The sequence below is a fragment of the Primulina tabacum genome, chromosome 6 (assembly GCF_025594145.1).
Source record: "Primulina tabacum isolate GXHZ01 chromosome 6, ASM2559414v2, whole genome shotgun sequence".
In the NCBI taxonomy this organism is placed as follows: Eukaryota; Viridiplantae; Streptophyta; class Magnoliopsida; order Lamiales; family Gesneriaceae; genus Primulina; species Primulina tabacum.
The window spans coordinates 8420067-8558603 of NC_134555.1; the positions used below are offsets into that span (position 1 = coordinate 8420067).

At 33.7% G+C, this 138537-nt stretch overlaps 6 protein-coding genes and 1 long non-coding RNA gene across 10 annotated transcripts; 4 read left to right on the top strand and 3 right to left on the bottom strand.

The window, feature by feature from the left end:
* Nucleotides 1-31658: 31658 nt before the first annotated feature.
* LOC142549097 (uncharacterized) lies at nt 31659-35825 on the bottom strand. Of its 2 annotated transcripts, none has more exons than XM_075657860.1 (5): nt 35593-35825; nt 34205-34647; nt 32872-34108; nt 32613-32759; nt 31659-32485 (listed from the first exon to the last, which is right to left on the bottom strand). In XM_075657860.1, the coding sequence occupies exons 2-5, from the start codon at nt 34253-34255 to the stop codon at nt 31863-31865; spliced, it is 2058 nt and encodes a 685-aa protein (XP_075513975.1). In that variant the 5' UTR covers nt 34256-34647; nt 35593-35825; the 3' UTR covers nt 31659-31862. The 2 variants fall into 2 exon arrangements, with proteins under 2 accessions (XP_075513975.1, XP_075513976.1); XM_075657861.1 differs by having other exon boundaries at nt 32872-34111.
* Nucleotides 35826-37465: 1640 nt separating this feature from the next.
* LOC142550001 (uncharacterized) lies at nt 37466-37945 on the top strand. Its single transcript, XM_075659244.1, has one exon. It carries the CDS (start codon nt 37466-37468, stop codon nt 37943-37945), a length of 480 nt encoding a protein of 159 aa, XP_075515359.1.
* Nucleotides 37946-41280: 3335 nt separating this feature from the next.
* On the top strand, nt 41281-42090 carry LOC142550002 (secreted RxLR effector protein 161-like). Its single transcript, XM_075659245.1, has 2 exons — nt 41281-41769; nt 41878-42090. Exons 1-2 carry the CDS (start codon nt 41281-41283, stop codon nt 42088-42090), a joined length of 702 nt encoding a protein of 233 aa, XP_075515360.1.
* Nucleotides 42091-43231: 1141 nt separating this feature from the next.
* On the top strand, nt 43232-47306 carry LOC142549098 (frataxin, mitochondrial-like). Of its 3 annotated transcripts, XR_012821060.1 has the most exons (7): nt 43232-43554; nt 43888-43960; nt 45253-45300; nt 45388-45482; nt 46125-46605; nt 46699-46853; nt 46984-47306. XR_012821060.1 is itself a non-coding variant. In XM_075657862.1 (5 exons), exons 1-5 carry the CDS (start codon nt 43301-43303, stop codon nt 47111-47113), a joined length of 600 nt encoding a protein of 199 aa, XP_075513977.1. In that variant the 5' UTR covers nt 43232-43300; the 3' UTR covers nt 47114-47306. The 3 variants fall into 3 exon arrangements, 1 of the variants encoding a protein (XP_075513977.1); XR_012821059.1 differs by lacking the exon at nt 46125-46605; XM_075657862.1 differs by lacking the exons at nt 46125-46605; nt 46699-46853.
* Nucleotides 47307-64737: 17431 nt separating this feature from the next.
* On the bottom strand, nt 64738-65892 carry LOC142549099 (uncharacterized). The gene is made up of 2 exons (XM_075657863.1): nt 65316-65892; nt 64738-65225 (listed from the first exon to the last, which is right to left on the bottom strand). Exons 1-2 carry the CDS (start codon nt 65703-65705, stop codon nt 64944-64946), a joined length of 672 nt encoding a protein of 223 aa, XP_075513978.1. The 5' UTR covers nt 65706-65892; the 3' UTR covers nt 64738-64943.
* Nucleotides 65893-88012: 22120 nt separating this feature from the next.
* LOC142548059 (putative F-box/FBD/LRR-repeat protein At4g03220) lies at nt 88013-89893 on the top strand. The gene is made up of 3 exons (XM_075656420.1): nt 88013-89092; nt 89179-89367; nt 89451-89893. Exons 1-3 carry the CDS (start codon nt 88013-88015, stop codon nt 89757-89759), a joined length of 1578 nt encoding a protein of 525 aa, XP_075512535.1. The 3' UTR covers nt 89760-89893.
* Nucleotides 89894-97533: 7640 nt separating this feature from the next.
* LOC142549100 (uncharacterized) lies at nt 97534-100146 on the bottom strand. Its single transcript, XR_012821061.1, has 6 exons — nt 100008-100146; nt 99749-99924; nt 99230-99497; nt 98920-99117; nt 98599-98757; nt 97534-97753 (listed from the first exon to the last, which is right to left on the bottom strand). It is a non-coding gene; the product is annotated as an uncharacterized LOC142549100 (long non-coding RNA).
* Nucleotides 100147-138537: the final 38391 nt, after the last annotated feature.

The window sequence follows — 138537 nt, forward strand, 5'->3', positions numbered from 1 at the left end:
CTCTCCTCCTTGCTGCTAATTCACGATTTTTCTCAGATGTTTCCTACTGATTTTTTGAGCATATGAGTGTAGGACATGTAGGTAAGGAAGAGGAATGTTAATAATGGTGTTAAAGGGTCCATAATATACATTAAAATGAGAGTTACAAGTGAAGGAGGTGAAGGGTTTTGAATTGTTTCTTAATCCCCTTATTGTCGTTGGTTTGTTCCTTATTTCCTACTGCATTTACACGGTTTTGTTGTCTAATAGGTTGAGTAGAAATGAGGTATGTTATTGCATTTAAATTTACTACCCATTAGATAATTAAAATGAGAAATGAATACCCCATGAATTGTAATTAGAAATTGTTGGAATGGAGAGTTATCCACCTTTGAATATTTTAAATGTTGGACCCAAAATTATTACTTATTTGCATGGTGTTTTATTGTTTACATCTTGTATGTTAATTGCTTAAGGTTTTAAATACTCATTCTATATTTTAATAAATTTACACCTTAATTTATAATGACCTCTTGCATGGCATTGCATGGATTTAACTTTAAGCATTTAAATACTATGTTTAATTTCTTGAATACTTCATACTTATATTAATTCATTCTCTCTTGTTTACATATTTTAATTTAAGCTTTAATTAAATATTGAACCTAAAAGAATTTATTTACCAACTTAGCTCTAATTAATTAAATAAATTCTAAAACATTCTATTTCTTTAAATTAAATTATTCCTTGACTTAAATTAAATTTAGAAATGTCTTTCTTATTATTAATCTTATCTTTAATCTTCAAACTCCGGTCCGTCCTCGCGTATTTAACTGAAAAGATAAAACTAAACTTTTGCATTTAAAATAAATAGTTATGACTTGTCAAATATCAAAATGAATTAGACCCTTCATATATATATATATAGGGTTTAGGGTTTAGGGTTTAGGGTTTAGGGTTATATATATATATAAATCATTTTTAAATTTAAATAGTAATAATTATGCATGGCTTATACGTAGTCTGATTTTCGGGTCGTTACAAATCATCTACATCATCCTCTATCGTTTTTCCTGTCAGATCTACAAATCGTTGTCCTAGTTCTTATATTAAACATTCGATATGTACAACAACTAGTTAAATATCCAAGAACAAATATGAATCACTCTTAAAATCAAACTTGGCTAGGTGATCTTGTTATACATAACATACACAACCAAAAACATGAAAGTATTTTAGGTTTGGCCTATATCCCATAATGATCTCATGGGATGTCACGATTTGAAATATGACATTTTGTGTTTAAGGCGTCAATCCAAAAATGTTTTGAGATATTTTTGGAACTTAACATGACCCAAACCATCTCTTGCAAAGTTAAGTTCTTTTGTGTGGCTATGCCATTCTATTGAGGGTCTTTGGTGCAGAGAACTCATATATGATACATTTTTTGTCAAACAAATATGTAAAATGATATTTTTTTTACTTCCCAACTTTTGTATTTCCATTAGACCCATAAGATTCATATGTAACAATTCAAGACAGCATGTTGTGTCAAAGTGTTGCAACACTTGTTGTGGCACACGAGTTTTCTTACCTTTCTGGCATACTCCACACACATATGATACTCCAGAGGTTATATTAGGCATACATTGCGCAATATCTAATTTTCCTAAATTCTTAAATGTCTTGAAGTTTTCATGACCCTTTTTGATGCCGCAGATCTTGTTCACTTGCTTTCATGTGTTTGCAAGCATGTTTCTCTCTCAGTTGATAGCAGTTATCAGTAGATCTTGTAACTGTCACAACACAAGCATTAGATTTATCAAAGACTTCACAAATATTTTTTTCAAACTTAACATGCAACTCATCATAACATAATAGACTAATGCTTATTAATTTTGAGTTAAGTCCCTCAACATGAAGCACATTCTGAATTTTAGGCAGTCCATCAACGTACAATATTCCTTTTCCAACAATCATTCCTTCTGCACCAACTCCATAAGTCACTCGGCCACTGTTTAATTCAACATAATTAGTGAGTTTGTAATTTGAACCTATTTTTGAACCTGTCATGTGAAGTGAACACCCACTATTGAAATACCAGATGTCTGCAATGTTAGTTTTTAATGAGGTATAAACAACATACAATGAATTTTAGCCTTAGGTACCCAAATCTTCTTCTCTGAAGTTTTCTTGGCAACAGTGTTACAGTTGGTGTTGGGCGACACCTTGTGCAACATCTAGTTAGTCTCCCAGTTCAGGTAGTCATCCATCAGCTTGAAAAAATAAGGTTTTATATGACCATATTGAAAATAATAGTGACAGACAAAATAATGTCTCCTTTGATCAGGCTTTTATGTAGAACTTTGTCTCATTGTTAGAAGATTCTTGGCCTTAGGATTGATTTTTGGTGAGTTTGAAGTATCTTTACTCTCTTTCACAAATGCATTCGGACGTGGTATTGAGTTAGAGAATTCTCCAAATTCAAGCATACTACTGTTAAACCCCATATAGGCATTCCTGACTTTTTCCATAATCAATATTAAATCAAATTTGATTGAGCTCGAGTTGAACTTAGAAAATATCTTTGTAGCCTTTACAAGTTCAGCCTTGGTCTTTGCACAAGTCCATGTCCTTCGCATCACTTCAATTCTTGACACACAACTTTTCAACTATATATTCTTTTTCGACAAATTATAGTTCAGTTTGTTCTTTTTTATCCAATCAACATATAATTCCTCATAGAGTTTTTGTATGCTTTCCAAAGTGACTTCTTCTTCATCTACATCCTGAGTTTCCTGACCACTTGAATCGGTAAAGGTTTTCACATTGAGACAGATATAAATTGATGAATCTGGAGAGATGTTCCTACCTGGTGTTGCAACTCTAGAGGCAACACCAAGTGGATTAACTTGCATTGAGAATTTTTCTGTAATATTGCTAACAGAGAAGTGTGATTTTTTCCTTTCACTGGATCTTTGTTCTTCGTCATAATCTTCATCACTTAGGGAGACATTTAATCATTTGTCTTTACGAAGTCTGTTGTCACATTCTTTATTTTAATGTCTGAACCATGAACACTCTCTGCATTGAACCCAGTCTAGTATTTTGACTTCATATTGAATATTTGAAATTGTCCTTGAGTAGGAAGTTTAAGATGTTGGCTATCCTCATCAGATTAAATTTTGATATCAGATTGAATCTCTCGGGAGCAATAATGCTAGGAAGTTTAAGATGTTGGCTCAATTTCTTCTTGTCTATAATCTTCTTTAGATAGTTTCCAAATTTATTTGTGATCATTGACATGAATTCTTCACATATATCAGACTCGTTGAATTCTTGAGAGAGTTGAAATATATCATTGTAAGAATCATTTGAGACTTGAAATGCAGTGGTGTTTCCATTGCCTTTCTTCTATAAATCCATATTCATCTTAAAAGTTTTCTAAGAGATCTTATCAGATAATCCAAACAATCTTGCTGGTGTATTTGGCTTCATCGGTTGCACATATCTTGATATCGTTTTGGAAGTGATCTTAACACCATACTAACTTGTCTTTCATTAGAAATCGGATAATCATGACTGAAGTCTTCATTTGCAATATCACGCAGTAGGCGATCGTAAGCAATAATAGACTCTGTTTCTTCCATTCTCAAAATTTCAAACTTGATGGTTAGCATTCTTGGTTTGGTTCTTCACACACTTTCACATCCTTCGCACTATTTCGGACGGATTTCTCATGCATCCTTCAGAGAAACACAATTAGTGATTAGACTGAACATATTTATCTCAACTAACATGAAGATGACATAAGGCTCTTTGCGCTTTAATTTAATATTTTTGTCAATGCTTCTGAGGATCAAACTGATGACTAAAAATCTATCTCTTTTGGAAGGCAACCCAAATGTTTTTTTGTTTTATTCATTTTATTTTAATTGTGTTTATTTTAAATTTTTTTTTTTTGGGATTAAATATAATTTTGGCATGCTCTATGTAGAAGATAATTTCGATCAGGACGTGGGAACCTTGAAAGAAAACATATAATGAAGTTGAAACAAGGCCCACGCAGCAACCAGCGACCACCAACGCAATCAAAAGCACAACGCACCAGTGCAGATCACAATCCTGCAATGATATTGTCTACGTTCAACCGTCCATCACCCTCACATCGTACCACCACCATTGCAACAGTAGATGACATCTTTACTACGATGCTCAACATTTTCAGGGGAGTTATCTAATTTCCTTGCGCTTTTACTGTTTTAGTTGAACATTTGCTTTTTAGAGTCATTGAGTACAATGTCAGATATATGTATGTGAGGGGATATATAGCTTGAATTTTAGTCTTCAATTTTTTTTGTGGTGTTCTAGTTCATCTAATGTTTATTTGTTACCTCTCTTTTGAATCCTGAATGTTTCTGCAGCGAGTCTACAAAAACAAAATTGATTTTTCCTTTGCGTGTCAACTGATTTTGCATTCTTATTACTGTATTTATGGGTAATTGTTCTTGATGGTGGGTTGAAACGACAAGTGTATGCGGTCTCGAACATATACCATTTTTCTTCGGTGAGCTTTGAGCCTATGAGCAATCATTATATCATGCTCTGTTATCTTTGATTGTATGTTGGTCATGCATTGTTGATTTTTCTAAACTTGTATTGTTATACATGTCTTTGTTAACACTTTGTGGTTGATTATGTTCATAAACAAATTTAAACGTCATTAGATTCAAATCGTTTTCTTTCGCAGCATCAGTGACACTCTTTTGAGCCCACTCTGATTCATTTACTACTAGTGAGACAAGTTCGAGCCTGAGACTTTTCCTTGGAAAATAGCTACATTACAAACCATGATAAATCCCTTTTGTTAGTTATTTTTTTTCGAATCTTGAATTGGAGAATCATATAAACTTTTCTCATTTAGCATAGCTTGGAGCCAAGAAAGTGCAAATTTTGAGATTGAGTAATTCAAACTTGAAGTCATTGTCTCAAAAACATCTTATGGAAAAAAATAAAAAATGGTAAAAAAAAACGGTTCTATTGTATTCTTTGATGTTATAATGAAATTGAAGAAGTTGTTTTACTTAGATGCAATTGTCTTTGTGAAAATTGTGTATGTTTTCTTCAGTTCTATAAACCCGTTGTTACTGATTTTATAACTGACCTCTAGCCACTCTATAACCCCTATAAAACCCTTTTGATTTTGCATTTTAATTCATTCATTTGGGGGAAGGATGTGATATATTTTCAAGCTTATGCTAAAAAAAATTCAATGTTTTGACATGGGAGTCTCTTTGATACACATCCTAAATACTTATGAGTGAAATGAGTAAATTTTGTGAGGATTGTTTGGACCACATGCATTTTAATTTATATAAATTATGATGGAAGCAATTGTTCATGATGTTGGTAAGTTAGATGCTCAACAATTAAATTGTTTTGGTGCATGAAAAATTTTATGGACAAGTAAATGAAGCAAAAGGAGGATAAAGAGTTGAGATAATTAATTGAATTCTTTTATACTTGAGGATAAACATGATTTAGGTGGGAGATTTTGATAGACTCGTATTAGTTTGTATTTTTGTTATCATATTTCTCATTGTTTTAAATTCAGACATGCTTAATATATATGATTTTGTGTTATTTTGTTGTAAGAGGAAATTTTATGGTCTTGGAGCGAAGTTGAGCTAAAAATGTGATTTTTATCATATTTGAAGTTGTCAAGATAAAGTTGAGAAACACAGACAAAAACAGAAGAAGTCCTGAAACAAGCCATGGTCACGCCTTGTGACTGTTCTTCTACTATATATGAAACTAAAGCCGGCAGAATTTCAAGGAGTTAATCTCGAAGTTTGTGAAGATTATGCCAAATTTTATAGTCCTAATTATGGTGTTGGGCTTAAAAATAATTCTTGGAGAGAGACGTTTGTTTTTGGTGTTGGAATTTATTAGTTTCAGAATTTGACAAACTGATCAGTAGTCGATCAAAAAACTTGAACTGAACCGACAACTGAACTGGTAAAGCGTAATTGAATTGAAGAAGAGTTATCAGGTTAACGGAACAAGTAAGAACTGAAGTAAACGGACTATAGTTCTCAAAGAAACCTATAAATTTTCATTTTGAAGATTGACAAACTGATCAATAACAGATCTAAAGAGCATAACTGAAAGTCTTATTCAGGAAACTGGTACAACGTAACTGAGAATTGAACTGAAATATTCAAAATGAAATGACATCACCAGGTGAACTGATCAATCAACTAGATTGATTCCTTATCAGTTAATCACGTCATCACTTGCATTTTGAATCTTAGCAGACAAATTGACAGTCAATATAAAAGCAGAACAAATAAAGGATTACATTCTGAAATACCATACCTCTGTCATAACTGAATATTAATCATTTAATGCATTCAATGTGACCGTTGGAAACGAAAACTATATATAACTGAAGAGTTCAGTTGTGAAGAAGGTAAACCATCCACAAACAACTACATCTAGAAAAATCAGTCAATTGCATTTCACTTTCGAGTGTATACAGTTTACAAATCGCAAAATTTAGATCTTACTTTATTTATTCATAGCATTTAGGCTACTCAATAGAGCTATTTAGTTATCAACTGATAAGTAAAAAGAAAAGTTAAGTGTTTTAGTTTTACATTGTTTAAGCCCGATTAAAGAAGGTTATTACAATTCTTTGTAATCGATCAAAGTATTTTAGTGAACTCTTTGAGATAGAAAGGATAACATATGAGCAGTTGAAATCTCTGAACATCTATAAAACTCTCTGTTTTATCATTTTATTCATTCAACTATCACTATATCACAGCCACAATATTAAATCTATCTATCAGTTTGTTTTCGTACTACTTTTATTAGTTAATTGATCGATATAGACATACATGATTTCAAGATTAGTTCATCAAAGAATTGGTTCATATTTGAAAAAGATCTCAAAAGCCTAAGTGTTTATTTAACATCCCTTCTAAACACTTTGTCAATTTAAACCAATCCTAACAATTGGGAGAATTAGATACTAAATAGAGTTTTGTTCCATAAAAACTATATATTCTTTTTTTGATATCTTTTTTTCATCGGGTTTTCATTAGTTGATGGGCTTTTTCCTTGGACCCATTCAACAATCTACACGTGAAGAAGCAAAAAGGAGGCACACAATTGACAAGAGAATTCCTCCATCTACACATGAAACAAAATAGAAGACAAGGAATTACTCATATTTTCTCTACAATTCTAAGCCGAGTTTTATTCTTGATTTAATGGATATTTCTACTATTTCAATTTTATTATTGTTAGGCTTTTTATGCTTTAATTTAATATTCTTGTTTTGTTCAAGTATTTGTTGATTAATGATTTATTTTTATGAAATATGTATGTTGATTAATCTGAAAATTTAATTCGTTCTATAATTTTCTACTGTTATCCATGAATTCAGTGATCTGTAATTGTCGCAATTGATTGGTACATGAGTAGCGATAGATTTCATAGCATATTTAATATAAATAAATCAATGAAACTGGATCTATCAATTGCAATTATCTTGGTTGTTAGATTTTAATATTAACTGTTTTCACGAAACGAAAATGCTATCTTTAATTAATATGGAACGCTATCGTGCCTGGTTGATTATCAATAAGTTTTGACTTGATTCTGGGTTTGGTCAATTAAATTAAGAAAACATAAGGATTTTACGGCTGTTCTTATAATTATAATGTTAATTGATTGTAACTGCATTAATAAATAATATGTTAGATGATAAACAGTGATACAATTGAATAATTGAAACACCTTAAATCAGAACTCGATAAGATTGAATTTTCTCATTCGTTAATCATTCATCACTGTTATTTAATTCTCATTTAGATTTATTATTTTTTATTGCTTTCTAATTTTAGTTTTAATATTTTATTTTGTTCTTATCAAACAAATATCCTTTTTAGTTGTCTTTCCTCGAAAGAAATAAATCTCTCATTCTCTGTGGATTTGACCATACTCATCATTATACTAATTTGACTTAGAGGGTAGGATTTTAATTTTGGTGGCTCAACGACCACACATCACATCATTATCACCAATATCCAATATGCTATGTAAATTTAGTAAATTATAAGAAATGACATATATATAAATCTAATAATAAAATGTTCATACTCTTCGCCCTTTTGCTGTGAAAATTGTCAATTAAATCATCGTAATCAAACTTAGATACAATATTTTTTCGATAGACAATATGATCAAACCATTTAATCTATCATTTGACATATTTCATCGGAGATAGTTCTTTATCAAATTCAAACTCGTGAAACTTTTCAGCGGAAGCTACCGTAACCGGTATGATTAATAATATTCTATAAGCTATCCAAGTATTATGAAACCCATTACGCAAATTTTGACATACTTCAAGACTTCAAATGGTTTGATAATCCAATCCGGTAATGCTTTTCTGGGTAACTGTAATTCAGAAAAGAGCTCAAATGCATTAATATCATAATTCATCGTCATGTTTCAAAAAATCTTCAAGTGCAACACATTAATTGTTCAAAATTTCATTATCTACGTGTTTTAACTTGCTCAAGTTAATCAAAAACCCAAAAGTATATTCATATTTTTGAAACTGCTTAAATCTTATCTTGAATGAAGAAAGAACATTATCAACTATCTCCAAAAAAATAATTTTTTTTAAAATAATATTCAGCTCCTTGTATTTGGTTTCATCTAGAGCATTTTCATCAAAAAAAAATTTTATGAATAAAATTAGTTTCACGAAATATGGGTTTAACCTCCATTTCTAAAACAATCTTTTCAACCGGTATTTCTGTATTCTTCCAAAAAGATAATCAAACATTTTAAGAGACTAGTACCGTCATCAATAACCATATTTTTTATTTTGAGAATCTTTCTGACTTTATTTACTTTTACTTCAAACCCTTTTATCATTCTCACATGAAATTTAAAGCTTCGAAGTTCATAATTTGCTAAAGATCCAATATCATTCACTGTTATTTGCATCACCACTATCTTCTACTAGATGCAATATTGCATTTCTTACTATAGGAGCTTGAAATCTTACAGCTTTTACGCTATCAAGATGGATTCCTAGCGTGTATCCAACCATGATTTTAATGTAAATATTTTTCTATTGCGACCTTTTACAAAAGATTTAAGGACCTCCCGCTATTGTTTTTAACCGGATAATAATTTATGACTTCTTTGTACCAAAAAAATGATTTAGCTTGGATACAACTCATGGTCATATCACAAAAGGCAAGGTTAAGAGAATGACAACCAAGTTGTGGTATTCCTAAAATATATATAAGCTCATTGAAAAGTGCATCTCCATACATTTGAACAACTTTCAAAAATTGAATAAAGAGCTTCCCAACTGTTGTGGGAGTCTTGAAAACATCAACACATCTCAATAAAATACATGTTTGTTCTTCATGACTAATGTCGGGAGTAAAATCAAGAATTAAAGAGAAATATGTTGCCCCATTTATGATTTCAAGAATCTTATTCTTAATCTCTCCTGCCCACAAAAGTATTAATTCTTCGGATGTGCCGAAGGTGCTCTTTCGTGATCGAATCAAAGTCTCTTACAATTCTTTCCTGAACATCTCTCCAAAATCTCTTTTCTTTCTCGATGAATTTTTTTATTAGAATAATCGATTGTTACTTTTCTCCAACCTTGTTTCACCTCCATTATCCATGCATGCAGATCGTTAAGCTATTAATATGATCAGTACTTCTTTCATGCTCGCTAAGTCTCGCGTGAATATTTTTCTCATCACCCAGCTTGAATTGATTATTTTCTTCAATTTCAGTCCCTTTAAAATTAATATTTACTTGAATCTCATCATTCAAACTTTATTCTCAGTCAAAATTTGATTTGAAAATATATTCTCAAGATTCAAATTTTGATTATTGACACTCTCAGTAAAGATTGGATCAATACCCACTACAACATCATTCGAATCCGAATCTATATATCTATATCTATATACATATAAAAGCAGAGTTTTTACCAAAAATAGTAATTTTCCGCCAAAATGTCATTTCTAAAAAAAGAAATATATATCATGAATATTGAAAAATGTGTACTGCAATAAATGATAATTTCAATTATTGATTGTATTAATTATATCAATTCATTTAATTCAAATTTGAATTTAATTTATTTTTATATTAATTCAAATATAATTTATGTATTATATGTTTTTTATTTTTTTATTTAAATTGAAACTAATCTCTATTGAAAATATAAACTACATTAAAAATTTTGCATTGATTATATCAATCAATTTAATTTGTGATATGATTTTGTGTTATTATGATGTATTTAATTTTTATTACAAACTGTATAAATAAATTTTAAATACAAATGATAGCAATGTTCAATATCACTTATATATATATATATATATATATATATATATATATGTATATATATATATGTAGAGTTTTTGCAAAAATTATAATTTTCAATCAAAATGTCATTTCTAAAAAAAGAAAGATATATCATGAATATTGACATATATGTACTGCAATAAATGATCACTTCAATTATTGCTTGCATTGATTATATCAATTCATTTAATTCAAATTTAAATTTATTATAAACTATATTAAAATTTTTGTATTGATTATATCAATCAATTTAATTAAAAATTATATAAATAAATTTAAAATACAAAGGATTGCAATATTCAGTATCACTCATGAGGTAAATCATTCAAAAATATATTTTGCTATTTTAAGTAATTTTCTGCCTAAATTACTTACTAAAAAAATACAATATTTTATTAGTTTAAAAAAATATCTCTCATTGATTTTATTGAATTTGATTTAAAAATATTTTTTATCAAATGTTAAAAAATAATAATATATAGCTTCTCAAAAATTAAAAAGTTAAATTTGTATTAAGGTTGGTGGTCGACATCAATACACTGAACATGATAAGCATCATGTCATTGCCTTAGGCTAACACAAGCTAAAATTTTGATATGTGATAGTGCTTATTAGCCAAAAAAATTAATCGAACAGGCGTTGTATTTAAGAAAGTTTTTAAAATTAGCGAAAAAATAGTTTTTACAATTATATTACTTTTTCAATTCAAATGTCTATTCATTTTTCAGTAATTTTTAATAATATCATTCAGTGCATCGCACGGGTTAAATACTAGTATATATAAAAGCAGAGTTTTTGCCAAAAATAGTAAGTTCCCGCCAAAATGACAATTCTAAAAAAATAAAGATATAAATATAATGAATCTCGAAATAGGTGTACTGCAATAAATGATAACTTCAATTATTGTTTGCATTGACTAAATCAATTCTTTAATTAATTAAAATTTGAATTTTATTATTTGTATATCAATTTAAATGTAATTTATAAATTATATGTTTTTTTCTTTATTTAAATATATAATATATATATATATATATATATAAGCAGAGTTTTTGCCAAAAATAGTAATTTTCCGCCAAAATGTCATTTCTAGAAAAAGAAAAATTTATTATGAAAATTGATATATGTGTACTGCAATAAATGATCACTTCAATTATTGTTTGCATTGATTATATCAATTCATTTAATTCAATTTTGAATTTAGTTAATTTTTATATTAATTCAAATGTAATTTATGTATTATATGTTTTTTTTTTGTTTTTTTACTCAAATTAAAACTAAACTCTATTGAAAACATAGATTATATTAAAAAATTTTGCATTGATTATATCAATCAGTTTAATTAAAAACTGTATAAATAAATTTAAAATACAAATGATTGCAATGTTCAGTATCACTCATTAGGTAAATCATTCAAAAATAAATTTTTCTATTTTAAGTAATTTCTTCTCAAATTACTTACTAAAAAAGAAATAAAATATTTAATTAGTTTATTTAATTTTTCTAAAAATAAAATTGATTGAGTGTTAAAAGTTATCACTACAACAAGGTTTTTCAATGAACAATAATTTATCATTTAATAATCATAAATGTTTTTATCTCAAATACATATTATTTCGAAATTACCTTAGTTTGAAAGAATTAATGCGTTGTAATTTTCTTCCAAAACCATATGTATATTGTATATCTTGAATTGTCTTCTTAAAATTCGAATAAGAGAGCACAAAAATATTAAAACGATAGATTCAAAAGAGTTTCAAATGGACATTAAATTACTCTCAATAAACATGTATATTACCCTCAATAATCAGAAATTTTTTACACTCAATGCATGCAATTCGAGATTTTCATAATTTGAAAGAGTTAATGTATTATATAATTCTGTCAAAAGTATCAAATATATAATTATAATCCCTTGGGATGTATTATTTGAATTTAAAATTATAAATAATGCAATATTACATATTATATTAGAAACCAATTTTATTCTATTTATCTTACTAAATTTATATACTTCAAATTTTAATTTTGAAATGACTCATCTTTTCAGCACCATATATGAGTTGAATTATTTCAAGATGTAATGTTCGTTTAAATTTAGATTTGTTCGTTGTTATGAACTACCTACATATGAAAACAACGAGAACAACAAGACACTTTGAAATCTGTCTTTCATAACCGAGAAGTAAAAAATATTATTCATTTATTTGTACAAAATTTTAATTATTACGTATTACTAATGTGATAATTTTCTTCTATAAAACAAAGTTCACGGATACATGATAGTATGAAATTTTCTGTAATGGAAATGATTAAACCAATTCTAAAGAAAGTAAGCATATTATTAGAAGACATCTTATAAAATTTATTGACATTATTTTGGAATACACATAATAAATGTTAATTAAATTTTTTTTCTGATTTATACATAATTTACTTATGATCACATGTTTCATTTTCCTTTTGGAATAATAGGCTGTTGTGTATATTATGAAGAGATTTTGTAAATAAAATCACAACCCATTTGGATAAAGATATTGAAAAAACAATTATTGTTATTATTTAAATGTGTCAAACACATGTCATGTCACAAAATTCTTTGCGAATGTGGATTTAGACGAAATTACTGAATTTTTAAAAAAACATTTCTCATTAATTTTATTGAATGTGATTTAAAAATATTTTTTTATCACATGTTAAAAAATAATAATATATAGCTTCTCGAAAATTAAAGAATTAAATATGTATTAAGGTTGGTGGTCGACATCAATACACTAAACACAATAAGCATCATGTTATTGCCTTAGACTAACACAATCTAAAATTTTGAGATATGATAGTGATTATTAGCCAAAAAAATTAATCGACATGCGTAGTATTTAATAAAGTTTTTTAAAATTACCGAAAAATAGTTTTTATTTTTATTTTTTATAATTATATTATTTTTTCAATTTAAATATTTATTCATTTTCACTAATTTTTAATAATATTATTCCGTGCATCGCACACGTGAAATACTAATTTGTAATAGTAATCAAATATTTAACTACGGAAACAATAGGTTTTATGTACCTTTCCATGGACTCATGAATGAGGGATTTTGTAAGAATCTCTTTTCTTTAGTTTCTTTCTTTTTCCTCTTTTAACTTCTAGATTCAAAATTTTTTCCCCCTCATAATTCACAATGCAAAATAAAACAAAACAAATATAAAATATAATTTAAATACTAATATATTGATTGTTGATATGAATTTGGATTTAAACACAATAAAAAGTGTATTTTAGACATAAAACAATTGTATTGAAATAGAACAAAAAACCTAAAACTAAAACTAAAAAAGAAATCAATGAACTCTGGGCTTGTCAAATTGGTTCAGGCCCGTCAGGTCGGCCCGTCCCGCCATAAAAATTGAGCGGGTTGGGTTGATAAAATAGCAGCCCGTTTGGAGGCGGGCCAAACGGGTTGAGCCCGTTTGGATTGTGGGCCAAACGGGTTGAGCCCGTTTGGGTTGCGGGCTGGCCCGCCAAATTAGGGTCGAATTTTATATTTTTAAGTTTTATATAAAAATTTATATTTCTTCCTTATTTTTTCTCATGTGCCTAACTTCAATCAATCTGCTAAAATTTCTATGCTTCTGTTTTTTTTTTTTTTTGAAGATGTTATACTCTCCAGTCTCCTCTCTTTTTTTAATGTTTAACTCGAATTATTCCAGAATTATCGAAATAATATAGTAAATAAAGTAATTATGTGTATTGTTGAACACATAATATTTTCTGAAATTTACAACCGTCTGTTTTCTCGACTTTGTGTTATCTTCCAATGTTTCTCACTTTTTAAGAAAATGTGGATGGTAAGAGCTAGGTGCCTTGTGCGGACAAACCCTTAAGATCGTTAATTTTTGTTTTCTTGTGATGACAAACCCTTAAGGAACTGGAGAAAGTGTATACTAAAAAATATTTGGAATTCACATTTAAAGGTTTCATTGTATTTACGGTTGGTGATATTACATGAGTTAATTTTTAGTACATGTGTACGATGAAATCTTGTATGAATTAGAATAAGCATTTTATTTTTTTATGGATTATGTTGATTGTTGTATGATTTCAATGTCTTATTTCAATATTTTTAAGTTTTTTATGAAATTATTTGACTGAAATATATTTTTCTTCTATGTTTATTTTAATATTGTTTAATATATTTTTTTTAAAAATAATAAGCGGGTTGGCCCGCCTAACCCGCGGCCCAAGTTGGGTTGGGCTGGGTTGGCCATTTAGAGGCCCGCAAAAATGGCGGGCTGGCCCGCCCCGCCCCGCCTAGTGACGGGTTGGGGCAGGTGGCGGGCTGGCCCGCCCCGTCAGCCCGTTTTGACATGTATAATGAACTCCTTAGACCTAGGGGTGAGAAATCTATTGAATTCGGTTCAATAATATATTTCAATTTTTTTTATTATTTTTCTTCATAATAGACAATCGATAATAATTCTATTGTTTCGAAATACTTCAAGAAATACAAAATTTGAAGATTTTTGCAAGAAAGAACAAAACTCATCATCAAGCAATAATTACAAACCCGAATTGAAATTGTATTAATTGAACGTCCATTAATCATTACAGCTTAAGATTTTCCAAATCTTTAAAGTATTATTTTTCAATTTTTTTCCAGCCAATTGGGGTGTTATTTAAACTCTTAATTTTGTTAATAAATTGTAAAAAAAAAATTATCACAAAATGATTCCAAATTCCTCAAATATTTATTTCTTACTACAAATATTTATTTCTCACTCAATTTAGAGGAGTCAATTTTGGTGGTTTAGGTCGGTTGAGGAATATTATAAACCACCAAAAACCCTTCTTCTTTAATATTGTAGAAAAACATGTTTAATTCATCAGATAAGAGTAAGAAAGTGTAAAACAAAATATAAAAATACTTTCGAAAAATAAGCATTTAGTTATATTGAGGGGATGGAATTTAGCTACGTTTTTTTAGAATTATAGATAATTTTGTATCAATATTACGTCATGTTTTATACTTAATTAATGTCAGTCGGCACACTACATTACTGTTAACATCTAGAAGACGAAATCATGTGATGAATTTGTATATTAATTGAGAAATTTACAATTTTGATCCAATTTTTTTTAAATATTTCGATATTAATTCAGTATCTTTAAATATTTAGTAATTTTCTCCATGGGACTGTTAATATGACATTGCACACGTCATCATGATGTTAACAACAACACATCACCTCTACATTAAAGTCATGCCGAAAGAAAGATTAAAATTACAAGTAAGTAAAAATAAAAATAATTAATGTGAAGTAAGATTGAATTTTGACAACATAGATAATCAAAATTGTAAACAAGTATTTTATACGATATCACAATTACAATTTTCCTTTGGAAATATACGTTGCACGTTGAAAATTGTAAACAGGTATCAAAATTAATTCAAGATTTTGACAGTGATGGCTGCGGTCGTTGGGATGTTCAGATATTGAATCGATCCAAACGCGAAAGCTTAACAGACAAAGGCGCACTTTCTATAACTATAAACGTAAGTTGACTCAAAGGAAGACTTTTAAACATTTGACTGCAACTGGTCATTTAGTTTAATCTGAACACTTGAATTCGTCATAATTCATGGGAAACTAATATCCAAGAGGGTCACGTAGAAATTGTATTTTTCTTTTTATAATGTTGTGCATATTAAATCATAGAGTTTTGTTTTTCTATACTATTGAGATATTTAACAACCTCTAGATATGATATATTTATTTAAAAGAGTTAATTTTCTAATGAAACTCGTGTTTATATATCATAAAATTTTATTCAAAGAATAAAATTTTGGGCAAATGAAGCTTATAGATAATCAAAGATAGATGTTGAGATGAATTGATGAAGCATATGTTAAAATGTATCTTACTCGTTTTTCTTTAAAATATACTGAAAATTTAAATTTTTTAAAAAAAAAACCTTCCATGCTCGGCCGAACACACACATATATATAAATATATAATTTTGCACCATTTAACATAAACTCACCATCTATTTTACTCAAAATCCAAAAATGCGGTAAAACTCATAAAAACGTAAACCACCAAACCTAAAACTAGCATTTTTCAAAAGTAATCTCGAACGTCATAAATCTTCTCAAAAATCACGCATAAGCATGAAAATCATCAAAATATTTAAAGTATAGTAAAATCATAGTGCTCTAGCAAGGTCCTTGGGTTAGGCATTATCGGTTCAACCATCAAGTCCTCATATATCAACAGAAACATCATCACATGCATCATTCATACCTAGTGAGTTTATTGACTCAACAAGGCTTAACCATAGTAACGAGTAACATGTATACATCCACATGCAACAATGAAAAATATTTTTAATAAAATAGCTTTAACATGAATGTGCATAAATTTAAACATTTTATTTCATCGTATATTTTTCATCTTCATCATATACATATACATTTCCTTTAGGTGAAATCCGTTCATTAATTGTAACCATCCTTTCATCATTCCGTTGATTGATCAATCTTAGCTGTAACCATGGTACCAGACGACGATGCAATATTAACTATTTTTCCGTTATGTGCATTGGCCTATAGTCGGCGGGGATACGAGCAATCACTTTTCTGTTACTGGGCCTTGGCCTATGGAAATTCGATGTTAGGTTCCCACGGGGCTTTGTCCCGTAAACGGGTTCCATTGGGGCTTTTTCCCTCACGAATCCCTATTTCCTTACCGTCACAATCAAATCACTTCCTTCAAAACATTTTCATTATTTCCATCACTTTATAAAAAAAACCATGCACAAATATCATTTTATTTTAAACCAAGCATGCAACACGTCTTTTAGCATTTAACAATTTTCATCATAAAATTCCTTAACCTTTTAAAATGAACATCTTAACATTCATTACAGCATTCAGGACATTTCCAAGACTCCTAACATTTTTCAGGTATAAAATGACTGTTTTGCCCCTGAAACCCTAGTTTTCCATTTTACCCCTGGACCTTTAAACTTCGACCCGAGTCCATCCAAACTTACCATATAACACCTTAAAACACACCTAAAAACATTTCTTGGACATAAACTTAATCCCCTTAACTAAATTCGTAATTCGTTTTAAAACTTGAACCGAAATTCCAGTTTTAACCCAAATCAACTCGAATCTTAACCAAATTTTACCAAACTTTCATCATACGAACCCTTTTCCAACCAAATCAAGCCATTTAGAACCCTCAGAAACACCTAAGAACCTTCTGAAATTTAATGCCCTTTTTCCATCAAAACCCTAGCCCCTAGCCGTTAGCCAAAGAGACTAGACCCTAACCAGCCATCCTAGGATCCTAACCAAACCCTTAACACGCTACAGGACCAGACCTAGCGATCCATGCACGAGGACATGTTTGGTTCCTTCTAAAACCCGTGCGGCACGGCTAGGAGGTGCCCTAGCCGTGCGCCTGCCCTTCGAAGCCTCTCCAGCCATGCGTGGACCACCATGGCTCAATGCCCTAGTCCTTTTGAGCCCTAAAATCGTGCAGCCCTTAACCCTCCCTTTGCAGCCTTTTACAGCCCCAATATGACCCCTTAACATCCCATAAATCTAGCCCATATCATCCCTAACCTGGCAGCCCCTTGTGCATCGTCCATACAATGAGTTTCATGTCAAAAGAATGCAAGTTTTCCATGTTTATGACATAAAAACGAAAATACAAGAAATAACATCATATTTTTCATGCAAATGTATATTCACACATAATATGATATGAACGATGATAAAGGAAAGAATAAGACGTGCATTTGCATGTTTCACGCACGAATATTCAAGCCTTGACGCGAGGTAACGTTGCCGGAGAGACGGGGAAGCCTTGCTGCATTTTTCCTTCAAAATCTCACGTGAAAGTGGCCTTGGACGTGTGTGTATGTTTGGTGTACGGCTGCTAGGAGAGAAAACCTAGGTTTCTTTGTAGGTGGACGTGAGTTTTGGGTAGAAAATAGGGCTTGGAAATCAAGTTTTTAATATAAATATTATGGTAGAAAATTAGGCCTAATAACCTTAGTATAATAGGCCCATTAGGCCCATTATAACGTAGAAAAAATTATCTCGTTTAGGAAAATTTTCAAAAATATTAACTGAGCCTGCAAAAAGTCCTTATTTTGGTCAAAAAATCTATTATCGTTTAAAATACGAATCAGTATATATAAACATCTCAAAAGACACCATTTTCTAAAATTACATATTAAATATACCATTTATTAAATAAATATAAATAATTATTTAATAAAATATTTTTCCTTTACAGTGCCCATTCTTCATTCCTCGGTCGCGTCTCGAATAACCCTTGAAAATACTGTTATATGCATTCTTATAGAAAACCCTACTTTTAACATGTAAACATGCCTACTACATTTTAAATAATGCAAATAAAATAATTTAGTTAGACATTTTCCATTTTTCCTAGATTTGCATGCAGTTGGATTACATTATCTCATTTCGGACATTACAATACTCCCTTCTTTAAATGAAATTTCGTCCTCGAAATTAATACTTACCAAATAACTCGAGTAGCGGCTCCTCATGTCAGTTTCGGTCTCTTAAGTAGCCTCCTCCTCCGAATGATTTAGCCACTTGACTTTAAGCATTTGAATAACCTTATTACGGAGCCTTCTCTCTTGCCTATCCAATATTTATGTAGGCCTCTCCTCGTAGGACATATTTGCTATCAACTGCAAAGATTCATAACTCAGTACATGTGAAGGATTAGACATGTATTTTCGCAGCATCGAGATATGAAACACATTCTGGACTCCAGCTAGCATCGGTGGCAACGCCACACTATAAACTAATGTTTCAATCTTCTCTAACACCTCAAACGGTCCTATGAACCTTGGGCTGAGTTTACCATTCTAGCCAAATCTCATAACACCCTTCATAGGTTTTACTTTCAAAAACACGTGGTCACCTACTGCAAACTCTAGCTCCCTTCGTCGCTTATCAGTGTAGCTTTTCTGGCGGCTTTGAGCAATTTTCATCCTATCTCGGATTTTGAATACTAGCTCTGCTTTCTCTTTTTTTATCATGTTCGGTCCGAATTATCCTCTTTCACCAACCTCATCCCAATGTATCGGTGATCTACATTTCCTCCTATAAAGTTCCTCGTAAGGAGCCATACCTATGGACGACTAATAACCGTTGTTATAAGTGAACTCTACTAGAGATAACTTCGGTTCCCAACTTCCTTGGAAATCTATCACACAAGCTCGGAATAAATTCTCCAGAATCTGAATCACCCTTTCGGATTGACCATCGGTCTGAGAATGAAACGTTGTACTCAACAACAACTTTGTTCCCATAGCTGAATTCAGATTCTTCCAGAAGGATGAGTGAATCTCGGATCTCTGTCCGAGACAATAGACACTGGAATTCCTTGCAATCGGACTATCTCTCGGATGTACAGCTCTGCATACTGAGTCATGGTGAATGTCGTCTTAACAGGTAGAAAGTGCGCTGACTTTGTAAGACGATCAACTATCACTCAAATGACATTGAATCCCCTGATAGTCCTTGGCAATCCCACTACAAAATCTATCATGATATTTTCCCATTTCCACTCGGGAATAGGAAGTGGCTTAAGCTTCTCGGATGGCCTCTGATGCTCTACCTTAACTTGCTTGCACGTCAAACATTCGGACAAAATGCAAAATGTGTCGTTTCATGCTCGACCACCAATATAATGACTGCAAATCTTTATATATCTTCATACTTCTAGGATGAATGGAGTACAGAGTATTATGGGCCTCATTCATAACAACATTTCTTAGTGAATCACCAACCCAAAGTTGATCTCGATATCGAACTATGCCATCATCCTTGGAATACAGCTTTCGGCCTTTAGATTCAACTCTCGGTCTCCATTTCTGTAACTGCTCATTAGTAGACTGGCCTTCACATATTATATCCCTCGGAGTTGACTGAAATGTTATAAAAGAAAGATTAGGAGCATCGCTCCTAGCATACACTCCAATCTCGAATCGCTGAATCTCTTCCTGTAATGGTCCCTGAACTGTCAACTGAGCAATAACTGTAGTCTTTCTACTCAAAGCGTCTGCGACTACGTTAGCCTTTCTCAGACGGTAGCTAATATCGTATTCGTAATCCTTCACAAACTCTAGCCATCTCCGCTGCCTCATATTCAACTCCTTCTGGGTAAAGAAGTACTTCAAGCTTTTATGATCAGTGAAAATCTTGCAATTATCCCCATATAAGTAAGGTCTCCAGACCTTCAGAGCAAATACTACTGCTGCAAGCTCAAGATCATGAGTCGGTTAATTCTTCTCATGAACCTTTAACTATCTAGACGCATAATCTATCACTCGATCATTCTGTATCAGGACTGCGCCTAAAACAAGCTTTGAAGCGTCTGTATATAGAACATACTCTCCTTGTCCTGATGGCATCGATAGAGCTGGCGCTGAAGTCAAAGCTTGCTTCAACTTCTCGAAACTCTCCCGGAAGACTGACCTCCAAATAAACTTCGCATTTTTCTTCATCAAGGCGGTCAAGGGTAATGCAATAGAAGAGAAACCCTGAATGAACTTCTGATATTAGCCAGCTAGACCCAAGAAACTACGGATCTCGATTACACTCTTAGGTACTGGCCATTCTCAAACTGCCTCGACCTTGCTGGGATCGACCTCAACTCCATTTCTATAAATAATGTGGCCTAAGAACGCTACTCGCTCAAGCCAAAACTCGCACTTGCTGAACTTAGCGAATGGCTTTCTATCTTGCAATATTTTTAGGGCCGTTCTCAAGTGCTGACTGTGCTCTTCTTTGCTCCTCGAGTAAATCAGAATATCATCTATAAAGACTATGATAAACTAATCTAGATACGACTGAAATACGCTATTCATGAGATCCATGAAGATCACTAGAGTATTGGTCAACCCGAATGGCATCACCATTAACTCATAGTGCCCATATCGAGTCCTGAAAGCCGTCTTATGAACATCTGACTCCTTCACCTTCAGCTGATGGTATCTCGAACAAAGATCTATCTTCGAGAAAATTGAAGCTCCCTGCAACTGATCAAACAAATCTTGTATTCTAGGCAAGGTATACTTATTCTTGATGGTCACTTTGTTCAGCTCTCTATAGTCAATACAGAGTCGCATACTACCATCTTTTTTCTTCACAAATAATACTGATGTGCCTCCATGGAGAACAACTCGGGCAAATAAAACCCTTTTCCAGAAATTCTTGAATTTGATCCTTCAGCTCTTTCATCTCGGCTGGCGCTAGACGATAGGGTGTCATAAAATTTTCATTGCACACGGCATCAACTTAATATAAAATTGCATATCTCGGTCTGGTGGAATGCCAAAAACATCCTCAGGAAAGACACTAGGAAAGTCTCTGACAACCTCAATATCCTCTAGCTTCTGACTGTTCGGAACAGGTAATGAAATAACACTCGCTAGAAAAACTTGACAACCTCGTCTCATAAGTTTCCCCGCACAGATGCAGGAGATAATGTACAGTATTTGCTTCGTCCTTGTCCACCTCTAAGAATATCAAAGAGACAAGCAGGTTATGACACGAAATTTGTCCCATCCAAGAAATTTAAAGGGTCTTCCTCCTCCGCAAACCTATTAGACCACGATTTCTCTTCTTGAGATGACTCGAATGATGAGGATTTTGAGTTGGTCGCAACACCAAAACCTGTTGTTGTAGCGAAGAACATTTTCTACTGTTATTGTTCAATCACCTTCTGAAGAATAACCAAAGGATGTTCTAGGACCTAGTGATTATGTCGATACTACTTAAGATGGACAATCTTTGGCTGTGTTTATTGCTCGCTTAAAAGAAGAAAAAGCTACAAAAAAAAACATATCTAATGATGAAGAGCCCGAGGAAAAGATGCTAAAACAATTTGATGAAAACGCCCTGACTCTTCTGACAGTTCGTCTTTTGAATCTGATTTTGAGTATGAGGAACATACTCATGATGACGAGTCAGAAGATAGCGATGGTGAAGAAATTAAATCTATTGATGATGTTGTTGATGCTACTGTCAATGTTGAGGCTGATGTGGTCAACACCGAAGATGACATTGACTCTATGGACTATGATGTGAGCCTGTCCTTTTCCACAAAGTTCTACTCTGAAGCTGCTTTAGCTTTGTGGCCACTGTACATAAATAGGGAATTTATTGAAGAAAAAAATATTGATGTGGAGGCCTATGGAAAGCAGAATCTGACTATTTTCTTCAATGATCGAGGAATGTTTGCTACTGTGAGCACTGTGACTCCCTATGCCAGAAGAATAGTTCTGGAATTTTATTGCAATCTACTATCCAGTGTTGGAAATGAAATTTTAGTGAAGCTTTTCAGGGTGTTTGTCCGTGATAGGATTTTCAATTTTAATTATGTAGTGATAAATGCCTTCTATAGCACCCCTACTAGAGATGAAGAAGAGGAAGTTATACATGATTTCAATGTCATTTTTAATGTTCTCACTAACAGACTAATCAAGGTGTTTCCCGATCATCCCAAAAGGATGTATGCTACAAATTTAACTTCATTCAATTATGTTTTGCACAAGACCACAATTAGAAACTAGACTTCCTCCACCAACACTATAGTAGTTACTAAATCACATGACATTTTTCTCTACATGGTTGATATTCAATACAGTTCTGCAGTTTGCAGATAGAGGATTCAAATCCACCTAGCTATATTTTCCCTCATTGATCTATAGGATTTTGGATTCTTATGTAAGAGAGTCCAATGAAGATTGTTCTTTTAGTGTGAGAGCTACCTCTTGTGAATCAAAAACAGAAATCATAACAGAAGAAAATAAAAAAATAAAAATAAAAAAAGATACCTAGAGAAGTCCAATGAAGACTGTTCTTCTAGTGTGGAAGCTACAACTTATAGATAAAAATAAAGTGTGAATCAACTATGTGTGTGCAGAAAAATCAAATTTGTTTTTGAAATTGTATGTGTTGTTGGGAGATGTTACCAAAACCGCATATAAACTCCCCACAATTTGATAATGTGTCAGACATTTCTTTAATATGTCATATTTTAGTCATAATTATGACATGCATGTTAATAGTTATGTGATTTTATACTAGTCAGTGAGTTATCATTTTTGAATTTGAGACATTTGAGTTAAACAATAATCTTCCAGATTTTTAATATTTTTTATTTTCGGTGAATTAGTGGATTGAGTCGATAAGGAGTTAAATCTAGATAGTTTTTTTTGAAACATACTCGCACCCGTTCAACTTTTGTTTCCATTGGGTGAAATAGTAAAACTTTATTGATGATGAACAAGTTTTTTGGCAGGAAAATTGTTACCATTGGAAGCCATATCATTTAAATGATTGACATAACTGCACAATTTTATTATTGTTAATTAACTTGTTTCTCTATTCAAACTATATTTGTCCTCGTTGATCTTGTTCTCTATGCGAATTCTTGTTGTGTTTATCCCTATTTTCATCTGTAATCTTTGGTTTTATCTCACAGATGGCTGGAACGGGATGCAATCCTCAAGATATTCGAAGCAAAATGGCGGCAACCACAAGTCATTGTCATTTTCTCAATTAGTATTGGGAGTACCACATTTAATTTTGGCAAGTTGGTGTTTAAAATCATTTTGTAGTTTGCAGATGGTGGATTAAAATCAACGAAATTGTCTTTCCCCTCTTTTATCTATTGGATTCAAGAATCACAGGGCTTTGTCCATGACATGGGTGAAGAACTTTTGGATGTCAGTGAATTTGTAAAGAATGAACGGGCATACTTCAAGGGGAATAGAAAAGTTGTTCTGCCTTGGTTTGAGCCTAGTGTTCCCCCGGTGATTGGCCTCTTATTCTGGTACGAAACCCTCTGAGTATGTCATGCTATCTACCTCTCTTCTCCAAGCCAATATCGATTTTGGACTTCAACAAATTCAGAATTCCAAAGAGCTTATTGCGCATATGAGGCTCAAGTGGTGGACTATCGATTGCTTCTTGATGTGGCTATAAATTCTGGATAAAAGGAGGGAGATGATGTTGAAGTTTTTGCAAAAATGTCTGAGTTTGTTGGTTCTAGCGGGAGATACTTGTTGGAACATTTCATGTTCGTAATCTTGCTTAATTTTGATGTTAACAAAATTTGTTATTTTGTTACTAATGAACTTACCTAAGTGTGCAGTTAGTTGAACGTAACTGAAGCTATCGAAGAATGTAAAATGAAAGTACCAACTGATTAATCGAACTGAACCAGTTCAACTGATGAATCGTAAACCATTTCAGCTGATAGGTGGTTCAGCAGAAGACTTTCAGAAGTCTGGCCAGCTGATGAAGAGTTCAACTGATAAAGAGCCCAGCTGACCAGTTCAACTGAAAGAGTGAAATCAGTTCAACTGACGAGTCAACTGATTTCACCAGCCCAACTGAAGATCAGTTCAGAAAATCGGTCAAAACAAATCAGTTGCAGAACACGACAATCTTATTCAAAGAAATCCAGCTGTGCACAAAGATACAGAAGCAATTGTCTAGTCAAAGGACAATAATAGGTGTTGCATCAATGTTTAAAGCCAAAATGTTCCAAAATGGCTGTCGGAAAGTACAGACATATTTCGATGAACATATTAAAAATGCAACATATACAATAATTGAGTTTCAATGTACAATCAACCTTCGTGCCTATAAACAGAATATGAAGATCAGTGAAGAAAACAACAATCAACAGAACAACAAGAGTGTGTGAAGAAGAAGGGCACGCAAAAAGCCTTATCAGCTTACTAGAAGTAATCAGCCTAGTTGTGAGGGAACACTTCAACGTGTTATATCAGCTTAGTATAGAAGCCCTTTTCCCTCAGTGTGTGAGAACACATTCGTGTTGTATTCATTTTTCTGTTTTCATACACACACACACACAATATCACTCACAAATACAGATAATTGAGCTTATTGTTTAGCTGAGTGAGTCTTGCACAAAGACGTTAAATTTGTGTATGTAGTCTTCAACAAATAGACGTTAAACAAGTGTTGGTTGGAAGATGCTCCCTTCAGTCTAGGCTAAGAGTTCAGTTAGGCAGTAGGGTAAGTCCAAAGCTGAGTGGATTTGTACAAGGCGTTGTATAAATCAAAGTCTTCTAGTGGATCCTACCCGAGGTGGTAGAAGGGGTGACGTAGGAGCAGTTGAAGTGTCTGATCATCCATAAACATATCGCGTGTATTTAACTGCTTAACTTTTGTTTTAAACTGATTTGATCAGTTCAGCTGATATCAGTTCAGTTCTCACCATAACTGAACTGATACAATCTCGAACCGATTCCCCTTATTTCAGTTAACCAGTTTACACAAGCTAAAAGCTTTTAAAATGTATCAGCTTTCTTAACGAAGGATTACTTCGAATATTTTCTGCTTAGTTTTAAACCAAACTCGATTTAATTCATCAGTATTTATATTCTTAGAACATGAGCTATTGCAGCTCTTTGAGAATATTATGTTTGAAGCACCTCAAAGGTGTCCCGAACCAATCCTTCAATACTGATGAGCTAACTGATGGAGATTCTCCTTAGTTTTCTTGGTTTATTTAGTTTGTTTTTATTATCTTTTTGATTCTCTCTAGTTAATTCACCTTTGTTGTTAATATACATGTCAAAACGGGCTGACGGGGCGGGCCTCTAAATGGCCAACCCAGCCCAACCCATCTTGGGCCGTGGGTTAGGCGGGCCAACCCGCTTATTATTTTTAAAAAAAAATACAAAACAATATTAAAATAAACATAAAAGAAAAATATATTTCAGTCAAATAGTTTCATAAAAAACTTAAAAACATTGAAATAAGACATTGAAAGCATACAACAATCAACATAATCCATAAAAAAATAAAATACTTATTCTAATTCACACAAGATTTCATCGTACACGTGTACTAAAAAATAACTCATGTAATATCATCAACCGTAAATACAATGAAACCTTTAAATGTGAATTTCAAATCTTTTTTAGTATACACTTTCTCCAATTTCTTAAGGGTTTGTCATCACAAGAAAACAAAAATTAACGATCTTAAGTGGGGATGTAAATGAACCAAACAGTTTGCGAGCTATTCGAAGCTTGGTTCGATATAAAGCTCGTTTGAGTTCGTTTGTTAATCATATCAAGCCAAGCTCAAGCTCGATTTTGAGCTCGAAAAATTAATCAAACCAAGCTCAAGCCTAAAGATATTCGGCTCGTGAGCTCGCAAGCATGTTTGATAATAGGCTCGCGAGCTCGAGCTCGAGCTCGGCTCGTTTAGGTGGCTCGTAAGCTTGAGTTTGACTCATTTGTTGAGTTGACAAATAAAAATATTAGTCCTAATATCAATGGAAAGAATTGAACACAAGACAAATAAAAATATTAGTACTAATGTTATTATGAACTTTGCAGGATACTTGACTAGTTGTTATTGAAGATGATTTTGTAATTCCTAATTTTAATGGATTCTTGGACGTCCTCCCTACTTTCTCACCAGACTTAGTTGAAGTATTAAAGGGTTGAAATTATTTCATTTTTATTTATATGGTGATATCAGTGTATGATGAATATTCTAGATGTATTATTTTGGAATGTTCAATATATATTGGTTTATGTTTTTTAGCTCTTATTTGTGTCGTTTTGGTTATTTATGAATGAATTTACATTTTTATGTCTGATTTAAAATTAGTTATAGATATATTTAATTTTTAACAAGCTCGAATCAAACTCAAACTCAAGTTCAATGTTATGCTTTACGAACTCGAAAACGAGCCGAGCTCAAGCCAGGCTTGTTAAACATGCTAAACGAGCTATTAATGAATCAAGCTCGAGCCTGGATTGATTAACATGCTAAACGAGATTTTAACGAGCCGAGCTCGAGCTTTTCTCGAGCTTGGTAATTTCAAGACAAACCAAGCTCGAGCCTGATAATAAAAGCTCGAATCGAGCTCGAGCTCGAGCCTGAGCCTAACAATTTTAAACAAACCAAGCTCAAGCCTGATACTGTTTGGTTTGATTTGGTTTAGATCGTTTACATCCCTAATCTTAAGGGTTTGTCCGCACAAGGCAGCTAGCTCTTACCATCCACATTTTCTTAAAAAGTGAGAAACATTGGAAGATAACAGAAAGTCGAGAAAACAGACGGTTGTAAATTTCAGAAAATATTATGTGTTCAACAATACACATAATTACGTTATTTACTATATTATTTCGATAGTTCTGGATTAATTCGAGTTAAACATTAAAAAAAAGGAGGAGACTGGAGAGTATAACATCTTCAAAAAAAATAAAAGCATAGAGATTTTACCAGATTGATTGAAGTTAGGCACATGAGAAAAAATAAGGAAGAAATAGAAATTTTTATATAAAACTTAAAAATATAAAATTCAACCCTAATTTGGCGGGCCAGCCCGCAACCCAAACGGGCTCAACCCGTTTAGCCCGCCTCGAAACGGGCTGCTATTTTATCAACCCAACCCGCTCAATTTTTATGACGGGGCGGGCCGGCCCGACGGGCCTGACCCAATTTGACAAGCCTAGTTGTTAGTGTGTTGCTAGATATCATTTAATGAATTGATCAATGTTCTCTACAAAAATGCTTGAGTCTCTTGGTTCTAACCATGGTCAAGCAGGAGATACTAATGAGCTAATTGGTGGAGATGCTCCTAGTTTGTTGGATATGTTGCTTAGTTTGTTTTTATTATATCTGGTTAATTTGCATCTGCTTTTATTGTGTTGCTAAATATCATTTAACGAATTGCTCAGTGTTTTGGTTTCCCGTGTTGCAACACCTCTAACAATATTGCTCTAGCAACATCTAATTTAACTTGGTTGAATTCACGGAGATTCAATTCTCCAATTAAGGGGGATTTTCGTGCTAACTCAGGGTCATTTTGTTGATTAAAATTTTTGTGTGTTTCGTCCAAAAAGGCAAAAAATGGATATTCTATGGAATATAATTTATTCCTTAATTATATTATTTTTTTTTATAATACTGTGCATATTAAATTATAGAGTTTTGTCTTTCTAGACTATAGAGATATTTGATAAACTTTAGATATGATAGATTTATTTAAAAGATTTTATTTTCTAATAAAACTTTTGTTTCTATATCTTGTAGAATTTTATTCAAGAAATAAACTCTATGGCAAATGAAGCTTATAAATAACCAAATATAGATGTTGAGATGGATTGATGAAGCATAGATTTTAAGACGCTGTTGGAGATCAAGCACGTACATCGGTAATTTAATAAAAAGTGTAGAGTCAAGGTGTATTGAAGTGTTTTCGTTGAGAGTTGAAGACAATCGTGCACAACACATAATCATTGTATTGATTACAGTGATGTTTATCAAAGGGAGTTTGGCTTCACAAACATTGCATTCGTAGTTTTTATTATTTGGTTTGATAAGTGTTTTAGATACATTTTACTTCCTCACGTTTGTTAAAGAGTTAGTTTTTTTTTTATTCACTATTATTTAATTAATGTATGCACCAAACATTGTCTTATTCTTATTACAATGTCAAATTTACTAATATTAGTATTATTTGGCACGCATCCCATACTAAAAAATTTTGTGTTTGATAATTTTGTGTGTAAATATATATATATATATATATATATATATATATATATATATATATATTACTTTATTATGATAAGATATTTATAGATTAGTGATTTGATAAGGTTTTATTGAGATATTTTGAACTTTTAAATAAATTAAAGATAAGTTGAGAAAAAAATCATAACAAGATGTACAAATATTATTAATAAACAACACAAGCAAAGTTAGCTACCAAATATTATGAATAGTCAAACTGTAAAGATTCTTTGATATCACATCGATATACTAAAGTTGGTTAATATGAGGTACTCAAGTTTAATAATACAACTAATTAATGTTATGTGCGATGAGATCTGTGTCATATTAATTATTTTTTAAATAATTTTTGTACAAAAAAATATATGTTATTTTATTATGATATGATACTTGTAGATTAGTAACTAGATAAAATTTACCGAGATGATTTGAACTTTTATGTAAATCAGATATAAGCTAGAGAAAAAATCGAAAAGTTATAGAAGATGTACAAAAATTATTAATAAACTCACACCGTCAAAGTTAGCTAACAAACTTAATGAAATGTATATCTGTAAAGAAATTTTGGTGTTATATTTACATAACAAATTTTGATAAAATATGAGATGCTTAAGTTTAATAATATCGTATAGATATCAATAATATGTTTTAAATTTATTCGATTTCATCCTTATTTATCGCAAAAGGGAACATAGTGCTAATGCACTTAAAGCACGGCCCGAAGATTTCATTAACCACAAGTGTTTTTTGAAATTTTCTAGCAAATAGATTGGCTTTTTTTAATAATATAAAAAATTATAAAAATATTGCAATCTGAGAAAATTTGTAATCCGGCAACATCCGGCAACGGGATTAGGCAGAATTCGCAGCAGATTGTATCGAATTAGTATTATTTTAACTTTTTTCCTATTTGAAATGTTTTCAGAAAAAAAATATGTGACATACTGTCAAGAATTCTGACTTCTGAAAATCCACGACAGTCTGCCACGGATTCAGCAATCGGATTCATCTTTCGACATCCGTGGCTGTCAATTATATTCACGGGTATGCACACCAAGCATGAAGGAACTTAAATAAAAAAAATATTTTGAATGAACTTAAAAATAATTTCTCAAGTTCTTTTTTTTCCTCTGTGCTTGCACATTTATATGCATTGCATTCCTTCCATATTTATACAAAAAAAATGTGAGATCCTTTTTTAAGGACCACAAGTGTTATTTTATTTTTACAATGATACTTTTAGTAATTTCAACAAGAATAATAAAATATATATAGAATCTATATATTTACGTTCATTTCTATTTATAGTATTTTAAAATCTATATATTACGTCCATATAATATATAATGAAAAATAGTATAAATATTAAATAGAAAAAATAAAATGGAATGTGGATTACAAATTTTTAAATACAAATAACAATTCTCTTGAATTAATAGTAACTTAAATAATAATAGTAATAACAGTACTAAATAATATATTTATTAAAAGAATTCAAACAAAATTATTTAGTTCATATGTATTTTAAGTAAATTAGAAAATAAAACCTGTTACTGATTTACATACGTTTTCATTTTAAAAATAATTATTACTAGGGGTGTGTAATCGGTTATAACCGAACTGACAGAATTGAAATTTTCAACAAAAAAAAATCAAATTTTTTTGACTAGCCAAACTGACCAATTTTAGCCATTAAATTCGATTACACACCCATACTAAGATTTATTTTAAAATCAAAACGTATGTAAATCAATAATAGTTTTTTTTTTAATTAGTTAAGATACATATGAACCAAATAAACAGGATTTTTTTTATAAAAAAAATTGTCTTTCCTCGTCTAATTTTATTAAATTCCAACACTCGGTAAAGTAAAATAAACAAATAAGTTGTGGAATAACTATAATGATTTAGGACTTGCAATAATAATATTTGACTTTTGTATAAAGTTCAATACAAAAAAAATCAAAATTGTAAAAAGCTCATACCCAATAATAATTTTATATATAATATTAGTTTAACTAATTTACTGTTGGTCACACGTGCGGAATTTGAGATAATAAAATCCGAAAATAAAGAACAAACTGAACACCGAGATTTACTTGGAAAACCCCTAAAAATTATTAGGGTAAAAACCACGGGCAAGATGAAAAGAATTCCACTATAATATTTTGTGGTGTACAACTCACTCACTGTGTTTCCAAAGAGAACACACACTCTCTTAATACAGGAAAACAAACATCTCACAAATATTATAGAACTAAGCACTCAAATGCTTATAAGATGAGAGAAAACTCGAAGAAGGGATAATTTCAAAATGAAAGGAGGAGCTCTATTTATAGAGCTTCCTGTCAGTGTGAAAACGCGTATAAAACGCGTTCCGTCTGAACGCATCCTACCGCGCCTCGTTGATTACTGAAAACATAGATTTGGACTTAAATCATTTGATACATAAAATTATTTTTTTGTGAGAATTCTCTCTACCAAAAAGGGAGAGATCGAAAACTTTTCGTAAGAATTTCAAAATTCTTGAATTGTAATCAGTTTTTTCGATATACTTCTTGATCCGGCGGAGTCAAGTCCAATCAGTAGATCGAATACTGAATACTGGAAACTTCCGGCAGAAAGAACTGTTCCAAACTTTTATTGAAGCCAAAACTTTTAGTACAGAAATATATAAAGGGTAACAGGAAATCCAGTCATTCTTCACACTCCATGACACTATTTCATGACACTAACGAAATATATGAAGGGTACGAGAATCTCAACAGATCTGCGCATATCAACATGCATTATAAAATAAATATATATCAAATTTGAAATTTGATCAGGGAGCACCCAAATTTCCCTCGCTCTGGCTTCTGCGAACGAGTAAATCATTCTTGAAGCCCGAATGTTTGCTGTTATGTTCAGTAAATTGAGGCCCTTGAGTTGCCCTGATTCCAGTTGGAGGCAGACGCCCGTGCCTAGTCCTTGATGGTTTTGCCGATGATACTACTTGATTTTTCCGACCATGAATTGCTGAGGATGGTGCCTTCAGAGAAACAATGCCATGAGTTCCTTTCCTTACCATCTTTGCCTCCGCTCTAACCCCACGATCTATCTGATGACCCGCTATTCCCAGACGAGCTGATCGATCAGCCTTAATGTCCTTCATTGATACAGTTCTGATTGATTGCCTGTCATAGTAAGTAAGGTTGGGAAGAAGACTCTGCACATATTTCTTCAATTGTTCGTCACCTACATTCTTCTGAGCAGGGTTTCCTTCCAAGCTGAGAGCTTGCAAACAGATGTGATTAGCAGCTAGTTGTCCGAGACACTTGGTTGTAGAAATTTTGTTAAAACGCAAATCGAGGACGTTCAATTTTAGGAGACGATGGAGACCTTCGACCTCACTGATCTTGTTACCGGCCAAGTATAATTCCTTCATAGAGGAACATGACGCCAAGCCTGCCAAAGACGTCATAAAAAGTGTATTAGGGGGCAAGCTGGAGACACAACTCAACGTTAACATGAATCCAACATTTGAGCCCATCATACAAATAGATTCAAACTTTAACATGATAAGAGGTCTTACCATGTCCAATTCTTAATAATCTATTATAGCTCAGGTCAAGGACACGAAGTCTGGTAAGGTCCCGCAATCCTTCAATAGCGGAGATACTGTTTTTTGAGAGATTCAAAAACTGGAGTCCTCGAGGAAGAGCACCAGAAGCTATCCTTACTGAGAATCACAAGAGGTAGATATTAAATGTCACTATAAATGAAACAATGAAAATGCACGCGAGGCAGCTTATGCAAGTGCCAGAGGAATATAAGATGCTAGAGAAACAGACCTATGGAATTCCCAGATAAATCGAGTGTTTTGAGACTGATAAAAGGAATTAGAAATGGGATCACAACCAAACCAAGGTTAGTCAGCTTGGCTGCTGCAGCTGAGGCATTCAGAGAAGAAATGTATCTCTTTGCAACTTCATTTCCAAGGTTCACCTTGACTTCCAACTTCGCAGCGTTCACTAAAGCATCACTTTTCGGTAATTCATGGTCGCTAATTAAAGAAAATCCGTTAGTTTCTTCTCTCAGTGGGCTACAGTGCTGAAGGTCATTAACCCATTCTTCAATTCGTTTCAACCATAAATCCTCGCTTGGTACTTCATCCCAGATGCGAAGAGAACTTTCCTTTTTTCTACTTTTCTCCATGTATGCCCCTTTAGACACAGGTATAATCCAGTCTTTTGCTGAACCAACATGGTTATAATCCGCACATGTGTCCTCGTCAGCAGGATTTTCACCATCTTCCTTGTCATTGTCAAAGATAGAATAATCCAGTTGTTGATTTTGTACTTGTTTTTCAGCATCGTACACCAAAATGTTGTTCATTCCAGAGCCTAAAGCATTCAGGTCCTCAGCAGATCTAGAAAAAGGCAACAAGGATGTGGATCCCTTAGTAGGGGAAACCATACTAGGCAAAGAACGAGGCTTTACAATAGCACGTGGAGTACGAGGCATATGGTCACCAGTGTCACCAACGGATAAATGTAAATTATCTTTATCAGCACCTTCCCTCTCCGATTGTAGTGAATCTTCAATTGATAATATGGATCCTTTTTTGGTGAAGTCGGAGTTCGTTACAGAATCAGAAGCCAAAGGTTCTTGACCATGTCTGCTGTGCACATGATCATTAATGCCATACGAAACAACTATCCTACCACTATCAGCAGATCCATTATAAGAAAACCTCTGCTCCATCTCACCTTCTGAAACATCACCACCTAAGTTCCACTCTTTCAAGTTCAATCCACATCCCAAAGACTGGCTCTTTCTTATTTGTGCATTTTTGTAAGCCTCGATATCATGTTCAGTACTATATCTGCTCTCCATTTCTTCTGATCTGCAATCACGATCGGTTAGAGAAGAAAAGTTTGCATGATTGGCTCCATTGCGGAGTGCTTCATCCCCATCCTTTAAAAATGGCTTGCTTTCTGCAGGACAATACAAATTCTTCTGAACCCAATTTTGAGAAGTATCTTCCAGTCTCTTCTCCATTGCCTCGGCAGGGCGCTGAGTTATTTTCTACTAACAATAAACAGAGTTATCAGCAGGCACAGAATGAGGAAATGAAAATAACGAAGTATGAGATAACACTAAATAAAGAGATCACCCACCAACCTTTTGTTTGGGAGAATGGACGCGAGATTGAAAGCACGAAAATCTAACCATAGTTCTAAAATTGGTTAACTGTTCACATCAGTCCTTTAACTGTGACAGTATTCTGAAGGCTATTGGCAATCAAATACACCTATTTTCTTACGATATGCAAAACGGCTAATAAAATGAAGTTGCATGCCGCCGCCGCCACACTTTGTTGAGACTCAACCGAGGCAGGCATTAGCCGTAGTCAAGTGATAAACCTTCTGAAACACGGCACAATCTCCAAATATGCGATGATCTAGATCTCCTCAAAGCACATAATAATATCACCCCGTCGTTATTGCCCCGCACCTTCTCAAAGGTGCGAGAAACCGTTGATGATGTTGTAGCTGCCAGACTGAAAGAAATTTTTAAGCAACTCTGAGAGCCCAAAAACGACTTCGCATGTAAGAGACAAGAGCCTGGAAAAGGAAAAAAAACAAAAATAAAGAATATCAGGAATGACATGCTCAGCAGCTAATACAAATGAAGTTATCTACGACATGAGGTTAATATGCAAGAAAGGAAGTTCACCTTTCAGTATGCGCAGAAGTCCATTCAATAATTCAATTATTTCGTTAGAGATTCGATTGTCTCAAGGTTATTCATCTAAAAATCTCTCACTCTCAATACACATAACAAACCTCATCAAGCAAAATATCCAAAGATTTCAAAAGATCACTTTCCGTGTTCATTAGAAACACCAAAACTTGTGAAAAACATTATTTTGTTATATTCATGCAACATAAGAAAAAGAACCTGAAGCAGTAAATTATGGGTTTACACAATTTTCATAGTTTCTGAATAGTATATAACTCAAGTTCAAAAAAATCTGTATAGAACTGATTTCTGCTCTAGAATTTTAGATAGTCTTGTCTTCCCATATCTTTTATTGGAAAAAATTAAATTTGAAAAGAATCAAACTCATATGAGAAAGCAATCGGGAATCGAAAGATTTAAAATAAGGCCACAATCAACATACCTATATCATGTTGACACGTATAGAAAAAAAAACTGAGAATTATAACAGAAACATCCAGAAAGCCAAAAAACCAGTCACAGGTCATCTACATCTGCGTACGAACCCCGATTAGCTCTTTCATAAATAACCGTTCATAATCCATTGACAAAAAATTAGAAACATTCACCAACTTACAAACAATAATGATCAAATAATACCAAAACTTAATGACAAGTACATAAACGTGCATATATACATACCATATACAATTCGTTCTCTCTGTAATTCGAATGGCAAAAAATCATAATATATCAAAATAAAATATAAAACTAATTTAAAATACGAAATCTCAACTCACGCTACCCTGATTCCATGAAGAACAATACATATAAAAAAGGAATCTTACCTCTTAATTGCCAGATTGCCGGGAGAGGAGATCTAAGCTTCTGATGAAGAAAAATAACCAAAACTCCTGATAACAATGGATTTCCGGGATGAAAATTTGTTAGGGTGGGCGGCGATTTATAGTGAAGATTAGGTGGGATTAGCGAAATCTTGCGAGATCCAGAAAATCGGAGAAATTTATACGTGAGGGGGTGAAAAGATAATGATTGAATTTATTCTGGACGAAAGGACGAGGAATCAAGTATAAATTGGAATTAGTCTTACATATAAAATTAAGGTTTAAAAATTAAATTTATTTTCCATATCGATATCTACATACTGTTCTTTACTTGCAATTAAATTACATTTTTTTTTTAAAAAAGTGAAGTTTTAAGATATATTTATTTTATTTTTATATCACAAGAATTTTTTTAACAAATATCTAACATCATTGAGAATTAATTCCTCGTAAAAGCTACTTTTAATAATTTTAAAATAACAATAAAAGAGAAAATAAAAAAGTATATCTCTTTTAGGTCGAAATTTACCATGAAATCGCTATATTAAATTTGTAATCATTATAGAAAAGATATTATAGATGATTATTGATATTATTAACTAGTCAAATTCTGTAACTCTACTCTATAAATAGAGATCTCAAATGATGAATAAAGTACTCGAAATCATTATCTCTTCTCTATATTTTCTACTATTCAAAACACGTTATCAGCACGAGTGCTCTTCAAGGTAAAATTTATAAATAATTTATTCTTATTTTTGTATGAATGCTCTTGAAGAAGCACAATATTTAAATTTAATATTGATGCTCCCGAAGTAGCACAAATTATAGATTTATATTGATGCTCCTGAAGAAACACAATTTTTAATTTTATGTTGATGCTCCTGAAGTAGCACAACACGACTTCATGTTGAAAATATTGATATATCTATGAATAAAATATAGATGAATAAGATTTATCAATATTCTCGAAAAATCTTGATCTAAAAGTCATAAAGATCTATCAATATCTATGAATAATATTGATATAAAATATAAAGTTATCATATTCCTGAATAATTTAGATAAATATAATATGTTTCGACAATATTCTTGAAGAATATTGATTATAAGTTTATCGTTGTTTTGATTCAATTTTTTTATCATATCTTGGATTGCTTGTTTGAGATTTATATTATTTGAATTTTGATGATTTAACTAGTCGCTAAAATATTCTGTGAATACAAGTATTTAATAGTTTTATGATAATTTTTGAGTCAATCACAACACTATAATTGATATTAATTGGACAAAAAAAATTATTTTTTTTCTTCACAACCGCAGCAGCAATGTGAGAAATTTTAGGTGTGGGAATATTTTTTTTTTAAGACATAAATTTTGTTATAATTTAATTTGTATTTCTTTACGTCCAAAGTGTTGGTTTTTTTTTTTCAAGAAATATATGGCTTGTTTACGAAGTTGGGCAGAATTCTGTGATATTTGTTTTACGTATTTAGAATAATTGTGCATAAAAGAGTTTTATTTTTCCTTTAGTTTATAATGCTACAATTTGTAATTAGTGCATTTTGAATTAGATACATAAATTATTAATTGAGCACATCTCAATGTACACCAAATCTAATAGACTAAATGATATCATGTTCATTTATATATATTTTTATGCACAAATGAAGACTAGATAATGGTTAGATAAAATAACTCATTATTTATATGCATCCATGTTAGTTTAACAAATAGAATAACAAAATTTCAAAATTGCATAGTAAAAGTGGTAACATGTGAATAATTTGTTATAATATTTATTTTCAATAATAGTAATGCAATTTTACTCTATTTATGTCATAATTCTAATTATATAATTTTTTTTTAAGTTGCAATGGCGGACATCACCAAACTTGAATTTGAAGCACTTGACTTGACTGGAAAAAATTATTTATCATGGATTTTGGATGCTGAAGTCCACATCTCTATGAATTTAGGAGATACGATAAAAGAAGAAAATGAAATGTCCCAGCAGGACCGTGCAAAGGCACTTATTTTTCTTCGTCATCACCTCAATGATGGGTTGAAAGTCGAATATCTCACTGTGAAAGAGCCTCGAGAGCTTTGGAAAAATCTAAAAGAAAGATTTGACCATCAACAAACTGTAGTTCTCCCAAGAGCCCGATTTGAATGGATGCACCTACAGTTACAAGATTTTAAGTTCGTAAGTGACTATAACTCTGCATTATTCAAGACTAGTTCCATACTAATACTTTGTGGAGAGAGAGTCACTAATCAAGACATGTTAGAAAAAACATTCTCCACTTTTCATGCATCAAACGTGCTCCTGCAGCAGCAATATCGTGAACGTTGATTTCAAAGATACTCTGAACTCATCTCATGTTTACTAGTTGCTAAACAAAACAATGAGCTGCTCATAAAAAATCACCAAATGCGCCCAACTGGATCTACACCATTTCCTGAAGCAAATGAAACTACATTTCCTGAAGAATATGAAATTGCATTTCCCGAAGCGAATGCTAATTCCACTCAAAATCATAACAAGCCACCAGAAGTGGAATTCAATTAATAAAGAAGTAAATGAGAAAAGTTACAAAGTATATGAAGAAAAATGTTATAGATGTTGAATGGAAGGGCATTGGTCTCGTACCTGTCGTACGGCAAAACATCTTGTGGATCTATACCAAAAATCAATCAAGAAAAATGGTAAAATGGAGATAAATTTTGTGGACAATGATGATCCAATTGATATAACTCATTTGGACGTCTCTGATTTCTTTTCTAATCCAGATGGAAATATAGATAATTTGATTGGTGGTGGTGTGTTAGAAAATAATAAGTAATTACTTTCACTGGTCTTGTTCCTACTTTGAATTTCTATTCTTTATTAGGTTATCGTGGTCTCGTTTTTATTTGATGTTCAGTTCATGTTTAGGATTTATCATGAAGGTTTATTTTGTTATTCGATAAATGTTTTCATTATTCAATAAAATATTTCCTTTGAAAGTCTCATACATTATTTATCATATTTAGCTTATTGAATTATATTTTTATTTTAGATTAACGATGAAATGTCAGGATGAATACTTAGTGGATAGTGGTACAACACAAACCATTCTTCAAAATAAAAGGTCTTTTTTGGGGTTAACATTAGCAGGAAATAATGTTACAACAATATCGGGTGCATCAAAAATTATTGAAGGTTATGGAAAGGTAAAAATCGTTTTACCAAATAATACAAGCCTATATATTGAAAATGCCCTATATGCGAGCAAATCCAGTAGAAATTTGCTTACCTTTAAAGATATCCGCTGAAATGGATACTATATTGAAACATTAAATGAAAATAATTTCGAATACCTTTGTATAACATCTATTATATCTGTCCAGAAGCAGATAAAAGAAAAATTATGTGCACTCCCTTCTGGAATGTATTTTACAACAATAAAAACAGTCGAAGCAAACATTGTCACAAGCCAGAAGTTTGTTAACCAACAGAGCTTCAAATCATGGTATGATCGACTTGGTCACCCTGGGGCAACAATGATGCGCAAAATAATAATTAACTCACATGGACACCCTCTAAAGAACCAGAAGATTCTTTTACACAATGATTATCCATGTGTAGCTTGTTCACAAGGCAAACTAATTATAAGACATTCCCCTACAAATATTGATGTTGAAATCCCAATCTTCTTGGAGAGAATTCATGGGGATATTTGTGGGCCTATACACCCACCATGTGGACCATTTCGATACTTCATAGTATTGATTGATTCGTCTACTAGATTGTCACATGTTAGTTTGCTTTTAACTCGAAATATAGCTTTTGCTATATTACTTGCGCAAATTATTAAATTACGAGCTCAATTCTCAGATCACTCAATCAAGACCATTCGTCTTGATAATGCTGCTGAATTTAAATCGCAGACATTTAATGGCTATTGTATGTCAATAGGTATTTCAGTTGAGCATTCGGTTGCCCATGTTCATACACAAAATGGCTTACCGGAGTCATTTATTAAGCGTTTGCAATTAATTGTTAGACCATTACAGATGAGAACCAAACTTCCATCATCGGTCTGGGGTCATGCCATATTACATGATGCATCATTGATTCGTATAAAGCCAACTAATTATCATCAATACTCACCCTTACAACTTGCTTGTGATCGAGAGCCTGATGTTTCTCACCTTCGAGTATTTGGTTGTGCAGTACAAGTCCCTCTCCCACCTACACAACGAACCAAAATGGGCCCACAATGTAGACTTGGGATTTATGTGGGATATGATTCACCATCTGTTATTAGATATTTGGAACCTTTAAGAGGAGACTTGTTTACTGCGAGAATCTTCGATGAATTGGTATTTCCAAATCTAGGGGAAATAAAGTTGTGTCCCGAAGAACAACAAAATATTTGTTAGAATGAGAAAACACTATCTGATTATGATCCTCGAAATAATCAATGTGAGCAAGAAGTTGAAAGAATTAATTCACTTGCAAAGAATTGCAAATCAATTGCCCGATGCTTTTGTCAATACAAACAATGTGACAAAGTCACGTATACATGCAGAGAATATCCCTGTAAAAATTGATGTCCCCGTAGGACCAGCTATTATTCAACCTGCAAATGAATCTAAAATACGCCAAAAGCATGGTCGACCAATTGGTTCCAAGGATACTGTACCTCGAAAAAGAAAGGTGCAAGAGAAAGAAAATTCAAAACCTCCCGAAGAAGAAATCTTGGATGATATAGTAAGAGAAATCAATGAGATTTCAATAAATTATATATCATCTCGAAAATTGTGGAACAAAATAACACAATTGTTGACAATGTCTTTGCCCTAAATGTCGCCCTTGACATCATACATAATGAAGACCCAGAACCACAATCCGTTAAGGATTGTCAACAAAGAGATGATTGGCCAAAGTGGAAAAAGGCCATACAAACTGAATTAGACTCACTAGAAAATCATAAAGTGTTTGGACCTGTAGTACGAACACCTGAAAATGTAATCCCAGTAGGATACAAATGGGTTTTTGTACGAAAGAGGAATGAAAATGGTGAAATTGTAAGATACAATGCCCACCTCGTAGCCCAAGGTTTCTCGCAGAGACCTGGAATTGACTATGAGGAAACATATTCACATGTGATGGATGCCACTACTTTTCGATTCCTAATCAGTTTAGCAGTATCAGAAACTCTTGATATGCGACTTATTGATGTGGTAACCGCTTATCTTTATGGTTCACTTGATAGTGATATATATATGAAAGTGCCTGAAGGATTCAAACTATCCAAAAAAAATGGTGAAGCGCCCAAGGCTATGTTATCAATAAAACTGCATAAATCCTTATATGGATTAAAGCAATCTGGTCGCATGTGGTACAATCGTCTTAGTGAATATTTGTTAAAAGAAGGATACACAAATAATCCTATTTGTCCATGCGCTTTTATAAAAAGAACAGACGAGGGTTTTGCAATTGTGGCAGAATATGTTGATGATCTAAATTTTATTGGCACTCCAGAAGAGCTTACTAGAACTGCCAATTATTTGAAAAAAGAGTTTGAGATGAAAGATTTAGGAAATACAAAATTTTGCCTCAGATTGTAAATTGAACATTTGCAAGAGGAAATATTTGTTCATCAATCATCATGTACAGAAAAAATATTAAAGCGCTTTTACATGGACAAGGCACACCCATTAGCATCATCAATGTTTGTTCGATCACTTGATGGTAACAAAGATCCTTTTCGACCACCTGAAAATGGAGAAAAAATCGTTGGTCCAGAAGTGCCATATCTAAGTGTCATTGGTGCACTGTCATATCTCGCAAATTGTAATCTCCCAGATATATCATTTTCTGTTAATCTTTTAGCGAGATATAACTCATGTCGAACCCGAAGACATTGGAATGGTGTAAAACACATATTTCGTTACTTTCGGGGTACAACTGATATGAGATTATTTTATTCGACAAAATCAAAGTCTTCTTTAGTTGGATATGCAGATGCAAGATATCTTTCTGATCCACATAAAGCTAAATCCCTGACAGGTTATGTGTTTACACGAGGAGACGCTGCTATATCATGGAAGTCGGTGAAGCAATCCTTAACAGTGACGTCTTCAAATCACTCTGAGATCATTGCAATGCATGAAACAAGTCGAGAGTGTGTGTGGTTGAGATCTATGACACAAAATATTCATGAATGACGTGAGTTCCCAACAGCCAAAGATAGCCCAATAGTAATATTCGAATATAATGCTGCTTGCATTGCGCAGTTAAAAGGAGGATACGTCAAAGGTGATAGAACAAAGAATATTTCACCAAAGTTTTTCTATACACATGAGCTTCAAGAAAATGGTGATATTGACGTCCATCAAATTCGCTCAAGCGACAATGTAGCTGACTTATTTACAAAGGCATTGTCAACTTCAACATTCAAGAAATTGGTGCACAAGATAGGGATGCATCAGTTGAAGGATCTCAGATGATTGAGATCAGGGGGATTATCTATTATTGTACTTTTTTCCCTTCATTCAGATTTTTTCATTGGGTTTTACTGACAAGATTTTAACGAGGCAGCATTTGAACTCCCACATATCTTAGAAGTAATTTGTTGAGTCGATAATCATCTAAGGGGGAGTATTATAGAAAAGATATTGTAGATGATTATTGATATTATTAACTATTCAAATTCTGTAAATCTACTCTATAAATAGAGATCTCAAATAATAAATAAAGTACTCGAAATTCACAACAGTAATCCAATTATATGTATTGCACACATTTTCAATATATTTTTTATATTCTTATGTTATGTTATGTTTTATATATTTATTTTTTGAAAATAATTATACCTGAGTACTTTGGAAAATAAAATTTATTATTTAAAAATGGACTTCTATTTCTTTAAAGTTTTGGAGATTTTTCCACAAAACCTTGATAAATATTGAAAATGTATATTTCATCTTCGAAAATTAAATAGATGTCTCAATCTTAATTTTTTTTATAAAATTGCGCACTTTACCTTTGTTAACATAACTTTTTGAACAAGCGATTTTGTTGCGGCTAACAAACCAAATTTTTAACCATATTACGTCAAACACACAAAAATGACTTTTTATTAATCTATAATATCGTGTAAGAATCCATGCTCTCTTAGGAGAAATTTCAACTTTTCACATGATTTTTTTGATATAATATTATTCAAAAATTAGTTTTTTTAATACATCTATACTATATCTATACTAACTATACTATATTATTAAATATGAGCACATGATAATAACTACCTAGAGAGGATACCAATATTTTTTCTAATTTTACCCTTATATGATACTAATATTACACTTTTTTTTTTGTTTTTTTTTTAAATTTCAACACATACTTTTTATTTTTATTTTTTTTAATTTCAGCAATTCAAATATCAATTTAGGCCTTTCATAATTTGTTAAATTTCACTTTAGTCCATCGATAATGATAAAAAAGATTATATACACACGAGAGCAAAGTAACTAATGTGTTTGAAAAACCACGTTAACAAAGTAAACCGCTCAGTTTTTTTTTTCTAAAATATGGGTGAAAAGGCACTATCGATATTTCAGATGTGTTTTTGTGAAAAAACTCTATTTATAAAGTGGCTTTGTGAAATCAGTTTTTGGAGAATCTCGGAATCGAGAAGCTACCTGTTGCTAACTTGCTATGGCTACCCGCTCAACTTGGAAGCTGATTCCCTTGAGAAGAACATTGTCACGAGCTCTGAAACCTTTATCAGCACCGTCTCCATGCTCAATCTCAACCCAAGATTCGTTGATTTCTTCTCAACAACATGCAATGGGTTCTCTTCTCGAATCCCCTTCTCCATCGTTCTCAAAATTCTCATACAGTTGCATCGGTTGTCGTCATTACTCTTCTGGGATCGAGGATTCTTTAGGCCCCGCTGCAGTTGATTACCTGTGAGCCATCTCTTTTTGAACTCTTTAATTCGGGAATTGATGTAAGAGTGGGGAGTGGAAGATGGGTATAAGGTAGTATATCTGTTTGGAATTGTTGAAAATTTAATGTTTAATTGATTTAACTCTATCCCATTTGATTTGGTCTTCTTCCAAATGAATAATCTTTATTATTATTATTATTATTATTATTATTATTATTATTATTATATTTATGTATATAATTTTTTGCTGGTGGCGGTGCTGTGATTTGTCTGTATATTGTTTAATGACTTGTGAGTGTGAGATTTCTGGAAAATCTGTGAATTGATTTGGCTACTGATAATATATGTACAGTTCTGTAATGCAGGAAGATGAATACCACGAGTTGGCTAATTCAACCATCCATGACCTTCTTGAAAAGCTCGAGGTAGTGATTATAATTTTATCTTGTACGCACAACTACTTGATGCTATTCCCAATTGGATCAGCATATGAACTAGTAGCTCTTTATTGATGTTTGAAGTTAAAATATTTAGAAAGGTTCTCAACTTCTCATGCCATGTGTTAAAACCAAAGAGGGGGTGAAATGACTTCGCAAAAACTTGAGAGTGTATCCTGGGAAGAATTGAGGTCAGACAAATAAATAGATAACAAGTAATAACTAAAAAGGAATATAAATGAAATAGATAAAGAACAAGAGATTTGTCATAAGGTTTGATGATAAAACATTTATATCTTAATTCACCGAGGAGGAATTTGCTATAATTTATCGGTCTTGAGGACTCCAATCTAGCATCACATGCTAATTGTGTCTTCTTAGCCTTGAGGGTTTCATGTACAGCTACATGTATCAGAACCAGCTTTATATGTCAGTGGTTTATGCTAATTTCCACCTTGCGTTGGTATTGAAAGACCTTATAACACTAATTGAAAGAACTCAAAAGATGGATTTCCTAGTGTGTATAAATTCTAGATCTAATCTATTTTTTATCTACAAGAATGCATTAAACGTATAAGTCTTCACACTCTCAGAAACTGAATAAAATACGAGCTTTGGAAGTTCTCAGCCCCCGAAAATGCAGCGTAATTCAAACTGATCATTTTGTCATTTTTCGTTCATAACAGCTTGGGACTTCTATGGAACTTAAGGTTTCTAACAGCTATAATTTTAAATTTTGAACTAACATCCAGAACACAAACTTGGACGTTCAAGACATCTGAGTGTTAATCTCTTGGCAGTAAAAACTCCTTCAAATGTCTGAGTTGTAACCTGTCCATTGGTCTCAAAGTCCAGATTGACACTCATCCATAAATTGAATTTCCTGTACGCGGAGGAATCATGTTGTCCATTGTGCTTGGTTTCTCAGACAATCCGCATGTAGCGCTCGGCAACGCCCAGGACTTGAACTTTTCTGTTCTCAGGGACATATCGATCTCACAACAGGGGCTCGTCCGTGTGTCCAGCAGCTTGCGCATAAAATTTTTTGTTTTTGGACTTTTTGTTAGAGCCTTGGTTGCTTGATTTGCGTTCTGCACACTTGGTAGAAACATTAGTATATTTTTGTTATTATCAAATCAAAAAATAAATTAATTCAATATAAATATACAAATTAAATTAATCTCCACTTTAATTTAAGTTGTAGATTTGTACGTGTTCATGTCACTGCAAGATGAAATTGACTGGGTATGCTTTTGTTTGTATTAATCATCTCGATATAGGAGTATGGCGACTATGTAGAAATCAATGGCTACGACGTTGACTATGGGGTGAGATAGATTATCTTTAATTGTTTAGTTATCAACATGTTTTATATGTATGTCTAATTTTGAGAGAACTTGAAATTCATTTTGTAGAATGAGGTGTTAACCTTGAAGCTTGGGAGTTTGGGGACTTATATCATAAACAAGCAAACCCCAAACAGACAGATTTGGATGTCATCTCCAGTGAGGTATGTATTCCTCAAATTTCAATATTTGTTTGATCACTTAAAGCTGTAGGCTTCTTGGTCTGTCGGTTTTCGGTTTTAGTTCTGTTTTTGCTGGTTTATGCTATTATAAACCAACAAAAACATGGATAGGCGCATAAACCAGCAAAAACATGGATAGGCTAGGCGTACGTGATATGAATCGTCTTACACATGAAAAACAAACACGAACTCTAGATGGAATCGCGCCATCAATTCAATAACAAAGATGAGCCTTGTAGAAATTTCTCAATCTTCGAATCAAATAATTTTGTGATGTTTACCCCTAAACTAGATTGTTTAGTAATAAATAACATGAGTAACGATCGATCTCGAGAGATCATTCAAACAACACGTCTTTGACAATTCGCGTGAAGAAACAATTGACAAATGTCACAAAGTATTAAACTTTGATAAATCTGATTTAAGAAACACACAAGGTGTAGCAAAGCCAAAGTTTTTTTTGAAGAGATAAAATCTCCAAAATATATTCAATAATATCATTAAAGTTATGTTCTATGTCTAATAATACAAGTTTATATGTAAAAAAAAGTAAACTAAACAAAGCAAATTTCGTAAACCCTAGTTTATGCATTGTTTCTGCGTCGCGACGCGCCTAGGCGCTAGGTGTCCGGCGTAGAGGTGCCATTGATGCTGTCTTGGGCTTCTTGTCCGCACTTCAGATGCTGAGGCACCGCTGGCTAGGCCTTGGGGCTTATTCATGCACTCAATTATGGCGCCTAGGCGTCGGTTCCGCTGTCATTTTGCACTTGGATTATGTTGCTCAAAACAATTACATGAAATGCTTACTTGGACTCCTTTAATCGTTTGAATATGCTTGATACCTCATTTTCAATCACCATCAAGCTTGTACACTCAAGACAACAAAGCTTCTTGAAATGTCTTCTGAAAGTTAGCGCATGATACCCGATCAAGTTCACATCATAACAACTCTTACCACCAAAAAAGGCAAGTGGAAGATAAGGATGTTGTATAAACAAAAGGAATATGTTCTTCCTTACGAGTAGGAATCAAAATTAACCAAGCTTCTTGAGATGCAGCTCGATAAAACCTGTATTTTTAACTCGTGACAAAACTATGCTTGAAGGTAATAACACCATGTTGACTCTTGGCGGAGTATATCTATTATGTTTCTTGATACCATATTGTTTATGATTACAAGGAAGATTTCTTTCAGCAGGATGCAGGTTTTGAAATTGCTAATATGGTTGTGAAGTATAGCTGCATGAATTGTTTAGCTGAAAAAAAGGCCGAATCTGCTCTCTGCTTTGAACCAGAGTAGCACGGTTGAGTCATGCCTAGCCATTAATGGGACAATTTAGAAACTAGAATGATGTATGTTGATAACCAAGTAAAATCACATATTATTGATGTAGCTGGCAGGACCAATCCCTTTAATTTATTTAAACTGTTTTGAAATGCGCATCAAGGGGTTTCGTGTTTAATATTTGGTTCTTCATTGCAGTGGCCCATCTAGATTCGACTGGGATCAACATTCTCGAGCATGGATTTATAGGCGAACTAGACAAGACTTAATCAAAGTGTTGGAAACAGAGTTGCTACAGCTATGCGGAGAACCAATTCGTATGTCTTAAGCTTCTTGAACCTTATTTTCTTTACTGGAGTCGTCTCTGCTACAAAAGTGTCAGCTGAAGTACTAGTGAAGTCCCCATGTCCATTTCTCTTTTTTCTTTCAGTTGCTACTTTCAAATCATTGGAAGTTATGTCTTGTAGTTTGTCAATATATGATCATGCGAGCCTTTTCGAATATTTATTCACTGGTGTAGGTAGCACGGGCATGCGGGGGAATTCTCAGTACAGATCTTGCATCATGAATGGTTATAATAAAAATAAGAAGATTATGTTTAAGATTTGGAAAACAAATCGAATCAAGCCGAATATGACAAAAATTTAAGGTTCGATTTAGTTCTATTCGAATTCGAGATTGATTCAAAGTTCGAAAATTTTTAAAAAATTGTTCTGATTAAAGTTTGAGCTCAGCTCGAAAGCTTCGAAAGTATTTGTGAAATATTCGAACTATTGCTCAGAAATAAGTAATCGAAACGTTCACAATTTATTTATTTAATTTATAATTGTATAATAATAATAATAAATTATTAAAGTTATTGAAGTATCGAACAAAATAATTTGAGCTCGAATTCGATAAGTTTGAATACGAATCAATTTTTTTTTTTTCAGTTGAGAAGTTCGCGAACTGATTTGATTCGTTTACACTCCTATTTTGAACATGTTTCGTCTTATTCAACAAGGAGATGAGATGAAGTTTCGAAAATGGAGCGACGCAAAGAGTTTAAAGACATTCAATTCTCAATGAGTGGCGTATACATCACCTAAACCATAGTCATTGTAATATTTCAACCATATAATTCGTAGAGATACAAAAACATTAGCTTAGTTTTCTAGGTATATTAATATATTGTGTGTACATAACAAATTACTAGTGTTTGATACTTACGCATTGCATGTGGAAAAAATTAACGATAAATCCGATGCGAAATGATTGAGTCGGATTTTTTTTATTTTGGTTGAGAAATAGAAAGAAATGTGCTAATTTTATTTGGATGGGAAAATGAATAAGAAGGTAACTTTGGATGGATGAATTTCAAATGTATTTTAGTGATGTCGTGGATATATTATGAGCATCACTAGGACCTAGGCCAAGTTTTGGAATGAACTCGTGAACATAATGTATGAGGAAGTGGAGGACGGATGATCTGTAGGTCGAAATAAAGGGTTGGACTCGAACATATGGTGACTGGGTTCCAAGAGTTGATGTTATAGTAGGCGAAAATTTGTTTCCCAGCAAGGATTAAGAAAGCAACTAATAAAAACGATATCCGAGGAAGAGTGGGTTGAACAACCTATATGAGGAAATTGATAAATGAGTTCGGACAGTTGATTACTAAACTATAATAATCTCGAAATTGATGTTACGACAGCAAAGATTCTGAACTTAGGTTCCGAGCTCAGAGAAGTAGTGAGCTCGGGTGCAAGCAGAAGAAAGTAGTGGTCGGGAAGACACTAGATTGAGACTAAGAGGGCGGGAACTAGGCCCAAATAGGCGATTTTGTCTTGAGGATATATGATTTATCTGAATAATAGTGAAAAGATTGGACGGCTTTATAGGGGTCAACATATTCGCAATCATGAGTATGTCAGCAGGCACACAGATGAAACTGATCTTAAATTCTAGTGATGGGACTAATACCCTAGGCCATAGTGCAGAATATAACATTTAATGTGGTATTTAATGGAGCATTTAATACATGCATGGTTCGATGTCTAGTCATAGCCAACTTCTAAGTTATCCGACCGAGGTTATCATTATTTTCTGCCTATAAATACCCATGTTATTGTATTATTTTCATTCATTCAATATATATCACATTTTGTGTTTACTTTCATATTGAGAGTTTTCTTTTCGTAAGACTCGAATGCCGAAGTGTTCATTTCAGAAAACTATTATGACGTACCATTCACGGGTTTGTTGTTTGAGTGTGTAAGGAGATGAAGCCAAGACCCAGATTAAGGAGCTCGACCCTTGAGCTCCATTGTAGACAGAATCTCTTGAAACTCGGGAACCTCATCCCGTACATCATTCGCGAATAACTACCAGCTTGGGAAATCAGCACCAGATCTATGCATTTTTCCCGAGCATCATCATATTCAAATATATTTTTGTTATTTTAGAGAAGCAAGACTATGAACTTCGAATTCACTCGTTGCATGTTTATATAGTGTTTCATGTTAATTATAATAGATTTTAAATTCATCCAATAATTGTGTCATTTTTTAAATTCATTCTATTTTATTGACTAATGCGTAAATAAGTCAAGTATGAATTTAAGATCTGATCTACTATTTTATTATTAACAATATATAATTGAAATCCATGAATTTCAGATTCATATTCTAAAATCACTCTTAGGAGATTTAACTTTTAAGTTGGTTCTCCCTATCCCCTTTAGGGTTCACCGCTCATTCAGATCTTCCTGAATTGGATGGTGTGATCATCCGCTAGTATCAAACGCTATGGATCGACGTGGCCAAATTGGTGAAAAGGCTGAAGATTTCTAACTCCCATGTTTAAGGTGAAACTCTAACCCTAGATGTTGCAGATTTAAAAGTTGGAGAAAAACGTTTAGAAAATTGTTTGGTAGCCAAAATCTTGTCATCAAAGTTGGTTAATGGGGAGGCTATCAAGCAACAGATGCCAAGGATACTCCAGACCATCAAGCATGTTGAGATCAGGTCCTTGTGTGATAACATATTCATATTTGATTTTACTTTGACATCTGATCATCGAAGAGCGCTCTATGGTGGACCACAGAATTTTTTATTTGATCTGATCATATTTTTAGGAGCCTCATGGATTTCAGCACCCTCGTGACATGAACTTCGATAAAATCTCAATTTGGGCATAGTTATATAATCTGCCATTGATCTTTTTGCACCAAAATTTACTCCAGAAAGTGGATAATCTCATAGGGAAGGTGGAAGAGATTGATACTAATGAACATGGAATTGCTATGGAGCGCTTTGCGCGTATTCGGGTGTGTATTGATGTAATCAAACCGCTGAAGAAATTGATTTCTGTATCAGTCTGTGAGGCCGGGGACAATGTCATAGTAGTATTGACGTATGAACGACTCTCGAATTTCTGTTACAACTGCGGATGTTTCAGGAATTCGTTATGAGATTGTGCCACAAAACTTGCAAGTGTGGGAAAGCTAGCGTATGGTGGATGGCTCAGAGCGCCATCTCAAAAGGGAGGGGCTAAGGCACAAAGATTATCCTCGGGCAAACCCACAGCCAGGGAGATGAGACACTGAGTAAAAGATCGATGGACCAAATTGAAAATAGTGGGAGTAACTCTGCTTCGGCAGCCGAAAAACCTTCCCCGAGAATGAACACACTACAAGGCCGCGAGGAGCTGCAAAGTTTTGAAGGGATCCAAACTTCAGTGATTAGTCCTGATACTTCTCGTGCTAATAATGTAAAACCTAATATCTCTTTGGTCATTATGCCGATAGTGGAAAAAATGGATCAAATTTTGTTAGAGTCGATTGATAAGGTGGCAATGGTAGAACAACGTGTAACCTGTGAGATGGATAGCTTAATCACTCCTGAACCGACATCCTTACCTCTAGATAGTCATAAGAAGGAGTGGAAACGACGAGCTCGTGATAAGGGAACCCATCTTTAAAATCAGGAAAGTGTCGAAATTGGGAAAGGTGAGGAGAAAGTGGGTGTGAGAATCAGCCCTTTAAATAAGCGTACTTTTGAGTAGTCCTCTACCCGCAATGACATAATCAAAACAACGGTGGTCGCTAAGCAACCTCGCCGATCTCAATGAGTTGCATTACTTGGAATGCTCGGGGGCTTGGGAACCAATAAGCATCCCGTGAACTAAAGCGACTTGTCGCTGAAAAGAGCATGTCCCTCTTTTTTCTTTGTCAAACCCTCTTTTTTCTTTGTGAAACGAAAATGAGGGACTTCAAGTGTAGTTGGTAGAAGGAAGTTTTGGGTTTTTCTGGATTGTTTGTGGTTACCTGTGAGGGAAGAATTGGTGGTTTGATGATTATGTAGAAGGCACGGCTTCGTGTAACTATTCATTCTTTTTCTTTTAGGCATATTGATAGTACAATTTTAGTGGGGAAAAGAAATGGTGTTTCACTGGATTCTATAGGAATCCGAGCTGTGCAATAGGTATCTCTCCTGGACTCTCTTTCGTCGCTTAAGTTGTTTGCAAGAGTTCCGAGAAGTGATGTGGGTTGTGGAGGGTGACTTTAATGAGATCTGCTTTGATAGGGAAAAGCTATGAGGTAACCCTCGGCCGCTTTCTCAAACTAGAGCGTTTCGAGAAGCTCTTGATGTATGGTCGCTACAAGATCTTCATGGATACAGTGAGTTCTTTACATGGATTAATCAGCATTCTTAAAATAATCTTATCTTCGAGAGACTATACCGGTATGTGTCTACTTTTGAATGGAGAATGTTATATGTGACTTTACGAGTGTAGTCACTAGATTTCTATCAATCGGATCACAGACCCATCATCATTGAGCTTGGTGAACCACAACAATTTCCCGTACGGGCTGGTACCATATTTCGATTTGAGCAACATTGGGCAACTTAAGCAAATTTCGCTGATGTGGTGCATAGGGGTTGGAATAAAAATAATCGGGCAACTTCATTACCAAATTGTCTCAAGGGCTGCGATGAAAATTTGAAGGCATGGGCCGGAACTCGTTTGGTAAAATCTCTCGGAAACTCTTGAATAAGCACAAACAATTGTCTCATATGAGAACTCACGGCCAGTGGCATAAATCAATAAGTCGAATTGTAACGTCCCGAAAATTTGAAGATCCACGTGAACCACGTGCATGCAAATTATCAAACTTCTTATGTGTTTTAAGTAATTTATTTTAAATGCATGGTTTTAACATGAATATGTGGTTTTAATTCATGGTTTATTAAAGTTTCATACATTAGGGTTTTGAGTTGCATTTCGCGCTTGAACGAAGAACAGAGATCGGGGATAACTAAGGAAAAATATTTTTATTCAATAATTATTTTTATTTATTTAATATATGGTGTATTTAAGTATGATTTTTGAAAATGGGCCTTGGTTAGGTATTTTTACTCGTCGGGTTATATATTTTTATCGGTATACAAATTTTAACGATTCCGAAGACTTTTTGAGGGCTCGAGCAATATTTTCAAAAACGTACCTAAACGAAATATTTTTTGGGAGTGTCATTGGGCTTGATGAGTTTGTTTTAATGCTCAATGGGTTCAAAACCCTTTTATTCCATTTAAACTTTTAATTAGGGCCCATTAGTAACTTAATTACCACCTAAACTAAACCCTAAACCTACTTAACACCATGTGGCCGTCCACCTCATTCTTAAGCAGCCTCATTCACGTGAAAACATCAGCCTACTCTCACTTTTGTAGCAGCAAACCATCGACCTCCATTAATCTTCAAGAAAGCTTCACCCATTCTTCTCCGTTTCACGTACCACGCGCTTATCTTCAAGCTTTTGATCATATAAATGCTAAATCACACCGTTTATCTTCTTTTACTCATCATTCATGTTGTATTTATGTTGTTATGTGTGCCATGTATGAAGGTTTTATAGATGTTGCATGTCAAAACATTTTTGCATTTGGTTGTTCAAGATTACACATGTTTTTGTTCGTATTCACGCTTTTCTTGAACTATTGTGTAAAGGGGCTGCTACTCTACGTTTTTTAGGGACCAACATGTCGAGCTCTATGATGGATAAGCTTGTGAGGACTTCAGTTCAGGTATAAGGGAGAGAAGCCGATCGTTTGGGCACTAGGAAACACATGGCGGTTAGATCGGGTAATGGAAATGGTGCAGCCGAATATGGCTCGTTCTAGAGGCTGGTTTGGAACGTGAATGGCCCAGGACAAGGCCTCTGAGTGATCCATAGTCGGCTGATAGCGTGACAACGCATGGAGCGAAGCTAGGGTGCGAACTAGGGTAAGTTTGGGGGCTAGATCGGTTGGTTCTTGGTGAAACGAAGGACGTGCATGCATGGGGCTGTGAGCTTGGATTGGTCGGTATAGGAGGGTCCTAAGTTGGGATAGGAAGGGCTGGTTCGAGGCTGGCCCAAGCTGGTTAGGTGTAGGGCCGATGGTTTGGTCCATAGTTGCGATTAGGGTTACGGCTAGTAGGTGCAGAAAAATTTCAGCAACCTTTGGGGCGTGTTTCGTGGGTCATAAATGGGCTGGAACGAGTGGTTTAGAGGCTAGTTGTGTAGGTTTGAGTCATGGTTCGAGTTGGGAAAAATTTGATTAGGTTTCGAGTTGATTCGGATTAAAACCAGGACCCCGGTCCAAGTTTTAAAATGAATCGTGTAATTTGTGAAACGAGCTCGATTTTACATCTAATAAATGTTTATAAATATTTTTTGGGGTGTTTTAAGGAGTTTGATAAGCTTCGGGTCGAAATTTTGAGGTCCAGGGGTAAAATGATCATTTAGGATTTTCAGGGGCAAAATGGTTATTTTGCACCTGGGTCGAGTTTTTAGTCCTGAAAGTGCCCTAAACATGATTTTACATGTTTTTAAACGTTTATATTATCATGAACATGATTTTTACATAATTATGAAAAATATGTTTCATGCATGATTTTAAAGAAAATTTACGTATAGGCATAATTTTTATAAGTAATGAATATGATGACATGTTTTGAAGGATGAGAGTTGGTTGTGACTAATACGATGACAACTTAATACGATGATATGTAAGGTCAAAGCTCAGTGGATGGGTAATACTATCGCTGATATCCCCGCCGCCGGTTACCGCGGTTATACGTAGATGGATCCATCGTCTAATACGATGATACGAAAGTCAAAGCTGATGAACGGAATTCAAATTAAGAAAACGAGCATGTATATGTTGATATGATGTTATATGTTATGAAAATGATTATACTTTGACTGGTTATGATTATGCATACGACTTTTTTTTTAAGATCATGAATAGTATTTTTATTACGGTACTTTTCATTGTTGCATGTTATAAAAAATATATATATATATTTGTTATAACGTTACAGGTGTGTTGTGTCTTTAGACTCGCTAGGTGTGAATGATGCAGGTGATCATTTTGATCAGGAGGCTGGAGGTAGACATGTCAAAACGTGCTGACGGGGCGGGCCAGCCCGCCACCCGCCGCAACCCGCCATTAGGCGGGGCGGGCCGGGCCTCTAAATGGCCAACCCAGCCCAACCCACCTTGGGCCCCGGGTTAGGCGGGCCGACCCGCTTATTTTTTTAAGAAAAAAATGCTAAACATCATCACAGTAAAATGATATTAATATTAAACAATATCACAGTAAAATGATATTATAAATTAATATTAATTTTTCCCTGTCGGGTTGTTTGAGTTTTTTTTCAGGTCTGTGTATTAAATTTATTTACAGATAATATTATAACATGATATTAATATAAAATTCTGTTATTTTAGTTGATGATGCTAATATATTATTTTTTTAGTTTAAAAAAAACGTGTAATATGATGGATATAAGTTTTGATTCAGGTATGATTCCTTACATTAGCAAGTGGCTGTTGGTCAATTTCTTTTGTTAAAGTTCTGTATATTTTATAAGTTTAGTATTAATACAATTAACTAAAGGCAATTAGGAACATGAAGAGGACATCAAAGGAATGGAGAATCTCATTTTTTACTAAATATAAAATTCTATCCTAATTTGGCCCGCCCCGTTTAGGCTCGTCCCGTCTTGGCCCACAACCCAAACGGGCTCAGCTCGTTTGGCCCGGCTCCAAACGGGCTGCTATTTTATCAACCCAACCCACTCAATTTTTATAGCGAGGCGGGCCGACCCAACGGGCCTGACCCAATTTGACAAGTCTAGCTGGAGGTGCCGAGGACTAAGTAGGCAGAGTTGGATGTGCGCACGAGAACCCGAGGACCGTATCTTTCCGCACATCATGTTTATGGGATATTAGTGGACATGAACATTTTACTCATTCATTTTATTACGTCATTGGTCATTTTATTATGTTGATGGTTGTGAAGATTTTTACGTGTTTTTTATTGCATTATTTTAAACGTAAGTTTAGGTTTGACGATTTATCTATTATTTAAATTTTTGTATTTTTCCTGTTAGTTGAGTATTGTTATTTTAATAATGTATACTTCCAGCAGTATTGCATACATGCGTTTAAATTTAATTTTCAGGTATCAGCTTTAAAAAAAATTAAGCAGTATTTTAAGTATATTTTAAGTAGAAGTCGTCTCACGAATAGAGGTTCTTGAACGTGAAGTTGAGGAATTGTCAACTAAGGATGAACTGTACTAGAAACAATGTAGCAGGGTTAACTGGATTACGCAGTGGATAGGAATTCTAAATATTTCCATGCTTGTGCGATGGCTAGAAGAACCAGAAACCATATCAAAGGGCTAGTCTCAGCCAATGGGGATTGGTATACAAAAACAAGTGGCATGGTTGAGATTGTTGAGCATTACTTCACAAATCTGTTTAGATCAAATACTCCTACAGAGGATGAAAAGAATAGGATCCTAAATTATGTACCTGAAACAATTGATGAGCAAGTAAACTCAGTTATTTGTGCCTCATTCTCGGCTATTGAAGTGCGGAAGGTCGTGTTTGACATGCACCCAGATAAAGCTCCAGTGCTTTCTGCAGTTTTCTTCTTTCAAAAATTTTGGAATGTGATTGGGAAGGAATTATCAGAGGATATATTAAAAATACTAAATGATGGGTGGCTATTGATGACTGGAATGCAACAATAATTACATTGGTGCCGGAAATTCAGACTCCTATGACTTTGAAGGATTTTCAACCTATCATCATTTGCAATGGCTGCTATAAAATATTCACTCGGAGTTTGACAGATAGGTTGAGACCTATCCTAAAAAAGACAGTGAACGAGTTTCAAAGTGCCTTCATCACAGGTTTACTGATTTATGATAATATTATTATGCGTTTCGAATCTTTACATTGGATTAGAAACAGAAAGCAAGGCCAGAAAGGATATGGTACATTAAAACTTGTTATAAGCAAAGCCTACGATAAAGTGGAGTGAGTTTCCTTGAAGGCATGATAATAAGACTGGTCTTTTCACCAATCTGGATGGAAAAGATTATGAGGTGTGTGCGTACTGTCAGATACTATTCCTCTTTAAATGGTGATATCGTTGGAAATGTCATTCCAAGCAGAGGCTTAAAACAGGGAGATCCTCTTTCTCCTTACTTATTTGTATTATGTTCACATTGATTATCTTTTGTTCTTCTTTCTCTTGAAGAGTGATGTTTATCAACTAGAGTTCGTATTGCATCATCATATCTTGTTATTACTCAGCCCTTCTTTGCATATGATAGCCTACTTTTGTTCAGAGCGACAATGGCAGACTATGAGGCTATCAGAAAGTGTCTTGTATCTTATGAGAGGGCCTCCGAGCAGCTTATTAACTTCGAGATTTTTTCACTGTCTTTCAGCTTGAACACAGATGTACAATTAGCAGAGAACATTAAATCACGGTTGGCCATTTCTATGGTGCAAGGTCATGAGATTTATCTAGGCTTTCCGGTGTTTTCCACTCGAAGGAAGAAGATGCAGTTTAGATATTTGGTGGAACGGGTCGTGCAGAGAATACAAGGATGGGGCAACAAAAACTTTTCAATATGTGAAAAAGAGACTTTGAAAAAATCGGTGTTGCAATCAATCCCTACTTATGCTATATCTTGCTTCTGTATTCTAAAATCGATCTATGAGAAGATAGAGCGTGGATGCTCAAAATTCTGGTGGGGTGTTGATTCAAGAAAAAAAGGTTGCATTGGAAACCTTGGAAATCTCTATGTCAGCCAAAATGCATGGGTGGTCTGGGTTTCCACCACTTGGAAACTTTCAACAAGGCGCTGTTGGCAAAGCAGGTATGTTGTATCATAGTGGATCTGGGCTCTTTGGTAGCTCTAGTTCTCAAAGCACATTACTTTTGGCACCAAGATATCATGGAGGCTGGTCTGGGTAATAATCCTTCTTACCTTTAGCGGTCCCTATTGTGGAGCAGACCCTTACTGGAAATTGGGCTTTGTTGGCATGTGGGAGATGGAGCAAAGATTGCCATGAAGGGGGGACATATGGATACCGAGCTCTAGGGGATGCGTCTTTTCATCAGGGACTCGTGACAACTATACGACGATTAAGGACCTTATTGAAAATGGGCGATGGAAGAAATCATTGGTACGTCAGCATTTCTCACGTCACCTGGTTGAAGAGATCCTAGACATGCCTATCTGCTAGACACACCATGAGGACTAATGATTATGGATATTTGATCCGAAAGGATAATACACAGTTTGAGATGGGTACAAAGTAGCTACGGGTATTTATGACTCACCATTATCTAGTTCAGCTCTCATTTGAAGAGTTGGTGGCAATACTTTTGAGCTCTTTCAATCCCTCCAAAAGTCCGAATATTTTATTGGAAAGTAGTGCATGATATAATACCTATATAACAAAATTTATTGACTCATCATATCTCAGTATCTGGTGCATGCTCGTTGTGTCAGTCAGTGAGTAATTCGACTAGCCACACATTATTTGTGTACCCCACGATTAAAACATGCTGGAAAGGAACTTGCTTCTGGCCGTTGTTGAAACAGGTTAGGCGATTGGATATGTATGATATTTTTCTGTGGATGAATGAGAAGCTTATTCAAACAGAATTTGATATGTTTGCGATGAGAACTTGGGCAACCTGGTATGAACGATTTTGCCTGTTCCATAAGAAAAAAGAACGATATGGAGGAATTAATTTTGATTGGAGTAAAATTCTATTGTATGACTTCCAACATGCTTGACTAACTCTATCTTCTGCCAAGGAAACAAACTAGCGTACTTCACCTGGGGTACGGATTGCTCCGCCAGAAGACAAACTCAAATTGGATGTTGATGCCACTTATAACGAGGACTCCAATAGCTACAAAATTGGAAGAGTGGTCAGAAGCCATGAGGGACAACCAGTTTTAGCATTTGGGAAGACTATTGCTAAACCCCAATCTATTACATGTGCTCCACTTCTTGCTATTGAAAGTTTATCAAATGAGAAACTTACTAATTCATCAAGTTGCATCAGATTTTCTAATAGCAGTGCAAGCAGCCACAAGGCCAGAAGAGAATCTCAGTTACGTAGGATCCATAGCTACATATATCATGCTTATCCTAGATTCTCAAAGTAACATTATCCTTGGTCATGTTCGACAATCTGCAAATGTAGTTGCACATCCGATTGCTGCTTTTACTATTTCATCTTCATCTCATTTTGTGTGGGAAACTGAGGATTTACGTTATGTTTGATTTACCTTGTAACAAAAGACATATTAGCTTCTCAATAAATTACAAGATTTGATGGTAAAAAAATAGTGTATATTTTTTTTAAAATGTATTTTTTTGTTGTAAAATTCAAAATCGATCATGTGAACATGATTAACTTAGGTCAGGCTTTATTTATTTATTTTTTATTTTTTTTAGCAATAGACCGTGGTTGATTGGAGAGATGTGATTGTGAAATGATAATTACAATACGATAATTAAAGTGGCGTAATGTAAGTTAACGTAGTAATAAATTGCTACTACTTGATGAAATTAGAAAAGAGATTATGGCGGGATTTAAACTTGAATTTCAACATATTGAATTACATTTTCTTGAAATATGGAAATAATGTGGTTATTGCGGTTTCATTAATAGTGATTCCGTTTGGTAAAAAACTTAATACATTAATTTCTCATTGACAAAAACTTGTGTCAGACGGTCTCGCATGTCATATTTTGTGAGATGGATCTCTTATATAGGTCATCTATGAAAAATATTATTTTTTATGCTAAGAGTATTATTTTTTATTTTAAATATCGATAGAGTTGACATGTCTCACAGATAAAGAGTCGTGAAACCGTCTAATAAGAGACCTACTCATTTCTCATCGTGTCATGTTTGATTTGGAAATATATTCATCGGAAATATTTATAAGGTTAAAAACTAATTGAATAAAATTAAATATTATTCGGTCAACTTCTTAAATTTTTGTTTTAAATTTTAACCCCACCTATTAAAAAGGGCGTAACAAATTTTAGGGTTCAAGGCTCCCGCCCACTCTACTTTTCAGGCCAGTCGATGGGTTAAATGTGGCAATTGAAAGCATCACCACTTCTATTTTAACAGCACATTATGTTATATTTTGATAAAACACGATATATTTTTTGAGAGGCACGAATCTATATTTATTATATGAATTGACTCCGATCCATATTAACAATGAAAAATAATATTTTTAACAAAAAAAAAGTAGTTATGAACAATAATTGTAGAAAGGAGATACAGAAGATGTTATGAAAATATACCAATATTATATAATATAAAAATAAAACAGAATTATCTCGACCTCTTGTTTCAAGTGACATAATCATGGTCCAAACCCTTTAGACAACAAAATCTCTTATTGCCGATTGTAATAAATAAATAAAATTGTATTTTCTATTTCGAAATTTGAAATAATATTACTTTTATATGGATAAATATAGACCAATTACCATTACTCGCATGCAAAAACTTGTGTGAGACGATCACATATCATATTTTGTGAGACATGTCTCTTATTTGAGTCATCTGTAAAAAAAATATTACTTTTTATACTAAGAGTATTAATTTTTATTGTGAATATCGGTAGGGTTGACCCGTCTCAGAGATAAAGATTCGTGAGACCGTCTCACAATAGACCTAGTCTTCCTCGCAATAGCATAAAAATATATTGGGGTTTGTTGGGAATATTTATATATTTATACCACATACAAAATCTACCACAAGACCATACCCACTTTTTTGTCCCCTTTTCTTTAGGGTAGATCAAATTCTTCTCACACACTCCATTTCAAGATTCTTGATCAATATTTTTTAAAAAACAAAAAACAAAAAACAAAAAATATATAAACATTTATCCTATCAGTATTTATAACTAAATAAAAAGCCAAAAAATCCCATCAAATGTTTTATTATAGTAATGATGATAATAATATGGCAGTGTCTTGATTATTCTCATTGCGAAGCACCTTTTTTTAGTGATTAGTTGTTTCGATTTAGTCGTTAATGATATTCTTAGAATATTATATATTATAATTAGGAGACATAGAAAAAGTCAAGATTTTTAATAAAAGTGTGATAATTAGATGTGTTTGCCAGCCATGTGGTAAGAATTAAAACTATAAAAAAAATAGGTTTCTTAAAAGATGGTCTCACGGATATATATTCGTGAGACGAGTCAACACTGCTTATATTTACAATAAAAATAACAATTTTGAAATAAAAAGTAATAATTTTTCATTTTTGAACCAAATAAAATATTTGTCTAACAAAATTGACCTTAAGACCGTCTCACGAAGCTTTCGTGAAAACGATAATAATTAATACGCAACCAATCTTTAATGGTTTTAGCTATGAGTGTGGGTACAAACAATAAACTCTTGAGATATTTATTTATATACGAACAGAAGTAGAGCCCTAGATGTTTCAAATTTTGAATTAGAAAGTTATTCCACCCACCAAGGCTAGGCTCACATTTGAACCACCAATTAAATTAAATGGCATTTTCACTATTTATTATTTGGTACGTGATTTTGTACGTGTTAAGTGCTTATAATTTTAAATAAAATTTCACTAAATTAATTATAAGTTAGTATAAAAGTCTTGTAGGCAGATGACTGGTACAAATAACACTTGATTAACCAATTTAAAATCCATATCCATGCAAATAAAAAGGTATATATAAGCAGGGAGGCAAGCACTCTATGAGTTCGTTAAAACAAAAAATTGAGATGATTGCACGAGTCAATTTTGTGAAGCAGATCTTCAACTCGATCTGATATATGAAAAAATATTAAACTTTATTCTATACTTTTTATTTTAAGTATGAATCGAATTGACGAAAAAAATGTGTAATGACTAATGAGAATATCAAATCCAATTCATTTAAGTGTTTTTAAAATAATTTATCATTTCTCACTTGTTCTTGTTGTTTCTAAACTTCAGTCTATGAGGTTTATGACAAAATTATTATTTTTCACTTCAAATATGAACCGATTTGATACGTGAGACTGTTTTACGAAATACATATTCATCTACGTATACCCCTTTTATCACATTGAAAGCAAATATATTTAAGTTTACTTGGTTTGATAGGATTAATAACCAAATCGAATCATTTGTTTAGATGAAATTTTGTGAATTGATTATTTATCACACATGAGTTTAATCATTGAGTTAAAACTATAAAATTATCCTCTATATCTTGTTTATTTTTTATATTCTATAATTATTGAAAAACGAAAAAAAATTGTAATCCATCATATAATCACAAATTTAATCAATAATAATATCAAATATATAACTATTTATTTAATACTATTTAAATCTTGAAAATTATTTATCAATACAATTTCATCAATACAACTTATAAACAAGCATTTGATAGCAAAAATGGCACACAAATATATGGAGGATATGGGGTGAAACGTGTAGAGATTGAAGTGGAGCAAGACGATTGAAAATATTATATTATTATTATTATTATTATTTTATTTTATTTTATTTAACATGATTGAAAAGATATTATTTTCAAAAAAAATAATCACATAATTTCTTTGAATTTGTATAAACGTATACATTAGCAGGTATACATAGCTTCACATAAAAGATTTATATATATATATATATATATATATATAGTTTTACTGAAAAATCATATTTAATTTTATCTATAATATATACTTTTTTTTACCTATAACGTTGATAAATATAGACTTCACTTCCATTTTACAAATTACCAATATAAGTCCGATAGTGGGACAAGATCTCGGATACGAAATCCAATTATAACTCATTTCCAAATAAATCATATATATAAATTGTTGGTCACTTAGATCTCTTGATCATAATAATAATTTGACAAAAACTTATGTGAGACGGTCTCACGGGTCATATTTTATGAGACAGGTCTCTTATTTGGATCATCCATAAAAAAATATTATTTTTTATGCTAAGAGTATTAATTTTTGTGAATATCCGTAGGATTGACCTATATCACAAATAAATATTTGTGATATCGTCTCACAAGAAATCTAGTATAATAATTTCCTCCTACACTAATTCTAACAAGATCCTCCTCTCGAGTTCACGCACCTTTTGCCGTGACTGCTTGGATAGATCTCTATAATAAGTAATTACTAGTATTTCACCCGTGCGATGCACGGGATAATATTATTAAAAATTAGTGAAAATGAATAAATATTTAAATTGAAAAAATAATATAATTATAAAAAATAAAAACTATTTTTCGGTAATTTTAAAAAACTTTATTAAATACTACGTATGTCGATTAATTTTTTTGGCTAATAGTCACTATCATATCTCAAAATTTTAGATTGTGTTAGTCTAAGACAATGACAAGATGCTTAACGTATTTATTGTATTGATGTCGACCACCAACCTTAATACATATTTAATTCTTTAATTTTTGAGAAACTATATATTATTATTTTTTAACGTGTGATAAAAAAATATTTTAAAATCATATTCAATAAAATTAATGAGAAATACTTTTTCAAAAATTCAGTAATTTCGTCTAAATCTACATTCACAAAGAATTTTGTGACATGACACGTGTTTGACACATTTGAATGATAACAATAATTGTTTCATCAATATATTTATCCAAATGGGCTGTGATTTTATTTACAAAATCTCTTCATAATATACACAACAGTCTATTATTTCGAAAGAAAAATGAAACACATGATCATAAGTAAATTATGTATAAATCAGAAAAGTTATTTAATTAACATTTATTATGTTTATTCTAAAACAATGTCAATAAATTTTATAAGGTGTCTTCTAATAAGATGGTTACTTTCTTTAGAATTGGTTTAATCATTTCCATTACGGGAAATTTTATACTATCATGTATCCGTGAACTTTGTAATATAGAAGAAAATTATCACATTAGTAATACGTAATAATTAAAATTTTGTACAAATAGATGAATAATATTTTTTACTTCTCGATTATGAAAGACATATTTTAAAGTGTCTTGTTGTTCTTGTTGTTTCCATATGTAGGTAGTTCATAACAACGAACAAATCTAAATTTAAACGAACATTACATCTTGAAATGATTCAACTCATATATGGTGCTGAAAAGAGAAGTCATTTCAAAATTCTATTTTGGAATAGATAAATTTAGTAAGATAAATAGAATGAAATTGGTTTCTAATATAATATGCAATATTGCATTATTTATAATTTTAAATTCAAATAAGACATTCCAAGGGACGATAATTATATATTTGATGCTTTTGACAGAATTATATCATACATTAACTATTTCAAATTATGGAGATCTCGAATTGCATGCATTGAGTGTCAAAAATTTCTGATTATTGAGGGTAATAAACATGTTTATTGGGAGTAATTTAATATCCATTTGAAACTCTTTTCAATCTATCTTTTTAATTTTTTTGTGCTCTCTTATTTGAATTTTTAAGAAGACAATTCAAGATATACAATATACATATGGTTTGGAAGAAAATTACAACGCATTAAATATGGTTTATGATCATTAAATGGTAAATTAATGTTCATTGGAAAACTTTGTTGTAATGATAACTTCTAACACTCAACCAATTTTATGTTTAGAAAAATTAAATAAACTAATTAAATATTATATTTTTTTAGTAAGTAATTTGAGCAGAAATTACTTAAAATAGAACAATTTATTTTTGAATGATTTACCTAATGAGTGATACTTAACATTGCAATCATTTGTATTTTAAATTTATTTATACTGTTTTTAATTAAACGGATTGATATAATCAATGCAAAATTTTTAATATAATTTATGTTTTCAATAGAATTTAGTTTTAATTTGAGTAAAAAAATAAAAAAAACATATGATACATAAATTACATTTGAATTAATATAAAAATTAATTAAATTCAAAATTGAATTAAATGAATTGATATAATCAATGCAAACAATAATTGAAGTGGATCATTTATTGCAGTACACATATATCAATATTCATAATAAAATTTTCTTTTTTTAGAAATGATATTTTGGCGGAAAATTACTATTTTTGGACAAAAACTCTACTTTTATATATATATATATAGATTTCAACGTGCCTTTGAAGTTTGAAATGCTCCTATTTACACTTTTATTTTTCTATTATAAATTATTTTAAGTACTTCTTTTATATTAATATGATTTTATTACTCGAGTATCTGTCATATGTTTTTAATGTAATTTTCATTAAAATAATTTAATGTTTTAGTTATTTAGAATCTAATCAGTATGTATGTTTAATCGAAAAGCAACGTAAAAAAATCAATTAACTGATAATTAATATCAATTTCGATCATTTAAACTTCCTCGCCTAAAAGTATCAAGAATTATGTATATATATATGATTGAGATCGATTTGATTTATGTTTTTAATAAAAAAAATATATTTTTGTTATATAAAATAATATTTTTTAATAGATTGAGTAAGATTCAAAATTCTTTTTTCAAAAAATATTGAAATAAATAACAAAACAATAGGGAAAAAAAAAACCTTCAAGTCATAAATCAAAGCTAATTACAATTACAAAGAGCCATGTGCCACCAAACACGACTCTTACATCTTTATCTTCACCCAAAATAAAAATAAAAAAGCTAGTTTTAATTCTAATTGTAAACAACCCAAACCATGTGTTCATAATAAAGGGAAAATTCCCGTACGCTTACCTCAACTAATTAATTATTATTGTGATTGATTAATTGATGAAATCCAACGGCTACGAAGAGTCGCAGGAACTGAGATCAACGGCGCTGGGACCATCTTCGCTTAGAGTGTAGCATTCCGCCATTTGTAGTCCGGAACCCAGTTCTTCGCGATGAAATCTTCGAAGACTCTCCAAGATCCCCGATTCAGATATCCCCATCTCACCCATTTTAAACGACGTCGTTCTCTGTAATTTCTGCGGCGGTGATGCTTCCTTCTTTAGAACGCACGCCACCGCTGCTGGCGACGGAGAGCGGACGTTGAGCTCATATGACGAGCAATATGGATCATCATCCTGTCAATGAATACAAATTAATCGCCCTTGTTAACCATAGATATTAAGAATGGTGGGAAAAAAATAGTTTAAGGAAGATTGATTTCATACATCGGACGCAACAAAAGAGACATTCTCAAGCCTGCGCTTCCTGGAAAAAACCGCTTCGGCACTACACGAACTACTCTCCGACGGAAGCGCAATCTGATTCTCCTCCTCCTCCTGCATCACCACCTCCTTCCTTTCTTCAACTTCAGCACCAGCTGCTCCTCTCTTGCCGTCAACACATTTCTCGCATACCGCCATAGTGGGGCTCAAAACAGCACCGGTAGCAGCCCACGTCGTCAGCGACCGGCACAGTCCGCAGAGCAAATATCTGGAATGCCTCGCCACCAGAAAGTTGGCGGAATGAACCCTAGCGTCGCAACCCCAGCACAAGCTCGCCTTGTCCGATCCACAGTAAATCGCAGCCTTCAATTCACACAACTCACACCTCTTCATCTTCGAGAAAGAGAGTGAATATGAACGCGTATGGGCGAAGAATTCGCAGATCGGTGGAGAAAGCAACGATGAACGAGGGTGAATTAAAGAAGCAACATCTTTGCAGTCAACAGCACCAACTCAAGCCCCCTTTTTAAATCCAAATTACGAAATTGCCATGCCCGATCCTTGTGGCGGATGTAGATTGGGAAATTGTGCTGGGAAGATATTCTTATTGTGTGGCGCAAACGACAGCGTACCATGAAATGGCAGAGAGGACGCCACGTGTCGGACCTCGGCACCCGGCGCCTTCCCTTAATATATTTTGATCAGCTGTGGTGACGTGGCGAGATCTGATTTGCCTACGTAGACACTGCTGGAGACGTGAGGTCACCTGATACCCACCTCATATCATGTGTAGCTATTGGTTTCTCTTTTTTAAGTTGAACCATATGAATTTGGCCCTGTCTGTGCCTATTTAAAAGTACAAATTTACGATAAAAAATAAAAATCTTAAACTAATAAATATATCAAACTACACATTTTATAAAATTTTCTATCCACTTAATTGTAATTTTATTCACAAATTGAGAGACGTATTTATAGAATTTCTTTGGAAATAATCCAAAAATAAATACATCATTACATACATCATCACACACTAATTTTCAATATTTACAACTCTTATTTTCAACATTCAAATATATCAACTCTTATTTTTCAACATTCAAATATATCAACTATTATTTTTCAACACTCCCCCTTGTGATGATGATCATGATACAATGATTGTCTTCATTACGTGTTTTTATACTGCATCGTTAAAAACCTTACTAGGAAAAACTCATTGGGATAAAAACCATAGTAAGAGAAAAAGAGTACAGTCACGTAAACTCCCCATCATGTTAACACGAACGATTCTTCACAAATTTCGTAGATTGCGCATCCCAATGTTATATATATGCTTTCTGAATATTGTCGTAGGAAGTGCCTTTGTGAAGAGATCTGATGAGTTTTTAATTGATTGAATGTAACGAATATCAATTTATTGTTCTCAAGCTCTTGTATATATGCGAAGAACTTAGAGAGAATATGTTTAGTTTTGTCGCTTTTTATGTATCATTATTTCATTTGAGCAACATATGCAGCATTATCTTCATATAGTGTCACGGACTTCTTGTCGAATGATAATCCGCATGAGGTTTGAATATGTTCGGTCATTGATTTTAGTCACACACATTCACGGCTTGCTTCATGTAGTGCAATAATCTCGGCGTGATTTGATGAAGTTGTTATAAGTGTTTGTTTCTATGAACGCCAAGAAATTACAGTGTCTCCATGAGTAAATACATATCCGGTTTGAGAATGTGCCTTGTGTGAATAAGATAAATACCCAGCATCAGCATAACCAATTATGCTTTGATTAGTATCTTTTGAATACAAAACTCTCAAGTCTGTCGTTCCTCATAGATAACGAAATATATGTTTAATTCTGTTTCAGTGTCTTTTTGTTGGATATGAACTAAATCTTGCCAATAAATTTACAGCAAAAGATATATCAGGTCTTGTACAATTCACAAGATACATAAGGGCACCAATAGCACTTAGATATGGTACTTCTGGACCAATAATGACTTCATTATCTTCACATGGACGGAATGAATCATTTTCTATGTTTAATGATCTAACAACCATTGACGTACTTAAAGGATTTGATTTATCCATATTAAAATATTTAAGTATATTTTCTGTATAATTTGATTGGTGAACAAATATTCCACATTCTCTGTGTTCAATTTGCAAACCATACAATATTTTGTTTTTCCAAGGTCCTTCATATCAAATTCTTCCTTCAAGTACGACACAACTTCTTGAATTTCTTTATTCGTTCCAATGATGTTTAAATCATCAACATATACAACAATAATTATACATCCGGATGTTATTTTTTAATGAAAACGCAATGGCATATTGAATTTTTACATATCCCTTTTCATTAAGTGTTCAATTAGCCGATTATACCACATTCAGCTGGATTGTTTTAACCCATATAATGATCTCTGCAATTTCACAGAATAACATTCTCTGGATTTTGAACTTTGTGCTTCAGACATCTTAAATCATTCAGGGATTTTCACATATATATTACTATCGAGTGATCCATATAAGTAATCTATGACAATATCAATAAGACGCATTTCTAAATTTTCAGATACCACCGAAACTAATCAAATACCGAAACGTAATTGCATCCATAATAGGAGAATATCAAGCTTTATATCTTACAATTTCATTTTTCTCATTTCGTTTTCGAATAAAGAACCATTTGTACCCAACAGGTTTTACACCTTCAGGTGTAAGGAATATAGGCCCAAAAGCGTTACGTTTATTTAGCGAATCCAATTCAACCTGGATGACGTCTTTCCATTTTATCCAGTCCTGTCGATTTTTACATTCACCAAATGATTTTGGTTCATGCTCTTCATTCTCATTTATGATGTCAAATGCCACATTGTAAGAAAATATCTCATCAATTTCTTTTATATCTTTTCGATTCCATATTTTTCCAGTAATAATATAATTGATAGAGATTTCACGATTCTCATCAGTTTGTGGTTCTGATGGAACATTTTCATCATCATGTATTTATGCCGGAATATCATTCTCTATTTTGTGATAATCGTGTTTCTCTATATTTTTTTCTTTTTCGAGGATTTTTATCTTTGGAACCGACTAGCCTTCCACGCTTCAAGCGTTTAATGATATCATGAGTGTCTTCAATTTGTTTCTTTGGAATTTTAATTCGAGCATGGGCATTTATATCATGTATATATGATTTATTTACCTATTTTGTGTCTGCAAATGCATTTGGTATTTGATTTACTATTCTTTGCAAATGCACAATTTGTTGTACATCTTTTTCACATTGTTTAGTTCTTGGATCCAAATCTAACAATGATGATGTATACCATGTAATTTTTTTTCAATATATTTCTTTTCTCCCCTTAACATTGAGAAGATTTCCTCATTAAAATGACAATAAGCAAAAAGTGTTGTAAACACGTCGTATGTCTGAGGCTCAAGATATCGAATGATTGATGGGCTATCATAACCAACATAAATTCCAATCTTTCTTTGAGGTCTCATTATTTTTCGTTGGGCACATATACCATACATCCAAAAATTCTCAAATGAGAAATGTCTGGTTCTTTACCAAATGCAAGCTGTAATGAGGAGTATTTATGATATGCACTTGGTCTGATGCGAATTAATGCAGCAACATGTAAAATTGCATGTCCCCATATAGAAACAGAGAGTTTGTTTTCATAATCATTGGTCTAGCAATCAGTTTTAGACGTTTAATCAATGATTCAGCTAATCTATTTTGTGTATGTACATGAGCAACATGATGCTCAACAGTAATTCCCATTGACATACAATAATCATGAAAGTAAATTCATCAGCATTATCAAGTCTAATTTTCTTGATTGTATGATTGGAAAATTGATTTTGCAATTTTATTATTTGAGCAAGTAATCTCTCAAATGTCACATTCTGAGTTGATAATAAACATACATGTGACCATCTGCTGGAGGCATCGATCAGTACCATAAAATCTCTGAATGGTCAACATGGTGGATGAATTGGCCCACAAATATCACTCTGAATACGTTCAATAAAAATGGGTGATTCAGTTTGGATTTTAGCGAGTGATTGTCTTATAATAAGTTTCCAAGAGAACATGCTTTGCATTGAAACTTATTATTTTGAAAGATCTTCTGGTCTTTTAGCGGATGACCATGTGTATTTTCTATAATTTTTCGAATCATTGTTGAACTAGGATGTCCTAATCGATCATGCCAATTGATCAGTATTGAAGAATTATCAACTACCATGTTTGATTCAATTGAACTTATTTATGTATAATGCAATCAAGTAGGGAGCATTAATAGTTTTTCGACTACATATTTCTTTCCTGATTTATATGTGGTAAGACACATATATTTCTCTTTTCCTTCATATGTTGTCTGAGTATCATACCCATAAGAATATATGTCATTAAAACTCAACAAATTTCTTTTCGATTGTGGTGAATACAAAGCATAATTTATCAAAAAATTTGTACCATTAGGTAACAAAAAATGTGTTTTACCACAACCTTTTATCAAGTCTACAGGACCTGATATTGTATTCACCATTGTTTTTGTTGGTTTTAGTTCAAAGAAATATCTTTTATCTCGGAGAATAATGTGCGTTGTACCACTATCAGGTATGAAAACTTCCATGGGAGTAGTTTCTTGTTTAGCTTTGTTCATAGCATTTTCATATTTGAACTTCAAAAAAAAATATGCAATGAAAAAATTACTGACAATACATATATAATTTATTGAAAAATATAACACATATCATAATTGTATAATAAAACATTATCATATGAGTACATGAAAAATAAATTATTTACATTTATATTCCACAAATATATTGTTTATTTTCAGAGAAATCGTTGAGAAAATCTACAGCATCAATATTTTTTATTTCTATTTCACCAGCATATTGATCATTTCAAGAGAAATCATTCAGAAAATCTGCAACATCAAAATGAGTTGAATCACTCAAACGGTCACTGCGTTCAGTGAAGTTGGTATCTTTTTCTTTCCCATTTATCGATTTTTATAAAGCTTACAAAGGTGCTCGTGGGCTCGACAAATACGAGACCAATGTCCTGGAGTGCCGCATCTAAAACAAAAACTTCAAATCGTTTTGAGTGATTTTCAATAACACTCATGTTCTCATGATGCCTTTTCAGTGGATGGTTAATGATGCCCTTTTGATATGAGTTATACAAATAACTATCTTGATTGTTTTCAAAACCACACGGCCGTGACCATGACCACTTCCACGTCCACGACCACAACCTCGACCAAAACTTTGTCTCTGAATTTGATTTTGGTTTTCAGGTTTAAATTCATTTTTACTTACAACATTTACTTTTGGAAATGCTGTTGATCCAGTGGGTCGGGACTGATGATTTCTCATTAGCAGCTCGTTGTTCTTTTTCGCCTCAAGAAAATAGACGATAAGTTTTGAATATCTCGCAAATCCACACACTCTATGTTGTTGTTGTAGAGTTATATTTGATGCGTGAAACGTTGAAAATATTTTTTCAAGCATTTCTGATTCCGTAACCTCATGTTTTCATTTCGTTTTCGAATAAAGAACCATTTGTACCCAACATGTTTTACATCTTCAGGTGTAAGGACTATAGGCCCAAAAACGTTACGTTTATTTAGCGAATCCAATTCAGCCTGGATGATGTCTTTCCATTTTATCTAGTCCTGTCGATTTTTACATTCACCAAATGAATTTGGTTCATGCTCTTCATTCTCATTTATGATGTCAAATGCCACATTGTAAGAAAATATCTCATCAAGCGTTTAATGACATCATGAGTGTCTTCAAATTGTTTCTTTAGAATTTCAATTCGAGCATGGGCATTTATATCATGTATATATGATTTATTTACCTATTTTGTGTCTGCAAATGCATTTGGTATTTGATTTACTATTCTTTGCAAATGCACAATTTGTTTTACATCTTTTTCACATTATTTAGTTCTTGGATCCAAATCTAACAATGATGATCTATACCATTTAATTTTTTTTTTCAATATATTTCTTTTCTCCCCATAACATTGAGAAGATTTCCTCATTAAAATGACAATAAGCAAAACGTGCTGTAAACACGTCTCCTGTCTGAGGCTCAAAATATCGAATGATTGATGAGCTATCATAACCAACATAAATTCCAATCTTTCTTTGAGGTCTCATTATTCTTCGTTGGGCACATATACCATACATCCAAAAGTTCTCAAATGAGAAATGTCTGGTTCTTTACCAAATGCAAGCTGTAATGGGGAGTATTTATGATATGCATTTGGTCTGATGTGAATTAATGCAGCAACATGTAAAATTGCATGTCCCCATATAGAAACAGGAAGTTTGTTTTCATAATCATTGGTCTAGCAATCAGTTGTAGATGTTTAATCAATGATTCAGCTAATCTATTTTCTGTATGTGCATGAGAAACATGATGCTCAACAGTGATTCCCATTGATATACAATAATCATTGAAAGTCTGGGAAGTAAATTCATCAGCATTATCAAGTCTAATTTTCTTGATTGTATGATTGGAAATTTGATTCTGCAATTTTATTATTTGAGCAAGTAATATTGTAAATGCCATATTCCGAGTTGATAATAAATATAATGTGACCATTTGCTGGAGGCATCGATCAGTACCATAAAATCTCTGAATGGTCAACATGGTGGATAAATTTGCCCCCAAATATTACCCTGAATACGTTCAAGAAAAATGGGTGATTCAGTTTGGATTTTAGCGGGTGATTGTCTTATAATAAGTTTTCCAAGAGAACATGCTTTGCATTGAAACTTATTATTTTGAAGATCTTCTGGTCTTTCAGCGGATGACCATGTGTATTTTCTATAATTTTTCGAATCATTGTTGAACCAGGATGTCCTAATCGATCATGCCAATTGATTAGTATTGAAGAATTATCAACTAGCATGTTTGATTCAATTGAACTTATAAATGTATAATGCAATCCAGTAGGGAGCATTGATAGTTTTTCAACTACATAGTTTTTTCCTGATTTATATGTGGACAGACACATATATTTCTCTTTTCCTTCATATGTTGTCTGAGTATCATATCCATAAGAATATATGTTATTAAAACTCAACAAATGTCTTTTCGATTGTGGTGAATACAAAACATAATTTATCAAAAAATTTGTACCATTAGGTAACAAAAAATGTGTTTACCACAACCTTTTATCAAATCTACAGGAGCTGATATTGTATTCACCATTGTTTTTGTTGGTTTTAGTTCCAATAAATATCTTCTATCTCGGAGAATAGTGTGCGTTGTACCACTATCAGATATTAAAACTTCCATGGGAGTAGTTTCTTGTTTAGCTTTGTTCATAGCATTTTCATATTTGAACTTCAAAAAAAAAATATGCAATGAAAAAATTACTGACAATACATATATAATTTATTGAAAAATATAACACATATCATAATTGTATAATAAAACATTATCATATGAGTACATGAAAAATAAATTATTTACATTTATATTCCACCAATATATTGTTCATTTTCAGATAAATCGTTGAGAAAATCTACAGCATCAATATTTTTTATTTCTATTCCACCAGCATATTGATAATTTCCAGAGAAATCATTCAGAAAATATGCAACATCAAAATGAGTTGAATCACTCAAACGGTCACTGCGTTCAGTGAAGTTGGTATATTTTTCTCTCCCATTTATCGATTCTTTATAGAGCTTACAAAGGTGCTCGGGGGCTCGACAAATATGAGACCAATGTCCTGGAGTGCCGCATCTAAAACAAAAACTTTCAAATCGTTTTGAGTGATTTTCAATAACACTCATGTTCTCATGATGCCTTTTCAGTGGATGGTTAATGATGCCCTTTTGATATGAGTCATAGAAATAACTATCTTGATTGTTTTCAAAACCACACGGCCGTGACCATGACCACTTCCACGTCCACGACCACAACCTCGACCTCGACCAAAACTTTGTCTCTGAATTTGATTTTGGTTTCCAGGTTTAAATTCATTTTTACTTACAGCATTTACTTTTGGAAATGCTGTTGATCCAGTGGATCGGGACTGATGATTTCTCATTAGCAGCTCGTTGTTCTTTTCCGCCTCAAAAAGATAGACGATAAGTTTAGAATATCTCGCAAATCCACGCACTCTATATTGTTGTTGTAGAGTTATATTTGATGCGTGAAACGTTGAAAATATTTTTTCAAGCATTTCTGATTCCGTAACCTCAAGTTCTCATTTCGTTTTCGAATAAAGAACCATTTGTACCCAACAGGTTTTACACCTTCAGGTGTAAGGACTATAGGCCCAAAAACGTTACGTTTATTTAGCGAATCCAATTCAGCCTGGATGATGTCTTTCCATTTTATCTAGTCCTGTCGATTTTTACATTCACCAAATTGATTTGGTTCATGCTCTTCATTCTCATTTATGATGTCAAATGCCACATTGTAAGAAAATATCTCATCAATTTCTTTTATATCTTTTCGATTCCATATTTTTCCAGTAATAATATAATTGATAGAGATTTCACGATTCTCATCAGTTTGTGGTTCTGATGGAACATTTTCATCATCATGTATTTCTGCCGGAATATCATTCTCTATTTTGTGATCATCGTCATTCTCTATATTTTTTCTTTTTCGAGGATTTTTATCCTTGGAACCGACTAGCCTTCCACGCTTCAAGCGTTTAATGCATCATGAGTGTCTTCAATTTGTTTCTTTGGAATTTCAATTCGAGTAGGGGCATTTACATCATGAATATATGATTTATTTACAATTTTTGTGTCTGCAAATGCATCCGGTATTTGATTTACTAATCTTTTGCAAATGCACAATTTGTCGTACATCTTTTTTCACATTGTTTAGTTTTTGGATCCAGATATAACAATGATAGTGTATACCATGTAATTTTTTTTTTGCAATATGTTTCTTTTCTCTCCCTACATTGGGAAGATTTCCTCATTAAAATGACAATCAGCAAAACGTGCTGTAAACACGTCGCCTGTCTGAGGCTCAAGATATCGAATGATTGATGGGCTATCATAACCAACATAAATTCCAATCTTTCTTTTTGGTCTCATTTTTGTTCGTTGAGATGGTGCAATAGGCACATATACTATACATCCAAAAATTCTCAAATGAGAAATGTCTGGTTCTTTACTAAATGCAAGTTGTAATGGGGAGTATTTATGATATGCACTTGGTCTGATGCGAATTAATGCAGCAACATGTAAAATTGTATGTTCCCATATAGAAACAGAGAGTTTGTTTTCATAATCATTAGTCTAGCAATCAGTTGTAGACGTTTAATCAATGATTCAGCTAATCTATTTTGTGTATGTACATGAGCAACATGATGCTCAACAGTGATTCTCATTGACATACAATAATCATTGAAAGTCTGGGAAGTAAATTCACCAGCATTATCAAGTCTAATTTTCTTGATTGTATGATCGAAAAATTGATTCTGCAATTTTATTATTTGAGCAAGTAATCTTGCAAATGCCACATTCCGAGTTGATAATTAACATACATGTGACCATCTGCTGGAGGCATCGATCAGTACCATAAAATCTCTGAATAGTCAACATGGTGGATGAATTGGCCCACAAATATCACTCTGAATACGTTCAATAAAAATGGGTGATTCAGTTTGGATTTTAGCGAGTGATTGTCTTATAATAAGTTTCCAAGAGAACATGCTTTGCATTGAAACTTATTATTTTGAAAGATCTTCTGGTCTTCTAGCGGATGACCATGTGTATTTTCTATAATTTTTCGAATCATTGTTGAACTAGGATGTCCTAATCGATCATGCCAATTGATCAGTATTGAAGAATTATCAACTACCATGTTTGATTCAATTGAACTTATTTATGTATAATGCAATCAAGTAGGGAGCATTAATAGTTTTTCGACTACATATTTCTTTCCTGATTTATATGTGGTAAGACACATATATTTCTTTTTTCCTTCATATGTTGTCTGAGTATCATACCCATAAGAATATATGTCATTAAAACTCAACAAATTTCTTTTCGATTGTGGTGAATACAAAGCATAATTTATCAAAAAATTTGTACCATTAGGTAACAAAAAATGTGTTTTACCACAATCTTTTATCAAGTCTACAGGACCTGATATTGTATTCACTATTGTTTTTGTTGGTTTTAGTTCCAAGAAATATCTTTTATCTCGGAGAATAGTGTGCGTTGTACCACTATCAGGTATGAAAACTTCCATGGGAGCAGTTCCTTATTTAGCTTTGTTCATAGCATTTTCATATTTGAACTTCAAAAAAAATATGCAACTAAAAAATTACTGACAATACATATATAATTTATTGAAAAATATAACACATATCATAATTGTACAATAAAACATTATCATATGAGTACATGAAAAATTAATTATTTACATTTATATTCCATCAATATATTGTTCATTTTCAGAGAAATCGTTGAGAAAATCTGCAGCATCAATATTTTTTATTTCTATTCCACCAGAATATTGATCATTTTCAGAGAAATCATTCAGAAAATCTGCTGCATCAAAATGAGTTGAATCACTAAAACAGTCACTGCGTTCAGTGAAGTTGGTATCTTTTTCTTTCTCATTTATCGATTCTTTATAGAGCTTACAAAGGTGCTCGTGGGCTCGACAAATACGAGACCAATGTCCTGCAGTGCCACATCTAAAATAAGAATTTTCAAATCGTTTTGAGTGATTTTCAATAACACTCATGTTCTCATGATGCCTTTTCAGTGGGTGGTTCATGATGTCCTTTTGAGATGAGTTATAGAAATAATTATCTTGATTGTTTTCAAAACTACACGGCCGTGACCATGACCACTTCTACATCCACGTACACTACCACAACCTCGACCTCGACCTCGACCTCGACCAAAACCTTGTCTTTGAATTTGATTTTGGTTTCCAGGTTTAAATTCATTTTTATTTATAGTATTTACTTTTGGAAATGCTGTTGATCCAGTGGGTCGGGACTGACGATTTCTCATTAGTAGCTCGTTGTTCTTTTCCGCCACAAGAAGACAGACGATAAGTTTGGAATATCTCGCAAATCCACGCACATCTATGTTGTTGCTGTAGAATTATATTTGAAGCGTGAAACTTTGAAAATGTTTTTTCAAGCATTTCTGATTCCGTAACCTCATGTCCACAAAATTTTAATTGCGAGATTATTCGATACATCGCCGAATTGTAATCATCGACTTTCTTAAAATCTTGAAATCTTAATATATTCCATTAATCACGGGCGATCGGAAGTATAACTTCCCTTATATGTTCAAATCTTTCTTTGAATCATTTCCACAGAGCCATGAGATATTTTTTGATGAGATATTCACATTTTAAACCTTTATCAAGATGTCAACCCAAAAAAATTATAGCATTTGCTTTTTCTTGTGATGAAAAGATACCATTTTCTTTAATGGTCTCGCTTAGACCCAATGACTCAAGATGCATTTCTACATCAAGAGTCCATGACATATAATTTTTTCCTGTAATGTCGAGCTCAACAAATTCGAGTTTTTCCAAACTTGACATGATGATACTAGAAAAATAACAATGCATTTTATTAGTTAAGATCTAAATTTATTAATATGAAATTAACAAGTAATGAATAAATTATAAGTACAAGCATTCTTAGAAATAAAAAACGCGAGGCGGATATTCTCCGATAAATACAAGACTAGTGAGTATAATAACCAAAATAATTATAAAAAATAACCTTGAAAGAGTCATCATCTTCTTCTTCGAAAATTTTAGGGAGGAAGAATAAGTTTGGAGTTATTGAATGTGTTTTGAAGTCATATTTATAGGATAAAAATTAGCCGTTTATGACCATTTAAACCGTTACAAAATCTTAAAAAATAAATGTATATATATGTAAATTTTATGGTAATAGTATGATGTATATAATGTTAATCATGTTTAAATAATTATGTATATCATATCATAATATTGTAATGAGGTGTTAGAGACTCTTTTTATATAATACTATGACATTATACAAATATATATATATATATATATATATATTATTATATAACACAATAAAAATATATAAATAGTGAAATAATCACATCACGTTATTATAATGAGGTGTCATAAACTCCTTTTATATAATAACATGATATTGTTCAAATATATATATACAATAATTAAACAGTAACACAATAAAATTATATAAGCAGTGTAATCACATCACGTTATTATAATGAGGTGTCATAGACTCCTTTTATATAATAACATGATATTATACATTAAATCTATACAATAAAAAATAAATAAGCAGTAAAGTAAATACTCTTACTTTTGAATATTGTTACCTTTTTCTTGTGTTTTGAAGCTTGGAAAAATTTGGAGAACCGAACCTTCGAGTATCGTACTGATAACGTGTTAAAAGTAAAAATTTACGATAAAAATTAAAAATTTCAAACTCACAAAATATATCAAACTACATACTTTATAAAATTTTCTCTCTACTCAATAGTGATTTTCTTCACAAATTGAGAGACCTATTTATAGAATTTCTTTGGAAAATAATCCAAAAATAAATACATCATTACATACATCATCACACACTAATTTTCAATATTTACAACTTTTATTTTCAATATTAAAATATTTCAACTCTTATTTTTCAACATTCAAATATATCAACTATTATTTTTCAAATATATATATATATATATATATATATATATAATTATTCAATTTAGCAAACAACTGTTCAATGACAAATATGAAAAATCAAGTAAAAAATTGTATATTTTGTTATTTTATGATTTTGAACATTTATATTTATTTTGTATTTTTTAGGAACGGTGGTAAGAATCACATGTTAATAGTTTCATATTTCATCGGTTTCAAATATATAGTCAAGTTTTCATATTTAGAATTATTATCTTTATTTTGGTTAGGTCGATGCTACAAGTGGCGCACTGCCCTCACATAGTTTGGATGGACAGGATTCACACACATATATGTGATTTTAAAAAAATTACTGGACCCCATGTATGTGTGGCTAAATTTGGACCCTTGATTCTATCATGGGGGTAGTGCCCCTACATGCAGGATGTAATCAACCCTTTATCTTTTACCAATCTCCTATCATTATTAAATACATGAACTAATTACAAAAATTTTTTTTATCTTATTAATATATTCATTAAATGAAGGTAACACTACAAGAAAATAGGCATACAACAGTTTTTTAAAAGCCATTGTCTTTGATGTGTCTACGACAACGATTTTCTAAAAACCGTTGTCTTTTATCGTGTTTTTGAGGTTCAATGACAACATTTTATAAACCAGTTGTCTATTAACGTGTTTTTTTAACCGTTGTCGATTATTGTGGTTTTTTGGACAAATGACAACGATTTTAGAGAACCGTTGTGGATTAACGTGTTTTTTTGGAGAAACGACAACGGTTTTCGTGAACCGTTGTAGATTAGCGTGTTTTTTTGGAGAAACGACTACGATTTTAGTAAACCATTGTTAAAATAGCGACGGTTTAAACAAAAACCGTCTCTAATATGAACCAATAATGGTGGTTTTAGTACGACCAGTCGCAATTTTTAAATTAGCGACGGTATAACAAAAACCTTCGAAAATAGCGACGGTTTATAAACCGTTGCAAATTTTAAAATAGCGACGGTTTAAACATAAACCGTCGTCAATAGCGAAAGTCTTTTATTAACCGTCACTAATAGCGACGGTTTTTTCCTAACCATCGCGTTTAGCAATGGTTTAGTAAATAACCGTCGCTAATAGCGACTGTTTTACCAAAAACCGTTGCAAATTGTCTATAAATACTCACATTTTCGTTCCTTTTTCCTCCACACCTTCCCCATCTACAATACATTTTCTTCTCTTATACGATTTTAGTTTCAATTTATGTAAATATTTTCGCTTCAATTCTTGTTAATTTCTAAGTGTTATTTATGATTATGAATTTTATTAGCTTAGAAAGACAGTAAGTTTTTTTTGTTAGATTTATTAAATTATAAAAGTAAATTTTTTTATTTTACTTAAAAAATTAGCGACGGATTATGGCTAAATTGTTTTTCTAAAATGTAGCTAACTAGCGACGGTGTTTTTCTAAACCTGCGCTAATTAACGACGATGTAGTTAAAAAACACCGTCGCTAATTAACGACGATGTAGTTAAAAACCGACGCTAATTAGCGATGGTTTAGTCAAAAACCAATTAGCGACGGATTAATAGAGCTACTACAACGGTTTAAAACCGTTGTCGTAGAATGTACTTTCAACAACACTGTCAAGTTACAACAGTTGTATAGCGTTTTTCTTGTAGTGTAAAATGAAAAATTTTACTGTAAAATTTAATTTTTCAATAAATTTCTTAATTTGTGTGAAATATTTCAACACACACATAAACTTAAATATATACAACGGATGAAGCATTAATATTAAATTTTTAACATAGTAGATTTACTTTCTGAGCCATGATTGTAGTATCGAGTAGGTCTCATAATGATAAGTGGAAGTTATGCACTGAATTAGTGATAAGAATCCAGTTCAATTATGCTAGTTTTGGATATAATTATGCTTGATTTTGTTTAGTGTTGTGTTTGCCGGATAAAAAAATTAAAAGATAACTGAGATGTTTAAAGGAGGAGATAAGGCTAAGAAGATGAATTATGAAGAGTTTAAGGAATTCAAAAGATGTGTGAAGTAAAGTCTCAGCGCTTGCCCATAGCGCTTAAGCGTCGAATTAAGGAGAAAAAAATCGTCGTGGCTTCGACGCCTCAGTGACAGACGATGCCCAGGCGCTTAGGATAACTACTTTAAAGTTCGGAGAAGAAAATTAGGCGTCTCAACGCCACTTGTTTGGCGTTTCAGTGTCAAAGACTCCTGTGCAAAATTTATTTAGAGTCTAAGTCTGCGAAAAGTTCTATCATTGAGGGTTTTATTAGAGATATCATTAGGTCTTTAAGAAAAAGGCAAGGTACACGGAAAAAACACAAAAGATGTGACACAAACACACGTGAAAACACAAGGAGAGATTGAGAGAATTGCATGAGAAAGATTTTGTAGGCGAAGAACTTGCAACAAAGACAAAGACACCTATTTTGGGGACGGAGAAGCAACTTTAGCTTAGTATTAGTATTCTTATCTTCTCAAATTCTTTAGATTGATGTTTAGATCTATAAACATGCATTGCTTTTATTTATATTACGTTAAGAACCAATTATCTATTCTAGAGGAATGTCATAGTTTGGTTGGAAACAATATTTGTGACTTTTTGATTTATATAAGTGCATTACTCTTTGTCTAATTGTGGTTTCTTATTCTTAATGGTTTCAATTTACTAATAATAGATTTATTGAAAATATAATCGAGGTTGAGGTATTCTTTTGTTGATATAGACCTCACTCTCATACTCCAGATTAATATCTTGAAATCGATTGGTCAGTTTAGCTGGAGTAGTTGACTGGTCAGTTGATATTGTTTCATCAAAAACAATATCAACAAATTCTTCAACATTTAAAGTCCTTTTGTTAAATTCTCAATGAGCTTTGCTAACTGAAGAATAACCAATGAATATACCCTCATCTGACTTAAAATCAAAAGCAACCAGATGATTTTTACCATTATTGTTAATTAAGCATTTGCAAACAAATATTTTGAAATAAGATAACACATGTTGCTTGCCATGTCAGATCTCATATGATGTCTTACCATGTTTATTAATCATTGATATGTTCTGAGTATATCATGCTTCATTGGTCCAGCCCAAAACTTTTGAAAAATACCGTACTTAGAAAGTATTGTTCTAGCAGCTTATTTAAGAGTTATATTTCTCCTCTCAGCAACTCCATTTGCTGACAACTCCATTTGCTGAGATGTTATATCTGCATACAACTCATGTATGATTCCATGGCTTTTCTGAAAAAGTAGACAAAGTTCGTTTACAAATTCAGTTATTCTATCAGATATGATTTTGTCAATCCCTTCTGATTTTTCATTTAATTGTTTTTTGAAAATTTTGATCAGATGAATAATAGTTTGGTCTTTTGATTTTAACAAAATTACCAAAGTAAATCTTGAGAAATCATCAACAATAACTAGAGTGTACTTCATTCTCCTTAAGCTCATGACTTATATAGGACCAAACAAGTTCATATACAACAGTTCTAAGTTTCGGGTTGATGAGTTACATCCTTTATTTTTAAAAGAGGACTTCAGTTGCTTCACAAACTAACAAGTCGGACAAACTTTGTCTTTGAAAAATTCAATTTTGGGTAGATCAGTGGCCAAAAAATTATTGCTCAGATTTACAATGGCCTTGAAATTTAAATGATTTAACCCTTTATGCCACAACCAGTTCCTTGGTAAGTTAGAAGAAATGAAACACACTAATTCACTAGGTTGAGTAGTCCAATTGATTTTGTATGTATTGCCACATATGTCATCTATCATTATAACGCATCCAGAAGTATCTTTTACAGCAAACAAATGTTTATTTAAACCAACTGAGAAGCCATGATAACAAAATTGACTTATGCTAATAAAATTATATTCAATATTTTCAACAAGTAATATGTCTTCAATAATAATGTTATCATTGATAAGCTTACTCTTACCCACAATTCTAACTTGAGAAGTATCTCCAAATGTGGTTTAAGGTCCAGAACATTGGATCAGTTGGGATATCAGTTAGGCTTCTCCATTCATGTACATTGAACATGCATTGTCAAAGTACCAAACTGAGTTCTTGATTAGTTCAACATTAAATCGCAAATTAAAAATAATTTTTGATCTCCATTCTTACTTGGTTTCAGACTATATTAGTCCTTCTAGAACCCAAACTTAGATCAGTTTAATTGAACAACCACTTGTTGTATTCCAAATAGGTTGTGCACATGCATGTGTGTGGTATGTTCTGTGTGCAGTAGATACAAAATGTTGTATAGCCCAACTTCATTGATTTTCCTGTATTTTTTCTGAACAAGTTTGTTGTTAAAGTATCGATTAGGCTTGCCTTTCATTGAGTTATGCCTAACAAAACTGGTTTGGTTAGGTTACCAGTTTATCTTAACATTGGAACTCTCGGACACATAATCAACACTAAACTTTCTGTCTTTACTCATATTTCAACAGGCTTTGCAAATTAAGGGATGAGTTCTTTGTGTTCATATAGCAAACTGGATCTAACAAAATCAATATACTTTTCTTTTCACATTTCCAGTTTTGGTTGATTACTTGTTCAACAATGCTTTAATTGTTGTTGAAACCGAGATTAATTTTGTCTCCAAGTTGTTTCTGTGACTCTTGCATTTCAGTTAAGGAAACTGAAAACTTATTCTAGGATGAAACTGGTTCAGTTAGCTTCATATTCTCGTACAGATTTCTCATCATGTATTCTTTCATTCTCAGTTTTCAGTTTAGCAATCTTTGCCTTTAGACTCAAAATTTCACTAGATTATTCCCATTCAGGTTCAGTTTGGTTGCCTTGTAAATGAATTTTCTTAGCTTTAACTTCTTCGAACGAGGGAGAAAGTCTTTGGTACTCATTTGTCATTTCATGTAGTGCAGTGACAAGATCATCTCTTGTTAAATCAGTTGAACTAAAATCTTATATCAATTTACTTGTAGATTCCAGCTCATCATCATTTGTTATAAAGCATTTATTTCCTCATCATCACTCGAACTGCTTGAGCTTTCTGGTTCAGATGACTCAAAGTCTAAGTCATCCCACTTTAACTTTCTTTCTTCTTACACCAACCCCTTATGCTTCATTATCGTAAGATCCAAATCTATGACTTTGAGAACTATAAGAATATTCTCGTCATGATTTGAAGTTCCAGCCTTTTAATATAGGAATTTGAATTAACTAATATTCGTATGCATCGTATCTGAACAGAGAATAAAGCCACAATACTACATGCTCAACAATTATACATATAAAATAATCAATTAATTCAAATAAAGTAAACCTCATAATATGACACCAAGCACTCCATTGATATACCATCTTTGGATGAAATATTAACTTATAAGTTGTATACTAGCGCAACAAACAAACCTTAATGGTAACTAACATGTGAAATAACAATTTTTTTGGGCCAATTTATTATTCACTTGTACAAAAAATATAACTATCATATGTTTGCTACCACGAGTACATATGTAATAATATTAAATATTTAACTTCCTTAGGACTCATCAATATTCATATAGAATACACAAAACCTGTTATATTTCAAAACAAATTAATTTACACAAAATAGGTAATTTTGGTAACTTTTGTTTCAATCAATCTATTTTAAAATATATAAAAATAACATTATGATTATTTGCATGATTGCAAATTTAAAATCTTAAACCGAAAAAAGTTGACTGAAATGGAGTCGGGTGCGCCCAAAACTAGGTGCCATTGCACCCCCGCTTCTGTCCTTGACTGAAAGGAACACGGGTGCTCCCAAAATTGGGCGCGCCTGCTTCTTTCCGGGATAGGGCTGGGGCACATGTGCATCGTCTTTTCAGGGCAGGTTTGCTAATAGAATTTTTCTGGCGACTATAACCCTAGTTTCGAATTTTTGAATTCTTTTATAATACAGAGACATAAGTTCGAAATTATCATACTGAAGCCATGAAAATGTGTTTGCAAGAAAAAATTACTTTTTCGAATCCGAATTGAAAACGATATGCATCAACCTTTTTATTTTAAAAGAGAAAAATCTCAGTGATTTATCATAATTGACCCTGACACCACTTGTTGGAAAATAACCAAAGAATAAACCTAGAATTGATCATGTCGCATAATCAAGAACTAAAAAATAAATTATGTCAGAAGCGTACCTGAAGCCAAAATCCTTAAATCCCGATCTTGGGCTCCAGCTTTTACCTTCTCATGATTAGAACCCAAGACCTCATGGACTTATAAAGGTCTTGGCAGCAATCCTGGTACCAGTTGGGCTGGAGAAATTCTATGAGTAATGAATGACACATGGGAAAGCCCGTGAGGAAAAAGGCCCCAGTGAGAACCCAAGACGGGACAAGGCCCCCGAGGGAGCCCAAGATCGGGATAGCCCATGGTCGTTAAAAAAAACGTCTTTTATTGTAACGACCATGGAATATCCCGATCTTGGGCTCCCTCGGGGGCTTTGTCCCGTCTTGGGTTCCCACTAGGGCCTTTTTCTTCCCGAGTTTTCCCATGCGTCATTACTCATAGAACTACTCCAGCCCAAGTACTGGAGCTTTTACCTTCCCAGGATTAGAACCCAAGACCTCCTGGACTTATATAGGTCTTGGCAGCAATCTTGGTAACAGTGGAAAGCCCGTGAAGGAAAAGGCTGCAGTGGGAACCTAAGTCGGGACAAGGCCCCCGAGGGAGCCCAAGTTCGAGATAGCCTATGGTCGTTACATTAATACTTTAGAACAAGAGGTTGATCTTCTAGATCTACGTGTTCTTCTTTGAAAAGCATATAGTTTCTCCCTGGATTTATTGCTAGTCATGAGATTTAGAGACAGAAGAACGTGATTCGCGAGATCTAGAGACCATAACCTTTATATAGATATATCTTTTGATATTTCTATTTTAGCTCATCATTAAAATTAAAATTACACTTTAATATATATATATAACCAAAAACCCATAATCTGCATATAAGCTCGTATAATTTTAATTGATCCAACACTGAGAACCAAAAATCCAGGGCGTTAAATCCTGACAAAAACTTGTGTGAGACGATCTCACGAGTCGTATTTTGTGAGACAGATCTTTTATTTGGGTCATCCATGAAAAACTATTATTTTTTATGCTAAGAGTATTACTTTTTGTCAGGGCGGATCCAGAAATTAAAGTTGAAGTGAGCTTGAACTTAATATAATAAGTTAATACATATATATATATATATATATGTATGTATCTAATATGAGATATTAATATGAAAATAGTTAGCAAAATGACCTTAATATGTAACCCGTGTTATATAAAATAAGTTTCACTTAGATTCAAAATTTACATTTTAAAACTATTTTTAATATATTTTAAATGTACTTTCAAAATTAAATTATATTAAATAAAAGAATTGATAAAATAAATTTATCACTTTTATGAGTTATTTGCAACAAACCCCTTTGAAATATCGAAAATCTACATTTATTCACTGTGAAAGTTAAATATGTATTCTAGATATTAACTTTTATGAGTTATTTGCACCGTGATATCTTTTTAAAAAATTAGAATGTGCTTAAATCTCTATATATATTTACCAAAAAAAAAATTAGAATTTGTTCAAATCTCTATAACTATTTGTACAAAAAAAATTGGGCTGGGCTACAGCCTAGGACGGGCCAAGCATAGGTCCGTCCCTGCTTTTTGTTGTAGATATCGATAGGATTGACCCGTCTCATAGATAAAGATTCGTGAGACCGTCTCACAAGAGATATACTATTCAATCCTTTGCCCATCACTTAAAAGTGGTGAAGATTCATGGGTTTACCCAATGCACACACCACCTTTGTTTGTGAAATTTATATTGAAGCATTGCTCCAAAAGGTGAAATCGCTCACCTTAGGCGCCTTTCACCCCCGGCCTGACAGGATTGTGAGAGGAGGTAAATCATGGTGACTCAGCCAACCAGCAGCAGCTAGACCTTATGCTACGCCGCGCACAAGGAGCTCCCCCTCATTGGAGGGAATTTAACTCCCACACTGCCGCTTGCGAGATTTGATCCCTGGTCAATGCTCCAAGATTCACTGCTGCTGACCAACTGAGCTAAGCTCATGCGGGCAAATTTATATTGAAGCATTGTAAGGTATTGTAGCAAGTGTTTCTTCGCACCACTGCCTGGATTCGCTTCAAAGACAAAATTTCAGATCTGAAAAATGGGTTTCTCCCGGTGCTAGAATTGTATTTCGATAGGCCTGTTTGATAGGTAAAATTAAATCTTTCTCTATTTATTAATTTAGAATTGAATTTCGAAAATGCATGAATTATGAAACATGGGATCTGCCTAATTTTTTTCTTTTAATAATGTTATGGAGTGAGTCTCATGTGAGACAGTCTCATGGATTCTAATATGTGAGATGGATAACAATAAAAGTAATACTCTTAGCATAAAAAGTAATACTTTTTCATGGTGACCCAAATAAAGATTCGTCTCACAAAATACGATCCGTGAGACCATCTCACACAAGTTTTTGCCTATGTTATCATTACGCATCTTGATTATTGAATTGAGATAACTGATTTTAAAAAATAAAATAATGGGGATAATTCCTATTTATGTCCCTAAACTTTGTCCTTCCTCCTGATTTCATCCTTTAGTTTCGCAATTGTCATTTAAATCCCTCAACTTTTATATTATGTACTACATGTGAGTTCATCCCTCCCAAATTAGAAGATGCGGCAACCCTAGCTAACCCTAATTTATTAGTGCCCTTCATATGAAATTCCTCTTCGTAAGTCGTCCACGATTTCTTCTCCGAGCTCAGCTAGTGACGCCGAGGAAAGCACGATGCATGAGCAAAATTAAGAACGAATAGAGCGGGATCACACTTACAATTGTCGATGGAGATTCACGTCGTGCTTTTTCTAGGCGTCGTAAGCTAAGATCGACGTAAAAATCATCGGCTTGAGAGAGGAATTTTTTAGAAATCAAGGTTTTGGTTGTTGCATAGTTTAATTTCATGGGGAATGACTCCTGTGCAATGCATTGTGTGTAATGTGTATACGATTATTATATTTTTACTATAAATATAAAGTTAAATAATTATTAATGGAATTAATAAGCTTAAAAATGGACGAGATTGAGATTGACAAATAAAAATATAAAATTAGGAACATTATATAGTCAAGATTTTAATAGATAAATGCATAAATCGAAGCAATCTAATTGAGAAATAATTTAGGAATAGATTTGAGATATATAAATAAATTCAAATAATTTACTATTATACAATTTTTTTATTAAAAAAATGTGAATATCGATCTACTTAAAAATACGAATAGGGTAAAATATATTAAACACCTAACCATCAAATAAATCATTATTGGCAGTAAAATAAAATAATTTTAAAGGGGATGTATTAGTTCTAGACTTTTAACGACTTTTTATGGAGTTTAAAAGTCTCTAGGTATTCAATATAGACTTTTATATACTCTATAAAAGTTATTCATGTTCAATTTTTAGTTCAAATAAATTTTTTAAAAAAACTCACAATAATAAATTACAAAATTCACAGGATTATATGAAAAAGTTAAAAAATGTCAATAAAAATCATGCAAAATAAATCTATGAAAAGTCTATTATTTTAAAAAAGTCAGTAAATCTCTGCAACGAATACACCCCTTAAGTATATATCGATTATATTGTTTGAAATATTACTAAAATTTATTTAAAATTCCTAATAAAATATTAATAGGTAAAGTAAATAATATTCCAACGACATTATTTTTAGAATAAAAATGATATGAAAAGATTTTACGTGATACTATAACGAATTCGACTGATCTCGTTTTATCAGCAAAACCATTTCGCTACTTTGAAAACTTCAAACTCCAAATCGTAACAACCCGAGAATTTCACCAATCTCATTCAAACGGAATCATCGATCGAATCTCATTAAAACTCGTATTAAAGAAACTCCGACTTTCGATGAACGGGGATGGAAACAAGATCCGCCAAGAGAAAGAAGCTTCTCAATCTGAATGCAGAAGGAGGAGGCACAGTTCCAACGAAACATGTCCAAGTTCAGGACAGGATCAGTGATCTTCCAGATGACATTCTTCATCACATTCTTTCGTTTCTACCTATTAAATCCATTGCGAAAGCCGGCATCCTGTCGAAGCGTTGGAGAAACGTATGGTACTCGTTTCCCAATCTCGACTTCACCACTGCCAACGCTGTTGCCGAATCATTGTTTCCCTTTGTTAGGAAGCCGAAAATGAGAAGAAAAGAACGTTCTTGCTTCTTGAGAGGATCCAAGTACATCGACCAGATTATAGGCCTACTCGAGAAGCATTCGGGTATAAGGGTCCTTAAATTTCGGTTTGTCGTGAGTTTTTCCGGGCTGAACAGTCTGATTCGTGGTGCTGTGAGGCACGATGTACAAGAGCTTGATGTGGAGGTCTCTACGTTTGATTACTTCAACTTCCCTCGGAGTGTCATAAGTTGTGAAACGCTACGAGTTCTCAGATTAAAGTCATTGTATCCTGGTTTTAGGTTGCCTCCTGCGGAGATCATGAAACATGGCTTCAAATCACTCTGTTCTCTATCACTTTCAGGTATCTTTTTACGTGATCAGCCATCCATACTCGATTTGTTCACCGATTCGTCGTTTGCTTCGCTTAAGAACCTGCATTTAGATGCTTGTTCGGGGTTGAAGAACCTCTGGATCAAGTGTCCTAGATTAGAAGATTTATCTATAGATGGCTGCCATCAGATGCAAGATTTGGAGATTTCGGTCCAGAAACTCAACAGATTAAGGGTAACAAGGTGCTTCATTTGTTCAAATCGTACACGTGTTATGATTGATGCCCCGATGCTCGCCAATATTATCTGGTCCGACAATTCTGTCACCGATGAAAGTGTTTTGCAGAACTTAACTTCGTTACACGAAGCCCGTATCGAATTCTTCATTCGTCAAGGTTGTCTAAGTCCGGCAAAGATCAAAAGTGCATTGAATTTTTTGTCTGGAATCTCTCATTGCCACCAGTCTTTGAAACTTGAAAGCCAGTGCATTGAGGCATGTATAATGTATATATACTTTAATTTTCTCGACATAAAAGTGCGTACGTATATCTTTAAATTTTGGATCCTGAAAACGGACAGGTTTTATCAAGCAGCAGTAGATTTGCAGGAGTTCCATTAAGTCCCTTCCATAAACTTGGATCCTTGGAGCTCTTCATGACAGGATTTAACAAGCATAACATCCCCGGAATGGCGAAAATTTTCGTGAATTCTCCCACCATTCACACTGTCATTATCACTATTCGTGGTTATCGTCATCCTGAACAAAGAGTAAGCCATTAATCTCCCACCATTTCTTTTGTTTTCGTTTAGTTTTGACGACTCGGTAATAAACGATTCTCTCTGGACCACAGCCCTGGAATGAAGAACTATGGGAAACGTGGAGTTCTGGAGAAGAAATTAGGTACTGGGAATCACAAATCCAGTGCGTTAAGCCCTTTTCCCACCACTTAAAAGTGGTAAAGATTCATGGGTTTGTCGAATGTGGACTCGACCTTAGTTTTGTGAAATTTATATTGAAGCATGGAAAGGTATTGCAGCAAGTGTTTCTTTACGCTACTGTCTGTTCCAAGCAAATGGATTCGCTTCTAAGAGAAAATTTCATATCTCAAATAATGGGTTTCTCAAGGGCTTCTCCCAATGCTAGAATTGTATTTCCATAGGCCTGCTTGATTCCCAGCTCTCTCTTCTTTTTTATCATTGAGTTCAGAAAATGCATGAATTATTAAACGTTGAATTTGCTTATTTTCTTTTAATAATGTTGAAGTTATCATCACATATCTCCTTCAAAATTAGACGTGAGGGTGTAATTTGTAAGTATATATATATATATATGGGACGGGACTTTTCTCGTCTACAAGACATGCTTGCTACCTGTTGAGTTGAATACGAAAATCATGATCTTTTGTTATTCAACACTATACATTTCGAAAATATAAATAGGAACACCCATGAATCAAATAAAATGTAACAGAAGATGTTTGGAAATTTCAAGTAAATTTAAACATTGAATAAAAATTATATCTTATGAATGTGGGAGTGTCATTCTTGAGTTAATTGTGGTTCATAATTGTAGAAATGTCTTTTGACTTTCCACATTCTTGATTTAATTGAAAACTTTTTGGCTCTTCATATTCTTGAGTTAATGAGAAGATTAATTGGGCTAATTAATTTTGCATGACTCTTGGTGTGCATTTTGGGGTTTATAAATAGTGTTCATTTCCTCATTCCATATGGATAAAAAAAATGATTTTTACAAACACTCAACATCTCTTTCAAGCATTCTCTTGCATTTCATATTGTTAGCATTCCATTTGGCCTCCGTTAAATTTCGGTGATAAAATGAAGGTATGTTTTCGGTTCACCGGTGTAGTTACTTCGTGCTAAGTTGCTGCAAGATTTTGCCGTTGTATCCTGGGAAACAGTTGTCCATCGAGATCCTCGAAGCACCATCGGAGGGGACAAATATGTTTTAAGAAAATTGTACTTCGTATAGGACTCGGTTTGATTTACTGTTTTATTGTTGTTATTTTATACACGATATTCATATTTTCAATAGTATGCTCATATTCGTATACTGGTTTTGATTTTCGACTAACGAAACCTCAACAAGGCATGCCCAAAGGATGAATTCCCTATGTAGAACATGGATATACTTACTCATCGACAGTGGTTCGAAAACTTTTCATTTATAGATTGCTATATTGAGTATAATTAGATAAAGATGGCTCCTGAAGATGTCGTTCTGTCTGTATCTCTACGAGATTACTTTCGTTCCCTACTTCTATATTTTTGTTATTAGCAATTTGGCTAACAATCTTAAAACATATTTTCTTATACTCATTATGTGATTTGTTGACGACATGGCTACTGATTCGAATGACTCGAATGTGCCAAAAGTTAGTCCCTGATTATGAAAGTCATTGTTGTTGATGTGCCAGCCATGTTGATACACCGAATAAATTCGACGGCTCAAATTTCAAAACGAAGCAACAAAAGATGTTAATCTATCTTACAGTATTGAATCTAGCAAGGTTTTTCGCCGAGGATGCTCCCAAACCAGCTATGGTTGATGGAGATGTGTAGAGAGCTAGTACTATTGACGCATGTCACCACTCATATTTCTTGTGTAGAAAATGAATGGTTTGGCTGATTCGCTATAAAATGTGTATAGTAAAAAAAAGACGACTCGGGAATTGTGGGAGTCTCTGGATCGGAGATACAAAACAGAGGATGTCGAGGCCAAGAAATTTATTGTTAGTCAATTCTTGGACTACAAGATGGTTGACTCCAAAATGGTGATCAGTCAGGTTCAAGAAATCCAAGTGTCTTCACGAGATTGCCGAAGGGATGACTTTGAACGAATATTTCCAAGTGTCTGCTATTGATGAGAAGCTACCACCGGCCTGGAAGGATTTCGAAATCTATTTGAAATACAAACGAAAGGAGATGAATGTTGAAGAACTCATTGTTCAACTTCATATTGAGGAAGACAACAAGAGTTTTGAAAGACGATTGTTTTCTCCAATTGCTGCGAAGGCAAATGTTGTCGAGCATGGTCAAATCTCGAAAAGGATAAATTTTCTCCTTCCAACAAAAAGAAATAATGAACCATTTGATCTAATTCACAGTGATATACGTGATTTAAAAGGTGTACAAACTCGTGGTGGAAATAAATACTTCATTACTTTTGTTGACGATAACACAAATTTTTGTTATGTGTATCTCCTTAAAAGTAAGGATGAAGCTATTGACAAATTTGTCCAATATAAGAATGAAGTTGAAGACCAACTTAGCAAGAAAATTAAGGTGTAAAGAAGTGATCGTGAAGGTGAATATGAATCACCATTTGCTGAGTTTTGTGCTCAACACGGTATCAAAAATGAAAGAATTGCACCTTATTTTCTTCAGCAAAATGGCATTGCAGAGAGAAAAAATCGCATCTGGAAAGAAATGATCAATGCGTTATTATTAAGTTATGGTTTACCAGAGAACATGTGGGGGGAAGCTGTTCTAACAACGAATTATCTTTTAAATAAGGTGCCCCGAAAGAATCAAGATAAAAGTTCATACGAGTTATGGAAAGGTAGAAGACCTTCCTACCAATACTTACGAGTATGGGGGTGTCCTTCGAAGGTTGCAGTACCCACTCCGAAGAAAGTAAAGATAGGACCAAAAACTGTTGATTACATTTTCATTGGATATGTTCAAAACAGCAGCGGTTATCGTTTTCTTGTACATGAATCTCAAATACCTGATATTCACAAGAATACAATAATGGAATCAAGAAATGCGTCGTTCTTTGAACACATGTTTCCATGAAAATCTAAGGAAGAACCAAGTTCATCCAAAAGATTATATGAGGCAATCGAAAGAGAACAAGAGGTTGATCAAGGTATTGAACCTAGATGTAGCAAGAGAGCTAGGACTGAGAAATCCTTTGGTCCGGATTTCATCACTTTCATGATGGAAAGTGAACCTCAAAGCTTCAAGGAAGCAATGAGTTCATCTGAGGGATCTTTATGGAAAGAGTCTATCAATTTCGAAATGGATTCCATTTTACAAAACCGTACGTGGGAATTAGTAAATCTTCCTCTGGGAAGCAAACCACTAAGCTGTAAATGGGTTTTCAAAAAGAAAATGAAATCAAATAGAACCATAGATAAGTATAAAGACAGATTGGTAATCAAAGGTTACCATCAACTTGAAGGGCTTGATTACTTGGACACATATTTTCATGTATCGAGAATAACCTCTATTCGTGTGATACTTGCAATTGCCGCCTTGCGAAATCTTGAAGTACATCAAATGGACAGTAAAGACAGTTTTTCTAAATGGAGATTTAGAAGAGGAAATTTACATGGAACAACCTGAAGGATTTTCTGCGACTAAGCAAGAAAACAAGGTTTGTAAACTGGTGAAATCTCTATATGGCTTAAAACAAGCACCAAAACAATGACACAAAAAATTGATAAAGCCATGATAGAAAGTTGATTTAAATTCAATGAATGTGACAAATGTCTATACATAAATAACACTGAAAATGGATATGTCATTTTATGTCTTTATGTAGATGACATACTTATCATTGGTAGTAATGATAAGATGATCAAATCCACCAAGAAGTTATTAAACTCAAGATTTGACATGAAAGATTTGGGCTTAGCCGATGTAATCCTTGGAATTAAAATTCATAGAATATCAGAAGGCTAGTTCTAAGTCAATCGCATTATGTTGACAAAATACTTGAGAAATTCAATAATGATGACTCTGCATTGACTAGAACCCCGATAGATACCAGTAAGCATCTTTCAAAGAATCGAGGTGAGGGTTTGTCTCAATTAGAATACTCTCGAGTCATTGGGAGTCTGATGTACTTAATGAGTTGTACAAGATCAGACATAACTTATGCAGTAAGAAAATTGAGTAGATTCACGAGTAATCCAGGAGTTGAACACTGGAAATCAATTATCAGATTGCTAAGATACTTAAGGTACACTCGTGATCGTGGGCTGCACTATACCAGATACCCTACTTTTATTGAAGGATACAATTATGCAAATTGGATATCTGATATGAAAGACTCAAAATCTACAAGCGGATTTGTATTCATTTTAGGAGGTGCAGCAATTGCGTGAAAATCTTCTAAACAAACTGTAATAGCCAGATCCACAATGGAATTTGAGTTTATAGCTCTTGACAAGCGTGCTGAAGAGGCTGAATGACTGCGTCACTTCTTAGAAGATGTTTCAGGATGGAAAAAACCAATGACGGCTATATGCATACATTGTGATAGCCAATCTGCGATTGGAATGACACAAAATAAAATATATAATGGTAAGTCTAGGCATATAATCGTAGACACAATACCATTAGACAACTACTCTCAACTGGAGTTCTCTCTGTTGACTATGTAAAGTCAAAGGATAATATAGTGGATCCGCTAACCAAGGGATTAAATAGAGAGTTAGTTGCGAAAATGTCAAGAGGAATGGGGCTCAAGCCTATAGAATAAATTGGTGTGAAGGAAAACTCAACCTCAATTGGAGATCCCAAGAAATAGGTTCAACGGGACAAACTAATCGCACTGATTTGGTATATCACTGTAGGGGTTATCCCTAGCCCATTCCTATTATGAAACACTGAATGTTGAAGATAAGCTTACGGGTTTTAATGATTCTGATGAGAAGAATATAGAAACCCCTATGTGAGAAATAAGTGGGGCCGCTTCGAAAGAATTGTAAGGTTCAATTCTAGACCCTCTCGCAGAACCAGGCGTGTGTTCATGGCCAAACGCAATCATGAGAACTGAATAGTATCAGGGAGAGTCTTATGTGAAGTATATCTTAATTTACATAAACGGCAGAACAGTTCAAGGACATCATGTCTACTGGTCAGCTAGTAAAGCAAATATATTTCATAAGGGAAGGTTCAAAAGATAACACCTACCTATCCTATACAGGATTCAACTGTAAAACTTTGTCACCAAGGTTTGTATCAATTTTCATTCATGTGGAGGATTGTTGGAAATTTCAAGTAAATTTAAAGATTGAATAAAAATTATATCTCATGAATGTGGGAATGTCTTTTGGCTGTCCACATTCTTGAGTTAATTGTGGTTCATAATTTTAGAAATGTCTTTTGACTTTCCACGTTCTTGGGTTAATTGAAGACTTTTGGCTCTTCATATTTTTGAGTTAATGAGAAGATTAATTGATGTAATTAATCTTGCATGACTCTTGGTGTGCATTTTGGGGCTTATAAATAGTGTTCATTTCCTCATTCCATATGGATACTAAAAATGGTTTTTACAAACATTCGACATCTCTTTCAAGCATTCTCTTACATTTCATATTGTTAGCTTTCTATTTGGCCCCCGTTAAATTTCGATGATAAAGTGAATGTATGTTTTCGGTTCGTCGGTGTAGTTACTTCGTGCTAAGTTGCTGCAAGGTTTTGCCGTTGTATTCTGGGAAACAGTTGTCCGTCGAGATCCTCGAAGCACCGTAGGAGGGGACAAATCTATTTTAAGAAAATTGTACTTCGTACATGACTCGATTTGATTTATTGTTTTATTGTTGTTATTTTATACACGATATTCATATTTTCAATAGTATGCTCATATTCGTATACTGGTTTTAATTGTCGACCTACCGAAACCTCAACAAGGCATGCCCAAAGGATGAATTCCCTCTGCAGAACATGAATATACTTACTCATCGACAGTGTTTTGAAAATTTTTCATTTATAGATTGCTATATTGAGTATAATGAGATAAAGATGACTCCTGAAGTTGCCGCTATGTCTGTATCTCTACGAGATTACTTTCGTTCCCTACTTCTATATTTTTGTTATTAGCAATTTGGCTAACATATGTTAATTCTGCCCATGATGCAAGAACTCCTGGTAAATAGCATGTTCCAGCCATTCTTCATATCTCTCTATTGTTCTGGCCTCAACCTAAACATGAGTGCGCAGAACTCCATCTCATCAATCCCCCCATCCCCATCAAGATCGCCTTCTTTGACCATGCTCCGCAAATCATCATCCTTGAAACCTTTCAATCCAAGAAAATCCGAGTTCGTCTTCAAGCTCTCAAACGTGATGACCCCTTTATCCCTATCCATTAAAAGGCTAAACCCTTTACAAAGTTCTGCTATTAGCCCCTCCCCTCCTAACTTACCGCCATTCTCGTCAAATTGTCATCTACAGTGTTTTTATGTTTTTGAGGCATTGTATTTTATAAATTTGGGATTCTCTTCGGCTTTCCTCCATCTGGGCATGCGTAGTTTCTTTGCAACTTGCAAGAGTTGATGTTTCGTTTATTAGGGAGCATGGAATAACATGGGACGTGTATATATAAATAGCATTCATAACAATAGCTAGTGTTGGGACGCAAGGAAACCGGAGGAGTAGGAACTTGGAAACATCCATTTGGAAACTAAATATGGACAAATACAATTGAGTAGGTCTCTTGTGAGACGATCTTACGAATCTTTATCTGTGAGACGGGTCAACCTTACCGATATTCACAATAAAAATTAATACTCTTAGCATAAAAAGTAATATTTTTCATGGATAACCTAAATAAGATATCCATCTCACAAAATACGACCCGTGATACCGTCTCACACAAGTTTTTGCCAATACAATTTATACTTGTTTTTTCATTTTTTCGATGAAATGACAAATCTATTTATAAACAAAATTGAACCTACACAACCCAACGCACCCTAAAAAACTACATGTGTTCATATGTACAATACCACTCGTTGCCCTTAAAAAAATGACTTGTTCATATATACAATACAATATCAACACTTCAATAAAATAACTAAAATTATCAAAATTAAATTTCAGAACTAAATTACAATTTTCTCTATATAATAATAATAATAATAATAGAGTAAAGTTGTGTTATTCAGGATTATAATTAAATAAGATGATTTAATTTGTTTCATATTAGCTTCGTGAAATTGAAATATCATTACACTATGTACACAGAAAATTAGACTTTAATTAGATAATAGCATTGTTACGAATTTCAAAACTAAGATTTGATTATTACACACAGAGTTTTGATTTTGACTCGGTAAAAGATTAATAAATAGAAGTGGAAATTCAATAAATTTAACATATTATTACAAAGTTCCATAGGCCCTTAACATTGAGTAGAAGACTAAATCTCATAATTCATTATTTATATATATAATTGACATCTAGGGAGACGACAGTTTTGAAATTCGTAACAATGTTATTATCTAATTTCATTAAATATTAAGATAATATAATATGTGTCCACTAGTAGAAAAATCGTTTTTTACTTCATTAGATGTTATTGTCCACTAGTTAAGTGCCGAAGTATATGGACGTGAAGTAATAGATGTACCTTTTACCTCGCATAATAACCGAAGTTGTATGATTGAAAATACTGAAGTCTTTGGCCGGTTTTCCTTCGAAAACCGGTCCGAAGTAAGAAATGTGTTTTACTTCATCGATTATTGTAAGTAATGAAGTAATATATTATATATAACTTCGCCTTAATTATTATTTAGCGAAGTAGTTTATAATATTTTACTGCACAATTTACATTGAGTGACGAAGTAATTCATCTGAAAGACTTCATAGTTATGTCTTTTGGTGAGGTAATAGTCACAAACAACTTCACAATTTATCCTATTTGTTGAAGTAAATATAATTTATAACTTCAGCATTTATCCTATTTGTTGAAGTATTTTATATTATGTTACTTCACAATTTACATTTAGTGACGAAGTAAGTGGTTCGAAAGACTTCAATAATTTGTATTTTGGTGAAATAATTGCGCAAAACATCTTCGCTTTTGATGAAGTAATTGTTAAAGAAAGACTTCGCAATATACGACTTAATACACTAATATAATTAAATTTATAAATTATCCATCTAAAAATGATCTACGAATCCACAATTACATATTCATCAATCCACAAATAACCCAAAAATGTATCAACAAAACCAAAAGTATATCCAAAAATCCACAATGACAAACAAAATATTTATCCCAACATACACCATCCATTTAAGCACCTACATAGGAGTAAACAAATTCACTCCATTCACTTCTGACCTTGTCATATTGAGATTGGGTGTAATATTGGTTCTTGATGCATCCTGCAAACTGAAATTTGAAAAGGAAAATACATTAGATTCTTCTATTTCAAATAAAAATTGACAGATATAAAAGATAGATGTGGCAAAGACAATAATATAAAATATATCACAATGACAACAATTCATCTCAAGCAATTATCTCAACAATAAAACAGCAAAATTTGATCTCACCCAAGGATCATTTTTGCACAAGATTGACTCCATATCAACCATGCCGTAGAGGTAGACAGATGTGGCAAAGATATCTGCAATCCTCTACATGTACAAGTGGCAAATAGGGAAGGCACACAAACAAACATACACAGTTGCATAATACATTGTTAACATTTCAAAAAAATTAAGGGGTGAAACAAATTTAACAAGTTAAAACTTCATATGAGGAAACTAACACAAGTTATGATACATCACTAAGATTAAACAGGTAAATTAATATCATGTTAATAACTTGTCAACTTCATATGAGGAAACAAACACAAGCTATGATTTTCAGAAAACCAGAAGTAGCAGCTCTATCAGATATTCAAACCACATAATAGCATTATAAACCGAAAGGAAAACCAACCTGAATGCGAGCGCCAGTCCTTGCTTGCATGTTCTTAATGGTTTCACCTCCTTTGCTAATAACAAGACCCACCTAAAAATTGCCACTGACCCTGATTAAATGAGTAAAATAACATAAAAACAAGCATCATCGTTGCCTTGTTGTTGGGGAACCATAAACACGTATAAACACCTAAATATTGTCTGTTCCAGAAACCTGTTCATCTTCTAAAAAGGAATTGTCCTCCACACATTCAACTTTACATGAGTGTTTCTTTGTCCTACAAGAAATTACTTTCATCAATTATCTACCTTAAATTTTTTATAGTCTCTCACATTTGAGCCGTACCTTCAGTCGCACTCAGTGCAGACCGCCGCATAATGAGAACCCGTCAACTCCAAGAGCAAAAATTGCCAATGACTTGTAAGGTTGGAGGGGTCATCAAAGGAGTCCACAGCTATTTCAGAAGCCTGAGAGGGATTGTGAGATGTTGTAAACAAATTAATGAACGGTAAATAAATAGATAAAAACACCAAGTATCAGTGAAATATCACCAACAGGAGAATGGACATTTCACATAAATTTTCAGGTTTGATTTTGGAAGGACCAGAAACATATACTTAGTTACTTACTTAGATGACATGAAGCTCAATCTAATGGTCAGTAAGACCTTGAGTGTCCACAGCTTGATAAACTCCTGGCGCTGGGCTTTCGGGTCAGTATAACAGCTAAAAATCGAACTTCATGTTCCGAGAAATATCATTTAGCAAAAGACAAAATACTATGTTTGATACTCCGATGCTTTTCTTCCACATCAATACCAATCTATACTTGAAAATAAAACAACAAAAGCGTTTCAGCTGACTTAGCAGCAGTGATGAATACTAAAATTAAGTGTGTGGATCTCGACAACAAGAATGATATAAACATATAGTGACCTACTTGAGAATTGATGGTCACTACACAAGCTACCAAAGAAGACGTGTGCGAGATATTGAAATGCAGCGGAGGTGGTTGACAGCCATCGCTAGAACCCAATCTACCTGCCAATATACAGATAGCCCAAGTGGTTGCAGGGAAAGCTATACAGCATGATGATACTAGAAAAGTGAGGATAATAATATCATATAAAATAAACAGTCCAACCTCAGGTTTTCCACAAGTGTTTGTTCGGAATTTCAGTGATTGGGGACTAACTTGTGAATCTGATCTACAAAAAAAAAAAAAAAACAATCCAATCAGGAACTCCGTGTTTATATCAAATAAAAGAAGAAAAAGTTTCTTCCATGAAAAATAAGGTCTTATCCAACACCGGGACTGATGGCCGGACCCAGGATTAGGGGAGAGGGAGAGAAACTCTTCCATCAAAAAACCACATCTCGCATTAAAAAACAAAAGAAATACTGGAACATTGAGATCAAAACAAGAGTTCCAACAATGGGATGAAAAATTGAAACATACATCTGGCTATAGTTGTCCGATCCAAGGCGCGGGATAGCAGAGCACTCTTCATCAGCTCATCTCCTCTCATTCGCAATACACTCTACTTCTCACAAGGAGATAGAATACCCCAATACTGACTCAACAATGAATCGCTCCTCACTTGACAAGGTTTCACATACCACAAATGAGTCTCCCTAATCATCCAAGCAACCGGCAAACAAAGTGAACATGATTTTTCATAAAGAAAAATATGAAAACGAAATAAACAGGAAATTACATCGGAGAAGGGAGTTGACTTGGAGGGGAAGAGCGAAAGAACTTTCGTTCGAAGCAATGTAAATTCATTCCGGGAATCCCTCTTCCCGGCTGACGAATAGTGCACATCATCCGCCATTTGAGTAGACACAGAGGAGCAAAAACCCTAGACGGCGAATGGAGAGGAATAGATAGTGATTAGTGTGTGTGGACATATTTTTAATTAAACTTATCGGTTCATCTTTTTACTTCACTATGAACTTATTTTCCTTATTTTTTACTTCATCAACATTGATATGCCGAAGTAAAATATAATAAAAAAACACAGTGAAGCCCGTGTTTTTAAACATCCGAAGTAAAATATATTATTTTACTTTGCTTGTGTTATTACTGAAGTTATTGGTAATGTATTACTTCGTAATTTATTATTGCCGAAGTAACGTCTGCCGAAGTAAAATTCGATTTTTTACTAGTGGTCATTTCCTTAAATATTAAGATACTATAATAAATAATTAATTAAATACTCTTTTATGGTCATAATATCACATACAAAAACTCATATGAGACCGTATCATAAAACTATATAAGACAGATCGATCTCCTACCCTACCCATTAAAGGTTATAATTTTTTATGTCAAAAATATTATTTTCACTTAATGTATAAATCGGGCTGATCCGTCTCAATCATATAAATCCGTGAAACTGTCTCACTAGCGCCAAAAACACGTTCCACATTTTTTGCTCGCAAGCGCACAATGTCAAATTTTAATATATTATAAGTAAAGTATAATTAGGTTAATCTCAACTTTATTTATAAACTAAACACTGCTTTGTTTTTAATTAATAGCAAATAAATATGACTCGAGCACACGGAAATAATGAGATTTTGGATAAGAGAGAAGACCTAGAGGTTTGATTTCGCCTGTTTTTTTTTTTTTACAACAAGTACTCATTTATGAATTTATACTATGAATTCAACTAGTTTAATAGTCAATAATACTTAATTGTTTATATTTCTCTTTCTCAAATAATCAATAGATTCAACCATTCAATATTAATTTTGATATTCCTATCTAAAATCTAATATTAAATAATGTATTTTTACTATCATTTTTACTTAGGGGTTACACGCCTGTCGAACAATGTAAATACCCAACGATGTGTTTTAGTGATCCTAATCTCAATTATATGATCAACCTATAACAACTAAATTGAAAGCATCAACAATAAGAAAACATAATTAAACAAAGAGGAATACCCTTGTACAAATCAAAAGGTCACAAATAATGTTTCCAACCAAACTACTTCATTCTCCTAGAATATAAAACTAGTTCATAACGTAATAGAAAAAAAAACATTAACGAAGCCAAAGTCGCTTCTTCGTCCCCGGATTCGGCATCTTCGTCTTTGTTTCAAGTTCTTCGCTTCAAAATATTTCTGGTGGATTCTTTCGATCTCTCATTGGGTTTTCTCCTTTTCTGTGTTTTTTTCTGTGTCCCTTCCTCTTTTCTTGAAGATCTGATGATATCTCAAATAAAACCCTCTAGGATAGAGTTCTCGCGGACTTGTACTCTATGTCAATTTCGCACAAGAGTCTTCGGCGCTGAAGCAACAAACATGTGGCACTAATATGCCTAATTTTCTTCTCCGAACTTTAAGGTGTGTGGACTAAGTGTTGGGGCACTGTTATCTGGTGCTGAAGAGCATGTATTGTATCTACATGAGCACTAAGGCGCTGTGGTCTAGCGCTGAGGTGCTGAAGCCACGATGTTTTAGCTTTGTTTCTCCATAATTCAACACTTAAGAACATACATGGTTCGCCGGAACGGTTGCGGTGCTTGGAACGGCAACTACTATTCCAGTTCCAATGTTATGTTGCGGAACATTTGCGGAACGCTTGTATAAAAAAATTAATAAATTCAAAAAATTGGTAAAAAAATTTAAATATAAATTACATCATACTAAAAAATAAAATATATGAAGTTATTACAAATTAATATATCAATACAAACTATTTTACAATAATAGCACAACAAGAAATACACACTAAAAATTATAACATACCAAAACTAATACCATGAAGAGTAACGCGGAGGAGCGAAATCATTGTTATATTCTTCATCAGTATCTCGTAGATTAAATTGATTTCGAACATTTGGATATTGACATGATTGTCCATAGGAATATTGATTAGATTGAGATGACGAAAGATCATTAGAATGGGATGACTGATTTTGTAATAGTGTTTCGTCACGATGATTATAGTATCCGAATCCACGATACACAGTAGAAATATCAGCTGTACTTGAAGATCTATACTCGGGACCATGACGTCCAACACCACGCCATATAGATGATGAAGATTCATTGTATCTATCACCAATATATTGAGACGACCCATAATCAAATTCACGATGTCTAATTACGTGTGTACCAGATGTTGAAAAATCAAATGATCTATCAAAAGAATCGTGGCTAGAATTATAATTACCCTGATATCCATATCCACCTGATTGATATCCAGTCGGATCATACCCAACATGCTGAGAGTCCCAATTGTAACTCATCGATCCATAATTATCTGTCATTTGAATTTGTCGATTTCCCCCCAATCCAAGACATCTTATATGTTCTTCGACACCCATGTATGGTTGAATAGAATCAGTTGAATGTTCTTTATCACTAGCACTAGAGAATTCTGACAAACTTTCCAAGAAACGACGTTGTTCCTCAATTCCAGGACGGTAACCATGATCAGTATCTTGTGTTGCATAATAATTTTCATCTCCTTTTTTCCCATGTCATACCTGCAATATGTTGGTCATCTTGATGACTTTGATCATTTGTTGTATCTTGTGATTTGTGATATTTTCCACGTCCTTGTTGATTATTTCCGTCATCTGTATCATCACTATCACCACTCTTATCATTATCTTCACTATCATCTCTCGATATAACTTCTTTTCCTTTCAACTTTGATGACGTTTGGGCCTGTTTCTTCTTTTTTCCACGACTCTGAACACTAGTGGTTGTGTTGGTTTCTTCAGCATCTATATTTTGAATTCCTTCATCTAGCCATGCCAAATCGTCATCTTGTAAAACAGGCTGTTCATTATCCCTTATCCATTCGCTTAAGATATCGTCATCATGAAAAATGTGGTTGAGGTCTATAGGGCTGTAATAATCGTCATCTTCTTTTCCACACATCAAGTTTCGTATCCTGAGCCGTATGTTATAATGAACATAAACTAATTTGTGTAGCTTCTCTACAGCCAAACGATTACGAAGCTTTGTGTGTATGAGAGACCATCTATATTTTCTCAAACCCAACGTTCCGTTCCACCGTTCCCGTTCCACCCCACCGTTTCCTTGCCGTTATAACATTGAAGAACGGCGCTACAAAGCATTCACCGATTTGCCGTGGAACTTTGGAACACCAAAGGCCGTTCCAGTTCCGAGACGGGCGTTACTCCCGTGATGCGGCCGTTCCGGCGAACCATGAGCACATATGAGTAAGCATCGAGACTCGACCTCACCCATTTTTTTTCAGAAATGCAAGGAAGTCTCAAAAGTGAAGCTTTTTGTATCATTACCACAATGAGGAGTCAAAGATGATTACATTAGCTTATTCCATCAGTGGAGGACCTATCTCCTCTTTATACCCGAAAGGAAGAAAGAAAACAATATAAAGTGTAAACCTGTGTGTGTCAGTGTGTTTACAAAAGTGTGTGTACAAAGTACACTTCTAATACTCCCCCTCAAGATGGAGAATGCATATTTTGAATTCCCATCTTGGCTAGCAAGTCCCGAAATCGTCCTGGAAGGAGGGATTTGGTGAATATGTCACCCAACTACAAATGAGAGGCAATGTAGAAAACCTTGATGATTACAGCTTGTATTCTTTCACGCACAACATGGCAATCGATCTCAATATGCTTTGTTCGTTCATGAAAGACCTGGATTGGAGGCAATATGTATAGCTGACTGACTGTCACTGAACAAGGCTACTGAACCAGCGATGTGGACACGCAGATCTCTCAACAAGCATAACATCCAGACCACTTCACAAGTGCCATTTGCCATTGACCTATACTCCACTTCAGCTGAGGATTTGGACACGGTATGCTGCTTCTTTGACTTCCAAGATATGATGGAATCTCCAAGAAGTACACAAAAACCAGAAATCGATCTTCGAGTATCTGGGCAAGCTGCCCAATCAGAATCTGTGAATAGGCTCAACTTAAGGGTGGAGTATGAACTGTAAAATAGTCCCTGGCCAGCCGTTCCCTTGATGTATTTAAGCACCGAGTATACTGCTTGAAGATGCTTATCTCGTGGGGCAGATACAAATTGGCTAAGTTTGTTAACACAATAAGCCAAATCAGGCCGAGTGACTGTGAGGTACAAGAGTTTTCCTACCAACTTACGATACAAGGAAGAATCAGGGAGCAATTCACCATCATCATGTGAAATTTTGAGGTTAATGTCCATAGGTGTTGTTCGTGGTTTACACCCAAGGAGACCAGCTGTAATCCATTCAACAGCTTCTTAATTTGGAATATACGAGGAACATTGCTCTGTTGAAAACGATCGCATAGATCTAACCAAATTTCATGCGCTGTTGATAAATACAGCAAGCTATCGACGATTTCACGGATTAACTGAATCCAGTATCCATGATATCACCATACTATTGCACCTCAACCATGATCCGTATAGGAGATCATCAATTGGGGGTCGCGAGAAGCTACCATCGACAAATCCAAGCTTATTCTTGGCTGTCAGAGCCATTGACATAGCACGATTCCAAGTATTATAGTTCGTACCTGTGAGAATATGCGACACTAAATTCAAACCTGGATGATTAGCGTTGTTCAAATAGAACGGGCTGATGGAATCTTTCACCGCTGCTCGAGCAGCTGCCTGATTGCTTGGAGCTTGACCACCTTTTGCCATAGAAAAAAGTTATAGAGACTGGAGCAGACTCATGCTCTGATACCATTTCAGAAATGCAAGGAAGTATCAAAAGTGAAGCTTTTTGTATCATAACCGCAATGCGGAGTCAAAGATGATTACATTAGCTTATTCTATCAGTGGAGGACCTATCTCCTATTTATACCCGAAAGGAAGAAAGAAAACAATGTAAAGTGTAAACGTGTGTGTGTCAAAGTGTGTTTACAGAGTACACTTCTAATATTTTTGAACTCCATGGACTCTTCATTGCTCATCTTTTGTCTTAATCTTTTCTTTTAAACATCTCAATCATCTTTTAATTTCTTTTATCCTGCAAACATAACACCAAAAATCACACATGAACTGTGAGATCTTGGTTTTCTCGTGCCCAAACGGAGCAGAAGTTTTAAAATTTTTAGATCTTGACATTCAAGATATTTTTGAGCACTCTATGGTTTTAATAAATTAACATACATAGGATGTTTAGCAATATACCTTTACTGAATTAATTCACTCGACTCCAATTAATCCTGTATTGGCGGATATAGCTCTTGAATTTCCTACGAACTTTCTTCAAGAACTCCTTTCTTCAATCCTTCTATCAAGTCCACGGCTAGAAGATTTGTTCATCTTCCAAATAGCACTAGAATATTTGGAAGAACTTTTAACGTTGGAGATTAAAAAATGAGATACGGCTCAACCAAAATAACTTTGATGGAGGCCGAAATTTGAGAGAAAAATTGGAGAGGTATTTTTGAAAATCATGTCATGTGGAGGCTAGGGTTTTTCAAAAATTATGAGTGGAAATTAATTAACCCCAAACCTAATGCACATATATATAAGCTTAGGGCCCATTAATTAAATCAAACACTTAATGGGCTTAATCAATTAATTACTTCAGTCCAACTAGTTTAATTAATTAATTAAACTTTTAAAATTCAATTAAGAACTTTAATAATTTGTATGTTGGTCTTGTACTCCTACAAGCACATAATACATTCACCCATTACATTTAATTTAAATTCATTATAAATTCAACATTTGAATTTAATATTTAAATTATAAATTCAACTCTTTGAATTTATCACATCCAAAATTTAATATTTAATAAATTTTGAATTTATCACATCCAAAATTTAATATTTAATAAACTCCACTTTTGAGTTTAATATATTAAATTTTCGAATTTTATAAATTTAACTCATTGAATTTATTCTCTCCAAATTTTTTAAATTCATAAGTTCAACTTCTTGAATTTACTATCTCATAAATTCAACTTCTTGAAATTATTTTCTCAAAATTTAATTATCATAAATTCAACTCCTTGAATTTACTATATCATAATATAAATTCAACTCCTTGAATAAATTCTCTCAACGGAAAGAAATGATTCAGTGCTTGTGTGACCCTCAATGGTTTAGAGATATAGCTAGCCGTGAGTTCACAACTCTTTGTGATTCAGGACATAATCCTTTATTCAGGCTTATCCTAATTTGCCCCATTCTATGTATCAACAATTGATCATGAGAATGTCAGAAATCATATCTCTGATTAAATCCATCGAATCATGGTAAGAGAGTCTAGTAGCATCGTCCCATGATTCCCTAGGTATCACTGATAGTGCCTGCAATAACCAGTCGATTATGATTAACGTATAGTACGGTCCCTTCATCTCAAATATCCTGATCGAATCTGCAATCATTGGTTCATCGAGGGTTGCATATTAATTCGATAGCTATGTGACACATCTTTGAGAATAAATAGTGGCATCGCATATACAATTGGAGAACTCTTTCTCTAACGTACATCTCATACTCTGGCCAAAGATTTCATGCACTATTATTTCAGCAGATCACATAGGATATCAACACACGTAGGTGAGTGGTGAATTCCCGACTACAATGCACTGGCTCCTACATGTGTTGCAACTGTACCCAATCTTGCCACCTGATGACCCTCCTGGAGTCGGTAAACGAGTCAAAGCATAGCTCTAGCATATAGAGCCTCAGTGTTGTCCCGGGTCGTAAGGACTAATAGTGTACAATCATAACCACAGACTTATCCTCTCGATGAGTGATAACCACTTGAAAAGTTCGAGGGATGGTAGTTCGATATAATCATCATATGACTACTCATGTGCATGTTTGGACATCTCTATGCCCATACCAAGAAACACGGTACACAACATCACATATGCTAGTCTCGATCTCAAGCGACTTTTATCCATGTTTTAGGTGGCTGAATCGACTAGGAACGAATTTAGATTACACAGTGTTTACAAATGAGTTTCAACATCGAATTATAATTCATTTATATTAAACTATAATCAAGGGCTTTATCTATGCTTATTGCATGGGTATACACATCAAGTAAAACAAAATCAAAAAGTTAAATTATATTAAAATAAAGATTGTTTATTACACTTGACTCAATAAATTTTCCAGCTAACTGTTGGCTTGCAGGGCATCTACTCTAACAATCTCCCATTTGCCATAGAGCCAACTACCCATAACTTTAATCTCATGGCTTCACGATGCTTCTCAAACAATGGTCCTGGCAAGGGCTTTGTAAGTGGATCAACAACATTATCTGTAGAGGGGACTCTTTCGACTGATATGTCTCCTCTTCCCACAATCTCCCGTATGATGTGGAACTTGCTCAGTACATGTTAGGATCACTGATGAGACTTTGGTTCCTTTGCTTGTACAATTGCACTAGTGTTGTCAGAGTACATCGGGACTGGATCAACTCCAATAGGAATAAAGGCCAACTCTTGGACAAAATTCCTCATCCAAACTACCTTTTTGACTGCAGCAGATGCATCAATGTATTCAGTTTCAGTGGTGGAATCTGCAACGGTATCTTGCTTGGAACTTTTCAAAAAGACAGCTGCACCATTTAGCATGAATACAAAACCAGAGGTCTATTTCGAATCATCTACGTCACATTGGAAGCTAGAATCAGTGTATCCTTCCAATTTCAATTCTCCAACCCCACAGACAATGAAAAAGTTCTTATTCTTTCTTAAGTACTTAAGAATATCTTTCACGGCCTTCCAATGCATTGGACCAGGGTTCGCCTAATATCTGCTTGTAACACGCAGAGCGTAAGCAAAATCAGGGCGCGTTGATATCATGCCATACTTGATACTACCAATGGTTGACGCATATGGAAAATGTGTCATCATCTCTATCTCTTTATCAGTCTTGGGACACATTGCTTTATATAGAGTAACATCATGACACATTGGTAAGTTTCCTCTCTTGGACTCTTCCATAGAGAATCGATTCTGAATGGTATCGATATAAGTGTCTTGGGTGAGCCCCAGCATAATCTTTGATCTATATCTATAGATTTGTATTCCCAATACATGTGATGCTTCACCCATGTTTTTCATGGAGAATTTACTTGCTAACTATACTTTATTTGATTTTAGTAATCTTATATTATTCCCAATGGTTAGGATGTCATTAAAGTACTACGACTGTCACTGTACTCCCACTAACTTTCTTGTACACGCATGGTTTCTCAGGATTTTTAGGAAAAACAAATTTTTTGATAGTGCTATCAAATTTGAGGTTCCAACTCCTTGACGCCTGCTTGAGACCATATATTGATATCTGAAGTTTGCATACATTATGCTCACTTCCCACTGATGTGTATCCCTCAGGTTGAGACATATAAATTTCTTCTTTGATGTCTCCATTGAGGATTGCAGTCTTTACATCAATTTTTCATATCTCATAGTCATACCATGTTGCTATGACTAGTAGTATTATAATGGAATTAAACATAGCAACTGGTGAAAAAGTTTCCTCATAGTCAATTCATTGCCTTTGAGTATAACCTTTTACAACCAGTCTGCGTTGAAGGTCAATACCTTCCCATCCGCCCCAAGCTTTGTTTTGTAGATCCATTTGCATCCTATGAGAACGATTCCCTCAGGTGGATCTACCAATGTCCAGACTCGGTTTGAATACATAGAGTTCATTTCAGACTGCATGGCTTCAAGCCATTTGGTTGAATCAGTATCAGATATTGCTTTTTTGAAGTTCATTGGATCATATCCAACACAAGGCTCATCATGGCCTTGTTCATGAAGAAATGTGTATCTTGAAAGTGGTCTGATAACCCTATTTGACCTTCTAGAAGCGTGTACTTCAACTACTGGTTGTTGGGGATTAGGTTCAACTTCTATAGTTGAGGGAGTATCTTGAATTTCTTCAAGTTCTATCATCTTGTATTTTCTATCTAATAGAAATTATTTTTCCAAAAAGATGGCATTTCTTGAAACAAACACTTTTGCCTCATTGGGGTTGATAGAAATAATATTCAACAGAATTCTTTGGATATCCTACAAAGTATCACAAAGTGGATCTACTATCCAATTCGTCTCCCACTGTCAGCTTCACATAAGCAGGACATCACCATATTCTCAAGTAACAATATTTGGGAGTTTTTCTCATCCATATCTCATATGGTGTTTTATTCACTGCTTTAGTATGGACTATTATTCAACAACTTGCTGCAGTTTCAAGCGCAAAGCCCCAAAACGATGTAGGCAATTCAGTGAATCCCATCATGGATCGAAGCATTCCATCAAGGATTCGATTGCGACGTTCAGAAACACCATTCAATTGTGGTGTTGCTGGTGGAGTCCATTATGAAAGAATCTCATTCTCTTTTAGATAACCCAAAAATTCAGCATTCAAATATTCTCCACTTCGATCAGATCGAAGTATCTTAATACTCCTTTCTAGTTGTTTTCTACTTCAGATCTGAATTCCTTGAACCTTTCAAATGCTTCAGTTTTTTGTTTCATCAAATAAACATATTCCTACCTCGAATGGTCATCAGTATAGGTAATGAAGTAGGATTGCCATTTTTTTTGCCAACACTTAGCGGGTCACAAACGTTTGTGTGAATCAAATCCTAGCAGACCATGCGCATGTTCCACGTTTCCATTGAATGTAGTCTTGGTCATTTTTCCTTTTAGACATGACTCACAAGTAGGTAGAGAATTTATGTCTGACAATTCAAACATGTCTTCTCCCACTAGTTTGAGTGTCCATCTTTGGGAAATGTGACTTAGTCTAGCGTGTCATATTTGTGCGGGATTTGAATTATCCAACTTTCTTTTGTTTGTTGTTGAAATCATGTTTACTTGGACATTCACTCATCATTTCCAGAACATTTATAGTGCATATAATTTCTTATGTCCGGACTTCTTGCAGTGAAATAAATATGTTCTCACTTATCGGGCTTTGTGGGTCCTTTAAGTGTCCTTCAGAGTTTGCCTCTTATTGGGTTTGCTTTTCTTGTGAGGGGCAGAATATTTCTTTCTCTTACCTCGTGGGCCATTTTTCTTCATAACGAGAAGCCCATTAGAAAAACAACATTTTCCTGTTTTATGGTGATCTCATAAGTCATAAGCGTATTGACTAGCTCTTCAAGGCTATCATCTATCTTATTCAAATTTAAGTTCACCATAACCCTGTCAAATGAGGAAGAGAAAGACAACAAATTGATGTCATCAAGTAACTCATTAGGAATCACATATTTCATGCCCACCACATTCTCAATAAGCCCAGTCATATGTACACCACGTTCATGTGCGAGAGCCCCATCTTGTATGCAGTGTAGTCATGAGCTCCTTGAAAGTGGTTTGCATCATTGTATGAGTTTCATGCACCATGCAACTCTTGTACGTGCATTCGAATGTCAGCAGCATTCAAAATTTCCTCAAACTATCCCCACAGTTCATTTGACATAGAAGCGAGCATGTTACACTTTAGCTTGCATACTATGTCTTACCATCTTGCATGCTTTGTCAGTTCAGCAGGACTGACATTAATGTGCATGTTATTTTCTCCAAATTCAAGAACAGTTTTCCAACCAGTCTTGAAAATTATATTCAATTAGCTTGTTAATAATAAAAATGGATTACGTGACAAAATCGAAAATATACTGATATGGAAACAGAATAATGCTTGCTGATAATTTTAAAATAATTCTAAGATATAATATATGGATTTTATTTTATAGATTTCTCTCCCACTATTTTGACATTTCCACCACCCTCTGATGAAAAAGAAAAATCGTATTTCCTTAGTGGGCACGTAGAGTCCAATTAACTAATTATAATCCCTAATAATATCAGCCAATTATAATATCTAACATGTAGAATCCAATTGCATCCCTATGCAATCTCCGTCTGTTTCGCCTCACATTTAATAAGGACCCAATAATATGACGCCGTTTATTTTCACGTGTCAAACCGACCCATCAATATTGAATCGTAGTACGCCATGAGTTCCCCCAATAATATGAGCCGAAGTCATTGGAGTTCCACTCATTCACATCATATGTTCGGTGGAAGTCACAGCTTTCTGGCGTCCAGGCCTCTCCAATAATATGAGCCAGACACTGTCTGATGGTCGCGATCAACATGCAACCACGGTTGATGGAAGACAAGAATAGATTAAACTTTTTTGTTTTTACTTTTATGGTTTGATATAAATTATGAATCTTATTCAAAATGAGAGATTTTAAATTTGAAATTGTCTCATCATTTTAATTTAAAATCGCGTGTCACGTGATTGTATGTTTGCCGGATTCATGCAATTATATTGTCTAATAATATACGTACATGCATACTACTATATATCGCATATATATCATAACATGACAAAAATAATAAACAAGGATGATCGATCACCAACACTATTAGATCCATGTGAGCCAGACATGGATCCAGGTCCAAAATATAGGTGAATGCAGGGATGCAAATGCAACTATTACAAGTGCTTCCAATATTTTACATGTCTTCATCTTGTGCATCGGGCCCACCATCTTCCAGTCTTGATCTCCCACTATTTCTAATATTTACATTTAAATAGCCATGGCACATAAGGGATACATCTCATGGGGTGGGAACGGGCCATAAACCAGGCTCACTTTAATAATATCAAATATTAACAAAATGAATAATAACAGTAAAATATCATAACATACATTTAACACATTGGTCAAGGCTCTCGATCATCCTTAATACATTTAATATCAAATATAAACATCAATTTAATTAAATAAATTTAATTAATTGATAAAACATGTATATAATAATTTTATTACTAACCACCACAATTATTAAATAAGTTAATAAATTAAATAAACATCTTTATTTAATTTTCAATTAATTCAATAATAATTGATTTCTTGTAAAACTCATTTTTACTATAAATAATTAAAATCATATTCTAATTATTTACTTTACAAGAAAATTATTAATTTTCCAAAAAGTAATTTTTCAAAAGATAAATTCAACATATTTACATAAAATTTCAATTTTGTCTAAAGTTTTGAAAAATCAGAAAATCGCACTCTAGGCCCGAACAATTCAAGCCCATTAATCAGCACAGTGCCCGAGACGTTCTCCGGCAGCCGCCCGCGATGTTCGCGCACTGCCCAAACGTTTCGAGCAGTCGCAGGCATGTTGTGCGCGCCCGAATGTTTTGAGCAGTCGCAGGCGTGCGCACAAGTGCGCCAGCGGCGCGCAGGCCGCGCGCGCACGGCCTGCCCGGAATAGTTCCAGCATATCTGAAAATATTTTTTTCTGATTTCTGGAAAAATAAATTTTTTATGGTGCATCAATTTTCTGAAAAATTTTCTTGTGTGGTTAGAAATAAGTTATTCAATATGATTTAAAATCATACGATATAGAGAACCAGGCTCTGATATCACTGTGAGTTATGGGTATTTGGCTCTAAGGCAAGTGAGAAATTGTTAGAGTAGATGTGCTGCAAGCCAACGGTTGACTAGGGAATTTATTCTAACATAAACTAGCATAATTCAACTAGTTTCTTATCACTAATTAACCGCAAAGCTTGCACTTATCAAATCCCCTAAACTTGACTTTTGTTAGTCTAAAGCAAAAAAAGACAAAGACTCAACAACGAAATAAAAATTGAAATACGAATAAAAATTTTAAGTCATGATCGTTTAAGTGAACTTGGCCTCAGAGGTAAACATTTAATTAATTGCATGTCCTAACAACTCCAGAGTTCACGTGTGTGTGTAGTTTCAATCTCATTTACCGATTCAAATGCTTAAATAGTTTCACTGAAACGTCTGCTATTCGTTTTCTTAACTTTTACTAGATTTTTTTTAAAAAAAACCTTACATAGCATCGACCGAACCATACATATTTATATAAAATATTTTTGACATCATTTAAAAATAAACATACAACTAACCTTTAAAAATTCAAAGGAGAATAGCTTGAATCATAAAATCGTTCAACGTTTTACCAAACCCAAAAACATTATTTGAAAAGCATAGTTCATACTATAACCTCTCAAAAATATCTCATAACATAAGTAAAAATCATAGAATATCTTTAACATAAAATAAAATCATAAATCATAACTAGTGCGAAAAACTAGCGTCGGTCCTCGGGTTATGTGCATCTTCAGTCCAGCAAAGTCAACCATCAAGACCTCCATTATCGTATACATAATCAATATCACATGCATCAATCACACCTAGTGAGTCTAAAGACTCAATCTTGATAACAACATAATATATATACAGATCACATAAAACAGTGAAAAATTTTGTACTTAAAATATCGTTTTTCATGAAGATGCATAAACTTTAAACATAACTATTTTTGTAAACATTTTCATGATGCATGAACTTTAAATAAACATTTTTTTTAATGATGCATCGACTTTAAACATAAACATTTTCATAAACTTTTTCGTAAACCTTTTCATATCATCATCAACGTATTCATATGAACATGCATGACATAAACCTCAACATTTTTCTTTTCCTCATTTCATAACATAAATCCTTTCATCATGATCATAAACATTTTTTTCCTTTTTATTGAATTCAGATCGTTAATTGTGACTTTCCTCAATCCTTAAAAGTCGATGGATCCATCTACATGAAACCACAGTACTGGGCGGCGAGGACATCAACGACATAAGATCGTCAACTAAGCCTTGGCTTATTCTCAATCATATCCTCATATCCTCATTTGTCGATAGATCATCTACATGAAACCACAGTACTGGGCGGCGGGGACATCAGGAACATAAGATCGTCAACTGAGCCTTGGTCTATCCTCATCGAATGGAAATACGATCGTCGGGCTCCCTTTGGGGCCTTTTCCTCACGGTATCCCCATTCTTATCCTCATATCCTCAATAGTCACAATTACTTCACTTCCTTCAACGTTTTACATTTTCATCACTTTATAAAAATCACTCATTTAATATCCTTTTGCTTTTAAAAAACAAGCATGCAACTATTTCTTTTAACGTTACCGTTTCCTCATAAAAATCCTACATTTTAAAAGAAACCTTTTAACATATAAAATCCATAAATATTTTAAATAAACATTTCAACATCATAAACATTTAAAATATGCATTTAAATCATAAACATTTAAAATAAACCTTTTAACATATTAAATCATAACCTTTTAAAATAACATTTTTGACATAATAAATCATAAACATTTAAAATGTCAATTTGACATAATAAATCATAAACATTTAAAATCAATGTCATAAAAATTCATGAACATTTGAATAATCATATTAGCATATAAAACAGCATTCAGGATACTGCCATGATGTTTACTAATTTTAAGGTCTAAAATGACTGTTTTACCTCTGGACGTATAATTTCATGTTTTTTTTTTGACTTTTTCTTAATTTCATTGACTCTAACATGTCCCAAATAATTATTTAAGCTTACATGAATTTTTTCATATTTTTATTTAGCTTAAATCGAGGACTTTTAATTTATTCTTTAACTAAGACGTATTACTGCGTTTTAATCTCGAATTAAACCAAAACTTAATATAAAATTCCCAAATTAAAAATTTAGACTTTTAATAATTATTTAAGCTTAAATATAATTTTTCATAATTTTATAAAGCTTAAAACTAGGCGTTTCAATTAATTCATTAATTAGCGTTTCGTGCGGCGATTAAATCCCGGATAAATCCAAAACTCATTATTTTGATCCCATTTTTAAACATAACATTTTTAGTATTTATTCAACCCTTCCAAGTCATGAGCCACACCCGTGGACCCATGGATTCAATTTTAGCTTTATTATTTTCGAATTTGACACACTAACAAACACACCGAGCCATCTCCTAATTTACTCGAGCCACGCCCGAGTCACCTTGAGCCAAAAACCTAGAAAACCCACCTAGGACCCTATTGACCAAGCCCAGACCGAAAAACCAGACCTGGCCCGCTCAAAAACCTCCTGGAACTTGACCCAAAAACCTGCATGTGTTGTGCGTGTGTTACCCTTGAGCAATAAGACTCCCACCTAGTCTAGGACCCTTCCAGCCCTTAACCACTTGATCCCTCATGACCCTAACCTTCCCTGGACCATGCCCAGACCAAGCCCAGACCGACCCAGCCCCTTGAACTCGCGCCTGAACCACTGCACCAGATTTCATGCTTGGCCGAGAATCACCTTGACATGCACTCCCGGTTTCTGTTGCTAGCCACCAAACCAACGGACCAGCCCTTGAACCAGCCACTCAAGCACCCTCCTAGGACCCTAAAGCGTCGACCTAGCCGAGCCCATAGCCCCCTGGCCGAGCCTTTCCTCCCTGCACTAGCAGCAACACCCTGTGCATGATTTTCCTTGGGCTCTCGGGTGGAGTCCTTGTTGGCAAGGACTCCTTCCAGCCCCTGGTTTTCGAGTCCTAGCATGGCTAGGACTCTTCCTTTGACTTACACATAACCCTAGCCAAGCCCTGGTCCCAACCGAACCAAAGCCAAGCCCTTAACTCCCAAAAACCGAACCCCTCACCTGCTTGTGACACCCGATGGTTTCAACTGTTTTTCTATCATGATGTGCAGCTTGTTGGTTGAGTTTGTGGGGCCCTAACTCTTGTAAAAACATGCTTGATCGAATCCTAATTCATGGCAGCCCCTTAAACACTACAAATCATGATTTTGAAGCCAAAATTCAAGAGTTTACAACATGTATCTTCATGGTTACGAAAATAACAGATGGTATGACTTGTTTTCATGCAAATTCATGAACAATTATATAATATGGTGTGATGATGAGTAAAAGAAGAATATGGCGTGCCTTTGCGTTTTTAACGCACGATTTTTCGTTGACGATTTGCGAAGAACGGAGCAAGACCTTGGCTAGAGCTTTTCCTTGAGCTATCCTCGATTTTCTCCAAATTTTGGTGGTGTGTGGTGTCGTGTATTTGGGTGAGAATTTCAGAAAAAGAGGCGTGTGATTTTGTGTCCAAGTGTAGGGTTTGAGGTGATTAACATGTATTATATACTAATTAAATCCCTAAATAAGGCTTAGGCCTAATAAGCCTACCTATTAGACTCATTAGTCTTAATTAGAAATTAATTAAAATATTAAAAATAGTTTTGGTAAAATAAGTTTGTGAATTTATTAGCCGGGTTGCCAAAAAGTTCGTATTTTTGTTGAAAAACCAACACCGATAAAATTGACGTCCCGACGTATAAAATCACCTCAAAACTCCTTATTTTCAAAAATAAAAAAAGCATCACCCTTATTTTAAATAATTAAAAACAATTATTCCATAAAAATATTTTCTATTTTTCAGCCCTCGGTCTCCGTTCCTCGATCACAACTCGAATAACCTTTGAAAAATACATTTTAATGCAACTATGCAGAAAAGTATATTTTAAACATGTAAATATGCACCACATAATTAATTTATGTAATTAAAACATTTAATTAAAATACACAAAGAATTTAATAACTCGTGCATGTGGTTCGCGTAGACTTTTAAATTTTCGGGGCGTTACATTCACGCAACTTGTTCACTTTACAGACTCGAGAATTCCTCAACTTAAGATTCAAACCACATTCCATCAATATAAACATCTAATCACACATATCACAAAGGGTTTTCTTGGTTAGCATTTGGTTCAAAAGATATTCAAGAAAAGTGCACCAAAGTGTCATTAAATGTCATGAGATGTGTATATGTAATTGATCAGGTTCCATACTTACCAACAATATCTCTCTAGTGTCCCCATAGGCTTGACTCTCACAACACTTCTCCACTAGAATGTTGGATAAATATAACCAGGTTAATAGGAATTTTAAGTTTGTAAAGTTAGGATACGACTCATGGTTACGATAAAATATGGGAATTCAAAATTGAGATAAATTAAGCGTGATCATCATTTAGTGCTATTCTTCACTTTTTATCAACTTCATTTTATTGAATTATGATCTTCTTATACCCATACTTTTCTTCTTTCATCAACACTTTAAATCGTACATTTTGTCATCCTCTTTTCTTTAATTTTATCTTTTTTCTTTTATTTTTTCATGCCCTTTTACTTCTTTCAAATATTTCATTGACCTTTCCAAATTTTCATTTCTTGTCAGCATCTAAGATTTATTGTTGTCTTAAAAGCATAAAGTGGCTTATTTATCTTAAGTTTTAGGTAGGAGTTAGCATATAAGCTCAAAAATTGGGTAGTTGACGTAGGATTTTAGAAAGAATACGAATGGTGATTCGTCATGTACCTTTAGCACACCGCATTCGATTTTTTATTAAGCTCAAAATTGAATATTAGGAATGATTATGATGCATTGGATATGCTCAAAAGGCTCAGACTGTTCCAAAAACTGTCTAAATCATTCCTAAGTCACATGTTATTTGTATCTTGCCTCGGGAGTGCTCGAGAAAGTTCTAGACTACTTTCGATCCACCAATCAACTCATACATGTTGATCATGTGTAATTCGATAACTGAATGGTTTTCTAAATTAAACATGCAAGAAATTACACATATCATTATTCTAATTTATGCTCAAAAGACCGGCAAACTGATAAAATAATCAATGAGCACAAACCCAGAGTATTTTCGAATAATTGCCTAGATCATTTATGTGTTTGTGAATATCGAACTCATCGTCATGTGATTTCCACAAAAGTTTCAGTCCTCAATTGTCCACTCAGCACCACAAATAAGTGAATGTTTTCTAGGTATCGATGAGATCAATATGTAAGAAATGTGACACATATTAAAAGAAGTAGCGTGTACAAATTGAAATTGGCGAGGGCCAAGAAAATATAGATGCGTACACGATTCTCCTTCTGAATCTCGGCTCCCGATACACTCATCGATGGTATGAGAAACGCCCATAAATAGAGCGATTGAGGTCCCTAAGCACACAACTCATAAGAAAAAAATTTACACCATCTATTGAGAGGGTGGAGTGCTTAGAAGACATCAACCGAGAAGAAAATCAGAGAAATCAAAATTTTCAATGGCCGGAGGTAACACTCGATTTAAGCTTCCGCATATTGTTTTTCATGTTCATGTATACGTAAAAACATGATTTCGAGAAAAATTTCTAGCATTTGGTATCAGAGCCGTGATACCTCTGCCTTGAAAATTTGTTTTACATTTTCTGAAGTTCGCATATAGAACTTGAAATTTAAAGATCGGATCACGTAATAATATTAAGAAACTTACCTTAGAATTGTGTTCTCGATCGGAGTTTGAATTTCTTCCTTGAATTTTGAAAAATAAAATAAGAATTTTTTGTGAGAAAATTTTTCGGAGAAGGTGCTACTGTTTTTTTTTCTGAAAATAAAGAAGAAGAAGACTATCGGCAATTCCTAAGCTATATGATAAAGTTTTCATGCAAAATTAATTAGTGGGATCCACGCCTATTTGCAATTGATTGAAAGTGTCGGTAATGATTTTTTTTATTAAAAAAAATTTAATTAATTATGCGAGACCCACATATTTGTAATAATTCGATTTTTATTATTATTATTGTTTTTAAAATAATAATAATAATAATAACAATAATAATAATAAATAATGATTAATGTGTTATTAAGTTATATGTATAATTCGGTATACATATAGCATTTGGATAAATAATTTGTACACATTAAAATAATTCCAAGTTCGACGTAATTTCTAATACATGTCTAGAAATTATTTTTGCATGTTATATATAATGTCAAATATTATGGATAAGTGTTTGATGTGTACATGTAAATTTAATATTATGTTTGCATTTATTTTTGAAATTTTTTTAATGCAAATTGTATTGAAAAATATTTTAGGTAAATCAATATTCACATTATGTTCATATTAAATTATATTGAGTAATTTGAAATGAACATATCAAGTAAGATGTGAATATAATAAAATATTTCAGATATTCACAAATGAACAAATAATCATCACTTTATCACTACTGTGATAAAAGAGAAAAACTGATGAGGAGCCCACATTTTCACTTAAATGTGATTCCTCACTTTATCACTACTCTGATTGAAGAGAAAAACTGATGGGAAATGTATTTGTTCATATTAAGTAAAATGTGAATATAAAGTTATTTAATGAAAATTTATTGGCTTATAAAGATTCACATAAATGTAGATAATTAAAGTGAATAATAATTATAAGGTGACATGAGAAAACATGATCTGGGGAGTTCTTCATAGATCGGTTTAAACTACCTTGACTAGCCACTGGTCTCCCTGAAGAACGTTGCTCTGACTAGGAGTTAGGTATTTAAAGGGCCTTAGCACTACCTATCTTTCCTGGGAGCACTCTTGGAAAATGTTGATTATGTTACTAAATAATTATTATATAAAGTATTAAAGTAAAGTCAAAATTTTGTCCAATGAACCGTATAATTTTAAATAATTGAGGAATAGCCACAGTATCCTTAATTATGAAAAATTGTGCATTAAGTGGATTTGGATCACATAATGGACATCAATTGTAATTAATTACATAAACATAATAAATTTTACCACACATGGATTTTTATTATATTTATATAACTAATTAGGTTAAAATATCAAATTACATTTTTCTTAATTTACACACAGGAGTTAAGGAAAATACATTTTGATAGTTTTATCATAAAGTTACAGAAAAATCTTATTGAATTAAAATTTTAGCCCACAGGCAAATTTTATGTCACTAGATTTTTAAAACATGAATTACATTGGTAAAACATGATATTGTCTCAAAATTTTAAGCATATGATATTTTGTGCAGTTATGCAACCTGCGAGTTTTTTTTATATGAAATGTGACATTCCCGAACTAAATGGCGATAACTATAAAATATGGAAAGAAAGAATTCTTCTTCAATTGGGGTGGATGGATATTGATTATGCTATACGGAAAGACGAACCATATGTTATTACTGAAACAACATTCCGGATGATGTTGATCTTTATGAAAAATGGGAGCGATCTAATCGACTCTACATAATGTTCATAAAGACCAAAATCTCTGCTGGTATGCGTGGTTCTGTCGATCAGCATAATAATGTCAAAGAATTACTGAAGGCTATTGATGAACAGTTTCAGTCTTCAGATAAGGCACTTGCAAGCACCCTAATTATGGAATTTTCTTTATTAAGACTCACCAGTGTGAGAGGTGTGCGAGAGCACATAATGAAAATGAGGGACATAGTGGCTCGGCTCAAGACACTTGAAGTGGAAATGTCTGAGACTTTTCTTGTGCACTACATTTTATGAACTCTTCCACAGCAATATGGACCCTTCAAAATTTTATACAATACGCATAAGGATAAATGGTCGATTAATGAATTAATGACCATGTGTGTTCAAGAGGAAGGAAGGTTGTTAATGGAAACGAGTGATAATGTATTTATGACTACACAAGAAAAGTATAAGAAGCAAGCCAAAGTCAAGGGAAAAGAGGAAAGGAATAATTCCACCCCAACCTGACATCAAGAAAGAATCCAAGTGTTTTTTCTGTAAAAAGACGGGACACATTAAGAAGGATTGCAATAAATTTAAGGACTGGCTTGAAAAAAAAGGTATTCCTACTTCATTTGTTTGTTATGAATCTAATATGGTTGATATGATTTATAACACATGGTGGATTGATTCTAGTTCTACAATCCATGTTACAAATACCTTGCAGGGTATGCAAAACCTAAGGAAGCCAATAGAAAATGAGTGGAGCATCTATTCAGGAAACAAGATGTCTTCGCATGTGGAGGCTATTGGGACTTGCTGCCTAGTGTTGAATAGTGGTTATATTATAAAATTGGAAGAGACTTTTTATGTTCCTGGTTTTTCTAGGAATTTAATTTCAGTTTCAAAACTTGTACCCTTTGGTTATTCATTTCAGTTTTTGGATAAATCAAAAAATCTGTTTTATAAATCAAATCTTATTGGAAATGGTACAATGGTTGATGGTCTTTTCTCTATTTCTTTACAAAATAATAACACCACTATGCATGTTCAAGGAGGTCTATATTGTGGCACAGGAGATTGGGACACATCTCCATAGAGAGAATTAAAAGATTAGTAAATGATGAAGTACTCAGTACTTTAGATTTTACTGATTTTGAGACTTGTGTGGACTGCATAAAGGGAAAGCAGACCAATAAGTCTAAAAAGGGTGCCAATAGGAGTACATAAATATTAGAAATCATACATTCAGATATTTGTTGTCCAGATATGGACATGCAAAGTCCGAAATACTTCATATCTTTCATTGATGATTACTCACGATACATGTATATCTACATGCTTCATAACAAAAACGAAGCACTAGAAGCCTTTAAGGTTTTTAAGGCTGAAGTGGAGAAGCAATATGGAAAACATATTAAGATTGTGAGAACAGATAGAGGTGGAGAATATTACGGTAGATACACTGAGAATGGACAGGCACCTCGTCCGTTTGCGAAGTTTCTCCATGAACATGGGATTGTTGCTAATATACTATGCCTGGTTATCCGGACCAAAATGGCGTAGCTGAGAGGAGAAACCGAACATTATTGGACTTGGTGAGGAGCATGTTTAGTAGCTCTAAACTTCCTAAATCCTTGTGGATTGAAGCTCTTAAGATAGCTGTGTATATATTAAACCGAGTTCCAACTAAGGCTGTCCCAAAGACGCCATTTGAGTTATTAAAAGGTTTGAAACCAAGTTTGCAACATATACGCGTTTGGGGTTGTCCTTCTGAAATAAGAGTTTACAACCCACATGAAAAGAAACTGGACCCCAGAACTATAAGTGGATATTTCATTGGGTATGCCGAAAAATCCAAAGGGTACAGATTCTATTGTCCATCTCACAACACTAGAATTTTGGAATCAAGAAATGCAAAATTTCTTGAAAATGACTTGATTAGTGGGAGTGATCATGACATAGTTTTTGAGAATGATCACAATAATGCACAACCGTCTTATTCAAATGACTGATTGATTGTCATTCACATCCCTCAAGACCAAATGGGTGTTAGGCAACCGATTACTGAAGTTCCACAAATCGCTGATGAAAATCCAGTAGATCAACTTGTTAGTTAAGAACAACAAGAAATTGTTGATCAGCCAAACAACCTAAGGAGATCTACTAGAATAAGGAGATCAGCAATATCTAGTGATTATGTTTTGTATTTACAAGAATCGGACTTTAACATCGGAGCCGAAAATGATCCTGAAACGTTTTCACAAGCCATGAGTTGTAATGAGTCAAAACTATGGTTTAATGGTATGAAAGAAGAGATGAATTATATGGCATTTAATGTAGTCTGGGATCTTGTTCAGTTGCCTGATGGTGTAAAAGCCATTGGATGTAAATGGGTCTTCAAAACAAAGAAAGACTCAGTAGGCAACATTGAAAGGTATAAAGCAAGACTCGTTGCTAAAGGATTCACTCAGCAGGAAGGAATCGATTATAAGGAGACTTTTTCTCCTATATCTAAGAAAGATTCTCTCCGTATCATTCTAGCATTAGTTGCACATTTTGACTTAGATTTGCAACAAATGGATGTGAAAACAGCTCTTCTCAATGGAGAACTAGAACAAGATGTTTATATGAAACAACCTGAAGGATTCTTCTCTAGTAATGGTGAGCAATTGGTTTGTAAGCTTAAGAAATCTATATATGGATTGAAACAAGCTTCCCGTCAATGGTATTTAAAATTTCATGATGTTATCTCTTCATTCGGATTCGTTGAGAACCCCATGGATCAATGTATATACCAGAAGGTCAGTGGGAGCAAGATTTGTTTCCTTATTCTATATGTGGATGATATATTACTTGCAACTAATGATAAGGGTATGTTATATGAGGTGAAGCAACTCCTCTCTAAAAACTTTGATATGAAGGATATGGGTGATGCATCTTATGTCATTGGTATTAAGATACATAGAGACAGAATTAGAGGTATTCTAGGTCTGTCTCAAGAAACCTATATCAACAAAGTTTTAGAGAGATATCGGATGAAAGATTGTTCACCAAGTATAGCTCCCGTTGTGAAAGGCGATAAGTTCAGTTTAAGCCAATGCCCAAAAAATGATCTAGAGCGGGAACAAATGAAAAACATTCCTTATGCTTCTGCTGTCGGAAGCTTGATGTATGCTTAGGTTTGTACTAGACCTGACATTGCATTTATTGTTGGGATGTTAGGAAGATATCAGAGTAATCCAGGTTTAGATCATTGGAAAGTTGCAAAGAAAGTAATTAGGTACCTTCAAGGGACCAAATATTATATGCTTATGTTCAGACGAACTGAGAATTTGGAAGTAATTGGCTACTCTGATTTCAGACTACGCTGGCTGCATTGATTCACGAAAATCCACTTCATGATATATTTTTATGCTAGCTGGTGGAGCTGTATCTTGGAGAAGTGCAAAGCAGACATTGACTGCTACTTCCACTATGGAAGCTGAGTTCGTATCTTGTTTTGAGGCAACCTCACATGGTGTATGGTTGAAGAGTTTCATTCCAGGGCTTAGAATTTTGGATTCTATATCTAAGCCATTAAGAATATATTGTGACAATTCAGCTGCTGTTTTTTATAGTTGTAGTCGAAGCAAGCACATCGACATTAAGTATTTAGCCATACGAGAACGTGTTAAAGATAAGAAGTTAATTTTCGAGCACATTAGCACTGAATTGATGATTGTGGATCCTTTGACTAAGGGCATGCCACCATTGAAATTTAAGGATCATACAGAAAGAATGGGACTTAGTTTCTTTATTTAATTTTGTTGTAAGAACAAAGTTAATGAAACTATGATGTGATATTTTCTCATATTTATTGTGCACACATTCATTGATTTGAGATATATCAATAAAGTTGGATCTCGAATAAACCTAAGTTTTATTCATTAAGTTATACAGATTGAGAGATATAATACATTGTAATACATGGAAGATAATAGTCGTTTTTTAGATGACCTATCGCCGTGATTCATGTATTTTATTTTCTCCTATGGTAAATGAGATATATGTGTCAAGTGGGAGAATGTAAGAAATGTGACACATATTAAAAGAAGTAGCGTGTACAAATTGAAATTGGCGACGACCAAGAAAATATAGATGCGTACACGATTCTCCTTCTGAATCTCGGCTCCCGATACACTCTTCGATGGTATGAGAAACGCCTATAAATAGAGCGATTGAGGTCCCTAAGCACACAACTCATAAGAAAAAAAATTTACACCATCTATTGAGAGGGTGGAGTGCTTAGAAGGCATCAACCGAGAAGAAAATCAGAGAAATCAAAATTTTCAATGGCCGGAGGTAACACTCGATTTAAGCTTCCGCATATTGTTTTTCATGTTCATGTTTACGTCAAAACATGAATTTGAGAAAAATTTCTAACACAATAATCATGGCACAATGCATGTAATGGGTGTAAACTCTAAGCTATTATAAATACACATATACTTATTCACTAATTTTACATTTGAATTTCATTCTCATCAGTGGCCACCCATTTAACATTTCCACAACTTGACACAACTATAAGACGCAAAACTAATTTTTTTTAACGAAGCATATAACAATATGACGTTAAAACATAATGCAGAAATCAAAGCACAAAAACTCAAAGCAATCATCAAATAGGCAACAAAACCACCGCAACAAATTTAGATATGTGCATTGTACCAAATGTATAATAATCAATCAAAGGATTGGGATATACGTACCTCTGGAAACAAGCATCAGAACTCCTGGCTAGTACCATCTTCTCGTCCTCTCCCATGTCCTCGTCGTCGTCGATTTGTGCATGCCAAGTATGTGGTTGTGGGAATGGATAGGGATACACGTAGTTAACCGGTTCACCCGAGAAGTTTTTGATATCCATCGTTCTCATAGTTGGGCATCTCATACACCGCATTATTTGTTTCACTGTCAAATGCCACCATCTGTCCCCTAACCTTGACCTTATAGTCTTTGTGTTTCACTTTGAGATTGAAATAGGATTCTTGGACTAGTGACACCGCGACATTTTCAGGAGGTTTCACAAAGTTTTCCGACCCTCGGTTTTCGTCATGAACGAGCATTAAGTGATCAGGATGAGACATGTATAACCCTTATTTGCGGTGCAAATTCTTCTCGACTAGTGCCCTATAATTTCCAGAAGTAGTGCCTGTTAGATTAGATGCCTTGCAAGCCAACTGTTGGCCATGGATTTTATTGACTCAGTTGCAATAAACAATCTTTATTTTAATATAATTCATAATTTCATGGTTTGTTATTTCTTTATCTGTATACTCATGTGAACAACATAGATAAAGGCCTTGATTATACTTTAAGACAAATGAATCGTAATTCGATGTTGACACTAATTTGCAAACACTGTATGACCTAAATTCATTTCTAGTCGATTCAGCCGCCTAAAACATGGATAAAGGTCGCTTGAGCTCGAGACTAGCATCTATGATGTTGTGTACTGCGTTTCTTGGTAAGGGCAAAGAGATGTCTAAACATGCAGATGTGTATTCATATGATGATTATACCGAACAACCCTCCATGTGGTTATCATTCATCGAGAGGATAAATCCGTGATTATGATTGTACACCATTAGTTCTTACGACCCGAGACAACACTGAGGCTCTATATGCTAGGGCTTGTGCTATGACTCATTTACCGGCTCCAGGAGAGTCATCAAGTGGTGAGATTGGGTAAAGTTGCGACACATGTAGGAGCCAGTGCATTATAGTCGGGATTCACCACTCACCTACGAGTGTGAATATCATGTGTGATCTGATAAAATAATAGTGCGTGGAATCTCTGGCCAGAGTATGAGATGTACGTTAGAGAAGGAGTTCTCCAATAGTACATGCGATGCCACTATTTATATGTATCACATAGTTATCGAATTAATATACAACCCTCGATTAACCAATGGTTGCAGATTCGATCGGGATATATGAGATGAAGGGACCGTACTGTTTGCTAATCATAATCGACTGGTTCTTGCAGGCACTATCATTGATACCTAGGGAATCATGAGGGCTCTTACCATGGTTCGATGGGTTTAATCAGAAATATGATTTCTGACATTCTCATGATCAATTGTTGATATATAGAATGAGGCAAATTAGGGTAAGCCCGAATAAAGGATTATGTCATGAATCACAAGGAGTTGTGAACCAACGGCTACCTGTATTCCTGAACCATTGAGGGGTCACACAAGCACTGGATCATATGTTCCCGTTGAGAGAATAAATTCAAGAAGTTGAATTTATATTATAATATAGTAAATTCAAGGAGTTGAATTTATGATAATTAAATTGTGGGAGAATAAATTCAAGGAGTTGAATTTATAAAATTTGAGAATTTAATTAATTAAACTCAAAAGTTGACTTTATTAAATATTAAATTTTAGAGGTGATAAATTCAAGGAGTTGAATTTATTTAAATATTAAACTCAAATGTTGAATTTATAAGGGATTAATTTATGGAGCTCAAAAGTTGAGTTTATTAAATATTAAAATTAAATATGGTGGAAAGTATGTTAAATGAGCTTGTAGAAGTACAAGTCCAACATACTAAATAATCAAAGTTCTTAATGGACTTTGATTAATTAATTAAACTAGTTGGACTAGCCCAATTAATCGATCAAACCCATTAATGTTAATTATAAATATAAGGTCATGACTTAATTATAAATAGAAGTGTGCAAGCCATAACCCTAGCCTCCATCCTTGAAAATTCTCGAAAATTCCCTCTCCAAGAAGCACAAAAAATTCAACCATCTTCTTTGCATAAAGAGATTGAGCCACCTCTCGAATTTTCGATCTCAACGTAAAAACTTCTTCTAATTTTTCATGCGCAAATTAGAAGAGGAATAAATCTTCTGGTTGTGGACTTGATAGAAAGATTGAAGAAGAGAGTTTTTGAAGAACGTTCGTAGGAAATTTATCAAGAGCTATTTCTGTTAACCCCAGAATAGTTGGAGCCGTGTGAATATTTCACCAAAGATATAAAATTACTCAACTCCCTATGAATGATTAAATAAACCATACGAGTACCCAAAATAAATATATTTTGAATGTCAAAATAAAATAAAAATTTTAAAACTTCCGCTGCGTTTGGGCACGAGAAAACCGAGATCCAACAGTGGTATCAGAGCCAGGTTTTTCTAAATCATATAGTTTTGATATTGAATAATTTGTTTCTAACCACTCAATAAAATTTTTCAGAAAATTGTAGCACCATAAAAAAAAATTTTGAAATAAAAAAAATTCGGATCTGCCCGGAACTGTTTCGGGCAGACCACGCAGAGACGCGTAGCGTGCGTGCGTGCATGCGCACGCTGTCCGCCGTCCTGCGCAGCGCAGTGTGCGGAGCCTACGCACGCTGCACGCACAGGGCTGCTGCTGCCACTGCTGCCACTGCCCGAAACGTTCGTGCAGCGGGCGGCTGTCCGAGAGTGTCTCTGGAACCGTGCTGGATGATAGGCTTGAATTGTTTGGGCTTAGGGTGCAATTTTCTGATTTTTCAAATTTTTGGGCAAAATTGATATTTTTACAAATTGGTTCAAATTTTCTTTTGGAAAATTAATTTTTGTAAAATTAATAATTTTATTGCAAAATAAATAATTAGAATATTATTTTAATTATTTATGGTAAAAATGAGTTTTACAAGAAATCAATTATTATTGATTTAATTGAAAATTAAATAAAGGTGTTTATTTAATTTATTAAATTCTTTAATAATTGTGGTGGTTAGTAATAAAATTATTAGATATATGATTTATCAATTAATTAAATTTGTTTAATTAAATTGATGTTAATATTTGATATTAAATGTATGAAGGATGATCGAGAGCCTTGACCAATGTGTTAGGTATATGTTAGGATATTTTACTGTTTTATTCATTTTGTTAATATTTGATATTATTAAAGTGATCCTGATTTATGGCCCGTTCTCACCCGATGAGATGTATCCCTTATGTGTCATGGCTATTTAAATGTAATTATTAGAAAGAGTGGGAGATCAAGACTTGAAGATGGTGGGGTCGATGCACAAGATGAAGACATGTAAAATATTGTAAGCTTTTGTAATAAGTTGCATTTGCATCCCTGCATTCACCTAGGTTTTGGACCTGGATCCATGTTTGGCTCACATAGATCTAATAATGTTGGCGATCAATCATCCTTATTTATTGTTGAATGTCATATTATGATATATGCGATATATAGTAGTATGCATGTATGTATATTATTAAATAATATAGTTGCATGTATCCGGCAAAAATACAAACATGGCACGCGATTTTTAAATTAAAATGATTAGACAGTTTTAAAATTAAAATCCCTCATTTTGAATATAATTCAAAATTTATATCAAACCGAAAAATGTAAAAATTAAAAAGAGTTTAATTTTTCCTTGCCTTCCATCAACCGTGGTTGCATGTTGATCGCTACCCGCGGACAATGTCTGGCTCATATTATTGGGGAGGCCTGGACGTCAGAAACCTGCGACTTCCACCAGACATATGATGTGAATTGAGTGAAACTCCCATGACTTCGGCTCATATTATTGGGGGACCTCATGGCGACCGTCCACTACAATTCAATATTGATGGATTGGTTTGACACGTGAAAATAAACGTCATATTATTGAGTCCTTATTAAACGTGAGACAAAACACGTGCAGGTTGCATAAAGATACAATTGAATTCTACCTTTTATAAATTATAATTGGCCGATATTATTCGGGATTATAATTGGCTAATTGGACTCTACGTGCTCACTAAGGAAATAATATTTCCTTTTTTCATCAGAGGCTGATGGAAATGTCAAAATAGTGGGAGGGAAATTTATAAAATGAAACCCATATTTTATATCTTAGAATTATTTTAAAATTATCAGTAACCATTATGTGTTTTCATTTTCAGTATACTTACGATGACTACTCGTAACCCGCTTTCAATCATTCTCGATCAAAACAAATTGACTGGCCCTAACTATCACGACTGGTTTCGAAATTTAAAGATTGTTCTGAACTCCGAAAGGATTGCGTATGTGCTTGATAAGAAGTCACCGAAGGAGGCAGCTCCTGATATCAGTAGGATTGAGTTAGCTAAGCTTGAGAAATGGTGGGACCGTGATCTTCAAGCTAAGAGCTACATGTTGGCTTCTATGTTGAATGAACTTCAGAGGAGGTTCAAGGAGGCGGTGAATGCTTGCTGACATTCACCTTTATCTGAAAGAATTATATTCTGTACAAACTCGTTCAGAGAGACATGCTACTGTTAAATAACTCATGACTACACGCTTGCGAGAGGGGACTTCGGTCCATGAACATGGTGTTAGGATGATTGGGCTCATCAAGAAAATGGTTGGACTTGACGTGGTTATTCCTAGTGAGCTCTCGACTAATATTATCTTGATGTCATTGCCTGCTTCGTTCGAGGGATTTGTGGTTAATTTTAATATGAACAAGCTTGAGGCCACTCTTGAAGAGTTGGTCAATATACTTACTAATTATGAGGCCACAATTAAAAGGGAAAAGCATGTTCTTCTAATGGGTTCTTCGTCTGGTACGAAAAAGAGAGCCCCAAATAAAGGCAAGAAGCGTTTTGCCTCTCTGAAAAAGAACAAGACCAACAAGAAGCCATACAAGAAACCAACTCCGGGGCCCACAAAGCCTGACAAGTCAGAACAGGTCTGTTTCCACTGCAACAAGCCTGGACATTGGAGGCGTAATTGCACGGAGTATCTTGCCCATAAGCGTTCTGGCCATGGTATGTTTTATATTGAAGTTAATGTTTCTATTAATTCCTCTTCTAAGGTATTGGATAGCGGATGTGGTTCTCATCTATGCAATGATTTGCAGGTGATGGGAAGAGGCAAGAGGCTTAGGGATGGTGAGATATTTCTAAAACTAGGAAATGGAGCAAGAGTTGCTGTCACTGTCATTGGAGACGTTATTTTAATTTTGGACAATAATTTTAATTTGCTTTTGAGAGATGTTTTATTTGTTCCTGAATTGGTTAAAAATATTATTTCTATTTCTATGCTTGATAGGGATGGTTATTTTTGTGTTTTTTCTAAAGGTGTTTGCAATTTATACAAGAATGAATGTTTGATTGGAACTGGAGAATTAACAAACGATCTCTATAACTTAAAATTAAAGGATATTCCGTTAAGTAATGTCTAGTGGGAGAAGGCATGTTTGACTTGTCAGACATAAATTCTCTACCTGCTTGTGAGTCCTGTCTACAAGGAAAAATGACTAAGACTCTATTCAATGGAAACGTGGAACGTGCACATGGTCTACTAGATTTGATCCACACGGAAATTTGTGGCACGCTAAGTGTTAGCACAAAATTTGGACATTCCTACTTCATTAACTTTACTGATGACCATTCGAGGTATGGGTACATTTGTTTGATGAAACACAAATCTGAAGCATTTGAAAAGTTCAAAGAATTCAGATCTGAAGTAGAAAACCAGCTAGAAAGATGTATTAAGGCACTTCGATCTGATTGAGGTGGAGAATATTTAAGTGCTGAATTTTTGGGTTATCTAAAAGAGAATGAGATTCTCTCACGGTGGACTCAACCAGTAACACCACAATTGAATGGTGTTTCTGAACAGTCGAAATCAAACCTTGATGAACATGGTTCGATCCATGATGGGATTCACTGAGTTGTCTACATTGTTTTGGGGCTTTGCGCTTGAAACTGCGGCAACGTTGTTGAATAATGTCTATAATAAAGCAGTGGATAAAACACCATATGAGATATAGATGAGAAAAACTCTCAATTATTCTTACATGAGAATATGGGGATGCCCTGCTTACGTGAAGCAGACAGTGGGAGACAAATTGGATAGTAAATCCACTTTGTGCTACTTTGTAGGATATTTAAAGAATTCTGTTGGATATTATTTCTATCATCCCAATGAAGAAAAAATGTTTGTTTCAAGAAATGTCACCTTTTTGGAAAAGGAATTTCTATTAAATAGAAAATGCAAGATGATAGAACTTGAAGAAATTCAAGATACTCCCTCAACTATAGAAGTTGAACCCATTTCCCAACAACCAGTAGTTGAAGTACAAGCTCCTAGAAGGTCTGATAGGTTATCATACCACCTGCAAGATATACGCTTCTTCATGAACAAAGCCATGATGAGCATTGTCTTGGATGTGATTCAATGAATTTCAAAGAAGCAATATCTGATACTGATTCAACCAAATGGCTTGAAGCCATGCAGTCTGAAATGGACTCTATGTATTCAAACCAAGTCTGCACATTGGTGGATCCACATGAGGGAATCGTTCCCATAGGATGCAAAAGGATCTACAAAAAAAGCTTGGGACGGATGGGAAGGTAGTGACCTTCAAAGCAAGACTGGTTGCAAAAGGTTATACTCAAAGGCTCACCAGTTGCTATGTTGAAGTCCATTAGAATACTACTATTCATAGTAGCATGGTATGACTATGAGATATGGCAAATGGATGTAAATACTGCATTCCTCAATGGAGACATCAAAGAAGAAATTTATATGTCTCAACTTGATGGATACACGTCAGTAGGAAGTGAGCATAAGGTATGCAAACTTCAGAGATCAATATATGATCTCAAGCAGGCGTCAAGGAGTTGGAACCTCAGATTTGATAGCACTATCAAAGAGTTTGGTTTTGCTAAGAATCTTGAGGAACCATGCGTGTACAAGAAATTTGGTGGGAGTGCAGTGACATTCCTAGTACTTTATGTTGATGACATCCTACTCATTGGGAATGATGTATACAATCAACTAAAGTATGGTTAGCAAGTAAATTCTCCATGAAAGACATGGATGAAGCATACTATGTATTGGGAATACAAATCTATAGAGATAGATCAAAGAGGATACTGGGGCTCACCCAAGCCACTTATCGATACCATTTTGAAGTGATTCTCTATGGAAGAGTCCAAGAGATGATACTTACCAATGTGTCATGGTGTTGCTCTTTCTAAAGCTATGTGTCCCAAAACTGATGAAGAGATAGAGATGATGACACGTATTACATATACGTCAGCCATTGGTAGTATCATGTATGGTATGATATCAACACGTCCTGATTTTGTTTACGCTCTGAGTGTTACAAGCAGATATCAGTCGAACCCTGGTCCAATGCATTGGAAGGCCGTGAAATATATTCTTAAGTACTTAAGAAGGACTAAGAACTTGTTCATGCTCTATGGGGGTGGAGAACTAAAATTGAAAGGCTACACTAATTCTAGCTTCCAATGTGACGTAGATGATTCGAAATCGACCTCTGGTTGTGTATTCATGCTTAATGATGCGGCCTGTCTCTTGAAAAAGTTCCAAGCAAGACACCGTTGCAGATTCCACCACTGAAACTGAATACATTTCTGCATCTGATGCAGCCTAAAGAGGCAGTTTGGATGAGAAATTTTGTCCAAGAGTTGGGCGTTATTCCTAATGTAGTTGATCCAGTCCCGGTGTACTGCGAAAACACTGGTGTCGTTGCGCAAGCAAAGGAACCAAGGTCTCATCAGCGATCCAAACATGTACTGAGGAAGTTCCACATCATACGGGAGATTGTGGGAAGAGGAGATATATCAGTCGAAAGAGTCCCCTCTCGAGATAATGTTGCTGATCCACTTACAAAGCCCTTTCCAGGAACATTGTTTGAAAATCATCGCAAAGCAATGTGATTAAAGTTTATGGGTAGTTGGTTCTAGGGCAAGTGTGAGATTGTTAGAATAGATGCCCTGCAAGCCAACTGTTGGTCAGGGATTTTATTGACTCAGTTGTAATAAACAATCTTTATTTTAATATAATTCATTATTTCATGGTTTGTTATTTCTTTATATGTATACTCATTTGAACAACATAGATAAATACCTTGATTATACTTTAATACAAATGAATCGTAATTCGATGTTAAAACTCATTTGTAAACATTGTATGATCTAAATTCGTTCCTAGTCGATTCAACCTGCCTAAAACATAGATAAAGGTCGCTTGAGCTCGAGACTAGCATCTGTGATGTTGTGTACTGCGTTTCTTAGTAAGGGCATAGAGATTTCCAAACATGCAGATGAGTAGTCATATGATGATTATACCGAACAACCCTCCCTCGGACTTTTCAAGTGGTTATCATTCATCGAGAGGATAAGTCTGTGGTTATGATTGTACACCATTAGTCCTTATAACCCGGGACAACACTGAGACTCTATATGTTAGGGCTGTGCTTTGACTCGTTTACCGGCTCTAGGAGAGTCATCAGGTGGCGAGATTGGGTACAGTTGCGACACATGTAGGAGCAAGTGCATTGTAGTCGGGGATTCACCGCTCACCTACGGGTGTGGATATCCTATGTGATATGATGAAATAATAGTGCGTGGAATCTCTGGCCAGAGTATGAGATGTACGTAGAGAAGGAGTTCTCCAATAGTACATGCGATGCCACTATTTATATGTATCACATAGTTATCGAATTGATATACAACCCTCGATGAACCAATGGTTGCAGATTCGATCGGGATATATGAGATGAAGGGACCGTACTGTACACTAATCATAATCGACTGGTTCTTGCAGGCACTATCAGTGATACCTAGGGAGTCATGGGGCGATACTACTAGACGCTCTTATCATGGTTCGATGGGTTTAATCAGAAATATGATTTCTGAAATTCTCATGATCAATTGTTGATACATAGAATGGGGCAAATTAGGGTAAGCTCGAATAAAGGATTATGTCCTGAATCACAAGAAGTTGTGAACCCACGGCTAGCTGTATCCCTGAACCATTGAGAGTCACACAAGCACTTGATAATTTGTTCTCGTTGAGAGAATAAATTCAAGAAGTTGAATTTATATTAAAATATAGTAAATTCAAGGAGTTGAATTTATGATAATTAAATTTTGGGAGAATAAATTCAAGGAGTTGAATTTATAAAGTTTGAGAATTTAATTTATTATACTCAAAATTTGAGTTTATTAAATATTAAATTTTGGAGGTGATATATGCAAGGAGTTGAATTTATAATTTAAATATTAAATTCAAATGTTGAATTTATAAGGGGTTTAATTTATTAAGCTCAAAAGTTGAGTTTATTAAATATTAAAATTAAATATAGTGAAAATTATGTTAAATGGGCTTGTAGAAGTACAATTTCAGCATACATAACAATTAAAGTTATTAATGGACTTTGATTAATTAATTAAACTAGTTGGACTAGTCCAATTAATTGATCAAGTCCATTAATGTTAATTATAAATATAAAGTCATGGCTTAATTATAAATAGAAGTGTGCAAGCCATAACCCTAGCCTCCATCCTTGAAAATTCTCGAAAATTCCCTCTCCAAGAAGCACAAAAAATTCAACCATCTTCTTTGCATAAAGAGATTGAGCCACCTCTCGAATTTTCGATCTCAACGTAAAAACTTCTTCTAATTTTTCATGCGCAAATTAGAAGAGGAATAAATCTTCTGGTTGTGGACTTGATAGAAAGATTGAAGAAGAGAGTTTTTGAAGAACGTTCGTAGGAAATTTATCAAGAGCTATTTCTGTTAACCCCAGAATAGTTGGAGCCGTGTGAATATTTCACCAAAGGTATAAAATTACTGAACTCCCTATGAATGATTAAATAAACCATACGAGTGCCCAAAACAAACATATTTTGTATGTCAAAATAAATTAAAATTTTAAAAACTTCCACTGCGTTTGGGCACAAGAAAACCGAGATCCAACAGTGCCTGTCAGAAACGACGCAGATCAAAAGGCACTGACGAAGATGAGGCGTCTTCCTTTGATTTCTTCTTAGGAGTCATATTCCACAACTTGCATTCAAAAATTCCACTAGCACCCATTTAAAACAATATCACCACAATCCATAATAATCTCAACAATGACAATATCACCACTAACATAGTTGATCTCAACAATTTATCGAACACCTTGTGAGCACAGTAAAATTTGAAATATCTTATTCCTAGAAACCAAATCGATGAACTCTATGTAAACTTTTGTTATGTCATCTACGAGGAGTAGTAAATTTGTGGAGTATCTGAAAAAATAAAACAAAATCAAGCCCCAAAGCTTTCGTTTAATGCCTTGGCCGAATATATCTATAATTGGAATGAACCTTATCCTTGAGTTCGTGGTTTTGCTGCATGAATCGGAGTGTGAATGCTGCATAAGATGATATGAAATGATGTGGTGAGGTGTTTGATCAATTTTATGAAAAATATTTGGTGAAAGTTTGCAGATCAAGTCGATGTTCGCGCTAAGAGGATAAAATATTGCTAGTAATTCTAAATTCTCGAGCTCAGGGCTGTATTTAAAACAGACGGGCACTGATGTGCCGAGTAAGTGGCGCTGAGGTGCCTAAGCCACATATTTCCTCAATAAAATAGGCGTTAAGGAACCGTAGTCTGGCACTGAGGCGCTGATGCTACAATTTCCACATTAAATTAAGTGCCGAAGCGTCACCATTTTGGCGCTGCAACATAGAATTTTCATATAGGCTGAGGATGTGGGAACCACGCTTTTTGGATTTTTTGGCATGTAAGGCATGTAATTATTTATTTTAATATAGATATGTATAACAATTTATTTTTGATTTATGCTATTATTGTAAAAATAATAAATTCGAAAAAATTCAATAATAGATGGTATTTAAAATTTTAAACCAATAAATATATGGAATTCGAAATCCAGTATAAAACATATATTCATTTCGAAAATTAAGGCTGAGATATCGATCAAATTGGAAGAAAATATTACATGCAAAAGACAGTTTTACTCAACAAGGAAGCATCTTGAAATTCTGGAAAAAACATCTCGAAATTTTTTAAGGAACATCTCGAAATTATGGAAGGAATATCATCCAAATTATGGTCAGATTTTCTCCTCACCATCTATAAATATCACACCTATGTCATTCGAAATTTACTCCAATCAATCACTCTATATTTTTGAAAAGTTGCTCTCCAAGTGCTGCCGAATTTCGAATTTTTGCTTTCCAAGTTCTGTTGAGTATCGAAGTTCAGCTATAGTCCAGATCTAAGGAAGATTCAAAAATTTTATCAACAAAATCTTTCTTCACATTTCATCCAAATCTAAGGTAAGTGTGCTTGTTTTAAAAGTATAATTTCGGTTATGTCATATTTTGTTTATTTTGAAAGTTACAGTCGAGTGTTATTCTTCTTCTACCCCCTTCTTGATACGATTATCGTATGTTCTATGTTTTGGCTACTGTAAGGATTCAACTGGATATGAGTGAGGCTCTTAATATGAAAATTTTTTATGGCCCTTACACGGTGTGATTGTAACAATTATATGGCATCGACTCATTAGAGAAGTAAAAATTAGGGAATGATATCATTAAACAATGGAAAGTTAATGAATCTCAGTGCCTAGGACAAGATATGTTTATGTTTATGCTAATGACATGAATTATGTTATGCATGATATGTTTTTATTCGAACATAATGTATATTTGTTATGTATATGCTTGAACGACCTCCACTTGCTGAGTGACAACCATATCACTCACCCCTTACTCTCCTTCCGCAGATAAGCCCGAGACCAAATAGAGGAAGAATAACATGACCAATTTTGGGGCTGGTGATGGACAAATTTATTAAGAAGTTGATTTATTTTATGATCGTTTTTAATTTTATTGTTTCTGTTGTAAACGATTCTGCATATTTTTATCGTTTTAAGTTGATTATGAGTAATAAACTGGTTTTTTGTTTATAATGTACTACGAGACTTTTTGTTTTCAATTATATGGTTGTAAAACAATATAGGTGTCGACTTAATCCAATCTCGGGCGTGACAGAGGCACCAAACCCTCAACCTTTTTCAGTAACAACCCATCACACATGCATATTAAAATCATTTTATTAATGCTTGATCACAACATGAATGAACAGATAAGAAATTATATATAAATATGAAATTACTAAAAACCGAACAAACTAAAAATAATAATAAAAAGATGAAAGGGTAGGAGTTTGGGTTGCCTCCTAGAAAGTGCTTAGTTTATAGTCTTTAGCCTAACTGACAATGATCTACTTTTGTTCACTCAATGAAACGTTGTTGACATTCCTTGCTTCATTCCCATTGTAGTGCTTTAATCTCTGCCCATTGACCTTGAACATTCTTCCATCACTACATTTTATCTCGATTGCACTTTAGGGTTCATCGTAAAAGATCCTGACCACCTCGACTTCGACTTACTATGAAACAGTCACATGAGAGAATTAAACAATAGTACATGTTGTCCGGGTTCAAATTATCTTCTCAGGATATGCTTTTGATGCTATTTTTTTGTTTACTCTTTATAGATCTTGGCACTTTCACTAGCGTCGTTTCAAAACTCCTCCATTTCATCAAGTTGCAACAACCTCAGTTATACGGTGGCTTTCATATCAGAGTTCAATTTCTTGACAACCCAAACTTTTTTTGATCCAATTCCACAAGTAGATGACATGTTTTCCAAAAAACAAGCCTATAGGAAGACATCCTGATAGGTGTCTTGAACGTAGTCCTATAAGCCCACATTATTTTCCCGATTAATTGTCCAATCCTTACTATTAGTATTGACCGTTTCAATAGGATTTTCTTGACCTTTCGGTTAGATATTTCTGCTTGACCGTTTGTACCCTCATCATATCGGCAATATTTGATCATCAATCGGGATTATGATGATTTCATAATTATTTAATTAGTAAAATTTAAATATGATAATTAAATATTAATTAGTAGTTTTAAATACTAAGTCAGATTGCCAAGGAATATTCTAGAAGCATATAAAAGAAACATCAATTTTAATAATGAACTTTCTTCGGAGTATTGAAGAAAGGAGATTGCTTTAGTAGATCGTTCATGAAAATTTACAGGAAGAGTTATTAACGCCTAAACACCAAAATGTTTGGATCCGATCATTAAACACTTGAGGTAAATTTTCTAAAAAACTTATTTTAGACATTTGAATCATACGAGACCTAAGAACATTTTGATTGTTAAAACGTAAAATTTTTAAATTTTCACTGTGTCTTGGGTGCGGAAAACAGTATTCCAACTCTTGGATCCTTTCAAGAAGCAAGAACGTTCTTTTCTTCCCATTTTTGGCTTCCTAACAAAAGGTAACAATGCGTTGGCAATTGAAGTCGAGATTAGGAAACAAGCATGTTAAGATTGAGACTTCAAATTAACTAAACCCCAAAAGTTAGCTCGATGAGGGAGGATTGTCCAAATCCATATATGCAAATCCCGGGAATTTTATTCAAGCAGTGAAGGGCAACTA

Excerpts from the sequence above, each read along its gene's own strand:
- LOC142549097 (XM_075657860.1), bottom strand. The coding sequence starts at position 34,255 with ATGGTTAGATTTTCGTGCTTTCAATCTCGCGTCCATTCTCCCAAACAA. Across the intron at positions 34,109-34,204 it reads TCCATTCTCCCAAACAAAAG|AAAATAACTCAGCGCCCTGC; the intron begins GTTGGTGGGTGA and ends TATTGTTAGTAG. Across the intron at positions 32,760-32,871 it reads TTTATCTGGGAATTCCATAG|TAAGGATAGCTTCTGGTGCT; the intron begins GTCTGTTTCTCT and ends TGTGATTCTCAG.
- LOC142550001 (XM_075659244.1), top strand. The coding sequence starts at position 37,466 with ATGGCGGACATCACCAAACTTGAATTTGAAGCACTTGACTTGACTGGA.
- LOC142550002 (XM_075659245.1), top strand. The coding sequence starts at position 41,281 with ATGGACAAGGCACACCCATTAGCATCATCAATGTTTGTTCGATCACTT. Across the intron at positions 41,770-41,877 it reads ATGAAACAAGTCGAGAGTGT|TTAAAAGGAGGATACGTCAA; the intron begins GTGTGGTTGAGA and ends TGCATTGCGCAG.
- LOC142549098 (XM_075657862.1), top strand. The coding sequence starts at position 43,301 with ATGGCTACCCGCTCAACTTGGAAGCTGATTCCCTTGAGAAGAACATTG. Across the intron at positions 43,555-43,887 it reads CCCGCTGCAGTTGATTACCT|TTCTGTAATGCAGGAAGATG; the intron begins GTGAGCCATCTC and ends ATATATGTACAG. Across the intron at positions 45,301-45,387 it reads GCTACGACGTTGACTATGGG|AATGAGGTGTTAACCTTGAA; the intron begins GTGAGATAGATT and ends TTCATTTTGTAG.
- LOC142549099 (XM_075657863.1), bottom strand. The coding sequence starts at position 65,705 with ATGAAGAGGTGTGAGTTGTGTGAATTGAAGGCTGCGATTTACTGTGGA. Across the intron at positions 65,226-65,315 it reads TCTCTTTTGTTGCGTCCGAT|GATGATGATCCATATTGCTC; the intron begins GTATGAAATCAA and ends ATTCATTGACAG.
- LOC142548059 (XM_075656420.1), top strand. The coding sequence starts at position 88,013 with ATGGAAACAAGATCCGCCAAGAGAAAGAAGCTTCTCAATCTGAATGCA. Across the intron at positions 89,093-89,178 it reads TTGAAAGCCAGTGCATTGAG|GTTTTATCAAGCAGCAGTAG; the intron begins GCATGTATAATG and ends GAAAACGGACAG. Across the intron at positions 89,368-89,450 it reads ATCGTCATCCTGAACAAAGA|CCCTGGAATGAAGAACTATG; the intron begins GTAAGCCATTAA and ends TCTGGACCACAG.